We start from the raw sequence: 144,179 nt of genomic DNA on the forward strand, positions 1-144,179 counted from the left end.
TATATTTTTTTTTATCTTTTATTTCCTGTTCTCAGATCGCTAGGTTCTGTAATTCTTTCTTCGTGTAATTATTATATGATTATTTTCATGAAAGTATAAACTTCATTTAATTATGTTAATCAAATCCTTTTTTAAATTTATTTTCTAATGTGTACATTAAAATCTGTTCATTTAATGAACAATATGCAAACCCCCCCCCCTCAAATAAGATTAAGATGATATGATTGACATGCAAATGAGGTGTAGTCTTGTACAGATTCAGGCCGAACTGTCCTGAGACGTGTAGTTAATTGAACCCCAGCCACCAGAGTACACTAGTATTCATTATTAAGTACACTAGTATCCAAATAAGTATAATAATAACTAACTTTTACTAGGATTTTAACCTCAAAAATTTTAATTTCGAAAAAATCAGATGTTAAACAATTGATTTGCGACAACTAATTAACCGGTGGGCTAAATTGGTCAAATAGAAAGGATAATTTTAGAATCTAGTTATTACTCTATTTTCTTCCATTTTTATGTATATGTTTAAATTAAGATTTATGCCATAAATCACCCATTATGAATCTTAATGCTTTTTTTTTTGTTTAGATGTAATAAATGCAAATTTAGTAAAAAAATTGTTAATAATAGAAATTAAAAAAAAAAAGTCAGATTATAAGAAATATTATATATTCAAACTGTAAAGAATATATTTTACATAAAAGGAATATCGTCCTATAAGATGTACTAGAAAACCTATTTGTATAAAAATAGAGTATCCATTTAACATTTGTGAGTATTGACTATCCAAGCGCTTTAGGATTATTCCTTCATCATCAGGAATTACTGGTTAATTATAAATTTTATAGTTGTGCATATACATTTTTATAAATGGGAATTAAAACGAAAATAAAATTTAAAATTATTATGTTCATAACAGTTGATTGTCAATAGTTAAAATAAGTCAAATAAAAAAAAAAAACAGTCTTGTCAGTAAGATGTTATATAACAGCTGTAAACATCTGACTGACAACACGTTTTTATTTTAAGTTGACTTATTTTAACTATTGACAATCGACTGTTATGAACATAATAATTTTAAATTTTATTTTCATTTTAATTCCCACTTATAAAAATTTATATGCACAACTATAAAATTCATAATTAATTAGTAATCCCTGATGATGGAGTAATAATCCGAAAGCGTTTGGATAGTCAATACTCACAACTGTTGGAAAGTGGTTACTCTATTTTTATATAAATTATGTAATACCAACGGTGCCAGATGTTAAGAAAATAGATTATCTCATTTCTTGTTTTTTTTAAAAACGGTAAACTGATAATTTCTTCTCCCTTAATGTCTAGAATACAGCTTTATTCGAATTTATGTTATTAATAATTATTATGATTTATAGTATACTAAAATTTAGTTAAAAAATTGAATTATAATATTAAAACTAGATAAATAGAAATTAAAGCTAGCTAATATATAAGAAAAAGTAATTAAAAGTAATTTTAGATAAACAAATAAAAAAGAAAGAACGAGTATAAAAAAGAAGTAGAAAAAATAGGGTTGACTCTTTTTCTACGGTCTTTTTTTTTCGTGACGTTAAGCGTAAGGTTTAAAAGAGAAAACGTCTGAGCTTTAGTATGTTACAGTTGTAATTTGTAACACCGTTACGCATTTACGTTTAGTAAATTCTCTTAAAACTTTTGAAAGCATGAACACTGGAACAAAGCTTCTTCCCTTCCACGTCATACTCACTCACACACTTTCTATCTCTTTCACACAGTGTTAAATTAAATATAGCTAAATATATATTAAACCCTCGTTTATTAATTTATGTAAAATACTACATTGTAATTTAATTTTAATTGTCAGAGATTATATTCGTTTTCGGATGTTACTTATAAAGTCACTGTTTTCATACACACATACACACACATATCCATCCAATATATATTTGTAATATGTATTACAATAAATACGAATGCTTTTTGCAAGCAGACTATATATATATATATATATATATATATATATATATATATGAATGGTAATTAAGAAAAAAATTCACTTTAAGTAAATTTCATAAGAAAACTACCTATTGTAATGGGTACCATGATTCGAATTCCGAAAAATTTCGACATATCTTTAAGTTTCACATCCCCCAGACCGCAAAACCACAGTCAGCTCAATAGTTCACTTACATTATACATTATATATATATATATATATATATATATAAAAATGTTAAGTTTGTTTGTGTACGGCTTCAAAAACTCAAAATTTTCTGCACCGATTGAGCTCAAATTTTAGCACGATATATAACCCGCATCAAAGATTGTTTTCATCTGTTTTTAATAAATCTATCTATCTATTTTTAATTTCGAAATGTAAACAAAGGAAAACCAATCAGATCAATGCAAGATGGCCGCTTTCAAACACAACGACCAAATTTCTTTGAATTATATTTAACAGCTAAAACATCTGTATTTTATTAAAAAAAAAAAAAAAAAAAAAACACGATAAAAAAACATTTTAGCACGATATATAACCCGCATCAAAGATTGTTTTCATCTGTTTTTAATAAATCTATCTATATATTTTTAATTTGTACAGTTTTTTAATAAATAAGAGGCTAACAAATCAGATAGAAATGTAAACAAAGGAAAACTAATCAGATCAATGCAAGATGGCCGCTGTCAAACACAACGACCAATCACAAAGAGCCCGTATGGCCGTTGCCAATGTAAACAAAATCACAACTGATTAAGTAACAAATTTCTTTGAATTGTATTTAACAGCTAAAACATCTGTATTTTATAAAAAAAAAAAAAAAACAAAAATACCAAAACAAAAAGAAAAGCCACCAAGAAGGATGACTTACAGTAAATAAATTAAAACACCCAACTTTCTTATAGCCCAGATAGACTTAAGACTATGCAAACAAAAAAAGTCGAAATAACCAAATACACAGAAAATAATACCCCTACATAATGACCAAAAAATCCTTTGTTAGGTTATTTTTTTACATATGTATGACCAAACAATCGTTTTTTGGTCATTTAACGTTCTTTGCTATGTAAAAGCAAAGAACAAAATTCACAAATAGTAACACTGAAACCACACAACTAAGTATTCGTTTTTTTTTTGTTTTCTCTAACCTCCGAAACCACCGTTATGCATTGCTTCAGATGATGATATGAATGATTTATAGCGTATGAAAATGCCATGCCTGACCGGGATTCGAACTCGGAATCACCGGATTGAAGTCCGAGACGTTACCACTCTCGCCACGAAGGCCGGCAAACATATTTGTTAGTAGCCGAATAAAAACTCGACTTACCAATATTGCGTTGTGTGTCAAACCAATTTTATACGGACAATAATTTCTTTTAATACGCGAAACCCTTTGCAATGATTGAAAATTAACTTAAACCTCTTCAAAAATTATTCCTTTTGAACTAAGCCACAATTTGATATCATTGTTTTTCTATAACACGGCTGGAATTCTTTTCGTTTAGTGATAAGAAGCGTTGTCGAAGACAATAACCGAATTCTCTTCCAAAGGACATAATACACCGCTAAACTATTTCTAAATTATTAAAATTCGTGTAATTTTTTTACGAATCGTGTTTTTATCAAAATCTCACCTTTTTCTCAACTGACCTGCGGGGTTTTGTTTTCTTTGGAGACCGCAATTCATTAGTAGATTCATACTCGAGAATCATGTTGTACATTGAAGCAGCACAACTTGTATTTACGTTAGCAGTTTATTAACATCAGAAAAAAAGCGACGTTTGATTATTCTGTAATTTGTAAGCATTACTCTGCTATTATAAGCATTTAAAATGATGTGTTTTTTCGCAGCCCACAAATCTTTATATATAAAAATGTTAAGTTCGTTTGTGTACGCTTCAAAAACTCAAAATGTTCTGTACCGATTGAGCTCAAATTTTAGTACGATATATAACCCGCATCAAAGATTGTTTTTATCTATTTTTCGCATCAGTCACATACCCGTGACCATGAGAAAACAGTTTTTTTTAACGGTCAGCTGTGTACCAGTGACCGCGCCATCTGCCGGAAGCAAGGGGAACACTCGCCATACTAGCGTACGACATCCGCAGTCACATGTGAAACAATACCTGTTCCCAATTACATTGTTTATTAAAAAAAAAAAAAAAAAACCTCTTGCATCTGATTCAGATTATTATATAATCTGAATTAAATATTCACTTTAATCGAGGTACTTTTGTGTGATCGTGTCGTGATTGAGTTGCACCTTTCACCTAGCTCTGAATTTATTAGAAAACGACCAACACTGTGATATATGTATTAATGACGCGTGCAACACTTCACATCCAAACCAAATTCGCGCATTATTCGCAATTATATTGACCGCTTGCTTCCCTTCATCTCCTACAGAGTTATGGGAAAGATATCGATCGCATATGGCTGAGGATATTTTGCATAGAGTACGCCTAGAAAATACCAATATGTCCATGGAATTTACAGAAGGCATTGATAAATATTGAAGACAAGTGCTTAGCTATTGCAAATAAAGTTCTCAGTCAATTGGGAATGCCAGCACCCACCCGAGCTGCGATTGCTTCATTTGATGTGGATTTACGCCGTGAACAGAGTTACAACATTGGTGATCTTCAGTCATATGTTCAATCAAACATTACCAAATTAACGCGTGAACAGAAAGGCATTTATGATCGCATTATACAAATGATAAATCGCGGAGTTGGGGGGAGCTTCTTCTTGGATGCGCCAGGAGGAACTGGGAAAACATTCCTCATTAGATTGATTCTAGCAACGGTTCGATAAAAAAATGACAATTATTCTGTTGCGGAATATTAATCAGCCAAAACTCTGCAACAGCACGCGACTTACAGTTAAGAAATTGCTGAATAACGTAGTGGAAGCAACGATTTTAACGGGGCCTTTCAAAGGTGAAGATGTCCTCATTCCTTGAATACCCATAATCTCGACCGATACACCATTTTAATTTAAAAGATTGCAATTCCCAATTCGATTGGCATTTACAATCACAATCGATAAAGCTCAAGGTCAATCTTTAGAATTGTGTGGTTTAGATTTAGATGCGGATTGCTTTTCACATGGGCAACTGTATGTTGCGTGTTCCCGAGTCGGCAAACCAGATAGCCTTTATATCTACGCAGAAAGTGGAAAAACAAAAAATATTGTATATCCACAAGTATTGCAAAATTAAACTTCTATGAAACGTATGCTTTGTTTTGTTTCTCATTTCTCATCCATGCAACCACAATGTGCCACAGCGAAGCGTGGCGGGTACAGCTAGTATTTAAGTATATATTTCACTTTCTTGTGGACACATAACTACCATAATTTTCCGCCAATCACCTTCAAATGTATACATAAAATATAACGTCCCAAAATCTCGGTGGAGTTTATTAATGGACAAAATCGGACCATGGAGGTGGAAATGGAAGGGCTTTTTCGAAAAAAACAAAATATCACTATATCTTTTCTATTAAGTAAAATATCGAATTCGTTTAAAGTTGCTACTATCCATTGAATAAGACCTGAAAACATATAAAGTTTTTTGATATCACCAAAAACTGGAGCAGGGGATGGAAAAAATGGGTTTCAAATACAAAAAAAAAAAACAAAAAAATTGTTTTTTTTTTTGGTTTAATTGACACAGTATCCAATCGGTTTAAAGTGGTCGTTAGTCCTCTAAACATTACTTAAAACTTTTTGTCTGAAACTATTTTTGATATGACCAACCCTTAAGGCAATGGATGACCAAAATACTGCTGGAATTGTAAGAAGATGGCGCTTGTCGTAGGCTAATAATGTGAAACGTTTTTTACATGCAATCGTTGTCGTATTGATTAAATTTGAAGTTTTTCTTAACTTTAAGAAAAATATTACAAAACCCAAGAAAACAATAAGCCGAGTGTACTCTGAACAAGAAAGGGCAAGAAGATCTGAAACCCTTAGAAATTACTGACAAAATAGAAAAGCTGAAAAACAACGAATCAGCAAGAAAAGAAAGAACTTGCCAAAAAAATGAACTAAAGTTATGGTCTTAAAAGTAAACAAAAAGAAGAAATTGCGATATTAATAATTTTTGAAAAATCGACTTTCATAAAAGAGGAAATCTTCAAATCTACCCGTATATAATATATAAATTTATTTTTAAATTAATTGAAAAATATTTAAGAATTTCTTCTCACATAATCCTCATTTCTTTTTGCTTGTGAATTAATTAACCACAAAAATTTTGCAAAGCTTATAAGTGGGAATATGACAAAGGTATTTTGAATTGTATACAAAATGCCATGACTGACTGGGTTTTGAACCCAGTCAGTCAATTTTCTATCATAACTAGAATATTTGTTACACTCTTAAGATATGTACACTTTATATACACCCTTAATAATTTACACTACTTTTTACAATCGTTTAATTAGGAAGTAGTTTTTTCTTTTCTTCTTCTTCTTCCCCGGGCCGGATCCTGCAATTAAGTATTACACAGCTCAGGGGAATGTCCTTTACTCTAACGGACCTTCACGTCTCGGCCAGCCGGTCGGATCTCATTTTGCGCCTGTCTCAAACCCCCAGAGTAGGATCAACCAGGCACGGGCATGCCGTCCCTGGGTCCTCACTCCGGGAGTCGGGACTCGGTCTTTATACCAGTGCCTCTAACGGGGACACTTCGAGTGTGGCATTCCCGCCGAGACTAGGTCTTTTTTCGCTCAGGGGTGCGAGTGCCCCGTGCCTTATCGATACCCCCTAAGCACGTGCGAACAGCAGTTCCGCTGAGGTCGGAGGAAGTATTTCTTTGATTTAATTTATTCTAACTGTAATGAACATTATTTACGTAATCAATGTTAACTACAAGATTAATTAATTTTACAGTGCATGATTTCAGTGAAATCATGCGCTGAAATTTTGTATTTCAGTGAAATCATATAAAATAATTTATCCTGATAACACTGCGGTAAAATGCTTTCATTTAGAAATTCTTATATATTCCTGATTATAATCAAGCAGAAATAAAATTTCTAAGCTAAAAATAAATAAGAAATTAAGTTTTATATTAATCTATGTGACAATTTGTTGAATATTTTATACTTATTTGTTTTATTGTATTTTAGGTAAGCAGAATTAATTAATATTATATTTTAGGATTTAAATTGTGTGCATTCAATCGACTTTTGATTTTATAGCATCGTCAAATTCATTTTGTCATCGGTACCGTCGTTCTAGAAAACTAGTGTTTCTAGTGTTTCTAGTGTTTCAAAAACATTATTGTTGTTAGAGGAAACAGAGAATGAAAAACAAATTTGTATAATTTTTTTATAAAAACAAGTATTTATTATAAAAACAAAAACTAAAGTGAAGTTGCGTGGCGAACTTTCGTCTTTATTATTTAATTGTACACTAGAATTTCTGATGCGCGAATGGTTTAAAATTAATCCAAAAAATATTCACATAGGATACAAAAGAGATAACTTAAATTTAAATTGCCTAGGATTTGCCGACAACATTAGCTTTATTAGCTAATCGTATCGCAGAAGCCAGAATACAAATAAAAAGTATAGAAGAACTTGCGAATAAAATCGGACTTAAAATTTCTTACGAAAAGACTAAAATGATGGCTATAGATCCTTTAGTTATTAATTCTGTGAATATTAATGGAGACCAAGTAGAACTTGTAAAAAAATTTAAATATCTTGGAGAGATCATTACTTGTAATCGTAACGAAAAACAAAATTGGACTGAAAGACTTAATAAATTATTTAAAGTGCTACAAGTAATCAAAAATACTTACAACAAAAAATCGCTCTCGATTAACACTAAAATTAGGTATTACAAAACTGTGGTTAAACCGGTAATTACTTACGCGAGCGAGACTTTATTTAGATTAAATCACAAAAACAGGACTGAACCTTTGTTTAAAGTTGAACGCAGGATTCTTACAACCTGCATAAACAAAAAATATAAACACGCAAATCAGTACAGATTATTGCCTAATAAATTTCTGTACGAAAACTTGGAATCCTTAATTGATGATACTATGAAAAAGAAGAGAATTTCTTTCTGTGCACGCTTGTTAAGATTACTGCAGGATAGGATTACTAAGAGAATTATCGATCGATTTTGGTCTTTAAAAAATCCGCCATTATGGATCAAAGAAATTAAAGAAGACATGTAAGAATTAAATTTGACTTACCAAGATTTACTCAATAAATTCGAAAAATTAAAATTTGTTATTAAAGATCCGAATACCAACATTAAAGTAAGAACTTTTAATTATACAAAAAGGGTTTATTCAGAAGAGGATCGTAAAGCAAGATCATTAAGAATGACTAAATATTGGGAGAAAGTAAAAGCTAAGAACTTAAAGACCAAAAGATCGGCAAAAGACTTGAATTATCCTAACTAAAGTGGTCCTTTGCGGTCTTAAAAGTAAAAAAAAACAAAAAAAAAAAAAAAAAAAACAAGTATTATACCTAAAATAATAGAATAATGATTTAATTTGAATAATTAATTAAACATAAAACTCTGTTAAATAGTCAAAAAACTCTCTGTATATGCCGTGTTAGTCTCTTGTAACTTAAAGTAATTTACAGTAAACTAAAAAAAAATTGTTATTAATGGTTTTAGAAGTTTACCTTAATTTGGATGACAGTTAAATTGGAAGAGTTAATTAGGATGACAGTAAAAATAATAAAAAAACTGAATGTTAAGCAAGAGGAAGAAAATAAACGAAGAAAAGGAAGTAAAAAAAAATATGAAAATTACAATAAAATAAAATATTCTACAGAACTATTTATGCAGGAAGAAAATTAAAAATAAAATTTATAAAACATCGAGAAAAAGAAGAAGACAAAATCTTTATAAAATTAAAAAAAGAAAATCCACAACTAAGAAATTCTGAAAATATTTACAATATATTAAAAAAAAGAAAAAGAAAGAAAAAAAAGACGACAACTTGTGAAATTAAAATAGAAAATTAATGGCTTATAAAGAAATCCTTTCTCGAAAAAATACCGCGAATATTAAAGAATGAATTACGGCCGCGTAGATTTCGTTAAAGCCTCTAACGATTTAGATTTACGATATCATATCAGACTTTCCGTCTTCTTGTACCACTATTTTATCTGGTTTATACATTATTTTAAAGGTTTTTATTTTATGGTACTTGTCGTTTTATAGAATGAATTATTAATCAGTTAAATAAATTAAGATTTATATTAATCTGTGACAATTTGTTGATTAAACTTATTTGTTTAATTGTATACAATTGGTAAACAGAATTAATTAGTATTTTCAACATTTTTAGCTGTAATTAAAAAAAAAAAAAAAAAAAAAAAAAATCTTTTAGTCTTATACAATCTCTCATTTTTACTCCTGTGAAACATTCTAGGACTGTTTTGATCAAGCCTTCTCTAATGATTTAGCCAATTAACTTTCCTATTCTAAATTCTTCCAAATAAGTTCCTATTCTTCTCAATACTTCATTCCACCTTTATTTATCTAGTATTCTCCAATCTCCGCACGTTTCAAATATTTCTAGTTTTCTTTTATTTTATTATTCTTCTTTCACATCCATATTTATTCCTTTACGCTTCCCAAAATACTTCTTCAAATGTTCCGTCTTACGATATAATAAATGCTTCTTTAACCAATTGCTTTCTCAGATATTTTTTTCTTGTATTTATATATTTTTTCAATTTTGTTATCTTTTACATAATATCTAAGTATTATTCTGACTTTACCAACCTTTCCTTTTTTTTCTTGTAACTGGCTTACTGTCAGTTATCCTTATTATTTTATTTTTCTTGATAGCGATTTTCATTTTATATTCTGTCTTTTAATTACTTGTTTGTAAGATATAAAGGAAATATTGTGATCGTGAAAAAATTCGGTTTTCAGATTTCAACGGCAGGCAATGTTCATTTTGACCATCTCTGAATCCATTTTCATCATAGCGAGCTTTATCACGATGATTATGCGCCAGAAGCATAATATGCGAGGGAGAACTGGAGGATGATGGACAGCCCCCTACAAAGCCACCTTTCCACACGGGTAGGCGGTGGTAATGAGACACGAGGACTCCAAAACCCCCGCGCTGAAAAAGATCTTGTCCCGGTGAGGCCGCTCCTCTTAAAGTGTGCTACCGTTAGAGGTACTGGCGTAAAGACCGAGTCCCGGCTTCTGGGATGGGACCCAGGGACGACATAATCGGGCCTGGTTACCTTACTCTGGAAAGTTACAGGCAGGCATAAATAAAAGATCCAACCGGCAGGCCAACCTGTCATGCCGGTAGACGGGAAGTCCTTTCTTTCTTTTCCTGTTTAGCCTCCGGTAACTACCGTTTAGAAAATACTTCAGAGGATGAATGAGGATGATATGTATGAGTGTAAATGAAGTGTAGTCTTGTACATTCTCAGTTCGACCAATCCTGAGATGTGTGGTTAATTGAAACCCAACCGCTAAAGAACACCGGTATCCACGATCTAGCATTCAAATCCATGTAAAAATAACTGGCTTTACTAGGACTTGAACGATGGAACTCTAGGCTTACAAATCAGCTAATTTGGGAAGATGCGTTCACCACTAGACCAACCCGGTGGGTAGACGGGAAGGCCTGTTTGAGTTTATGAACAATCCTCTGAGCTGAGCTATGCTAAATTGTGGATCCATGGGAGGGAGTTCAAAAAAAGGGTTATCTGTTTAATAACTAAGTTACATCAGATATACATTATACTAACAAAAGATTTCAGCATACCTTTTACGCTGAAATGTTTTTTTTTTATTTTTTTAGGCTTTATGAAATATTATTTATTTTTAACAAATTTTCTTTTCTCAAAATTTATTTTCTATAATTTATTTTTTTAATTTTACTAATAAAATTATATTTTTCGCTTGTTTTTGAACCGAAGAGAATGTAGAAAAATCAGAAGGTAAAATTTATTTTTTAAATACAATTTATTTGCTCTAATATAATTTACTACCTTCAAAATTAATAAATTATAATCCCAAATAAACTTCTGATTTTACTATGGACTTGCAATAAATGATCAAAAATAAACAAATGATCGATCATAAAAAGGAGAAAGCAATAACAAAAAATCTGATTTGGACAACACATGTCTTCCTTGTATGGCTATTAAATTACATTTACATAAAATGAAAAGTACATAAAAGTTCATTTTATTATAAACCTCTGCTATTTTATCTTTTTTTTTTGTTATTGAATTATTATTCATCGTAAATTTTTTTTACAATGAGAGGTTAATAATTATTAATAAATCTAAATAGTTAAATTAAAAAAAAAAAGTTACAAAAAAGGAGATGAAGTCTGATTCGAACCGATATGGCTTCCCCTAACATCCAAATATTTCAATAATTAAAATTTTATTTGGCTGTAACTCTGGAACAAATGAAAATAACTACCCATTATGATATATGATTGAAAAGCTCTCAATGAGGGCATATTACTGCAGATAAGAAAAAGTAAAAAATCCAAAGTTTTGGAGATTTTGGATTTTTTTGGATTAGTCGACTGCAATCTAAAGGAGAGGTGCACAACTAGATGTTAAAACAGTCTTAAATCCAAAATTTCAACATCCTACGCTAATCTTTTTGAGTTATGCGAGATAGATATGAACGTACAGAGGTCACGCCGAAACTAATCAAAATGGATTCAGCGATGGTCAAAATGGATATTTCCGTTAAAATCTGGAAACCATCATTTTTTCGCGATCATAATACTTCCTTTCCTTCGTACAAGGAAATAAAAATCAAGAATTATTTGTTTTTACTTACAAAAGGAAATTAATTTACACTTTTATTAATGGCTAATTTTAACTTTATCCTGTTAACAACCTTCAGGAATTTAACGATAGAAAAGAATACTATCTCAAAATGGAATACTGTCGCAAACCACTCTTCGCTCGTACACTCGACTATTACCGCATTTATCGCACATTGTACTTAAGCTCTGAAACGGAAAGCAAAAGTATAGGAGGATATGTTATCCCCTACTTATTTCACAGCCTGGACACCTTTTCGTTCGTTCTGTTTAAGTAGCGGATATTTACTTATTCTGGCGATTACACAGAGTGATTCCCGAAGAATGTAACTAACTTTCAGGAAAAATTCTATTTTTGAAATTAAAGAAGAAACTACTTTCCGAGTCGTTTCGTTAGCGAGTGACAGCTGGCGAAAGATTTCACCCTGATCTCTGCGCCTTCGGTAAACCAAACTGTAATTCTTATGACCAACATTAAGCGATAAATTTAATGGTTTTACATGAAATCTGCGAATTTTGCGTTCAACTGTTAGGTTGGATATAATGGATTCTCAACTGAATTACAAGGTTACTTGATCTCCGGACCTGTGGGGCCACGTGAAATCATTAGTGTATGAACAAAAGTGTAATACAAGAGTAGAATTAGTTATTAGAATTCTCAGTGCGGTAATACTAATACAAAACAATCCTGTTGAAATAGGGAAAACTTTGTTCTTCGGGCAGAGTGCGTGGTAAATCCACTGGGAGGGAGGATATTTTCAGCAGTTTATTTAATAATTTGTAAGTTAATGGTTGTGTTTGTTAATTTTCTAAAGTATTCTGTTCTTTTGTTTTATTATATTGAAAATTTTGTTTCGTTTAATACACAGTTATAATCTGCCACGTTTTCATATCTTTTGTTTTTAATACACTTCGAAATTTTTACATATGTATGCAGTTATTTTAAATTTTATTCATAATACTTTTCTTATAATTAAATTCTCTACAAGTTTTGTTTAAAATATTTATTTAAGTTTTGATTAATATTAAACATTTTATACCAAACATAAAATAGTATATTTCTCAATTATAATATTTTTTCTTTTATCCCAGATTTCTCGAAAACCAATAAACATACACTTCTGAGACCAATTGTTTCTTCGATGTTTTATATTTTTGATATGACTGATTATTTCTCCCAGCGATTATTTCTTCTTCCCAGATCTGAAGAAATGTTTCGCAGGAGTAAAATTCTCTTCAAACGATTAGGTCAAAGCTGAGACAATCGCTTCTTTTGCAGAAATCATCAAATCGCGTTATATTAAATGTAAAAAAAAAGGTTGGAAAGTCGTTGGTCAAAATATACAGAATTGGAAAATGACTAAATTGAAAATGGAAATCTTAGAGAGCTGCATCAAACCAGTCAAATGACTGAAGACAAAAAAAAAATTAAAATGAAAATAAATAAAAAAATCTGAAAAATCTTGTTTTCTTTATCATTCTTTTCCGAAAAACCTTTTGTATAAATTATGTGTACAAAGTTTTATTCAATTCATTATTTTTTCATATTACTTAAGATGAGTTCATAAACTTGTGTCGCTTTTGATTTAAAAAACCCATATAATGCACATTTATGTATTTATTTAAATTCTTTAAAAAACTCTAACACTCTAAAGATTAAATAAAACCATTTATTTCTAATTTTAATAAAGTTATCGGTTCTAGGTCTACAATATCTACCCACCGGATTGGTCCACTGGTTACCTCATCATCGAAAATCAATTGATTTCGAAGTCAAGAGTTCTAAGGTTTAAATCCTAGTAAAGGCAGTTACTTTTATACAGATTTAAATACTAGATCGTGGATATCGGTGTTCTTTGTTGGTTGGGTTTCAATTAACCACACTTCTCAGGAATGGTTGATCTGAGATTGTACAAGACTAGTCATTTCATTTACATTCATACATATCATCTACATTCATCCTATAAAGTAATAACTTACGGTGGTTCCGAAGGCTAAACAGAAAAAAGAAAGAAGGTCCTGGTTTTAAAATTTAAAAAAAAATGTAGGTATTTCTAGATAGCTCTATATAAGTAATTCAAAAATATATAAACAGTCGGAAAATGAGCAAAACAACGAAAAATACATATATTTCAATTTTTACACGTGGGGGTTGATTTTCTGAAAAGAAATTTCGGATCATTTTTGTGTATTATAGATAAAAAATTAATATTATTGAATTTTCTCTAAAAATGCCTCTGAAAAAAAATCGAAATTGTTTTTTTTCGCGATATCTCTCCACTCTGTTAATGAATTTAGAAAAATAAATAATATGATTAATCGCCTACGTATATAAATATTTGAGCCAAATATAAAGAAAAATACTTATACATATCATCCTTATTCATCCTCTAAAGCAATACCTTACGATGGTTCCGGAGGCAAAAAATGTCTACAATATTAAAAAAAAAATTATTGGATTTATTAAATACATTATTCTTTTCAAAATATATTACACATAATTAGGTATAAATAAACGAACTTTAAACTGAATTTATATTAGAATTTATGCTGATTAAATTAACAAATATAAAATAGGTTAAAAAATTCAGATTCAATCGCTATTTCAAAATACTGATTAAAATTTATACAAAATCAATCTATGTTATATCTTATAAACAAATATTCATAACATATTTAATAAATATTCTTGAATTTCAAATAAAAAATTGAGAGCTATTACACTGAACAAATATTCCATGTTTCAGATGTTTATGAAAAAAAAAAATGAACAGTTGGTATATGAAATTCTGTATATATTACGGAATGAAGTTTAAATGTAGCTTTCAATTTTCTTTCTGTATAAATATTTCCGTACAATAATTTATTTTATTACAATTTTCCTCTTTTTTACGTTTTGTTTTCTTCTTCTATTTTTTCTTCCTCTTGTTTTACATTCAGTTTTTTTCAATATCTTCACTGTTTTCCAAATTAAGATAAACTTGTAGAACTATTCATAACAATTTTTTTGTTTAGTGTACTACAAATTACGTTGCTAGTTTAGACTAAAAAGCCATATACAAAGAGTTTTTTTGACTACTTAAACAGATTTTTACGCTTTATTAATTATTCACATTAAATCATTCTTCTATTATTTTATATAACACATAAAGATTTGTTTTTCATTCTCTGTTTCCTCTAAGAACAATGATGTTTTTAGAACCACTAGTTATGAGAATGATGAAACCGGTAACGACATCTATTTGACGACGACATAAAATCAGAAAGAGATTGAATGCACACAAGTAGAATCCTAATTTTAGCATAGAAACTTTATTTCTGCTTAACTATAATCAGGGATATATAAGAATTTCTAAACGAGTATTATCAAGATATATTATTTTATATGATTTCAATGAAATACAATCGCATGATCTGACTGAAATCATGCGCTGTAAATTAATTAATCTTGTAGTTAACATTGTTTATGAAACTAACGTTCATTACAGTTAGAATAAATTAAATCAAAGAAATAGTTCTTAATTAAATGATTGTAAAAGTAGTGAATGTATTTAGGGTGTATGCAAATTTATGTATGTTTGTTCCAGGGAATAGCTTAACGGTTAAACCCATTTAGATGTATCACCCCGCATTGGAAATCTTAAGTTACTTGGAGTGTTGTAGATAGTGTGAATATATGTTTGAATATATGTCATATATATATATATATGAATATATGTCATATATATATATATATGAATATATGTCATATATATATATATATGAATATATGTCATATATATATATATATATATATATATATATATATAGGGTGTCCCATATAAAACGCAACCCAACCTTATATTAGTAGGTATTGAAATAATAAAAAGGCATGTGTAAAGTAAATGTAATTTTTATATTACCATCCATTACCTTACATTTAGAGTAAATGTTGGAAGTGGCCGCCATCTTCTTTAATACAAGCTTCAGTTCTTTTTACAGCATTTCTTGCGACGTTTTTCAAAGTTTGTGGCTGAATATTTAATACAGCTTGTTCAATATTGACTTTCAATCGTTCAAGTGTTCGTGGTTTGTTGTTGTAGGCTTTTTCTTTGAGGTAACCCCATAGAAAAAAATCCGCCGCAGTCAAATCTGGAGATCTTGGTGGCCGCAAGCCTCGACCGATAACACGATTACCAAAGAATTCCTCGACGAAATCAGAAGTTGAACCTGCGTAGTGCGATGTCGCACCGTCACGTTGTAGCCAGGAGTGTCTGTCTTCCTCTTCCACGAGTGCGATGAACTGAAATAAAATATCCTGATATCGTTCTGCGTTAATGGTGTACTCGAAAAAAATAGGACAGATTATTTTCTTCCGCGATATCGCATACTACACGCCCAAATTCTGCGGGTGTAATTGTTTTTCGTGATACACGTGGGGATATTCAGCACTCCAAATTCTACTGTTTTGGTTGTTTACGTAGCCATCCAAATGAAACCGTACTTCATATGTGAAAACTAACGAATCCATAACATTAATTCCCTCACGCAGAAATCGACGGAACCGTTGACAATATTGTAGCCGTTTTTCTTTGTCGGGCTCAAGAAGTCGATGAATCGTTTGAATGCGATAAGGTCGTAATTGTAATCGTTTGGTCGCCCGATGAACAATTGATTTAGACAAATTAATTTTAGCAGACAAACGTCTGATCGATTTATTTGGCGAGGCGAGTAATCGGTCTTTGATTTCAGTGACTGTATCTGTATTCAACATTGACGCAGATCTTTTCTGTTCGTTGTTATTAACAGAACCGGTCTCTCTAAATTTTGCGGCTAACCTATTAATGTTAACTTCAGTATTATGATGTTTTGTTAGGAGCCCGTTTATCTGGGTACTTAACACGTTCATCTAGCGAAAACACCATCTTGTCTCTAGCAATACACTTAAGGTTATGATTGCATTGTTGTTACTATCGGTAGTGTTCTACTGCGTCGCCGCGATGTTCAGACGTTGGACGAGTCCATTTTAGTAACGAGTAGGGGAGTAAGCTTGACTTTTGAAATTTCATGGATGAGTGATTGATGGGTTGCGTTTTATATGGGACACTCTTATATATATGATAATATTTCGTCTAATGGCGCATCACAATCAACTGGTAACAAACGGGATGCTCCTGTGTGGCTGTTTTGGGAAATTAAATGGAATGCGCTTATAATATCTCTGTTAAAAATTATCCTATTTTCAAAATTCAAACGTGATATTTGTTAGTAGGTTGAAGGCTAATTTCTGCATTTCTGTACGCTAGTACAGTTTCGTTTCGGCTAGTTTCATGCATTTCAGGTACTTTCTCGATTTAACAGCTCACGGTTATTCGGAAATGTTATATCTGCGCAACCAATCTTCCGATTTTCTATTATTAATGTGATCTGTTATGCTTTCATATATGTTAATGACATTAAAATAAATGCATGCGTTCTTGAAATATTTAAGGAGTGTAATGTATTTAGGGTGTATTTATGTATGTATGTTTTTTTCACCGTAGAAACTCAAATAACATATGTTTTTAAAAACGACGCAACCCTAAGATTAAGAAGGTAGAAGTCACGTATAGGTAAATTTTATTTCTCTATACGTGTCAGTTGGCAACAAAGTACTCTAAGATAGCAGCAGCTTACAACGGTTGAAATGTCCTTCTTATGCAATAGTGCTATACCACACTATAAATTCGTATCTATTGAGTTAACTATGTCATTTTTCAAGGACGAAGTGTATTTATTATTGAGATTTATTGGACGTTAAATCTTATAAATGACTGAAAGACGAGTTTCGTATAAAATTTCCTAAATCTTCAGTTCCTAACAAGTCGATAATATTGCGTTTGATTAATAAATTTCGTCAAACCGTGAGTGTACATGATCGGAAAAGCACAGATCGATGATCATTACTGTTCAAAGTAGCAGTTCTGGTGAATTTGAAAATATGTATGACTCGCTTACTCATAAAATCGCTCACAAAGTTATCTTGACAGGCTGGTCTTTCATTATCTATAGTATTCAGGGCTACTAAAAATTTATTACAATTACGTGCTTATCGCATCGGTGTCGTTAAAGAACTGAAATAAGTAGAACGCGGAAAACGTTTACAGTATTTTCGTCGGTTTCGTTCTCTTATTAATGACAATGGTATTGAAATTTTGAATCGTGTTTATTTTAGCGACGAGACATCGTTTCACTTGGATGGTTACATTAACAGCCAAATATGGAGCGCTGAATATTCTCACACGTTTCACGAATGATTATTATACGCACGTAAAATTGGTGTTTGGTTGCGTTCTCCCGGCGTCGTGAAATCACGTAAAATTGGTGTTTCGTTGCGTTCTCCCGGCGTCGTGGAATAAGGCGTTTATTTATTGATAAATCTGTAGATTGTATGGTTTATCGCAACTTAATCGAACAGTTTATTGCCATGTTAGATTTACAAGTACGAGAATCGGTTCCAGCAGGAAACGTAACGTGTTACACTGCTAATAAAACGCTGGATATGTTTATGGGAATTTTTTGGCCATCGTCTGATGTCAAAAGGGTTGGGGCCTCTAAGATCCCCATATCTTAATCAGCAGACGTTTTTTTTGGGGGGTATTCAAAAAGTTTAGTTTTTGAAAACTCCTTATACACTTGACAAATTGAAGGTGAGAACATTGAAAGAGAGATTTCAAACATTACTGAGCAAACTTTACGAAAAGTGGCTGCAAATGCTATGAAACGTGTACGAACCTGCATCAAGATCACAGGAAATCATTTTGAACATCTGCTGTAAAGTTATTAAAAGTAATTTTAATATTGTTGTAAAAGTATTTTATTTTGATAAATAGTTTTTTAATAAATTCACGTCGTCAAATAAAGGGGTTATATCCTTTTTTAAACACCCGTTACTATATTCAAAACTGTCACCCGCACGCTCTTATCCTATATTAAAAAGCAATTTTTTTTTTTTTAACAGTCATATTTTTTATAATATTTATCTTTTATTTGTTATTGAATTTTGTATAAGCTTACTACATCTTAGTTTTTTTTGGTGTTTTATAAACTTTAATCGAGGTTTACTAACAATAAACCCGCCTTAATATTTTCTCTATTCTTTATACTCTTTATCGGTAAAAAAGGTCTATAGCTTACTTAATGTTTGAAAGGATTCTATAAGAACGAACTTATTCCCTGTTTAAAAAGAATCCTGCTTGTTGGAATCATATTGTAATCCTTAGCAGAACGATAACAACGAATAACGATTTCAATTGTTATTTTTGTAAAACTGAGTGATCTTTAAAGATAATCAACCCTTTATATTTTCTCGGGGGGCTGTCTGGTAAATTATATACCAGGAACTAAAAGAATTTAAAGTAAATGATAAATCTATTTTTACTCTTTGTTTTATCATAATATTAATCATGGCATTTTCACTTTTTTTTTTACAACTTAATAATTACAACTTAATCGATAACTAAAATTCATTTTTTTTTTAAACCAGGAGGAAAATGGAAATCATTGTTAATAAATAATGAATTTTTTTAAGAAAAATTTTAGAACCGATCAAAACTTGACGTAAATTATTAACTAAGATCAAACGTGGAACTCTTCAAAAAATAATATGGAAATCACACACTACAACGTTTAAGAAAATAACGTTACAATTTTTTAAACAATTTAGTAGAATGAATGAAAAAAAATTGTAAAGAAAATGTTGATTTTTATCGGAAACTGAAAAAAAAAAAAAACATAGACTAATTGATACTAATAGATAGAAAAGGACCTAGACGAACATAACATCAAAAATGAATTAACACTAGACAGAGAAATCAAGAAAAAACAACATCACGGGATTCCAAGAGATCGAAAAAATTAAATCCAAAAAACACATGGTAGGAGAAGAGGGAAAAAGAGTTCTCCCTGAAGATGAAATGGGAAGAAATATAAGGGGGAAAATGGAAAAAAAGATGTTTATCGTGGTCCATAGTGCCCAAAACGAAATAAAAATGAAATCATAAATTCGCCAGATTCAATATTTAGTAAATCTAGAGACAATTAAAGAAATATTACTTTTCAAAGTTTTAAATATAAAATATAGAAAATTCATAATAAATAAATATCAAAATAAAATTAATAACGTTCCTAAATATAGAAATTATTTAACTATAACATAAATTACAAATTTATAAAAAGTTGCCGAAATTTTCTGTATCGCTTTCAAAATAAAAAAATTAAAAATAAATTACCCAAGACCATATAGAATGTAAATTTATGTTCACACCAGTATAAATAATTAACTATCCTACTAAATAGGACAGACAGGAAGCATCTATTGATAAAAGAAATGTAACACGAAAAAATCAATGTTTCAATACTTTAAAGAATATGAAATTTACAAAATTAATTTGACTGAAACATATACCCCGATTTTGGGTCCTAAGTTATATGTACTACTGAGTTACGCGACCCGTTTTGATGTCTCAGTATAATAGTGGATACTTACGTATTAACGCCACCGTAGCTACAGCTTTATTTAAAAACAAAGTAGTCAATCGGATTTCGGTGTAAAATGAACAGTCTCTTTATTAATTTTAATAAATGGTTATTTATATTTATTTATTTTATAAATATAATTTAACCAAACTTAACCTACGCTCGCTTCGCTCGCTAACCTTGACTAATTAACACCGTAATTTTTTGAGTATTTATTTAATAAATTCAGTAATTATTGCAATTATTTATTATTTAAATAATCAAAACATTCCTGTTAATTAGTCAAGGTTAGCGATCGTAGGTTAAGCCTGGTTAAATTATATTTATAAAATAAATAAATATAAATAACCATTTATATTTATATTTATATTATATTATATTTATATTTATATTAAGTAAGAGACTGTTTTGAATCTATGTTAAACAATATATCTGCCCATTTTCCACCGAAATACGATTGACTACTTTGTTTTTAAATAAAGCTGTATCTGCGGTGGCGTTAATACGTAAGTACCTAATAGTGATTGCCAACTGTTAAGGATGCTTATTAGGACTCATTTTATAGATGAAACGCTTCATACCGTAATAAAACAAATTACGATAATTTCAGTGGTATATTTAATGTTTTTTTTTTTGCGTTTCCTGATTCAATTATTGTTATGCCGTTTCCAAAAAAAACTATAAATTTTACGTTATTGTTACAAAATTACCGCTAATTTTTATAAAGTATAATTTTTATAATAATTTAAAAATGTAGGTCGGTAACAATTTAATGAAAAGTGTTGAGGATGTGTTATGCATATGTGTCTGGTCTGTTTTTTTTTTTTTTACTTCCTTGTACAAAGTAAAAGAAGTATTGTGATCGTAAAAATGTCGATTTTCAGATTTCAATGGAAATATCCATTTTGACCATCTTTGGATCCATTTTGACTTGTTTCGACGTGACGTCTGTACGTACGTATGTATGTATTTCGCATAACTCAAAAACAATGAGTAGTAGTATGTTGAAATTTTGGATTTAGGACTGTTGTAACATCTAATTGTGCAGCTCTTCTTTCAATTGCAATCGACTGAACCAAAACTGTTCAAAAAATTCCAAAATCCATTAAAAAAATGAAGTTCTAAGCATGCAAGTAATAAGCCTTAATGAGAGTTTTTCAACCATATATCATCATAAGGGCACTCATTTTCATTGGTTCCAGAGTTAAAGCCAAATTAAATTTTAACTAATGAAATATTTGGATTTTATAAGTGGTAAGGCACATCGATTCAAATTAGACTTCATCTCCTTTTTTTTAATTTAAATATATTGTTTTATTAATAATTTTTTACCTCTGATTTAAAAAAGAGCTTTTACGATAAATAATAACAAAAAAAAGAAAAAATATCAGAATTTATTAATGAAATAAAATTTTATGGATTTTAAATTTAAAAAAATGGATTTTTTTTTATTGGTTTGGATTGGACAGCAGTATTAAGCCCTCATTGAGAGCTTTTCAACAATGTATCATAACTGGTATATATTTTCATTGGTTCCAGAGTTATAGCCAAGTAAAAATTTAATTAATGGAATATTTTGATCTTACAAGGAGAAAGCATATCGATTCAAATCAGACTTCATCTCCTTTTTTTTATTTAAATATATTTATTTATTAATAATTATTAACCTCTGATTGTAATAAAAACTTTTACGATAAATAATAATTAAATAATAATATACTTTTCATTTAAAAAAAAAGTGAATATATAATTTAATAAGCGTACAATTAAATCAGGTCCCGGGTTTGACAGGCATGGCAGTTTCACATACGCTACAAATCATTCATCTCATCCTCTGAAGCAATATTTAACAGTGGTCCCGTAGGTTAAAAAAAAAAGAAAAGTAAATCATGTAGTGTCCACAACAGCGTGGGTGAAACATCTGATTATTCGTTTTTGTTTTCATTTGGTTGATGGTTACATCAGAATAATTTTAAAAAAAAGTATTAGGTAGATATAAGGCTTGCATTTAGTTAAAGAGTAATAAAGGGACTTTTAATCTATCCTAATATTTCAGGTTAAGATTGTTGAATTAATAATTGTATAAATATTTGATGTTAATAACTATTTTAACAATCGTGTAACTGCCCATTTTATTAAAAAAATTGGAAGATCGTATCTCACTTTCAAATGAAATAAGTTTAAATGAAGCGCAACAAAAATGTGTTATGCAATTTAATAGGCGTACAAGGAAGTTATATGACGTCCACATCAAATTTTTTTAAAAATAAATAATGTTAGATCGAATAATTATAGATAAAAAAATCTTTTAATTAATGTACAAAAATTCTGTTAAATATTTTTATAAACTCTTACTTTCATTAGAAATATTTTGTGATATGCTGTGTGAATTGCCGTTCATAATGACAGTCAATTTCAGTTTAGTTTATCAAATAGTTTTTCCGCAATTGTCAGTTATCTCCAATATATTATGGAACGAATCTCGATATATATATTATTAATGAGTGCTGAAATCTTAAAACCATTAAGGATTTTGAAAAAAGTAGTTTTGCTTCTACTTTTTTATTTTATTTTAGAAATGATTATGCAAAAATTGATTGAGAATATTTTTTAACATCTTAGGTGGTAAATATGTGTCGAAAAGAGTTTTAATGCTTTAATTTTATACTTAAATAATTTTTGGATGGTCTCGTTATACGGTTGAAGGAATACCGAAATTTAATTTTACCACGTTTATAATATGATCCTTTAATAAACTGTAAACCAAACCGGGTTTAACATCTGTCAACGATTGGATAATACATAGAGCAGAGACTTGACAATGGTGTTAACTGTTGATGGGAGTTTTAACAGCTTTTCCAATATGGAGGTCAGAGATACAGCTGCGATACAGATATAGGATAAAAGCACCGGATATAGGATATAAGGGTAAAAGCACATTGATCGTTTGGTATTACTCTAAGTCGTATTATTATAGCCCTGGCCAGCACAAAGGTGGCAAATATTAACATGAATATTCATGTTCAAGTCATGTTAATTAATCATGCTAATTCATTTATGAAAATGAATTACGTCTCTGTCATTTATGAACACGTCTCTATCAAAGTATGAAACGTGTTGAGAAGTTGGTAGTAATTTGAAGTGGCGTGTCATAAGGCTAATAGAATATTATAAGTTGACAGTCGTAATGTCGTCTACTGTTGATGAGCAATCTTTTAACACTTGTGCAATTTACAAACAAATAAAGGTAATCTGATATCAGAGAAAGCCATTTACTTTAAAAAAATTAAAATTATACGTCAAAATGTTTTAATTGAAATATTTACATGAAATAAAGAAACATTTAATTCTTTAATTCAAAGGTTACTTTCTGAAATTGTTAAAACGGTACGAATTAGTTACGTTCCATAAACGAAAAAACTATTTTAATAACATTAAATTAACAAAAGAATCATATGGAAAAATATTTTTTCTGAAATGTAACCGGATTATTATACAGGAATGGTGAAAGTAGAACACGTTGTAAACGGGTGACGAATAGGTATCACTGTGACATATCTTAGCCACCCGCCAACATAAATCTCAATTCCAATGGTTCTCAACCCCCTCCCAAAAAAAGTACCACGACCCCCAAAATGTAAAAAAAAAAAAATATTTATAACAAAACCTGATTAAATAGTTAGTCTACGTTGATAGGGACGGGTATGAACATCCATGTACGAAGTGTAAAACATGAGTAATTTACAGGTTCCAACTTGATGAGTACGTGTTCATTGTAATTTGGTCTGCTTACATAATATTCCCTGTGAGAGCATGTTTGAACGCGCATATAATACATATGATAAATGCACATGCATTTGAATACGTCGTGCTCTCAGCAGTATAAAACAGGCGTAAAGGATTGCAAAACGCCAGTTTTCTTTCGAATGTGAAGCGCACGTCTGGTGCTTTTATTTTAGTTTTTAAAAGGGTAGTTTCATGGAAAATGATAAAAATTGAAGATTCGGTTTTTTAGTGTGCGTTCCAACGGTGTAACTGTGTTATTTTTCAATAAAATTCTCATGCAAAATTGATAAATTTTTGAAGAAAGCAAAGTGAGCCAGCTACATCCAGTGCTGTCTTTGATAAATTTAATTATTGATAGTCATATATGTTTTAGTAGGGGATGCACCTACCCATTTTAGTGATATATGACAAGTGGGCGGTGGGACATGCAAGCGAGTGGTGTATGGCACCACGCTTTTAGGTTAGCTCTAGGAGCAAGTTGGGACACTGATCGTTAAACTGTTTTGAGGCTAAATAGAGCTGTTTATGGCACAGACATTCGATCTTTAGGGTGACCGAATGAGGTGGTGGCAGAGGAAATGCTAAGCAAACCATTGAAATCGATTAGTAAAAACACAAGATTGTACATGACAGTTATTTATATTATGGTTTTAACCTTATTGGATGGAAAACCAGAGTGCGTTGTTTGGTTTTAAGGCCTCTACGATGAAAGAATAAAGCCATCAAAATTAATTCGACACTTTTAAACTAAAGATCCGGAACATAAACGCAAATCCCTAGAATTTTTCGAAAAAAATAACATGCTTTGAGAAATCAACAAGCTTCGATTTGTAAATCGATACTGATAAAAGTACACATGATGCATCTTATCTCGCAGCATAACAGTAGCTAACATGTCTAAACCTCATACAATCGCAAAAAACTCATATTTCCTACTGCAACTGATATTGTTAGTGTTTTAATAGTCATGGAAGAAGCAAAAAAATTGCAAAAAATCCTCTTTCTAACGACACAGTGTCAAGGCGAATCGATGACATGGCTGCCGATGTTCGCGATCAGATAATTCAAGAAAGTTAGTTCAAGTGAATTTTCACTTTGATTAATCGATAGATGTGCAAAGATTTCTCAGTACTTATGTTTTCTTAGGTATGAATATGATAGGGACAGATCAATCAAAGGAAAATATGTTGTTTTGTAAACCAATACCATTTCATGTAACAGGACAACATCTTTCTGATTTTTTTTGCGAAGACACTATAAACGATAACATAGATGGGACAAAATGTATTACAGTACGTAGTGATGGTGAAAGAGCGATGACAGGAAAGAACAGTGGAGTTCTGTAAAAGTTAAATGAACGACTTATGTCATGGGCGGAATGGACGCACTGATTCCTTCGCAGACATGCTCTGGCTACAAAAATTATGCTGAAATATCTCAAATAAATTCTTATTAAAACTGTAAAAATGGGTAATTTTATTAAATACCGACCATTACATGCTCTTTTACAAAATTATGTGATGAGGTAGGCGAAAAGAAAAAAATTTCTTTGCCATAAAAACGTCAGACGGTTATCTCTGGGGAAGTGTTAAAGAAGTTATTGGAATAGCCAGATGAATTAATAAAATTTTTCCAGGTTAAACAAACGCCATTCACAATGTTTTTAAAGAATAATGAGTATAAGTTGCTTTTGGTTTACTTAGCTGATGTATTTTCGTATTTAAAAGACTTGAATATGAATTTACAAGGACGTGATAAAAACATTTTATTAATGCCAGTTCACGTTTTCATTAAGAAGCTTGTTATCTGGATTATACGCCTTCAATGAAAAAGTTTTGTTATGTTTCCACCAGTGGCAGCTCGTAGCTAAAATTAGTGGAGATGCTGTTCCAGAAAATTTTTTCCTGGGCCTTTTCAAAGCCACGGTTAAAGTTTTCTGTAAAATAAAAGAACTGAAAATAAAAGGATCAAATAGAATAGCTGGAAGCGTATTCGGTTTAACCGAATAAATAATGAAATGTAAATACAGATAAAAACGTTTAATATTATTAGATAATAACTTAATAAAAAGTCCGCTTCAAAAAAACACTATAGTCCAATGATGCTTAATTTAAATTTCTATGTACACAGAAACTAATACATAATTAATTTTTATTAATTACCTTCTCTTTCGTTCTTTCAGAATGGTTTTGGACAAATTTGGCAAACAAAAAGCCCTTGCTTTCTGCCATCTTCTGATCACTACTGAAGAAACAACTAAACCATATTCATATTCCTTCCATCGACTGAACTAGAAAAGGGAACGAACAAGGGACGTTTCATACACAAAGTAAAAAAAAACTGCCATCCACCAGCACGCCAGGGTCGGCACTGCGGGAGATATAATGCTCCTCTCCCTCGCAGCCTCGCGTGCAACTTCCTATGTGCGCATGCACATAACAGCCAAACAGAACGCCGCTGGAACTGTGAAGCGTACAGTTCCATACAAAAAATTTTTTAACTTTTTCATAAACTGAAGAATGGCTACTGACATTATGGGTTCTATACTGTACAAGTACAATGAAATAATTAAGAAAAAAGGATTCATTTTAAATGTTATCGATAATATCAAGTTGAAATGGGGTGTTGCAGTTCCACTGTGCCTATACGCGAGCCGCCACTAGAGTACACTCACTTCCGATTACACTGAAGAAGATTTTGTTGAAGAAGACACTACTAATATTAGTTTGGATAGCATATTAATGTATTTGCCTGAGCTAAAGATGCAGTTGACAGAAGATATTTTCTAGAAGATAAAAATGATTTTTCGAAGAGATGGATACTGAATCCTTTTGGTGAAAACGTCGTTGCGGCTAATTTATCGGTTAAGATTCACGATCAGTTCATTGAAATGTCTGTCGGTAAAACGTTACTACAATTCAAATCTCAAGATTTAGATACGTTTTGGCTGCTCGTCGAACTGAATATGAAAAAAGTATTACAAAAGCATTGAAAATCTTAATTCTTTTCGTCACGTCTTATCTGTGGAAAAAGGGTTTATTGTCTACGATTGCGAAAACAAATGTAACCATTTCATTAATTTATTTTCTTTACAAGTGTATTTATAAATGTAAGTAAAATGTTTATAATAATTGTTTTTTTTTTAAATTATTTTATTATTGTTTATGTATAAAATTGTCGGTTAATTTCGCGACCTCGCTTTCATATCATAGCGAACCTCGGCTTGAGAAACACTGCTCTATTTTATTAATTATTAAATATTGTTAAGTTGAGTCTCCTCACGACTCTCCTATGAACGCCCTGCTCTATTGCATACAATGTTCATTTGTGTCCGTCCGAAAAACAAGTCATATAAACCAGTTCCGACATTAACCACAATAAAGTACAGAAAAAATATATAATAAAAAAAAAAAAATAAATGAAATAAAAAAATATATTCTTTTTTTAACAAAAAAATATATTATCTTCTCCCACCTCCACATCATACTATTTCTCAAAGGTCTATTTTTTTCTTCAGGTGTACTATGTAATTTAACAGTCGACTATCGTATATATAACAATCAGTAAGTAGTAGGATAGAGAGCCAGCATTACTGAGGTGTGCTGGTTTCGATGAGCCGCTGAGGACTCCTTGGGTTGACTGTTAGGTTTTCTTAAAAAAATATATCAGGATTAAAAAAGTAAACGAAAAAAATCCAAACAGCACATCACGACACATAGGTATGGTGTGCTGTTGTAAAGGACAAAGTTAAAAAAAGGAAAACATCTCAAAAGAGCCAACCGGTAGGCCTGACCTGCCATGCCGGTAGGTGGGGAGGCCTATTAGAGCAACGGACACTCCCCTGGGTAGCATGAAGTCGGTCCAGCCCAGGGGAGTAGAGAAGGAAAAAAAAAATAGCAGGATAAGTATTGGGATAGGTACAGCCTGATATCCAACATAAGTTTTCAGAAATGCACACATATTAACCAGCTCTACGCCTTCCCGCTTTATTGTATATAATGAGTATTCAGTCCAATATTTTAGTAAGCCTAGCTGTAAATGATATTATTTTTAATTAAAGCAAATGATTGATCAGTTAACATCATTACTCTTATAGACAGTACACTCTAATTAGTGCTTCTTGTATCCCAGATTTTTTACTTAAAACACAGCCGAAACAATGATTTAGTCAGATACTGTAAACAAGTAAATAGTCTTTAACAGAAAAACAGTGCAATATACAAATAGGAGAAGTTTTAGGGTATAATTTTAAATTTTGAAATTTAAGCCAAAATAAGTTTTGGACGTCTTTACTCAGGACATAAAATTTGATAATTTTGTTTTAATAAATTTGATTAGTTTGTTTTATTTAATTTATTAAAATAAAAACGAAAATCAGCGTTAATTAATGATTTTAATTTAAATAATCTATTTTCCCAAACAGTACAACTTTTTTTTTTAAACGAATTGTTAAAAATAAAATTATAAATTAATCGTAATGCTCATTTCTTTTGTTGAACGATTATCTTTCACTAGATATAGTGAAATTAATAAAAATGAAGATAAATATCTTTTAAATGAAACTAATGAAGATAAATATTTTAAATGAAATTAATTTTAATTTTCGTAATAAGAATATAGAAAATAATAATATAAAACGCAATATATTTTCAATAAAATATATTTTTTTTAAATTTTAAATTACAAAATAGTTTTCTTACATAAAGAATTCTGAGATAGGTACAGGGTCATTCACGGGAACCGGATGTTTTTGAAGTGGGTTGTACTCGGGCGTTCGCTGTGGGAGTGGCACGTGGCTGGTGTCTGCCGTTTCCTTTGTTCATAGTATTTACATTTTAGTCGTTGAGATGGAGCCGTGGACCCTAGACCAACGCCTGTACGTGTATGACAGTTTTGTGCGAAATGACGAATCAGTAACTGTTGTTCAGCGAGATTTCCGCCGTCAGTTTAATATCCATCGTAATGCAAGTGTCCCTTCTCGTAACACAATATTGCGACGGGTAAACAACCTTCGAACAAGCGGTTCAATATTGAAGAAAAACCACCGGGTCCCCGACGAACTGCTAGCACTCCGGAGAACATCGAACGAGTAAGGGAAGCCGATGTCAGAAGCCCACGCCACTCTATTCAGAGGAATTCAGCAGCGCTTCAAATGAGCACAAGTACGGTAAGACGAATTCTGCATACATACCTGTATTTCCATCCTTACAAGGTAGCCGTCGTGCAGCAGTTAAACGAGCAAGATTTCCGCAGCGATTACAATTTTGTCGACAAATGCTTACCGTTTTCGAAGAAAATGAAAATTTGTTATCGTTAATGATTGACGAAGCCAATTTTCATCTGAATGGCTTCGTCAACAAACAAAATTGCCGGTATCGGGCAGAAAGAAACCTACATCAGCTTCACGAGAGACCACTTCATAGCCCAAAGGTGACTGTCTGTTGTGCAATAGGAAAGGTCGGTGTTATTGGACAACATTTTTTTGAAGAAAATGACGCTGCCGTAACTGTAACAGCCGATCGTTACATTGCGATGTCGAATACGTTTTTCATCCCTGAGTTACGAAACCGGGGAATCGATTTTCAAAATGTGTTATTCCAGCGAGATGGAGCTACAGCGCACACAGCGAGGGCAACGATGGCTGTTCTCCGTAACTTGTTTCCGGGACGGAATGTTTCCAGATTCAGTGAAATTCCTTGGTCCCTTCAGTCCCCCGACTTGAGTAGTTGTGATTTTTTTCTTTGGGGGTTTCTGAAATCGCGTACATTGGAGGACCTAAGATCGCAATTCGTCATCACATCAGCCAGATTGATGTAGACATGCTGCAAAAAATTTAGGCCTGTTACCGTGAAAGGCTACAACAATGTATTGCCCAAAATGGACATCACTTGCCGGACATAATTTTTCGTTCATGAGTAAGTAACAAATGCTTTGATTTAACAAGTGTTTCAGTACCAATAAAACTTTTTTAAAGTAAATATTCAATTTTTTATGATTATTTTAAAAACATCCGGTTCCCGTGAATGTCCCTTATAATAATGAATTACATACACATCGCAGATTTTTTTCTGGTCACTCGTCGGTCCACGTTCGAAATAACATACAACAACGTTTTTAGGAGAACTTTTATAAAAAGATACGTTGGAAAACTGATTAAATACAATATAATTGTCATTTGGAACCTTTTATCAGTTATAATTTTTGTTGTCTCCATTATTTTAATCTGATAGATTGAAGAGAGAATCGCTTCTCCCTTTGGAGATTTCTGTTTTAATAGGGTAACGAATAAATCTAAAATTTTCTTGAAGGGAAATTAATATTAAAAAAACACAGCTTATCATTCAAAGAGATGTTTGAAATAACAAATAAAAATTTTAAATAAATGAAATAACATTAAAAAAATCAGATATAATAAACAAAAAAAAAGTAAACAAACCTACAATGTTACTTGTCAACTGCTAAAATATTTTTAATATAGTAAATTTTGACTGTACAAACATGTCGTTAACTTGGTCGGCTAAAACAGAAAACTAGAGAAAAAATGTATCATCTCATACTCCAATTCATGAATTCAGATATTTACTACAAAGAGTTATTTATTTTATTGCCTCTGCCTTATAAGATTACAATATGCTTGCAGTCTATATTTTTACGTCTGTTAGATACTTAACGAAGGGTGGGCAAGAGGATTGATGTAAATGCTTAACAATACACATACTTCCACATTCTGCACGACTGTTTATCGGAGCAAAGTTTTTTTAAGTATGAATCAATAATCCAATTCAGAAACGAAAAAAATAATACATTTTCTTATTTATAACGGTAATATTGTCTTCATTTATAAATTACTTACTGTTTATTGCTTCTTATTTACTAATGCCTTAAGCATTTTTTTTAAGTTAAACGACTCATTTAATTTAATAAAATATTGAAAAAAAATCAGTGTTAATTTATAATTTTTACTTAAATAATTTATATTACCAAAGAGTAGAAGGTTTTTTAAATTAATTGTAAAAAAAATCGTAATGCGCATTTCATTTGTTAAACGATTATCTTTCAGTAGATATAGTGGAACTAATGAAGACTAAAAATTTTTTTTTTTTAAACAAAAGAAATTCTAACAGTTCTAATAAGAATAAAAATGTAATATATTCTGATGGAAATACATCTTTTTTTTTGGATTTTAGATAACAAAATATAATTTTCCTTTTTTTTGTCTTCAGGCATTTGACTGGTTTGATGCAGCTCTCCAAGATTCCCTATCTAGTGCTAGTCGTTTCATTTCAGTATACCCTCTGCATCCTACATCCCCAACAATTTGTTTTACATATTCCAAACGTGGCCTGCCTACACAATTTTTTCCTTCTACCTGTCCTTCCAATATTAAAGCGACTATTCCAGGATGCCTTAGTATGTGGCCTATAAGTCTGTCTCTTCTTTTAACTATATTTTTCCAAATGTTTCTTTCTTCATCTATTTGCCGCAATACCTCTTCTTCATTTGTCACTTTATCCACCCATCTGATTTTTAACATTTTCCTATAGCACCGCATTTCAAAAGCTTCTAATCTTTTCTTCTCAGATACTCCGATCGTCCAAGTTTCACTTCCATATAAAGCGACACTCCAAACATATACTTTCAAAAACCTTTACTGACATTTAAATTAATTTTTGATTTAAACAAATTATATTTCTTCCCAAATAACAAAATTCTTCTACCTCCATAATCTTTTCTTCTGCTATTTTCACATTCAGTGGTCCATCTTTGTTATTTCTACTACATTTCATTTTTTAAGTTAAATGACTCATTTAATTTATTAAAATATTGAAAAAAATCAGTGTTAATTTATAATTTTTACTTAAATAATTTATATTACTAAAGAGTAGAAGGTTTTTTAAATTAATTGTATAAAAAATCGTAACGCGCATTTCGTTTGTTAAACGATTATCTTTCAGTAGATATAGTGGAACTAATGAAGACTAACAATTTTTTTTTTAAACAAAGGAAATTCTAACAGTTCTAATAAGAATAAAAATGCAATATATTTTGTTGGACATACTTTTTTCGATTTTAAATAGCAAAATATAATTTTCCTTAAATAAAAATTTCTGAGATAGGCATATTAATGATGATTACACGACCGGAATTTTTAAATTTCCAGATTTATTTATTTAATATAAATAGATTTGACGTACCAAATTTTATTGAAATATCTCAGTATACTTTTAAATAAATTAATTTATACACATATTTTTAAATCCAGATATAAAGAGGGAAAACTAAAATATTTTCGGATTATGAACGGAAATATTTTCGTTAAATTGATTGGATTTTTAAACCTCTATTACATTATAATAAAACCTTTTTATATTTAAATAATTTTTATATATATATATTTATTATATACATACATACGAGAGTAAGTCAAAGAGTAAAGGGAAATTTTGATTTCCCTCCCAATCACATGTATAGCAACAATGATTGTTCTTCTATATCTAATAATCTCTATCAGCTGTTCATCGAAAGTATTGTTTCATCGTTAGGTATTTGAGATTGCGTTTAAAAGTCTGTTTAAAACGAGTACTTCTTTGTCTGATTACATCAGTTAGGTATTTGTGATTGCGTTTAAAAGTCTGTTTAAAACGAGTACTCCTTTGTCTGATTACATCACCAAAGAAATTCGAGCGTCGATACGTTTCCGCAGTTCAGAAGGGGTGAAACCAGAAGAGATTATTCGTCGAATGCAGCAACAATACGGAGAGAGTTATTTGAGTGGAAGTAAGATCTACGTATGAATTGGTCGCTTTAAAAATGGTAGGATTTCTCTCTATAATGAATAACGGCAAAGTAGGCCTTCCCATTCGTAGACTAACGATAATATTGAAGCACTTAAACAAATGATTCTCGGTAATCGACAAATTACAATAGATGACATTGCAACTCCGTTAAAGCCCATGAGGGTCACGAACGGGGGGGGGGGGGTCGACCGGAAGCGTAACAAGGCGGGTGTCTTCCCTTACCGGGTAGGGATGATGGGATGATGATATTGCAAGTGAGTTTGAATAAAGCCATGGCTCAGCATTTTCAATTATCCACGATTCTTTAAACTTTGATCGGCGAAAAATTTCTTCCAGGACGGAATCCAAAAGTTCGTTAAAAGATGAATTAAGTGCATATATGTGTAGAAGGGGATTATGTTGAAAAATAATGCATGAATCATTTATTTAAGTGCAAATAAATATATGGAATTCTGAATTTCGATTTACTTTTTGATTTGTTCTCGTATGATTGAAAATTATTTAAATTTTTTGCAATATCTTAAATTAATGAAGGATGTAAGTTTTAAATTTAAAAATACGATATATATATCATCAATTGTTAACTAATATATGTAAAGATTGATTTACGTACTTGTCATTCATAATGTATATACGACATCTATAATTGTATAAATGATGATGATTTCATACCTGAAATGAAAAAGAAATTAGAATATTATTAACGTTTCCAACATACATACTATAGCAATCTAGAGGTCGTCTAGGAATTACACTACACATTGGTGAAGGAATAATTAAGGTAATGAGAATTTGAAGTGCAATAGTAGAGAGAGAATTTGTATAACTCATACATAACTTTTTATAAATATGATAAAATAAAAATGTTTTACCTATGAAGTTTTGTAAAGGAATTAACTATTTAAATAATTACAAAAAAAAAAAAAAAAAAAAAAAAAACATTTATTTTGGAATTTTAAAAAAAATTTAACAATAGTGAAAATGTTCCTCATGTATTTTAAAATGCGTATTTTTTGTACAATTAAAAACTTAATTAATGTTGCTCCCCAAAATAATTTTAAAAAATAAAGCAGACAATAACGTTTTAATACTTTAATGGGATTGGTTAATTCTTATGTAGTAGAAAAATAACGATATTCTTATGAAACAATTCAAAAACAGTTTTAAAAATGAAACAATCGATATTTTTAAAATTTGACCCCGGCTCCCCATCCACAATATTGACCACAAAGTAATTATTTCACTGCTACTAGTAGTAGTAGTAAAAAATATTTGTATTTGTAAATTTGTATTTATTCCTATGCATAGGAATAAATACAAAAAAAAAAAAAATTGGTTAAAAAGTATGGAATAAGAAAACTTTTTTCGATTTTTGGAAAGGGGGAATTTTGAGGTAAAATTAAAAAAAAAAAAAAAGAAAAAGTAAAATAAGCATAAATGTGTATGTATGTACTGAGCCTAATATAAAGTGGGATAGTATGTGTAACGTTTAGACAGTATTAACCCCAAAAACTGTCTATCCCACCTCCTGGTGTTTTTTCCCCTAAAACCTTAGCTACAAATTACCCCATGTACACGAATCTGTAAAAAAATTCATCAAAATCTGTTCGTCAAACCTTTTTAAGCTTCAAACACGCCAACACTCGTACATATACCAAATACGTATGAAACCCCAAGGTTTTTTGTTTTTTGAGGTAGCTGGGTCATGAAAGTCAAGATTTGAAAATACCTATATTTTGGCTGTTTACCTAACTTTCCTTCTTGAAGTATTGTATTCCAACTATGATGCCAGGAAAGTGATAATTGAATATTTTACAGTTCAATAGCATGGAAATTATTTGAAAAAAAAAAATTAATTCACTGAAAAAATAAGATGATAAAGGCGTTTAATTAATAAAAAAACGGGACAGAATTTAATAATAACATCATGAATTCTAATAGCATTAGAATTAATAGCAATAGGTCAAAATCCAAAAAAATTGGATTTTGGGCTTTTTCCTAACTGCAGTAATAACCCTCATTGAGAGCTTTTCAACGATATTTCATAAGCGGTATTTATTTTCATTGGTTCCAGAGTTAAAGCAAAATAAAAGTTTAATTAATGAAATATTTTTATCTTACAAAGGGAAGGCACATCGGTTCGAATCAGACTTCATCTCCTTTTTTAAACTTTTATCTTTTAATTTAAATATATTGATTTATTAACAATTATTAGCCTATGATTGTAAAAAAATTTACAATAAATAATAATTCAATAATAACAATAAAAAAAGAAAAAAAGTAAAAATATCAGAAATTATTAATGAAATAAAATTTTACGTACCTTTCATTTAAAGAAAAAAAAATGTATATATGTAATTTAATAGGCGTACAAGGAACTACACTAATACTTTTAAAATGAAATTGTTTTTTTAGTGGTTGTGATCGATTCAATTAACACTAATTAAACATAATTTAAAAATTGTTATGTTGCATATTTCATGTGTAAAATTGTTTCTATTTTTGCAATTTATGTTAAAAATTCGCATCTCATATTTTAAATGGATTTAAGTTAAGTATAAGTGGATTATTTTTATAATTCATGTAACATCAATAGTTAACGTTCGTTCTTTTATTTCATTACAATAATGCAATACTCTGCTAGAAATGTTAAAAATATTTATTCCGTACAATTGAATTACTATATCTATAAAGTAAGGTAGATTATATATTTTTTTTATCAAAATATAATATTTTTTATAAATTTATTCCAGAAAACATAAAAATTCCCTAATACTATTCTTTCAGTTTATTGTACGGTCTTTAAACTAATATCTAAAAAGACAGAATTGCATTTATATATTATATTTCTAACGTAATATAAAATAATGTTTGAATAAATAAAAAAGAAAATAATACAAACAATAAAAAATTGCCCTACTGTATTATTTATCATTAACACCCTCCTCTTAAAATTTTCCTTTGCGTATTTTTCAACAACGTATTTAAGGCACACTTTTAACATTAACTATCTTTTAGATATAATTTTCTTTATAAAAATTGTTCTAGAAAAGTTCATATTATATAAATGATACAATAATTATCTCGTTTTGTAATTAATTATCCCATCAATTTCTCAAGGAAGATTTTTTTTATTCATAATAGTAATTTAGTTTTATTAATTTTAAAATATATGTTATATAATCTAAAGAAAAATTTCAGGACATGTTTTACGTTTTAAATGAAAAAAAAAAAAATTATACTGTATATATACATGATTTAGAAGAAGCTAACTACAATTTTGTAATAATTTCTTGGCATTGATTATTTTTTATTAATATAGTGGAAAAATAGTTGAACATGAAAAAAAAATTTAATAAATTCAAAAAACTACATTTTAAACATTCATCACTTCTCCACTACCACCAGCATTGCTACCCAAAGTATTTATTTGGGTTGTTTGTACTACTACTATGCTTTTTTTTTGTAGAGGTCGATAATCCATTTCACAAACGCCGAAGCAGTGTCGGGGTCGCTAACAGGTCCCGCTAGGTTTTAGGAACAGCGTATGTATACCTGCGCACTACCGACTAAACCTCCATCCCTAAGTATCCTTCCCTTCCTGGCATAGCTAATAACGCATTCCATCAGGAAGGAGGAGATCGCTCACACACACACACAGTCATACGTCACATCATACTACAAATACAGATCATAAGTTGAAAATACAGTACAAATTGTTACATGTGATCATTAAATAATTACAACAAAACACAATAAAAACATCAAATGAACAATGAGGTCAACAGCATCAGTACACAGCAGACTGCACCATAGTACCAGACACCCATGGACACAAATACAACTAATCATGCAACATAATATATACAGCAAACAATGAACCCTATTTTTTTTTTTACTATGCATAGAAATATACTAAAAAAATATATAAAATATGTTTGCCAAATTTTGAGAAAATTAACCCCCAAAATCCCTCCACCCCATGAAGATGCCACAAAATTTTTACACAGAAATTGCCCCACATACACGAACCTCTGTACAAAATTTCATCAAAATCGGTTTATCTAGTCAAACGTTATATAATAAGCTTCAAACACAGCAATATACGTACATGTATGTATGTGAACGTACAAACATTATCCCCTATTCTTTTTTTTGGGGGAGGGGGAGTCCTTGAGTCACGAAACGACGAGAAATGCAAAAAACCCACCCATTTTTTGAGTAATTACCATACGTTTCTTCTTACAGGTAAGCTCTATAATTAAAGATGCCAGGAATATAAAAGAAATCTTAGAATGAATGAGAAAGGAGAGAATTTGTAACCCAACCTTTTAAGGGAACAAACTTGTTTGGTAAGTCTTATATTCAATTTCTCAAACATGATTACCGCTGATATCAATAAATATTCATATATATATAATGAAAACTGTAAAGGAAAACAAAATACAGAATACATTTTTCGGGTCTTAATATATTTTGTGTCCTTAAAAAAATCATCTGATTTTAAAATTTCATAATTATTCATTTTTTAATCCACTTTGATCGATTAAGTGCTGTTAGACAGAGGGAACTCTCGAATTTGACGCTAGGTAGCACCAGAACTTCATTCACTTCAGCGGTAGAGATGGCGACTTCCAACAGAAATCATTTTATGTTCTACGCTTCGCCAAATGTGAATCCGTAATTACTGTTCAGCGTGATTTTCGTAGTGAATACTGTGCTGAACTATCTACCGCTTGGAACATTAGGTAATGATATACACAATTTAAAACTTCGGGTTGTCTGTGTAAGGGGAAATCAAGCGGTCAACCCCGTATGTCAGAAGTTGTGGAACGCATCTGTCAGTGTTTCTCACTTAGCCCCCTAAAATCAACTCGCCGTGATAAACATTCCCAGTATGTCTATTTGGCGTGTTTTTCGTCGATGTTTTATTGGAAACCGTACAGGATAAAGTTACCGCAAGGTCTTTATGAAGATGACAAACAACAACGTGAGGAGTTTTGTGAATTCGTCTTTAACAAGGTGGCAGAATATGACAATTTTGTAACACGCTTAATGTTTAGTGATGAAGCTACTTTTCATTTAAATGGGAAGCTAAACCACCACAATGATAAAATATGAGGTACAGAGAAGCAACATAAATTTTTACAGCATGAAAGACACTCTCCCAAGTTAAGGTTTTTTGTGCAATTTCTCGGGAAAGGTGTAACGTCCATTTTTTTCTATCAGAGAACACTGTTACAGGAGCACAGTATATCATACGCTTGAAAACTAGCTTTTCCTCTCAATTAGAGGCCGATTCAGAAAATTTAATTTTCCAGCCGGAGCATCATCTCACTGTAGTCTGTACGATAAATAATTTTTGAACAATAGGATTCTCCAAAGATTGATGAGCCGTACGAAACCTAACGGTTCAGCTTTACATTACTGGCCTCCAAGATTGCCAGACCTCACTGGGTGCAATTTTTACTTTTGGGGTTTTGTAAAAGATTCCGTCTATGTACCTCCCCTTCCAAATACAGCAGTCAAACTGCGGAAACCGCATAACAGTAGGCGTGGAAGCAATGAGTAGAGAAACGTTTGTTAAGGTGCGGGACAAATTCGACTACCAGGTGGTTAAGGGGGACGTCTAAGCCCGGCAAGTGCTGCTACACAAAACGTCCGAGGACATTTTGAGGACTGCAGGTAAAGCCTCAGGGCTAGAAACTGAAGGGATGGTAAGCTACCGAAATAGCTCATGGTGGATGTTTTATCAAAAATTAAAAATTAAAGATACCGTACATCCCAAGGAGGACATATTGAGTACGTAATTGAGGACATATTGTCTTGTACGTAAAAACATTTCAAGAATAAACCTTTAACAGAAAATTAATCTGAAGTTTTATATTTAATATTTTCAAAATATAAACAAATCAAATCGGATGAATCTTTTTGGGACTCGCCTACAATACAATTTTTTTTTTTTAGAAATTTATCAAAGAAATTTTTTAAATTATCATTCGGGTAAAAAACATCTATTTATAAAAGTGTGGTTGAAATGGAATTTTCCAAAACGTTTGGTTAAAAATAATATTATTTTTATCGTAATAATAAATATTTAAGCTTTTCATTCCAGACGTGTTATGTACTTCAAGTAAATCCTGATTTTATGTTTCTTAAATTACCATGGTACGTCACCTGATAATACTAAATGTCAGTGAATTAGAGAAATGTAAGATCAATGAAAACCCTCTATGCTTCTCAGCAATCGGCACAAAACTTCTACAGCTGGCTGATGTTTTGAAGTTGTCGAGTTCTTGTATCTTTTTTTTCACCCTAGAATGTTGTCAATGTCGCATTTTTCCCGTGCAAGCACGCTTTTTTGGAGCGGCTAGAATGCTGTGATGGAAGACTGACGCTCATTAGCCGAGAATGGGTGAAAGGTATTGGTCAGAATAACTACCATTCTGATTGGTTATAATGGTTTGATCCTTGCACAGGATTGGTCAAAATAACAAGCCTTCTAAACCTGAATTGACCAACCGGTCAGACAGTATGTTTAGGAATAATGTGACATTATATTACTATATTTTTAATTCCTCACATAAATCAATTCTGAAACTCTGATGACGAACTCATATCCACCTTTACGTTGGGTTATTACTCGTGCCTCCGTGGCGCGATTGGTAGCGTCTCAACCTTTCATCCGGAGGTCCCGGGTTCGACTCCCGGTCAAGCATGGCATTTTCACGCACGCTACAAATCATTCATCTCATTCTCTGAAGCAATACCTAACGGTGGTCCCCGAGGTTAAAAAAAAACTCCTAAAAAAAAAAATATTATCCTCCTAAGGCATTTTTAAACATTCTATAGTTTACGAAAAGTTTAACAGAAAAACACTAACGAATTCTTGACATACTAGTCGTTTAATAGTTAAAGAGACAAATAGAACAGTGCAAATATTGTACAATAGAATAAATAAAATCTGTCTCATATCAAATTGGCACTTCTCATATAGAAAATATCAACTACTTGGAAAGAATTTTCATTATTTTAAACTTTTTTTTTCATTTAAAAATTTTGTTCCGTTTGAAAGCGTGGAAGAACAAAGTGGCGTGGTAAGATTTTTATTTTCTGAAGATGCAAAACCCGGCAAAAATCACTCGTAGGTATTAAAACATTAATATAAAAAGTGAATTCACCGTGTAAACTTTTATACGTGAATCAATCACTTTAAATCCGACAGAAACAAGTGTCATCACCAGTTTTCATTTAAGACCAATGTAAGTTTGTATTATTAACGCTTTGTAAAATTACAAATTACAAAAACTTTATTATTATAAAATTATAAAAAAAAAAAAAATTTTTTCATATTTTTATTTTTTTATTTTTATTTTTTTTTGTTTTCAGTCATTTGACTGGTTTGATGCAGCTCTCCAAGATTCCCTATCTAGTGCTAGTCGTTTCATTTCAGTATACCCTCTACATCCTACATCCCTAACAATTTGTTTTACATATTCCAAACGTGGCCTGCCTACACAATTTTTCCTGTCTTTCTACCTGTCTTTCCAATATTAAAGCGACTATTCCAGGATGCCTTAGTTTGTGGCCTATAAGTTTGTCTCTTCTTTTAACTATATTTTTCCAAATGCTTCTTTCTTCATCTATTTGCCGCAATACCTCTTCATTTGTCACTTTATCCACCCATCTGATTTTTAACATTCTCCTATAGCACCGCATTTCAAAAGCTTCTAATCTTTTCTTCTCAGATACTCCGATCGTCCAAGTTTCACTTCCATATAAAGCGACACTCCAAACATATACTTTCAAAAATCTTTTCCTGACATTTAAATTAATTTTTGATGTAAAAAAATTATATTTCTTACTGAAGGCTCGTTTAGCTTGTGCTATTCGGCATTTTATATCGCTCCTGCTTCGTCCATCTTTAGTAATTCTACTTCCGAAATAACAAAATTCTTCTACCCCCATAATCTTTTCTCCTCCTATTTTCACATTCAGTGGTCTATCTTTGTTATTTCTACTACATTTCATTACTTTTGTTTTGTTCTTGTTTATTTTCATGCGATAGTTCTTGCGTAGTACTTCATCTATGCCGTTCATTGCTTCTTCTAAATCCTTTTTACTCTCGGCTAGAATTACTATATCATCCCAAATTATTATTATAAAATTATAAAAAAAAATTTTTTTATTTTAATATATTGATTTATTACTAATTATTAACCTCTGACTGTAAAAAAAAAAAAATTCGTATATGTAATCTAATAGAGGTACAGGGAAGTCATGTAGTGTCCACATCAGATTTTTTTTTTTAATGGAGAAAACATCTATAGAGAATAGGATCAAGAAGTTGATAAAAACAATGATTAATTAGATATTACAGTGAATACTGGAAGAATGGCTTTTGCCCAAACTGAACCTTGTAGGGGATATTTTGAATATCAATAGATAGTTTAATTTATGAGTAGAGTATAATTTAATAAAATGTTTGTTAAAAACATTAGATTAATTAAATAAAAATAATTCCTATGTATTTAAAATTAAGATTCGTTCATAATTGATAGAGCATTAAATTCAGCATAAATCTAGACAGGTAAGAAAAAATGCTTGTAAATAGTAGTTTAAAGTGTTGGAGAGGCAAATAAGAACGTAAAAAAAAAAAAAAAAACAATTTCTTTTTTATATTATTCTATGAAGAAGTAATCTGAATATCTTCTCTGGTTAGTTATAAAACAGTATAAGTTCAACATACTCTACATATACGTATAGTGTATCTAGAAGAAGGTGAAAACCGCCAAGTCATAACTCAAGAGCTGTAAAAAGTTGAGTAGTACATATAACATGGAAAGAAAAGAGTTTATTGGAATGGGTGAAGAAAAAGTACAAGGTTTTTTTTTTTTAAAAAAAAGGGTATGTGTAAAGGGACGGATGGGTAAGAGGTTTTAGTTAGGAGGGTTAAAGTTAAAAGGGTAAAAGGGAATGCATAACCTACTTGTGTCAAAATTCTCCTAGCATGTTATACTATGCTAGTAAGTGTGTGTTCGTGTGTCGGTCGCAGTATACTCGTATATATGAAGGAAGAAGCACTATAAAGTTGAGGAAAAGAGATAGAAAGTTATAAATAGAATGAGAGAAAACGAGATGTAATGAAGGAGAAAGAATACGAAGAGAGAAAGATAGAAAATGGGAGGGGGTAAATTCCCTAGAAGAAAAACGGGTCCGATTTATCTTCGAGATTAAATAATCCCTCATATAACAACAAGCGTACATTTTACAATGTATGTTACATTCTTATACCAAACCACTTTTATTCAAAAAAAAAGAGAGAGAAAAGAAATGATTTGGTGGTGAACAGACGAGAAAATTTTTATATAAATATTTGAGTTACAATAAATCTACAGAATTTTATAAATCTCATCAGTAAATTACATACTAAAAATAACAACTTTTCAAATATTTATTATTTTAGCAGTTCAACGAATATTTCCTTTACATTACTTTTTTCATTTTTAAATGCATTTAGCAAAAGATTTAAAAGTTAAAAAAAATTTAAGATCTTTATAAAAGCAATAAATTGTTCTCAGATATATCCTACTCCATAATACCTGTATATTTAAAGAAATAAAATCATAAAAATTGTAGAATTTGAAATTTGGACGAAATTATTCAATTAACCAGTTCTCGTAAATAATTGACATTGTACAACGCTACGAATAGTTTCCTTGCACCTTGAATAAATTTGTATTAATGATTTTAATATTTTAATTTTTTGCTGGTATAAAAATATGTAATTTTAAATTTTCAAAAAAATACTGGCTAAAATTTGATAGACCAATCGGGAGAAGAGTTAGTACAAGATCCGGCAGCTATTTCTGCAGGTATCTGTTTTTTTTTTTTTTTTTTTTTTTAATAAAACTCGATTTAAATGAATGCTTAATAATAATTTAATACATTACTGCCTAGCAAAATTAGCTGCAATTACTTTCAATTAAATGTCTTGTAATTAATTCATTTTAACGAATTGTAACTCAAGAGATGGAGTAATTTATCCGTTCATCTACAGGGGCTTGCTCTTAAGGAGAAGGATCGGCAGGCTGGGGGATGAGGGACAGCCCTCTGCGGAGCTACCGTTCGCATGTGCTTGCACTAGTGAGCGGTAGCGATGAGGCACGGGGACTCTCGCACTTCCGAGCGAAAAATTCCGAGTCCCGGCGGGGATGCTCCACTCGGTATGTCCCCGTTAGAGGCATTGGCATAAATACCGGCTCCCGGAGTGGGGTCCGCATAGCGGGACCTGGTGTATCCTACTCTGAGGGTTTGAGGCGGACGCAAAGTAAGATCCGACCGGCGGGCCGAGACGTGGTGGCCCGTTAGAGTAAAGGACACTACCCTGGGCTGTGTAATAGTTAACTGCAGGATCCCGCCCGAGGGAGAAGAAAAAAAAACACGAATTGTAACTATTTTTTTTAAAGTGAATTGTCACACAGAACAAAACGAAAAATATTAGATAATAATTAAAATGATACCAAATATTTAATTAAGGTGGCGTCAGAAAGTAACAGAAAAAAGTAAATAAAAATTAATTAAAATAAATATAGATTAATTTAAATAGATTTTAGAAAAAAAATTAGTATGTTTTAAAACATTTAAAGATACGAGTAATTTTTAATACGTACATAAATCTAAATTAATTTGCTCTTGCAGATTACAGATTACATTTTATTTAAAAATACAAAAAAATAAATAATACACAGATCATTAATTTTATAAAGGAAAATAACGATTAATAAATTGGAATTTAGGTTTTTAAAGCCTTCTTACAATATAAATTAAAATAATTTTGTACCGTTTACATTCTCTTATGTTGTAAATAAAGCGGTACATTGTGTTTTACTAGATAACTATTATTTTGGAAAAATCATTTATAAAGTGAGAAATAATTGAAAACTAAGAGGGGAAATCAACATATTACCAATTCTTACACACATTTAAATTTGGATCGTTTGACAAAATGCCTGAAACAACTTTAAGTTTTCTTTTTTGAAGTTTAGTTATAATTTTTAAAAACGAGTCGGCTGCCAAACTCAAGATTTCCATGCAAAACTTTATTAAATATTTCATGAGCGCTTTATACATTAGATAAAAAGTTTTACCTGGGAGAACATTCCTCAGCTAATAAAATCTATTCAGACTTATATTTTTATGATCTTAAGCATTCACGTGATACAACCATAAATTTCAATACAATTCAATTCGATACAAATATTTTTGAAAAATAATTATTTTAAATATTATATTTATATTTTTCATCGATTTCTAATGAATAAATTAGCTCTCGAAACTAATTAATTTAGAAGCGAGCATGTTAACCACTCACTGTACTAACTGGTAAATCCGTTCCTTAAATGAATATATTATATTATTGTTACTCTAGGAAAAAATCAATACAGCTTATACAATTTTAATAAATCTTAATTTTATGTACAATTTAAAAATCAGGTATTTATAAAAAAGCTATCTATGGGAATGAGTACCATGATTCAACTTCCGAAAAATTCCGACATATTTTTGCGTTTCTCATCCCCCAGACCGCAAAAGATCCGTCAATTCAAAAGTTTATATTTACATTTATATATATATATTTCACTTTATTTTATATACAATATCTGCCGTAATTTTGCGTCAATCACTTTCAAATTTAAACATAAAATATAAAGACTCAAAAACTCGGTCGATTACGTTAATGGGTAAATCGGACCATGGGGATGGAAATGTGGGGCATTTTTAAAAAAACAAAAACTAAATATCGCTATAACTTTCTTATTAAGTAAAATATCGAATTCGTTTAAAAGTTTATACTATTCTCTTGATAAGGGCCCAAACCTTATTCAAGCAAAGCGTTTTGATATCACCAACCATTGGTCCAGGGAATGGAAAAAAATGGGGTTTCGAAGACAAAAAATTCATATCTCTCTTAATAGGCACAGTATCGAAAGGGTTTAAAGTGGTAGTTAGTCCTCTAAACATTACCTAAAACTTTTGTCTGAAACAATTTTTGATATGACCTATCTTTACGACAATGGATGACAAAAATGTTGCTGAAATTGTAAGAAGATGGAGGTTGTATGCTAAACATGTGAAACTTTTTTCACATGTAATCATTGTCGTATTGAGTAAATTTGAAGTTTTTCTTAATTTTAAGGTGGGAATTTTTTTTTATCCACTACTTGGTACCGGTGAAATCTACTTCCGCCGTCCGGCGTGCAAAAGGGATTTTTTTTTCATTAAATATCGATGATAATAATAATAAAAATAAAATACTAAACCTGGTATTAATAAAGCGTTTCTTATAATTTCTAATTTTAAAAAACAATAAAGGTTATTTTTATTACTTATCAATCATTAAAAAGAATAAATTATTTATTTTTATTTCTGGGTATCTTTAATTAAACTCGTACAGAATTTTGCATTCAACAAAGTAAATGAATCTCGTATGTGAGAAATATATTCATTTCTACAAAGAGTTTACCTATATGCTGAGCTTCATTTACATTCACATCAACAACAGACCTCGTTACTACACTCTTGTATATATATGTTTGTATTAGTTATGCAGCTGATAAATTATTTAAAATATTTGTAACTATAGTCTCTATGCAGTGGAACCAGTGAATAGTCTGACATGAATAAGATCACGATGACTCGGGGATGGAAATATTTTACAACAAATTGCAATAACAAGGTTCGATATGGTTTGCATTTTAATAGAATAGTTTACATACCAATAGTTTTATTTTAAAATTATATATATATATCCAAGTCACGTATACAAAAAGGTTATAAATTATGTACATAAAATAATACCACTATATATATATATATATATATATATATATATATATGACGGTTTTCGAACTATACATTCCATCATCAGATTTTTCCGGGTTATTAGTTCATAGATTGGTTCAACATACAATACTAAAATTATATACAATTATATACAAATAAACGAATACATGTTGTTGACGATAAAAATAAATATTAAATAAAAACACGCAATGTTATGCTTTATTAATATTCAAGATTTCATCATGGATAACCCCCGTTTATATTTCTCATTCTTGTGTTTATAAATTTTAATTTTACAGAAGAATACGTTAGACTTTAAATACTTATTTAAATATTGATCGTAATAATTATTTTATCTATAAAAGTTTTTTAAATTAAAATTCTTTAAAGGAGTTTAAGTATTGATATTTATTACATATTTACAAAGGTTAAATTTAATTTTATAAACTATATAGTATAAATTTTATGATTATTTTCTGTGGCACATACCTATAAATATTATAAAAAATTTCAAAAATTTCAACATATTTACGAACAACTCACTTTTATGATACTTTTTAAACGTATGGTATTTTTTTAAAAATTATAAATACATTTGAATACTTAAAATGTAAAAACAACCGTTATGGTCTTTTTAAAGAAGCATTATACATTAATAAAATTGAATTTAAATTAATCATTTAACAACAACAAAGAAAAATAATAATTTAATTCAATAAAATAATCCGGAAAAGAAGAATAAAGTTTTACGTACATTTTCACAGAATGAACAAACAAATATTTAATTTCTACATAAACAAATACAAAATTCAGCTTGTTGAAAGAAAAATAAATAGATCTAAAAACATTAAATATTTCTAAGGATTTGTGTAAAGAAAGAAATAAATTTATAAAAGTGATTCGAGAATTTAACTTTCTAGGGAGAAAGAAAATCAATGTGTATAAACCTGAATAGATGGAGCGAAGAAAGGCGACAACAACAGAACAATAAAAACGTTCTAGGAAAGAAAAATAAATCAAAACAATGTAACCGTGATCCGTAGAGGTAGGAATGAAAAGAAAACAAATGGAAATTTCTTCAGGTTTTATTTTTAGTTTCGTAGTAAGCGTTTAAATATAAGTAATAAAAAATATTTTCCGAATTTTTAAAATTTCGGAGCTCCCATATCAATGGTTTTTTTTTACTTCCTTGTATGAAGTAAAGGTCGCGAAAAATTTCTGTTTTCAGATTTCAGTGGAAATATCCATTTTGATCATTCCTGAATCCATTATGATTAGTTTCGGCATGACGTCATTACGTACAAATGTATCTCGCATAACTCAAAAACAATTAGCTGTAGGTTGTTGAAATTTTGGATTTAGGACTGATGAAACATATAGTTGTGCACTTCCCTTTTTGATTGTAATCTACAGAACCAAAAGTGTTCAAAAATGTTCAAGATCTAAAAAAATTTTAATTTTTGAGTTTTTCGTAACTGCTGTAATAAGCCCTCATTGAGAGCTCTTCAGCGGTATATCATAAATTTTACTTATTTTCACTGGTTCCAGAGTTATAGCCAAATGAAATTTTAATTAATGAAGTACTTGATCTTAGAAGGAGAAGGCACATCGGTTCGAATCAGACTTCATCTTTTTTTTTTTTTTTTACCAACTTTGTTTTTTAATTTATATATATTAATTTATTAATAAATTATTAACCTGTGATCGTAAAAATAATTACGATAAATAATAATTTAATAATAACAATAAAAATAAAAATAAATCAGAAGTTATTAATGAGTTAAATTTTACGTACTTTAATTTTATTTTATGTATATGTAATTTAATTGGCGTACAAGGAAGTCATATGGTGTCCACGTGAGATTTTTTAAAACAAATTCCTACACTAAGAAACATAAGTAAAAGTAATTAGTCTTTACCTTATCATAGAATAATGTTTTTAATTACACAGTACAATGACAATAAAAAAAATTGTGATAAATAGCATACTTAAATCGGTTTTTTAAGTGAGCGGTAACTCTCTTATTCTCTCTTTCTCACTCACCCTCTCTCTCTCTCTCTCTCTCTATATATATATATATATATATATATATATATATATTCAACCACCGTTTCCATTGACACAGATATAGTTCAATACAGTTGTTAGAAAAGCTATCAAACATGAGTTACCAACGACAAAAAACTTTCAAAACTTTTTAACTCCTTTTAGTGTAATGGAAAATAAAAAAAGGGGTTTGGATGAGGTGGCTGCTGTTCAAGAAAAATGTAGTACGGTTATAATAATAGTATATAAGACAATTTTTTTTCATCATTTATTACTGACTTGTACGTGTTTTCTTTATTTTATATAATAAATGATAAGGTATAAGAATATCTGATTAAAAATAAATGAATAAAAGATATTCCACAAAAGAAAAAATTCATAACATCAAAATAAAAAATAATTAATCCGGGTCCCTTAAAGTAGCCAATCATTTTCATATCGATACATAAGATATTGATCTTGTTTATAAATAATAAATAACAACAGTAATAATAATTTTGAATTAAATTTCACTACCGTAATTCATTCATTCAACATCGTAGCAAATTTTATAACACAATTATTTTCGATACAAATAAATCGTTATTGAAAATACTATCGATTATTAATTTAGAATCGTATATATGATTATTTTTTTTGCGTTGTAGTTGCAACTAAGCATACATATATATATATATATTATATATATAAAAAGTAAGGAGCTATTATTATTAGATAAATTTTGGAAAGACTATAAAACTTTTGGAATTTGATTATGTCTGTTCATTATTAAGAAAACATTTTAAATAACTATGCAATTTTATAACCATATTAATTAATAAATAAAGACAATAAAAAACGGTTGCACATAATAAATTAACAGTGAAAAAAAACCACAGTTGTTATAATGAATTTTTTTACTGGTAAAATATTTCACACTGTGTAAAATTAACAGATGTGTAATTATAACAGATCGTTATAGCTAGTAAATACTACCATAAAATCCCAATTTTTACCCCCATTTTAATAAAATTTCTACTGATAGAAAATAATAAATAATAGATAATCTTTGAAAATAAAATAGGAAAAAGATCTTTAGTATTTTTCAAGAAAATAAAACGTGTAAAAGATGCGATAAAAATAACCATGAAATAAATATAGTGGACCCGAAAATAACGAAAGTAGTTACAAGTTGATGATTTCATTGGTTTGAACATTTATTGGGAAGATCGAACGACACCATTAAAAGAAAAATAAAATAAACGAGACCAACAGGAAGACAACAATTAATGTAATTGGATCGAGTTCAAAAAGATCTTAAGATAGTTGGAGGGAGACGAAATAATGGTGCAAGATTGAGAGAAGGGGCGAAGACTTGTTGGCGAGACTAAAAACTTCTTAGGTTTGAGTGGCTGCAGAAGTAAGTAATTATATTTATTAAGTCCAATTCGTTTTTAGATATAACGACCGCCTTCTAAATCTTCCCATCCTCTCAACCGAAAAAAATATTTTAGATCAATTCTCTTAATAAACAAACTACTAAATTATATTTTATGATATTAAATTAAATGTTTCCTGAGATATAAAGCCGAATAGATAGGAACATACAGCTAATGTCCACTTATATATTAATATATGCAGACATACATATTTAATATTTTTGGCCAGATATTTGACCCGGTTAAAAAAAAATTACGGGTAATTTAATTTGTTATAATTTCCTTTGGGTGAGGACTGTTAATTTGTTGTATTCTGGTATTTATAATTTAATTGTATTTAAACAAATCTTGTCCTTTTTATTTGAATACCCTTTTGAATATTCTATCTATTTATTATCATTATTACTATTTTATTCTGTTTTTACAGAAATAAATTTTATTTATAAGTTTATAAGTCGAGAAAGTAAAAAATATCAATTCAGTCAGAAAGTACATACATCATTACTGGATGAAATGCCGACTCACAATTTAAGATTAAAAAAATAAAATCATATCAAAAATATTGTTGAAATGACTCAAAACTATACTATCAATTTGATAGAAAAAGCCATCAGAAATTTCCTTAATAAAATTTAAGAAAAACCTCCCTCAATAAAAAAAAAAATATATATATATATATATATATACAAAAAAGAATCTCTTTCTTTGGTCATCTCATAAGGACACCGGAAACAAGACTGTTAAGAAATATCATTGAAAAGCTCTGGTTCCAAAAGCTAGAAGTAGGATGGATCAAAGAAATTAGAGAAGATATGAAAGAATTGGGAATTTCCCTGACTGACCTACAGAATAAAACTGGAAAAATTACAAAGCTAAAAGAAAAAAACAGTAGATTTAAACAAACGACAAAATACAACGAAGAGGGTGTTTACAGATGAAGAAAAGAACGCAAGATCTGAAAGGATGAAGTAATACTGGGCAGCTCGGAAGAGTAAAATAACACGCTTTTTTCAGAAAATATCCAACTAAAATTGACTTAAGTGGTCCCATGCTGGCCGTAAAAGCATAATAAAAATAATATACTACGAATGAACAGTTAAAATATTGGAAATACGAGCTAAAAAATATTTTTAATAACACTGAATACAATTTTAAATTAATGCCATACAATTTTGGTAATTAATTTATTTACCAATAGTTTGAATTCTTCTATCCACTACATAAAGAAAACAACGTTTCATTGTGTAAACACTTGAAAATATATAAAGTGGTCAAAACAATCAATGCTAACCTTGAAATTCTCAATAGGTTAGAAGTAAAGTGATTGTGAGAAAGCTAAATCTGTTTCCAAACACTTATCTTAAGTGTTTATACAATCTGAATTTAAATACACTCTTGTAAATGAAACTGAGATCGATATGAATGCTTTAATTTTTTAACTGAAATGGCATTAGTATTTAAAATGTAATATTATCGGAAAAAAATATAAGCCATTAATCTAATGAATTCTAGATTTAATCTTATTTAAGATAAAGTTTAATAGAGCTTTCAAACAGATATTGTTTATGATATTATATAGAATAACATCCTGAGGTTAGATTACGTATATCAATTAAAAGAGTAGTCCAAATTAGAATTATTTATGAACTGATAAAACACTTCACAATTTTTTCGTTCGGCCAATAAATTTATTACAATATATTTTTTAAAAATTACTAAAATGTTTTGAAATATATTTAAAATAAAGAATACATTTAATAAATTACAATTAATTACAAAATAATAATAAACTGCAATATTTTTTAATATATATCTATATTAGTGCGTTTCATTTTAATCATTTTTTCGACTTTCTCGAAAACTAAGCACAACAAAAAATATTACCTAAAAAAAGTACTGTGATTGGAGGGGGATATCTCTTGGTGACCTTGACCTTATTTCAAGGTCAACAGGGTTTTTTTTAAAAATGGAATGCCCTATTTTTGATCCCACCAATGGAAAAAAAAGAGCAGAAAATGTTAAGAAAACAAAAAAAAAACTTTAACGTAAAGACAATCTATCTAAATAATCTCTTCTAGAATTACGAATTAAAAAAACAAGCAAAAATAACCGCAAAACGCCATAACATACACCAAACACTAAATAAACAACTAAAAAATAATAATCGTAAATAAAATAACCCATAAATCCAAAAATAAAAAAAAAGTATAAAGTAATAAATATTCAAGTCCCAAGGGACATAAAAGAAAATGCTTACGAATAAATAAAAACATAACCAATCTAAAAAAACAAACAGAAAAGTAAATAATTATCATAAGTAAACATGTTTAAGATAGTTTAAAAAACAATGGTGAAATAAATCATAATTTAAAAAAAAATTATCTAAACAAAATCAGTAAAGAAATAATCATCTTTAGTATCCAAAAATAATATTTTATATTAAAATACTTACTGAATTTTAACAAAATATATAATTGCATCAAATATCATTTTATCACCCACATTAAGTCACCCTATATCATTAGGATCCATAATAATTTTCCAAACCGCCCTAATATGTAGAAATCATTCAATACTAATTAATTAAGTAAACTCCTCACAACAAAAAATCTTCGACTTCGTATCATAAATAATACCAATTAAGGAAAAGACCTGAAGAAACAAACCCAAGAGCAACTACAAAAGATAATGACCCAATAAGCCCCAAACCAGTAGTAGTAAACAAACCACAAATAACCAAGCTTATGTGACATACAGAAGAATAAGCAACAAGAACCTTTAAATCTCTCTGAATTATTCAAAATAATCTAATATAAAAACAACACGACGTTTTTTGAAGGTTAACCTCAGAGATAGTGTTATAGGGTAATAGTATTTTATGAAGATAATGTTATACGATTTACACGTTTTTGAAGGTTATACAATATTCCTGGAATATTTATATTCCAGGGCATTTATCTTGCAAACTATGGGAAAAAGCATAAAAATGACTTCACACTATCGTATAACACTATCGATGATGGTTAGCTGTATGACCTTCAAAAAAAAGGTCCAAGGTCATATGTATAACTACATATTTCAATGTAAAATTTTCTGCTCTTTTCATTAGTGGGGTCAAAAATAGGTCATTCCATCTGATTCTTTGATTAACCTTGAAATAAGGTCAAGGTCGATTTAAAATCACATTGAGTTATCCCCCTCCAATCTCAGTAATTTTTATTTAGGTATTTTTTTATATTGTGTGCAACTTACGAGAAAATCGACTAATTACTACCATTAATTACGTTGAATTTTGGCATGATACATACAGAGATAAAGATCTCTTGTTAGAAAATAAACCAACTTATTTAATTACCTTTTTCAAAATGGCAGTTATTTAAAATCTTTAAATCCAAATAATGGAAAAACGATAAATTTTATTAAAAACCACGAGTCAGAAAAGTTTTCTTTTTTAATTTTAAACTAACTAGCATAAATGTTTTTTTACTTGCAGAATTATACTCAATATCCATCAGTCCTTTTTAATCAATAAACTATATTAAACAGGTATAACATTTTATTTCCAATATAAACTACATAAACTGTATTAACACAATAAATAATTACCGTGTTCTACTTCTATAATAAAAAAATAACCGTTTACCTTCAGGAAATGAATAACATAATGAATATTTTTGTTAATTAATTATATCTGTATATGTAAAGAAGTATGACATAAAGAAAAAAAAAACTATTTTTCATTTTTTCTGTTGACGACAGCATATATTTGCATGCAATAATATAAAATTTCATTATTTATTAATATTTAATTCGTTTAAAACAACTGAACAAAATAACGGAACACGCGATATGAATAAAAAGGTTCATTCCTGTGTTTATATATGATTAATTATCACACAGATGCGCACATACGCACACAAACACACATTTTAATTTATTTTCCAATTAAGAAAACATAGTAAAAGATCAATAAAATTAAATAAATTAAAATAAATAATAATAAAAGGTTTACGCAACAATAATTTTAATAACAAATTTTGTCCAAAAAAAAAAAACTACAGTGAAATTATAAACCGTACGGTAACCTCGCATATATTACTTCTTCCGCTCAAAAATTAAAAAAAAATGATACTGATATCAAAAAAGGTTAAGACACTACATTTCAATTATAAAAATCTGTTATTAATTTAGAATTTTGTTTAAAAAAAATACATGTTAAATAAATCTAATAGAAAATATATATATATACTTGTACAAAATAATCTGATATATATTGTCGCCGAACGGATTTGACGGTACGTAATTTACCTTGTGGTAGCCCTGAAAAGGGCTTTTTTTTGCGTTAGCTCTGAGAAGAGCTGTTGGGTCCGGAAGCTCGTCTCCGGAGAAGTCAGGGAGTTGCGGCTCGTCCATTGAAGTCCGACCGGGCTTTCTCTCAGCGGCAGTTGGATCCCAACTACAGCGTGGCCGGCCGAGACGGTTCTCCCCGAGCGATCCCACTCTGGTCCGGCTCCTGCTGCTGAGTCCGCCGGCCAGGACGATTGAAACCCGGCGAGCTGGAGTTGGAGCGGGAAATTACCGTCCGCGTCCAGCGGCTCCCTCGGCGGGCCGGCCAGGCCTGCTGCTCCGGCGGGGATGTTGGCATCCGCCTGAAGGTCTCGCGTTGAGCCGGCCATGGAACTTCTTTTGTCTTCTTCCATCTTCTTCTTCTTCTTTTTGGTCTTCTCCAGGTGGTGGTCGACGATGAATTAAAAATTCACTCTCGTGCACGCTCTTTTATTGGAGCCTGAGAGTGGTGGGGCCGCAGCGCCGCTATGGTGGGAGAACTGCGGCGTTATCTGCGCGGCGGTAGTGATGCTTCTATCAGCGCGTCCGTATACTGTACGCCAGCTCACATCTGTTGCTATACCGTGCTCGTCCGCCGATTTAAATTAGGCACAAATGTAGTAACAATATATAAAAATGAATGTTTGTTAGTCCTGTATGGGTTCTTATACCATTAATCCGATTGAGATGAAACTTTCGTGTGTTGTGCGCTCGCCCGTGAAGGTTTCTAAATTTTTTTAGATCCGCTAAATGGCGCGGGAGTCGAGATATTTCAAAATAATTGTATTTATGGTCCGATTTGGTTCATATTCACAATGTAATATATATATATATATATATATATTATATACGTGAAAAGAACCATTTTTGCAAAAAATGGAGCTACTAGGTGGCGCTAAGATCGAGATATTACGAAAAATTGTATTTATAGTCCGATTTGGTTCATACTCAGAATATGTATTAGTTACGCGAGAAATATGTTTGCAAAATATAGGACCCGCTAGGTGCCTATAGATGACAGTCACGACTGTCCGGTCCTACCAGTATACTAAAGGAATATACGTATACTTTGGTGGATTAAAAATGAAATCAAACGATACCATGCTATCAAAAAGATAATTATTAGATTAAATTATTACATATTTATATTTATATTTAGTATATTTTTGAATAATATATCGTTTTTAAAGAAAAATTTATTCATTAATTAAATTTACTTGTTACAGTATATATGATATTTTTCCAAACTAGAAGTATTATAAGAAATATTTAAGATTTTTATAAAATTATTATGATTGTATGTATGACCGTGTTCTATAATATATTTGGCAAAGCTGGAGTTTTCTGGTTTATTATTTTTAATGCTATTTATGTGCTCGTTTGCACTGTGGAATATTTGAGATTGGTCATACCCACGTATATCATGCTGCAATCCTTACAAATAAGACTCTATACTACTTGTTTATAAAATTTGGAATCATTATCATATGAACATACGAACGGTCATAACTGTTTTACATTTTAACTGTGATCTTTTACATTTTTGACTTTAATAAAATAATATTATTTCGTGATGATGGATTTTAATAAGCCGAAAAATCTTGAGTTCATATTTATGAACTGGTAAGGTAGATTTCATTAATTATTAATATTATTTATTTAACATATCAGCGGTACCATGGTCGAGAAATGCGTTTATGTAAACTTTTGAACTGACGGTGGTTTTGGGGGTCTGAGGAATGTAAAACGCGAAGATATGTCGAAATTTTCCGGAAGTTGACTCACAATAACCATTACAATAGGTAGTTGTCTTATGAAATCTACCTAAAATGAATAAAATATATTGTGTTCAGTGTTCTTTTATTCTCACAGAAAAATGTATATGTTTTTAGCTTCCTACAAAATTCTATAAAAAAAAATTTGATATGAAAACTACATTTTACATCCTGTTTTACGATTATTTTATATCATAAATATACGTAAAAATAATAATCAAGAATTTAACCGGTTTTCTTATTAATAAAACAATGAAATATAACTAACGAATTGCAAACTTTAAAAGTTGTATTAAAAAATTTTCTCCTATATTTTTATAACAGTAAAAATTATTGTATTTGTGAACACCGATATTCGTCTGCAATTAAAAGATCACTTGATTAACCTTAACAATTAAATAAAATATTAAAGTAATTAAATACTTAAAATTAAAGAAAAAAACATGACTCCCAAAAAAAGACTCCTTTTTGTGCTGGTTTTGTTCCATCATAACTTTGTATTATTGTAAATTCAATTACCCCGTTTGAATTTTGAAAATCGGACGATTTTTTGCAGAGTTATTATAAGAGCACCCGATTGTACCTACCAAAACAGCGCTCCAGGGGCATCCCGATTGTTACCAGTTGATGGTAATAATTGCATGACCTGACCACTCGTCATCACACGCAGTCCCCGTTGGGAAGCCCATTATTGTTAAACAGAGATTTTTTTAATTTATTTAATATTATTATTTTATTTAACGTGAATTAATTAAATTAAATTTATTTAACCGTGATCCCTAATGATAAAAACAAAATTTAACGTGTTTTTTTTAATTATTTATTATTTAGTTCAATATGTTGTTGCCCTGCAATAGACGTCTATCAAAGAATTTCAGTATAAACGAATCATTTTTTATTAAATTTTCTTCTAAATGATTTTTATAATTAAAAATTATAATTTTAATTTTATAATTCTAAAAATATTACATTTAAATATATAATTATATTTGAACATGATAAAATTAACTTTAACCAATACTCACTCCAGAGTGAAATTCAGAGGTGAAATCTCTCGACCCTTCTCCATAAAAACTGAATTGAGGCAAGGAGACGGCCTCGTCCCACCCCTTTTTAACTGCGCCCTCACATTTGTCATGAGAAAATGGTATGAAATAAATCCCAAAAATATAAAAATGGGTACTAAGAAAAACTCCATCGCACTAAATTGCCTGGGATTTGCAGATGACCTCGCTGTTTTAGCAAATAATATTCAAAAAGCCAAAACACAAATCATGAGCCTTCAAAACCTAGCACAAAAGATATGAAGATCTCTTTCTAAAAAACTGAACTAATGGCCATATATCCTCTGGTAATAGAGCACATTACGGTAAACAATCAGAAAATTAAAATAGTAAAACAATTTAAATACCTAGGGGAAATAATAACTTACAATTTAAAAGAAAAAGTGACATGGCAAAACAGGACAAATAAAATGATTAATCCCAAAAATTAACTTGGCTCTCGACTAAAACAAAACTTAAACATTATAAAACTGTAGTTCAGCCAGAAGTCACCCACGGAAGCGAGACCCTTTCCAAATCACTCAGAAAACCCGAATTGATACAATTCTGAAAATAGAGAGGAGAATTTTCAGAACGTGTATCAATAAAAAACACCAAAAAGAAGGCCAATGGTGCCAAATGAGTTGGTGTATTAAGAAATAGAGCCTGTTACTGATACTATGCGGAAAAAAAGAATCTCTTTCTTCGGTCATCTCATAAGGACACCGGAAACAAGATTGTCAAGAAATATCATTGAAAAGCTCTGGTTCCAAAAGATAGAAGTAGGATGGATCAAAGAAATTAGAGAAGATATGAAAGAATTGGGAATTTCCTTCACTGACCTACAGAATAAAACTGGAAAAATTACAAAGCTAAAAGACAAAAGCATTACATTTAAACAAAAGACAGACAAACGACAAAATACAACGAAGAGGGTGTTTACAGATGAAGAAAAGAAAGCAACATCTGAACGGACGAAGAAATGCTGGGCAGCTCGGAAGAGTAAAATAACACGCTAATCTCAGAAAATATCTAACTAAAATTGACTTAAGTGGTCCCATGTTGGCCGTAAAAGCATAATATATATATATATATATATATATATATATATATATATATGTATTTATAAAGCCTGTGACACTCTCGCTAACGTATGGCATCCATCACGGGGTCATGCACCTAAAACGGTTCAGCCATTGAGCTGCTACGGTGGAACAAACATACATACACCCTAAATACATTATTACTCCTTTTTCGGCAGTCGTGTAAGAAGTCGAGATCTTTTTCTTTTTGTAAAAATTTAATTTCAAATTCTCTAAGCGGTTTATGGATACGATTTTACCAACTATTTGGCCGTAGTAAAGTTGAATATTGGCAAAGAATATAATCCAAAAACCACCGGGTTGGTCTAGTGGTGAACGCGTCTTCCCAAATCAGCTAATTGGAAGTCGAGAGTTCCAGCGTTAAAGTCCTAGTAAAGGTAGTTTTTTTTACACGGATCTGAATACTAGATCGTGCATACCGGTGTTCTTTGGTGGTTGGATTTTAATTAACCACACATCTCAGGAATGGTCGAACTGAGATTGTACAAGACTATACTTAATTTACACTCATACATATCATCCTCTGAAGTATTATCTGAACGGTAATTACCGGAGGCTAAAAATGAAAAAGAAAGAGAGGAACATAAAACGATTGTTACCGCAAGTCAATAAACGATCAAATCTTGTAATAACGAAATATTTTGTAGCAGCAGCAATCTTATCTTCATTCCAGGTATAAAAACTATCATGCAAAATTTCACTTCAATTAGTTGAGAAGTTTTTGCGTGAATGAGTAACAGACTCACCAACATCAATATTTTTTTTATATGAAATAGATAATAACTGTCACTTGTAATATATAATTCTTAACACTCTGCATGAACTTTTCATATGTTTTTTCTGTAAATTTTAATGTACCCATTGTAATACACAAGATTAAGAAAATATTGTTTTACAAATTATATATGGTAATTTAAAAGACAATATTCTCTCAAAATAATATTTATTTGAAGTGGATTATAGAAGCTGATATTTTTTCTATGTTTTCACCTCAGAGAAATTTCAAAATGTCTTTAATGAATAATGATTTAAATTTAAATTTTACTTACAATTACGACTTACTTTTAATTAATTTCTTAAATTATACGCAAATTTAACTATTTATATTAAATTTAAGTGACAGCGTAGATAAAATAAAATAAAACACATACATTAATTTACAACTGTTTCGCATACGTAATATTAGTATAGAAATTTTTAATATAAATTAAAATTTTCTTTGCAAGGAATGTACTCATAATTTAATATCTTCATTACTTTAAAACAAATATGGCATCCTATAATTAATGAAAGTGCTAAATATTCCTAGGAATGATACATAAAAAAATGTATAATGGATTCAAGTACAACAGTACTATCACGAATTTCTGTATAATAGATAAATAAAAATATTATATAAAATGAAAAAAGTAAAATGAAGAAATTAATTTAAATTCATAATTTTTGTTATTCTGTAAAGCGGATGATTATAAAAGGACTTTACAAATTTAGGAAATAAAATAATATAAAAATTTATTTAGATAATATAAAGGTTCGGTTGAGGTCTCTCATCTCAAAGAAAAACACATCAAGTTTATTACGCAACATTTTATCTACGAACGTGATTCGACATGTCTTTCATTTGTAATGCGACATTCATCCCGCCTGAAGTCGATTTGATTCCAGACTGTAGCCAGCAAGTTGGGCGTTACCTCTGCAGCTGCTGCGTGGAGGAACCCCTTTTACGGCCACCAAAGCAGTGTTGGACTCGCTAACAGGTTCCGCAAGATAGTAAAAAAGGCGTATGCATTCCTGCGCACTACCGACTAAACCTCCACCCTTGGCTACCCGTCCCTTCTGGGAATAGCTGGTAAAGTATTACTTCAGAAGGAAGGGTAAACCCTCACACACACACACACACACACACACACACACACACACACACACACACACACACACACACACACACACACACACACACACACACACACACACACACACACACACACACACACACACACACACACACACACACACACACACACACACACACACACACACACACACACACACACACACACACACACACACACACACACACACACACACACACACACACACACACACACACACACACACACACACACACACACACACACACACACACACACATTCAGACAAAAAAGCAAATAGCAAGGCTTTAAACACACAAAAACAGATCTGTACGGCCCGTTCAGATGTGTTAATTCGAAGTCAGCTCAACAAGATCAGCAAGCAAAGACGGTATATAAAACCGGTCATTAATGAAACCCTACAAGAAAAACTCTAGTGTTGTCAAATCTGAGGAGCGAGGTGCCCATGCAACTGGATCTTCATGACCAATCCAGTGGTAATCGATTATCAAGAAACTATCGGACTTCTAGGCGGTAGTAAGATGGACGCCAGTACCATCAGCTACACAGTAATTGTAAGATAGATAGACGGGTACTCCGTCTTGCAGATAGTTATGTTTTCCGTCTTGCTCATCATCGTCTACCTGACGAATTAGAAAATTTTGAAACATATGCAGATAAACGATACCATTTACGGTTGCCTCCTGGAAGAAGAAGGGGCCGTCTTTGTTTGCTTAGGTCACAAAAAAAAACAACGACGTTAAGGTTATCATAAAAGTGCTGCAAAGTTTCATGAGGGTTTTCACTACCCGATATTTGGCAGTTACGGTTGGTAACTTTGCCACCAATGTGAAAGGTTGACTCATCACTACAAATTGTATTGTCTAAAAATGTATCGTTGTCTGCAGTTCCATCATTTCCACACTCAGTCGAGCAACATTTTCGTCATCTGTAACGTGTTGAACGACGGTTAGCTTGTACGGCTTCGAGTGTTGTCATTTATGTAACACGAGGCAAAAAGTCTTTAGTGGAATACCAATCTCACATGACGCACGACGAGTTGATTTCTTTGGACTACGTGGAAAGCTTTCTCTGAGTTGTTTTAGCAGCTTCAATGATGTGTGGGCGTCCTGGTGATTTTGTTTAATAGACCAAACAATGTTTGGTTGTTCTGTTCAGTCTGGTCTGTTTTTTCAACCAGTCTCGATTAAAGTTTGGTGTGAAAAGTAAATTGTAAGCCTACTAAGAGGCTCCTTACCATACTCTACGGAAATTACGTTGAAATGCAGTTGCTGACTGCATATAGTTTAACAAAAATACACGACGAGCACGTTCCAGAAAATCTATCCGGTTTTAACGACACTTTTGACAACGCTAGTGGCAGAATTTGGTAGTAATGAACTACGTGAGTCAAAACTTGATATGTTTTGATAAAAAATGAGACCCCCAACCGAACTGTAAATTATCTAAATATATTTTTATATATATTTTTAAATTTATGAAGTCCTTTTTAAATCACCCGACATAATAAGTTTATATTTTCATTATTAAAAACTAAATTTATTTTTCTTTTTACTAACACGCCAAAATAAATAAGTTTATTATTACTATATTTAAATTATTAAATGACAGAAATTTTTTATCTTAAAATTTTAAGTATAATTTTACGTGATGTCCACAAACTAAGTACTACTATACAAATTTATAAAAGGAAGAACAAAGAAGTAGAGTAGGCAGAACCAATTGAGATGATGGTAAATTTTGTAGTGGGGAGTAGGCGGTACTTGTGGTTGAAAGTTATACGTGTAGTGGGAGTATAACGTACAAAATAACATAATTTGATTGGTTAGTTGTGCCATAGGCAAAAATGAACGACATCTGAAGCCGAGATCTTATACTGAAAAAAGACTGAAGAAAAACACTTCCTTTTTCTTCTTCACAAAAAAATCCGCATTTCTGATTGAAATTCGAAATTTATCATCAGCTAAGAATATAACTAATATACATCTCTTCTTGCACGTAAACTGTAGATAAAAATAGAACTAAGGACTTCATATTTGCCATTCCTGTAGGATTACAATCCGTTCAGCACCGAAATGAATTTTGATGAATGAACTACTGCATTAATTTGGGCCGGGAAAGGGAGTCAAATAATTATAATAGCCAACTAGAACTGTAAAACATAGATTCAATATATTAATGATCTGAAATTAAAGGATTTCCTTTCTTCGATACCTAATAATTTTGAAATCTGCTAATATTTAAAATATATTATCCATCAAGTTATAAAAAAAATTAGAATGGGACATACGTCCAACCTCTAAATACAAACGAAGAGGTGGGTTAAATTACCCGTCCCCATAGTGTACAAATTTATTTACATTTGTGTTTCGTTCCATTTAATTGTCCAGTTCATAGAATAGCTAATTAAATGAAATGTGCTGTTATTTATATACTTGAAATAGGCTTATTATGATTATTGATTTATAATTAATTATCGTACGATTTGATTTAATCGTTAAATATATGATTTTTAACCTTACAAAACAATAAATTTAATATTCATATTAATTATCAAACTGTATTAAACATTGTGCTTTAATTATTGTTGACATGTTGCTATGGAAACAATTTAAGAATTCATTGATGGGAAAATATAACTTGAAATGTTTAACGATATTATCATTTAAAAAGTTTACATTCAAAAAAATTACGCGGAATTTATGTTAATTCTTTTTGTTAACACAAATTTAAACAACGGGATTGAATATTACTTTCCCCGCCGGAGAAAAAATACCTTTGTTAAAAACAATAACTTTCTTAATAAAAAAAAAAATATACAGTAATATTTACAAAAAAAAAAGTTTTTAATTTTCTAGAAAGAGGGTGAAAATTTATGACTAATTTTTTTAAAGAAATATTAAAGAGAAATGAATATTAGAAAATAAATTTTAATATAATGAATAACTAAATTATAAAATAATTTCCATTTACCAACAATTTTTTTTTTTTATTTATCCAAGCGCTTTCGAACATTAATCCATCATCAGGAGCATTTATGTGTTATGCATTATAATCATTTCCTAAATAAATTAATATATTAAATACATTTTGAATTTTTAAAAACAAAAATTATAAATACAATAATTGAACGTCGAAAGATAAAAATAATGTCGACGTTGTACGTCATGTCAGTGTAAAGAAATCGGGAAAAATAACCAAAAGTTTGAAGCTCCGCTTCAAAAACTTTTGGTCATTTTTGATCTTGATAAAAAACTTCAATATCTGTAAGAAAAGTTTTTGCTAAAGTGCCCCAGATAAGAAGTGAAATTTTATTTTAATCAAAACACCTTCACCCCTTTTTCCAATTTTTTGAAAGAGTTCTTACTCCCCGAAGGTAGTATCTTCTATCAAACTTGGAAAAATCGGTCAGAGTTATAAGATCAACATACACACGCATAAATATCCCGTCTGACAAGAATAATATTTTTGTAGTACGACCATTGGAATAAAATATTTTTTCGCAAATTATTTACAATTTCAATTATTTGTTTTAAAAATTATTTCCTAGAGGGATTGAGGGATTTTTTCATTAATATATTTAACTGTAACTTCTATGTAGCAAAATATAGCTATAGTAGAAAAATAAACAAAAATTATATACGAGGTGCGACAATAAAGTAATGAGACTGATTTTTCTTTGCAAGATGTGGCAACCCTGCAGCTTGCGTAGGCACACCATCTTTGACCTTGGTCTATAAGCTACTTGTAGTCCAAGCGGCACATTGATGCAACTGCTCAGTCGTGAGTGGTGCTGTAATAAGTGAACACGTGTTTGTGTCTCTCGCCACAGAAATGAAACCGCAAAATATTGCGCAACGGTATGCCATATCTTTTTGCGTTAAATCGGGTGCAAACGCGACGACAACTTACGGTAAGCTTCAGAAGGCTTTTGGAGAGGAGCGTATGTCAAGACCTCCTATCCCGCCTAAGTTTTTCGGCGGCATAAAATTTTTAGTACAGGCAGAACGAATATTGAAGATGAAGACCGCAGTGGACGACCATCAACCTCACGGAGAGATGTCAACTTGACCAGGGTGCGTGAAATCGTACCCTGTGAGATCGAAGATTATCCGTGAAAATGATTGCAGAAGAACTCAACATCGATCGAGAAACGGTTCGTCTAATATTAACTGAAGATCTTGGTATGAGAAAGATTTGTGCAAAAATGGTCCCCAAAAATCTCACACAACAACAGCGAGAAACAGGAAAATTGTGGCAGCCGATCTGTTAGAGCAAACGGAAATCAATCCAGATTTGTTGAGCCGTGTTATCACTGGTGATGAAGTTTGGTTTTTTCAATATACAATCCAGAGACAAAACGCCAAAGTTCGCAATGGTGCTCAAAGGGATCACCCAGACCAAAAAAAGCTCGCATGTCAAAGTCAAAAGTGAAATGCATGCTTGTGTGCTTCTTCGATTCCAAGGGAATTGTTCATAAAGAGTGGGTGCCTTATGGACAAATAGTTAACCGATATTTCTATAAAGAAATTTTAGAAAGACTTCGTAAACGAGTTCTTCGTGTCCGTGCCAAAATTGCTGATAATTGAATTCTGCATCACGATAATGCGCCATCCCACACTGCTCTGTCAGTAGAGCAATTTTTAACCTCAAAATTTCAGTACTACCACAGCCACCTTATTCACAAGATATCGCTCCGTGCGACTTTTTTCTATTTCCAAGAGTCAAAATGGCGGTCAATGGACACCATTTTCAAACAACACAAGATGTCCAAAAATCTATGAAGAGGGTCTTGGAGGATATTACAGAAGATAAGTTCCAGAAATGTTACCATCAATGGCAGAAGCGCTGGAATAAGTGTGTGCAATCGGAGGGGAACTACTTTGAAGGAGGCAACACTAAACATGACTAACACTGTAAGTAACATTTTTTTTCACATCAGTCTCATTACTTTATTGTCGCGCCTCGTATGCTCATTAACTGAAATAAGTTTACTTAAACTCGTGAATCGTATAAAAAATTAAACCCAACAATTAAAATAAACTAAATCAATTTGGACTAGTTTTATTATAAGATTAACTCATTATCAATTACACTTAACTTATAATAGTTTTATTCTGAATAAATGAAAGGAGTTGCATTAAACTAAAACAACTCGACTAAAAAAAGAAAAAAACATGTCAAGAAAGTTTAACAAAAAAAAAAAAAAAAAAAAAAAATAATAAACTATTAATAACAACTGAATAAAAGTTTAGCTAACTTAAAAGTGAAGTTTCAAAATCAGAATTAAAATAAAAAAAGAAAGAATTTTTAACTGAAAATTTAGTAGCAGAATGTGAAAGAGAAGTTAAAACTTAATCCTTTTTTTTCAACTTAATATTTATGGTATTAAATTACTTTTAACAGCAAGACAGCTTTATTTCACTGTACCCTATAAAAAAAAAGTTTTTAAGATTTTACTAAAGAGATTGTTATGTGACACTTTCGTTTCAGATTTCTTAGTTTTTTCTTTACTTTTCTTTTCTTTTACTATTATTTTTCTTCAACATTTCATTACAGTAGAGAAAATATAAAAATGATTTATATATTTTAAACTTTATAAAAAAATATAATCAAAATATTTATTATTATGAATGAACTTATTTAAGCTTTCTTCTTTATTAATTTCTTTAAATAATGCATTAATCTAAATATTATCCTAAAGTTTTAAGTATTTCTCAAAGTTTTAATACGCCCTTAATTCAATAAAAATTACAATCTTATCTACAGATGAGGGAGATCAAAATACCATAATTTTTTAAATTTCGACTTTATATATTGTCGCGTGTATATATATATATAGAAAGAGAGAGAGAGAGAGAGAGAGGCATAATAAGCTGTATCTGACTAATATAGGTCGATCAGCTTAAATAAAAAAAGATAAGGCTTAAAGAAATAGTACAATGATATAATACAATAAAATTATATACATATATATATATAATTTAATATAATTACATTACATCCTTGAAGTAGAAAATGGGTGAAATTTTTTTCAAGCTATAATTCGAAAACTGAAAATTTCCGGAATAATGTTTTTCATTTCAAATTATTTATATACAATATATTCATACATTACTGTGTATATAGAGAATGCATCACAAAGTTATTCCGGGACTTTCATAACCTATTCTATTCGAAAAAATTATGGAAAATGTTCATATAAACATATGTAATAAAATGCTTTGTTTGCGAGTTAGCGCTAGTGAAAAATTTCGCTCGAAATTTCAGCTACCCCGGTGAAATGAAATCATACTGAATTTTTTAGACGTTAGTTAAGAGAAAGATGTTACTTTGTATAAGTTTGTACCTAAAAAATCGAATAAAATCTCAGAACCGTATTGCAGTAGTTATTGATAATTTTGAGGTGAAAGCAAATAAATTGGGTAAAAAACACTGATTTGTATGTTTGATGCACAACAACTTTATTAAATGGTTGCTAAATATATAAAAATATTAAACAAAACTTGTAGAGAATTTAATACTGAAGAAAAGGATGTAATAGAAATTGAATAAAACAAAGGGAAGTTAGAAAAATTTAATTTTATTTAGAAACTTAACGTAAAAAAAACTAAATTCTTTTTTGGTGATGTGAAATATTAGTAAAAAAAAAAATTTACTGATAAAAATTGCTGTTAAAAAATAAAAAAATAAGAAATGGAAATTATATAACAATTAAGAAATAAAAATAAATAAATAAAAATTATTTACAGAATAATTTTTTTTATTAACGACAGGAATACAATAAATTTGAAAAATTGTTTCAATGTTAGCACAATAAAATTACAATAGTTGATCAGCAACACGCAATACTGTATTAGAGTTTAAATCATTCTGTAAGGTAAATTAAGTGTCGACCTCCGTGGTGCCAGTGGTAGCGTCTCGGCCATTCATCTGGAGGTCCCAGGTTCGAATCCCGGTCAGACATGGCATTTTCACAAGCTAAAAAAATTGCCATTCATCTCATCCTCTGAAGCAATACCTAACGGTGGTCTCGGAGTTTTAAAAAAAAACTGAAAAAAGGAAAGTATATTGGGTACTGTGAAGTGTGCTGTCATTAGTGAAGATTTTCTGTGAATTTAGTTTGACTGTGATCGGTCTGCCGTTGAAGTAATGCTGTACCTATTTACAACACAGGAATACGCTGAAATGGTCTTCATTTTTGGTCTGCGTATTAGTAATGCTGCGGCTGTTACAATAGAATACAAAATACATTTACCGAATCGTAGGATTCCAGATCCCAGAACAATTAGCGCAACTTTCGAAATTTTCGGGAACCATATTTACTTCCTGGTATTCATACCAGTTGCTAACGATCTATCCAACGCGACGCAGTTATTGATGAAATTATTATTTATGCAGTTCAGCGCAGTCCCGTTGTCAGTACACGACTTCTTTCTAAGCGTATCGTAGTTTCGCATTCAATTGTTTCGAGGACACTTAAACAAAACAAGTTTTATCCTAATCATAAACAGCCAGTTCAATATCTACACCCAGAAGAAGTTTTCTTCGCTTGGAGTTCTTCAACTGGTTGAAAAATTGGCAATCTTACAAGACGTTTCGTTTACCACCGAGGCAAATTTCATTCGAGTTGGCGTCAACAATTTACGCAATGAGCATACATGGGCAGAAGTAATTCCACGTAAAACGGTAGAAGACAATTTTCAATACCGATTTAGCCTCAATGTATGGTGCGGCCTTCTTCACAATCATCTATTTAGACCGTTCATATTACCTGGTCCCTTAAATGGTGAGGTCTACTTGTACTTTCTTCAGGAAGAATTGCCACAGCGGCTTGAAGATTTTCCTCTAGATAAAAAGTGTACTTTCAGCACGATGGCGTGCCTCCCCACTTCTCTAGTGCCGTTCCTACTCACTGAAACCATAATTTCCTTCAGAATGGATCGGTCGTGGAGGTACACATTCGGGCCACCAAGATCGCCTGATCTAACTCTTTTAGATTTTTGCGTCTGAGGATGGATGATAAATATTGTTTACAAAACAAAAACACATTCTCGTGAGGAATTGATTGTCCCCATTATGGATGGGCTGAGCAATTTATGGGCAGGGCTGAAGAACTAAAAATAGCAACAAAAGCGTACAAAAGAAAATATGTTGAAAATGGTAGGCACATTTTTGAACATTTATTATAAACTAGTATGTATAATTCACTTTGGTTTAGTGTACTGTTTCTAAACAAAATTCGAATTTTTCTAACTTTTCTTTGTTTTTTTTTTAGTTCATTCTAAATCATTTTGTTCAGAAATAAATTCTTTACAAGTTTTTTTTTAAAAAGTTTTTTGTGTTTATTATCAATTTAACAAAGTTATTATTTGTGAAATATAAAACCAAGGTTTTTTTACCGAATTTATTGGTTTTCACCCCAGATTTCTTAAAAAGTAGCAGATAAGATACTGGGACTTATTTTATTCAATTTTCTTAGATCTACAACCATAAGACATCGCTAATAATTCTGTCCCTTAATTAATGTGTTAACATTTCATCTCATTTCACCGACGTAGCATAAATCAGAGTGAATTCTTCACTAGCCGTAACTCGCAAACGAAACATTTTTAGTACATATGTTTATATGAACTTTTTCAGTTATTTTTACGAGTAGAATAGGTTATAAAAGACCAAGGGAAACTTCTTGATACACTCTTTCTACATGTATAGAATAGCATTCCACGGCTTTACCTACGCTATATGGTTACTTGCTTTTCTAGTCGCGGGGGGGGGATGATATTTAGCCGATCATAGCTCGCTTCACTCATCCTTCCCGTCTAGGCAGAAGGCTCTGCCCCTTGGACCCTGTATCGGCCATTAGCCTCATGCTTGTGAGACCAATAATGAGAAATAAAAATTAAAGCCTGTCCAATTTACAAAAATGTATTTTGTCAGTATAGGACCCGAAAATCTGAATGATCTAAGAATGTGGGTTTCAAAACAGCCAACTTCCATCTTAAAAATACCAGTTATAACTGGTTACCCGTGTTCGAATAACTGTGTCTAAATATACCTTTCAGTATTCAGAACTTATGCCGATGGATCATTAATGTATTTCAATAAATACTTTATTAGTGAGATCTATTATATTTTTATTATAGTAATTTATCATTTCCGCTATTTTAATATTGTATTACTAGAAACTTATTTCACATTGTTGAGGTTAATTATGATGTACATGTACATTATTTATACTTTAAAAAGTATTTTATTAAATCATTTTATTTACATTCATATTTAAGTTACAGCTTTAACAGAATTGAATTAAATATTAATACATCTTTTATTGAACTGATTTAAATACATCTTTCAATTGAATTGACTATTAATGCATCTTTAACTGAATTGAAATAATTACCAAAAGTATTATAAAGACAAAGTATGTATTATAAAACAGCTGTTGAATTCAATTATATTAACATATCTACACGTGCCGGCCTCCGTGGCGCGAGTGGTAGCGTCTCGATCTTTCATCCGGAGGTCCCAGGTTCGAATCCCGGTTAGGCATGGCATTTTCACAAGCTAAAAAAATTGTCATTCATCTCATCCTCTGAAGCATGCCTAACGGTGGATCCGGAGTTTAAAAAAAAAAAAAAAACATATTTATACGCCTTACAAAAGTAAGAAGGAAAGAATTACATAGTTTGTTTATCATTATAATGAGTACGTAAAATTGAACCCGTACAGTATGAGTAAAAATGATTTTTCCTATTCTTAGCCTTACTCGACAAATAACACTATGAGCCGACCGTCCTTCGTTTCTCTTTTTTTTTAAATTATTTAATTACTTCTATTTTATATTTTAGTCAAGTAACCAGAAGCAGATGCAACCAGTCGAATTGCACTTACAAAAACAGTGGCTGTGTTGGTTGAGCCGCCGCACCATACATTTTACACCCCTTAAAACCAATCGAAATTCAAATCACCAGAAAATAATTTTTAGATATTTTTCTGAAGATATTTACAAACTCCAATCTAGTAAATATCTCGTTTATTATATACGGAGATGGGGAAAATTTGCAATAATTGTTAAAACCTTTTATCCATCCCCTTCAAAGTCGAATTTCGTAAAACCTAGAAATTTTTTTTTAGATATTTACAAGAAAATAACAAATACGAAAAATTAATATCTTCACTTTTTACAAAAAAAAAAAAAAAAAAAAAGCTGGGTTTTAAAATTCATTTTCACCAAATTTAAAATCCATTTTAACCATTTAAGCACGGAATTTAAAAAAAAATATATATAAAAATTAGTTTTTATATATTCACATAAAGATTAAACAAACAAAAACTCAAGTTAACATCTTCATTTGCTACCGAGAGATTAAAAAAATACTGAATTTTTTTGTTATTCCATTTTAACCCTTTAAACTTGGAATTTAAAAAAAAAATTCTAAACACCGTAAGAAGAACGTGTATACAAATTTTTATAAATTTATCTTCAGTAGTTTTTGCTGGGCGTTGATAAATCAGTCAATTAAGACAAGGTGCTTTTTTATAGTACTGATTACATAACTTCACCCACCGGTTTGGTCTAGTAATGAGCTCGTCAACGCAATCGGATGATTTTGAAGTCGAGAGTTCTAAAGTTCAAATCCTAGTAAACACAGTTATTTTTATACGGATTTGAATACTAGATCGTGGATACCGGTGTTCTTTGGTGGTTGGGGTTCAATTAACTATACATCTTAGGAATGACTGACCTAAGACTGTACAAGACTATATTTGATTTACATTCATACATATCATCCTCCGAAGTGTTACTTTACGGTGGTTCTGGAGGCTAAACAGTTAAAGAAAGAATAGATAACTTCGGTGCAAATGAAAAATCTGATGTTATATAAATGAAATTCTGGTAAATTTTTTTTTGTAAATAAAAAAAAAAGAAAATTTTTTTATAAAAATTGATCAATCTGCTGGAATTAAAGTAATTATGTTTGCTAATTGTAAAATAAATTAAAAAAATAAATTACAAATAAAAAAATTGAGTTCTCAATTACATACCCATTTCTATTAATGGTTGGTTATCATGACTATCACTATTATTATTTCTATTATTATAACTACTATCCATCACAAAGATTATTTAAAAGATAAATAAAATTATACCTAACACAACAAGTATTATATAATTATTGTATGTATATATATATATATATATATATATATATGTGTGTGTGAGTGTGTGTGTGTGTGGGTATTGACAATTGTCACGTGATCTGATGGGCCGAGAGAAGGAATTGATTATCATTACACCAATACACATTACGTTAATAATTTATACACTGGTGTGTTATGGCTAGGGGTTCGCGGAAAGGAGTGGTTGATGTAATGCCATGTTGTCAATTCGCGTGCTGTGCGTGATAATTTTAAATTTATGATAACTTTCAACAACAAACGTATGAACGTAGGCTATGCCTTTACGAGGGCGTCAACATTAGCCTGTACATTATTTTACAGTATTACTCATTACTATTAGTTTATCGTTTATATAAATTTTTCTTTTTTTTTTTTTAAGTTTTAGTTATGACTAATTTGATTGCATCAAATTTAAACAGTTTTGAATCCCTTCTTTTTTTTTTTCAGTCATTTGACTGGTTTGATGCAGCTCTCCAAGATTCCCTATCTAGTGCTAGTCGTTTCATTTCAGTATACCCTCTACATCCTACATCCCTAACAATTTGTTTTACATATTCCAAACGTGGCCTGCCTACACAATTTTTTCCTTCTACCTGTCCTTCCAATATTAAAGCGACTATTCCAGGATGCCTTAGTATCTGGCCTATAAGTCTGTCTCTTCTTTTAACTATATTTTGAATCCCAATGATTTTATATTCGCCCAGTTAATCTATACTATTATATAAAGAGGAAGAGTGTTTTTGTTTGTTCGGGATAAATAAAAAAACCACCCGACCCACGCAACTAAAATTTTATCCATATTTCTTGGCATAACTGAGAAGGGATTTTAGATATATTTCATCTTAAAATATTTCAGAAAAAAAAAAATGTAGTACTGGAAATTTGTCAGTTGAAGCACAAACTGTAATGAATTGAATTAATGAACTGTGAACAGGGTTTGAACTGAATGATTCGAATCGATCAAATGAATAATATTATATAATAATAGAAATAAATTTAAATTAAATAAAGTAATGTATCTGTACTATTATACTCGTATACATAGGAAGAGGTTTTTTTTTTTATTTGGAATAAACAAAAAACTACTCGATCAGTCGCATAACCTAAATGTTTTAGGTAATGTTTAAAGAATTAACGATCACTTTAAACCGATTCGATACTGTTCCTATTAGGGGAAGTATGAATTTTTTTTCTTCAAAATCCAATTATTTCCACCCCCTGGGCCAATGGTTACTGATATCAAAAAACTTTACTTTGATAAGTTTTAGGCCCTTATCCAAAGAATAGTAAGAACATTAAACAAATTCGATATTTTACTTAATAAGAATGTTATAGCGATATTTTGGTTTTTCGAAAAAGCCCTCTCCCATCTACATCCCCATAGTCCGATTTTGCCCCTTAATGAACTCAATCGAGATTTTGGGTGTTTATATTTTAGCTATTAATTTAAAAGTGATTAAATTTAAAAGGCGCAAATTACGGCAGTTATCGTGTCCTAAAGAAAGTGGTATATATTTCACTTTCTTTTATATATATATATTTTTTTTTTGTTTTCAGTCATTTGACTGGTTTGATGCAGCTCTCCAAGATTCCCTATCTAGTGCTAGTGGTTTCATTTCGGTATACCCCCTACATCCTACATCCCTAACAATTTATTTTACATACTCCAAACGTGGCCTGCCTACACAATTTTTCCTTCTACCTGTCCTTCCAATATTAAAGCGACTATTCCAGGATGCCTTAGTATGTGGCCTATAAGTCTGTCTCTTCTTTTAACTATATTTTTCCAAATGCTTCTTTCTTCATCTATTTGTCGCAATACCTCTTCATTTGTCACTTTATCCACCCATCTGATTTTTAACATTCTACTATAGCACCACATTTCAAAAGCTTCTAATCTTTTCCTTTCAGATACTCCGATCGTCCAAGTTTCACTTCCATATAAAGCGACACTCCAAATATATACTTTCAAAAATCTTTTCCTGACATTTAAATTAATTTTTGATGTAAACATATTATATTTCTGACTAAAGGCTCGTTTCGCCTGTGCTATTCGGCATTTTATATCGCTCCTGCTTCGTCCATCTTTAGTAACTCTACTTCCCAAATAACAAAATTCTTCTACCTCCATAATCTTTTCTCCTCCTATTTTCACATTCAGTGGTCCGTCTTTGTTATTTCTACTACATTTCATTACTTTTGGTTTGTTCTTGTTTATTTTCATGCGATAGTTCTTACGTAGGACTTCATCTATGCCGTTCATTGTTTCTTCTAAATCCTTTTTACTCTCGGCTAGAATTACTATATCATCAGCAAATCGTAGCATCTTTATCTTTTCACCTTGTACTGTTAGTCCGAATGAAGTGTTTAAAAAGTGTTAAAGAAATTATTCTTTAACATCATTAACTGCTAGTTCCATGTAAAGATTAAAAAGTAACGGGGATAGGGACATCCTTGTCGGCCTCCCTTTCTTATTACGGCTTCTTTCTTATGTTCTTCAATTATTACTGTTGCTGTTTGGTTCCTGTAAATGTTAGCAATTGTTCTTCTATCTCTGTATTTGAAACCTAATTTTTTTAAAATGCTGAACATTTTATTCCAGTCTACGTTATCTCGAATGACTTTTCTAGGTCTATAAATGTCATGTATGTTGGTTTGTTTTCCTTTAATCTTCCTTCTAATATAAATCTGAGGCCTAAAATTGCTTCCCTTGTCCCTATACATTTCCTGAAACCAAATTGGTCTTCTCCTAACAGTTCTATATATATATATATATATATATATATATATATATATATATATATAAACCTTTGAATTGTCGGAGGTTTTGGGGTCTGGGGAGGGGGTTGTAAAACGCGAAGACATTTCGAAATTTTTCGGAAGTCGAGTCATGGTACCCATTATAATAGGTATCTTTCTTATGAAATCTACCTAATAATTTAATGGAAACAAAATACCACAAAAAGATTTAATTAAAAGCTTTTATAACATTTTTCATGTGAGAATTATAACTAAATTTCCTAACAATATTATTAAAATTCAAATTATAAAACAACTTTAGGAAGAAAAAAAAAACCATTTGTATATAAATAAATATTTAGTTTGATTGATACTTGAATATAAAATACATTACACGTTATTATTTTTTAATATATCTAGAATATATTTAGTTACAGATATGTTGTTATTTATTATTTATCGTATCGACAATATACCAAAAAATAATTGGGAACTGAACACACTTAAATATATAAATATACATAATTTTACATATATTTGTTCATATTCACGTGCAGTAGAAAATATTTTTAGTTTCTTTATCGTTATATTTGTAACGAGCATATACAAGTATTATGTTTCTTTTTCAAATGGAATGTAAATTTTTTATCTGTTTAAATTGAATGTAGTTTTTTTAGTTACAAATAAACACATTATTATTATTACACAAAATTCTACGTTAATTAAAATAAATTTGTTTTCAAAAATTAGTTGATAAAAGCTTTAACTAACACAAAGTATGTAGAAACATAATTCTATTATAAAATACACAAACCCACTGGATTTAACTGATGAAATATATAATGATACATTTACCCACTGCATTAAACAATTAGGACAGGCTACAGTTTCAGTAGATTCCAATAATGACAGGTATATTAAATAATTTAAGCTGAATTTAAATATCAATCAATGATTTGCAACTTAAACCAATTAATCTACAAAAAATTAAAGAATCGCACATTATTTTGTATTTCATGTAATCAATAGCCAATTATAAGAGAATAATAATATTTATAATTTCCCGTCTAATAGCTTATGGATCTAGAAGGGAAATTTTTGTAATCGGTCCAATTTGTTCTTATGCGGTTTTCACCGGTTTTAACACATAAGGAACTCAGAAAACCGGATGGGAATTTTTCAACTATTAATGTTCGTATATACGTGTCGGCCTCTAAATCATCTTATATCTCCAGAACTACTGGACCGATTTTGACCAAATTTTATCAGTTTACTTCTATGTATGGGGAATTGATGCCATTAAATTATCAACTTAATTTAATAAGCCATCATTGGGAGGGTGAGGCTATAGAGTAAGGTCACCCTCAGTAACCCAAAATTTCCCTTAATTAAGTTCATATTTTTCTTAGGCACACTCGTTAAAAGTCAAAAAATAAAATAATATTCCAAAAAAATAATTTTTTTACAAAATCGCATCCCATCATATAAAATGCTTTAAACTAGTTATTTTGTGACGTCACAGGTGTGCGGTAAAAATAAATTAATAAATATTATTTAAGTGTAAAAAAGTATCTCGGTCTGGCTGGGTCTTGAACTCGATCGCCCAGTTGACTCGGTATCTGACGCGTTAAGGTTTGCGGCTACACCAGTCTGCCGATCATACTAGCGAAATTAGTTCTATGTAAGTTGTGAAATTAAATTAGTTCAGTTAGTGACAAGCGTCATCGCTAGTAACATCACATCCGTGCGAATCAAATGCGGTATGCACGCGCACTTTAGTTAGAATCATTGAATTGAACGAACGAAAAATATTATACTTAAATAAAATAAATATTTTTAATTATTTTAAGTGTATGTGTGTAAGCTGTGCATCAGATACAACTGTGTTGTCAGCTATTTTTTTATTTATTATATTGAATATTAAAAAAAAAAAATGAAGTTTTGATAATCTAGAGAAGGAATTCCTCTACCGAAAGGGTACCGTTTCATTCGAATCCTGTGTCTACCTGACCGTAAGGTATTTGTTTTTCTTCCTTAAAGTATCCTTTTACCTTATAAAGTTAGGCCAATACATAGATGCACATTTAAGTATATTTCCTTAAGGCAATAAAGAAGATAGGTTCAGTGAAAGCGATACAGCACTTGTCAATCGATATCTGCAAATTACAGTCAAAACAACAAATTTTTCGAGAATTTTAACTCACTTCCAATACACTTTTGTAGTTTAATATTCTTACTACATGTGAAAAGAGAAATTTATTTTGGTAAATTTCATCCTTAAAAAGATTGGCATTTGATTTTTTGAACATATATGTGAAAAGGTAATATAGAAATTCAATATTATTGTTTACAATAAAATGAAATTTTTTCAAATTTTATTTTATGAGCGCCAGTGTAAATTAATTAGAAAAAAATGTTAAATGTTATAATGTATGACAAATAAAAATATTTCTCCAAAATTTTCGTATCCGTGAACTTATTTTACTTTTAATATTTCTTTAAATAGAAGAATCAACCGCAAATGAAATATTTGCGTGGCAGTTTCCTTCCGCATCGTAATTTCATACAAAAGGTGAAACACGTACAGACACGAAAAATACTTCTCAAAAGATGAGCCTAACTAAATTTAATCTTAAACTGACAAGCCTGTTTTTTTTTTTAAGTATCGTGCAGATATAAATTAATAACAAGTGAGCACGCTTGTTAAAGAAATAAAGAAACATTTATCTCTTTATAAAAGCAGACATCTAAAAATTACATTTTTTGTTAAAAAATTCAATTAAAATAAATATATATATATATATATATATATATATATTTTTTTGTTGAAAATTACATGTCAGTTATTTAATAAAAACTTAACATATAAATTTTCCTGTGTTGTTTATATTATATAACATATTAAAAGATGCAGTATTATATTATTGTTTCTCGCGAATGTAGGCACATAAACAAATAAAAGAACTTGAAACAATAAGTGGAAATGGTTGAAACGGACCTATGAATACTATAAAAGAAGTTACAAAAAAATATTTTCTTTTTTATATAAAACAATTAAAATATGAGATAAAACATACATATATACAGGCCAAAATTGTTTGATATAGATTTCATTATACGAACAAAAGAGTTAAAACCTTGTTCGTAATGTCACTAAACTGCTATAGGAAATTTAAAATTAACATCACACTGCTTTTTTCACGAACAGATAAAGAAAAAAAAAATACTACCTCAATTTCAACACGAAAATAAGAATATAAATTAAGTTTTTTATGCGTGGTATAGTCGGTATATAATATTATTTATATATAAAAAAAATAAAATTCAACTTTACCAACAATTTGTCGCATTCTCTTTTCTAGCAATTTCGGTCATTCCAACATCTTCAGGAAAAAATATTCTTCAATTTGAGATCAATAAAATTATAATATATAGAATGTAAATTTATAAAATATTAAGATCACAACTGGTTGTCGTAGTATAAAGTTTGTCATGTTACGTAAGAAAGTCGCAGTTTTTATCTGCGAATCCACCAGGTTGGTCTAGTGGTGAACGCCTCTTCGAAAATCAGCTGATTTCGAAGTCGAGAGTCTCAGCATTCAAGTCCTAGTAAAGGCATTTATTTTTATACGGATTTGAATACTAGATCGTGGATACCGGTGTTCTTTGGTGATTGGGTTTCAATTAACTACACATCTCAGGAATGGTCGACCTGAGATTGTACAAGACTATACTTCATTTACACTCATATATATCATCCTAATTAATTCTCTGTAGTAATAGCTGTCGGTGGTTCCCGTTGGTTAAACAGGGTAAAAAGGATAAAAAAGTTGTTATCTGTGACCTTATGACTGCAAGTCATAATAACTGCGACCTTTCTTACATAACAGATAAGACTAACTTTATACTATGACGACCAGAGTTGTGATTTTAACATTTTATAAATTTAAATTCTATATACTTTATTGTTTTATTTTAATGATCTCAAATTGAAGAATAAATTTTTCTGAGGAAGGTCAAATGAACCAAAAATGCTAGAAAAGAGAATGCGGACGAATTGTTGATAAGGTTGAATTTCATTTTATTTATATATATAGAATATAAATGTTACAAAAAATACTTAAATAAATTATTTTAAAAGTAATTTACTGTATCATGTAGCTTGACCTTGAACTGTTCATAAGAATAGAAGCTATTGCACACTGTTGCCGATTACCCAGTTTGTTTGACCGTCATTAAATGCTTGATTATAGACAAATAATTCTATTAAAATCATTAAATAGATTTGACGGTAACATAGCATGAGTGGCCTTGTAATTCATAGCCTTAGTTAAAAATTTATAAAAACTTAAATATTTTTTTTCATACCTAAAACACTTTCCTTAAAATATAAACGAGATAAAATTCATTTTATATAAATTTTATTGTACGAAAAAAGTGCGTTAAAAAAAAAAACATTATTTAGTTAATAGTAATTTAAATATGGTCCGTGACATGTCTATCCAAGTTTCTATCCGTATGAATTTTAAATTTATGATCTAGACTGATTAGAAGATGTGGACGAAAAATGAATAATTGAATTGGATATATCCAATTACTACAAAACTTTTAGGTAAGAGTTCTTCGTAAGATAATTTGAGTTTGTTCTCTAGTTAACCATTAACTTTTAAAAGAAAAGGAACTAGTCTTAACACATTTTTAAGCTGTTAAAAGAAGAATAATGGTTCATTAACGTGTAAAGGACTAGTTCAATTGATTTGTACCTACTTTCCGTGAAATAAGAGAAATTTAAAATACACATTTTTTTCTGTATGGGATTTATTTTTCTAGTTGCGCAGTTTTTTCTATAGATAGTCTTCTATTTTATTCTACTTCTATTTAACATACTAACTATGAAGCGTTTCCAAATGTCGATTCAATTTATTAGGTTTCATGCTGCCTGCTGCCACAGGTTTTGAGAAAATGACACAGAGTTCTTTCTTCTTCATTTACTTCAGTAATGGTAAACTCAAAATTTATGTATACTTGAGACTATTTTCTTGATTGTATTTTCGGAACCACATTTGTCTGTGCTTGTTTTACTATCGTCGAATGTTTCCTTACGCCCACTTAAAAATTTATCCACGATTCTATATAAATCTAGTGCCATGAATATTTAATACAGTGAATTGCAATTAACACGCAAATTACAACATACATATTCACGATAGATTCGATAGCGATAGAAGCATCAACTCGACTGAGTCTGGCTGGAATTAAAGCATTTATACACGTTGGTCACGTAGGTGTTCCAGAATGTTCGAGACAAATCGAACATTACGTAGAGATCAGTCGAAAATCTTACATAGAGATAGATGGAATATACGATGGACGTAAGATAGAACCCAATATAGAGGCATCGATTCTCATTTTGTCAATACAGCGGTCGATGTTGCCAAATATCAATAAATTTACTTATTCTTGGTAATTTGTAAGGTTTGTAAATAAGGTCGTGGTGTAACTAAAGCGTCAAAATACGTTATTATTGTATACAATATTATTGTATGAGATGGGACGCGATGAAAATTATGATTGAAAATTGCGTCGCAAATACAGAAACGTTGACAAACGCTGCTATAAGTTAATAAATGTTATGAAATTCTTATAAAAATGAAAATATTGAGAAAGTAATTATGCGGATAATCTCATAAAGCACTACTAAATACAATGCCAGTACCTAACTAACCGGAGAGAGACGTTTACGTCACTTTGTTTACAAGTGGATTGTAGTTAGGAATGAATAGAGAGTAATGAATTAGTTAGTATATGTATATACCAAGTGCATATACCTAACTCATACACAACTCCGTTCGTGTGTCACGCTTATTAATTAATATACAAATATATGAATATTAAATAACGTTATTAGAGGCTACTAATCTCAAAATCCGCAAATTTAATTTATTAATATCCTTTAATAGGTTTTTATAAATCTTACACAAAATAAATTGAAAAAAATATATATATATGTTTAAAAATAAAGGTAGATTCTTATTTGTTAGAATTTTAATTTAATGCTTCAGGGTTTTATTCTTGTAAGTATTTCTTAAATTTAAAAGCTTACCTTCTCTTAAAATGTTAAAACCATCAAGTTTTAAACTGGGATTTTTAGATAAATTGAAACACGAATTCTGTTGGAAAATGTTAAATAAAACCACCGATTAAATTACCTTACCATACTTTTATAACTATTTTCGTTTTACTAATTCAAAAACTTTATATTCAATTAAAATAGTAATATTATAAATAATCATAAAAAAAAAGAATTTTTTTTAATGTTATGTAAATTTATATTGCATAAAGTTTCAATTGTTATACAATTTTTTTTGGTAGATATAAATAAAAAATTGGTTGATTAAAAAATAAAAATTCTTTATTTTTTTTTTCCTTTTATCAAAGTACGTTTTTATTTACTTAAGGGAAAAAAATCGTAGTTAACTCACACAAATCGCACGTAAACTTAAATGATTATAATTATAAACTATAAATTAAGGTTAATAAAAAATTGCATTCTAGTACAATAAAAAAATTTCAAAGATAGAAATTTTTTATGCTATCACTATCATAAATTCAAATACGTCCGTGAAACATACACACACCTACATATTTTTAAAAGTTGGTTATAACATTATTTACAAAATATAACGGAACGGAACGCAAAAGTGGCGGGAGTTTCAGAAATTCTCCCTTCGAATCGCAGAGCCTGGACCACTATATGAGTCTGTTAATCGGGCGTGTTTCAAGTGTGTATTTTAATGTCGGGTCTAAGTTTAAAGTTTTGTTTTAATTTTATGGACGGATTTGTGAATAGCGTTCCATATCCGTTTGGACCAGAGTTCTCAAACCCATTTCTGAGTCCGACCGCGGGAGAGTAGGCTTTTAAAACCTGTGCTCGCGACGTAATTCCCCTTCAGACCGAAGTTCTTTCGGTGCTAACGCTTCATAAGCTAACAGGAATACCCCACAACGGGGCACTAATTGTTTGGAGGGAGCAATGCGCCCCCTTCTCCGGAGGGAGTCGAAATTGCTGATTTAATTTAATTAATTGTAAGTATTAAGATATTTTAAGGAATATTAAGATATTTTCAGATCTTCATCCACTTCTTCAATCTCTGCCCTTCACGGTGCTTCTCTGCTGGGCTCTTTTTCCGGACTCCTGTCCGTGACGTCGGGTTGCGTAGTGGGTCTTCTTTCTTCTTTTTCTTCTTCTACAGATGACCTCTTCGTTCTTCTGTGGCCGGCACTTTCCGAGATTCGGCAGTAATCGAAATTACATACCGGTAACCTTGATGTTCCCGTGGCCCTGAAGGACTGGACAGGGGAAAGTGCAGGTTTCTTCTTTCGTCGTTCTTCTATGCTGTTGGTGGCTGCTGGGCTCGTTCCCTCTTCTTCGTTCTTGAAAGGGAAGGAGATAGGAAACTTACAATTGTGGTAAAACATGATTCGCGATCGCGGTTTGGGAGCGGCGACCGCACAAAATATAAGTATTTATACTTATTTTTCACTTATTTTTATCCAGAGCTGATAGAACTGTTTCGATAAGAGATCGATAAAAATATTTATTTTTAAAGCAAAACTTATATCTATGAATAATAAGGGTGGGGGCAATCTTTTAATCGTAGATTAGTCAAATTTTTTATCTTTTTTAGTAATCAAAAGTAAAACTAACATGAAAATGATCTATTTAATAAAGATGACAACATAGTTGTTGGATTTTCCCGTCACGCAGCTTTTTTCTGATGCACGGCTTTTACACGTGCATACACGCGCGGGTGTGGCAGTGCTAGCGGTCACTTCAGCCAGCTAGCAGACCCGGCAATACTTCGCTATATATTGCTACATACTCAAATTTAGCAATACTTCGCTATTGCTAGATTTGTGTGTGTATATATATATATAGATTATATGAATACAATTGAAAGTTTGATAAAACATTAACAAAATGAACATTATCGAACATACGAAACATATATTACGGAAAATAAACTTTTCCCTTTTTCCCACTTTCGTTTTACCTAATTTTTCACCATTTTCTCTTTCCTCTTCCCTCTTCCCTCCTTCTTTCTTATTTCTCCCCAATTTCTCTTTCCCTTTTTCCCTCCCTCTTTCCCCCTTTTCATTTCCTTTTTTCATTTTTCCCTTCTTCCCTTTTACTTTTGATTTTTCCCTTTCTCTCTTTTTCTCCGCGCGTAAATCGAACTAGATGGTTTTTTAGTCTATAACGGATACACATATCGGAAACATTGAAATAGAATCATAAAATATTTAGCACAGCGTGAACTGCTTTTACGTTGAAGAGAAACTGCTTTTACGCTGTTTTAGAAAAACAAAACATGGTTTTACCTGTCACAAGTGTGACATCTTATGTATATAAAAAACACGCGCGAATTCGAATGAAACGTTGTGTCAAAATTTCAAAGCAATCGGTGAAGAACTTTCGGAGATTTAAGATTTTGAACAAACGAACATTTTAATTTTTATTTATATAGATTTTTTTAATTCTACCGCTCACCTGTGACGTCACAACTTAACGGTAGACTACAACAGCTGTATGTCAGTATTACACTAGCATTCCTTATAGTAAGAGGAGGTACTATTGACAAAATATATCCAGTAGTTTATTTTTTGGGGTGCGGGTGCGATTTAGTGGTGAAGATATTAATATTTTTAATTGTTAACAAATGTGCCTAAGAAAAATAAAACCTTATTTAGGCAAAATCTCGAGATCATGTGACCTTGCTGTATAGCCTCACTCCCTTGACGGTTTAAGTTGAAAATTTAATGGCATAAATGCCGTATATATAGAAGTAATCTGATCACGTTTGATCAAAATCGGTCCAGTAGATCTGGAGTTATAATGAATTAAACACCGAACACACACGTGCATACGAACATCAGGAAAATTTTCCATCCGGTTTTTTGGGTTCCTTGGATGTCAAAACGTCAAGATCCCGTGAAAACCGTATATTTCCAAATTGGATCGATTACAATACTTCCCCTTCTAAAGCTATTGAGCTCTGCTATAGCGATTGACAAAAAAGTAAAAAATGAAACATTTTTGGATCACTAGAAGAACTCCTTTCGAGTATTCAACACTGTATCTATAATAATTATATTTATATTTTTTTATAACAGTTCTTAGTTTTGTTTAATTAACTGGAGATGAAAGATTTTAAAATGAAATAAAGAAAAAATTTTTACAAAAATAATAAAGAATTAAAAGAAATAAAACATGGTACAAAATTTGTAAAAAATACTTTTTTTTATTTTGGTTGGGAATACTTTAATTGCCCAGAAACGTTTTTCTTCATTTTTTACGAGTGCCAACTGTTTTAAAGTACAGCCGGACTAATAAATTTAACCACATTGGATACAGTTACAAACAAGGAAAATAGAAAGAGTAGCGAGTAGGTAATAAGTACATTAATGAAAGTGTATACTGAACACCAGCTTCTAACATCCTCGTACATCTTGCGTTATACCATTATCCATTTTATATATAGGTGTCTCACGATGAATTGCTGAACTTAAAGAATTAATTCAAGAAGTCAAAATAAATTTAAAAAAATGAAATGGAAAAATTTCATATAAAATTAAAGGTTTTATTTTTCTTTTAATTTCCATTTTATGTTTTTTTTGGTATAAAAAATTTATTTGTTAAGAACAGGTTAAGATATTTTAATAAAAATTTATGTAAATATACCTAACATCATCTAAAAAAAAAAAAATTTACCACTGAAAATTATATAATGATGCCCATTTAAATTTATTAAACATTAATTAGTCCCTAAATATTTTCAGTTTTTCGACTCCATCGGACACTGGAGCATTAAGGTACTCATTTTTTTATAAAATTTATTCCTTCCCTCCCGACAGGATTTCCAGGGAGATTTAGGACAAGTTTAATGAGAAAATAAACAAAAACGTTCACGCTGACAAATTCCCTTTCTTGCTTTATTTTTCTATATCCACCACTTTCAAATATTGTTTCCCCTCCCGAAAATAGTTACACGGAGAGACCGGGGAAGTGTCGGCCAAACATAAGACTGATTCAGGGTGTTAAAATAAATGCCCCATACCTCCTTATATGTTAGTCATTAGCTGTTTTTTTTTTTTTTTTTTTTTTTTTTTAAATAAAAATATTAATATATAGATATTAATATTTTTATCTACCTTTCACTATTATATGAAGAGGAAGGTGCTTTTGTTTGTTCGAAATAAACCAAAGAACTACTCGTTTAATAGCAACCAAATATTTACCCGCATTTCTTGGCATAATTAAGAACTTTTTTAGATATATTTCATCTCAAAAAAAAATTTCGAAAAATCTCGAAAAAAAAAATTATGTAGTAGTGGACATTTACCGGTTGAAACACAAGATTTAATAAATTTAATTAATTAACCGAGAACTGTAAAGTCTCTGTCACAGAGTGAGGTAGGTTTGAACTAAATGATTCGAATCAATCTAATGAATAATATTACAAAAATAATAGAATTAAATTTACGATGAATAAAATAATATTAAATATATTTAAAAAAATTCTGTTCCTTCCCGTGGGACTGCGTGCGAGGCTAGAGTGGTGAGTGGTGACTCACCACTCCCCTCGTGGGAGGCTAGACTACCATCATCATCAATTAGTATCAAACGAGGCGTCCCTGGGGCGCTGTTTTGGGACTGCAATGGGGTGCTCTTATAATATCTCTGCAAACAATCGTCCGATTTTCAAAATTCAAACGAGGTGTTTGTTAGTAGGTTGAAGCTAACTTTTGCTTGCATCAGGTACACTCTCGATTTAACAGATCACGGTTATTCGGAAATATATATATATATATATATATATATAAATATATATATATTGTTATTATTATTATTATGCTTTTACGGCCAAAATGGGACCACTTAAGTCAATTTTAATTGGATTTTTTCTGAGAAAAGCGTGTTATTTTACTCTTCCGAGCTGCTCAGTATTTCTTCATCCGTTCAGATCTTGCTTTCTTTTCTTCATCTGTAAACACCCTCTTCGTTGTATTTTGTTGTTTGTCTGTCTTTTGTTTAAATCTAATGCTTTTGTCTTTTAGCTTTGTAATTTTTCCAGTGCAGGTTTGATGCTGCTAGGTTAGTTCCAATATCGCTGCCCTGCCGTTAACCATGGCTGCTCGGCTTTCTGTTTGCACCAAAGAAGAGCAACGTTCAGTGATCCGTTTTTTGTGGTCAGAAGATGTATCAGGGGCCGAAATTTATCGAAGACTTTCGGTACAGTACAGGAACAGTGTGTTGCTACAACGGAGTGTCTACGAATGGACTGAAAAATTCAAAAATGGTCGCACAAGTGTTATGCTCGATGAAGGAGCCGGATGACCGTTTACCGCCACAAATGAGGAAAACATTGAGCGTGCACGTGACATGGTTTTCTTAGACAGACGAGTGACTATTGATGAAGTGGAACATCATCTGCGAATTAGTCACGGTTCTGGTCACGGTTCTACGAAATCATCCACAGCAGTCTTGGGTTTCATAAAGTCTGTGCAAGATGGTTCCCAAAACAACTCACACAGTTGCATAAACAAACGTGCTTGGACATCTGCCAAAAACATTTCGATCGCTACGGTAATGAACGGAACATCTTTTTAGACAGAATCATTACTGGTGATGAAACATGAAGAGTAAACGACATAGTATGGAATTGAAACATCCAAATTCGCCCTACAAAAAAAGTTCAAAACCCAACCATCCGCAGGAAAACTGATGCTTATGGTTTTTTGGGACTCACAAGGCCCAGCACTGGAACATTATGAGGAAAGGGGCACGACAATAAACAGTGCGCGTTACAGTTAGATGCTTACTGCCAAGCTGAAGCCTGCAATTCGAAGCAAATGCCGAGGACTACTGTCGAAAGATGTTGTGTTGTTGCATACGACAATGCCCGTCCACATACTGCTGCCCACACTGCTCAAACGCTCCAGAAACTCAACTTTGAAGTACTGGCTCATCTTCCGTATAGTCCTGATCTTGCCCCTTCTGATTACAACTTGTTTGGTTCACTCAAAGAGGCAATAAGGGGCCGTCGATTTACCTTTGAGAAACAGTGAAAGAAGCGGTGCATTCCTGGCTCGCAGCTCAGCTGTAAACCTTCTTTTATGAGGGCATCAGGAAGCTTGTGCAACGATGGACCAAGTGCGTTGAAATGCAATGGGACTATGTTGAAAAATGATGTACATGTAAGATTCCTATTTTCATTGCAATAAAATTTATAACTACATTGCAAATAATAATTGACTTACCCTCGTATATATGAATATGTATGTGTTTTGCACAGCTTTTGGCCTTATATTTCATGATTATTCGAACTGATGTTCTTCCAATTTGGTTCAAATATTTCTATAAATGGGGTACTGATTATATTAATTTTTTTAAACTCAGGATGGCGAGTGGATATATTTTGAAAAAAAAATTTTCGATTTTCTTCAGAGGTATTCTAGAGAAAACTTTATTAAAGCTAATTTTTTGCTACCTACAAAGCATATATAAATAAACCAAAAAGGTTTTTTTTTTTCATAAACCAATCCTCTTCTCTTAAATTGATATGTATGTTTTGTTTTTTTTTTTTTTTTGTTCTAGCTCCCTTCGGTTTTTATATATCAACAGTGTACGAACATTTATACTTTATATGTAGAGCTATCAAGAATGTGTACAAATTTGTTAAATGATATGACCCCGGACCTAAAATGCAGAAAAGTGTTTTTGAAAATTTTCTTTTCTTACTTAAGTCTTTTATTGAAGGAGGTGTTAGATTTAGAGAAAAATTTACTAAAGTAAATCGTTAAGCTTAACCTATGTATAATTATTTTCAGAAAAAAATTCTTAAAATCTATTCCACACCACTAAAATAAATACATTTTGTTTTTTTTCCCTCTAACTCTTTTAATTTTTACTATTAATATCCGGGAAATTCATGCAGTACTTTTCCAGCTTTTTTGTTTTTATAAAATTATTTATGTATTTAAATATTAAGGGATAAAAATGCTAGCTTTAAAATTATATGACGATACTTCTATATAATTTCGTACCTAATCAATATTTTCCGCATCTGAATTATTAATTGACTAATAGTAAAAGCTATGATTTTGTCCACAAGGTATGAAAAATTGGTCTATTTTTGTCTAAATAATAAATTACCTTGCTTTTAACGGCTTGTTTAGTTTTTTCCTACAGACATTATTTATATTGATATTTATTTGCCGGCCTCCGGGAAGCGAGTGGTAGCGTCTCGGCCTTTCATCCGAAGGTCCCGGGTTCGAATCCCGGACATGCATGGCATTTTCACACGCTACAAAAATTTCCATTTCATCTCATCCTCTGAAGCAATACCTAACGGTGGTCCCGGACGTTAAAAAAAATACTTATATTTATTCGAAATAAATAAAATACTATAAATTCATGAAACAACTTTTTTTCATGAATTATTAACTACGATATTAATCATGAACGATTAAACTGAGAATCAAACTATTTGTATTGAAGAATTATGTTATTATATATATATTGTTACCACATATATGCCTAATTTAATATCGGCGGGCGACAACGGTAGCAGCTCAGATGTCAGTTGCAGCATAGTATACGCACCCTGGTACAAGCCCTCACTCTCGTCACGCAGTTCTCCCACCATAGCGGCACTGCGGCCCCACCGCTCTCAGGCTCCAATAAAAGAGCGTGTACGAGAGTGAATATGTAATTCATCGTTTACCACCAGCTAGAGAAAACCAAGAAGAAGAAGAAGATGGAAGAAGTTCCCTGGCCGCCGCAACGTGGGACCTCCCGGCGGGTGCCAACATCCCCGCCAGAGCAGCAGGCCTAGCCGTCCCGCCTACGGAGCCGCTGGACGCGGAAGCTATCTTTCCGCGCATCAATCGCCCTGGCCGGCAGATTCAGCAGCAGGAGCCGGCCCAGCGTGGGAACGCTCGGGGAGAAACGCCTCGGCCGCATCGGCGAAGACGGCCGACGCCGAACCGACACTGCGGGGCTCTGGGGGTCACCACTGCCACGCAGTAGCGGGGACCCAACTGCCACGCTGATTTCAATAGACGAGCCAGAACTTCCCGACTTCCCCGGAGTCCAGCTTCCAGACCCAACAGCTCTTTTCAGAGCTAACGCATAAAAGGTCCCTTTTCAGGGCCACCAAAGGTTATGAATTACAAGCCGTTAAAGCCATTCGGCGACAATATATATATATACATATATATTTTTAAACATAGTTAATGCAATAAAAAACCTTTTTATCAAAATAAGTATATAGTTACAGTTGCCATATTTCATGATGAATATTCTAAAATTATTATATAGAAAAAAAAAAAATATATATATACATATAGAAAAAAGAGAGAGACAGGTTGGGAGAGATAAAGAGAGAGAAGATTAGATTCATTAACAAATGAATCAATTTGAGAATTATAAAACCATACGAATATTAATTTTTGAACAACCTCAAATATACGAACATAATTATTTACTTTTTTTTTTTTTTTTTATAACAAACACCTGATCATAAATAACAAGCCTATTCATTTTTTAAAAAACGTATAAATATACAAGATGTAATTATTTTGCGACTAACATAATTAGGCTTTTTAATTTTTAAAAAAATCTCAAATGTACAGAACTTAATCAGTTGTAATGAAAATAATAATAACTGCTCATAAATAAACCGAAGACCATTAACATTACTAATGATAAATAATCAAATAAATTAAAAAAAAAATAATTATTAAAATTAAAGATTACAAAAATCTAACGGATGAAGAGAAGTGTTAAATTTAGATACAATAAGACTTACCTTATATAAAATGTATGAATGTAGGCTACTCCATACATTTTGAAAAAGGGAATGACGTTTTTAAAAACAGGAATTAAGATTTGTCGGCTCGCAAGCTGTAATAGCGGGCGAGGTAGACTGAGAAGAGGAAGATTGAGAGGAAGACTGAGAAGGAATGAATTGAAACTACAGGTCTGCCATTTAGACTGATATAAACTTACAGTATCTTTTTTTCATATTTTCTTAGTCTATCTTCATACGAGTATAAACAAACTGAATTCATGGAGTTACTGAAAAGCGGAATCATACCAAAATTAAGTCATTCCAACTAATGCATCATAGATGACTACGAACGTTACTGATACTATAGTTGTTTATCTAATGAATTTGACGGTACTACTTCTAATCCTACTTAATACGTGAAAGTATTATTAATTATGCTTACACTTACGTATTACTTTTTCACGATTCATTTAGAAAAAGGTTTAATGACGTCATTATGTTTATATCGAATAGAACAAAGGATAAATAACGTTTTCGTAGTTGTTATATCCTTCAGAGAGAAAAGAAATAAGTGTGAAAATGTATAGTAGTCTTTTTTTGGCAATCGCAACCTTAGAATATCGTTATGGTAACCACAAATTTTATATCTATCAACAGCGTCTAGCGTCTTTTCCCCACCACTATATTTACTCACAAATGTTATCTTTTTGGAATATATATAATGAATTTTAATTCTATTAACTTAAAAGTCGTTTTGTATACCTTCGTTATTGAATAAAGAACGGCGCTTTAATACAGGAAATAAATAGATACAGTCTTGTACCGATACAACAAGAATTCATACCACTTTTATATCTAAATTAATTTTTTTTGTATTAATAATTTAATTTTGATAAGATTTTTAAAATACAAAAGAATTTATAAAGGACATAGAACTAAGGAAAATGTGACATAGTCTACGGAAAATTATGGTAATTTTAAATATGGATTGCTTATATTTTACAGCTTTGTTATTCCAAACGTATTAATTATACATGTGAGTAATACTGGTCCGGCAACAGACCAGTATACCGGATTTCTTCCGATAAAGAAGAAAGTAAAAGAAAATAATAATGAAAAGAAGAATCCAGAAGCAACTAAAAGGGATTCTTTTCTCCAAATCGGAGTAAGAATTTATAGAAAAACATAATGGCGCGGATGATGAAAATGATTACGCTTCACCAATTAAAGGAATGTCAGGGGGTACTGATTCTACAGGCCAGGGAATATAAATACTGCCAGAGACCAGCGAAGAAAAGTCAGTAGTTCTGTGAGGTCATGTTTGAGTAGTCATGATAACAGAGTAGTTTCGCAAGCCCGGGTCTGACGTGTTGCGGTGACGGCGATATCAGCAAGCGTGTGGTAACGACGAATGAAAAGTACGTTACGAGCATTCCACTGTGAACAGTGGGAGAATGCAGGAAGTTGTTCGGCGATTTATTGGTAAACAGTAGTGAAAGTGGCAGTATTATATTCATTCATAAAGTGAAGGTAGTTCTATCGCAGACAGTAAAAGTAATATTTGTCGAAAATTTAATTGTATGAACTTAAGACTTTTCTAGTGTTATCTTGTTAATGCAATATGAGGTTCTAGCAGTCATTATAATCTTTTTAGTAAATTGCACTGTTTTTATAATTTAACTAAATTTAACCAAATCTTGTCCTTTTTATTTGAATTAACATTTTATGTTAATGATTATTATTATTATTTATTTTGTTTATGTGTCTTTAGGGTAATAAATTGTATTTATTGGAATTCTTTAATTTGTTAGTCTCTCAATATCCTGGTTGAAACATGAACACAGTTCAAAAAGTGTAATTTCATTTGTTTATAAATACAAAAAATGACTAGATAATGTAATATTTATTTCGGTACTTACGTATTAACGCCACTGCAGCTACAGCTTTATTTAAAATTGAGTATTTATTTTATTATGTCTCTTTATTAATTTTAAGAAATGGTTATTTATATTTATTTATTTTATAAATATAATTTAACCAAACTTAACCTACGCTCGCTTCGCTCGCTAACCTTGACTAATTAACACCGTAATTTATTGAGAATTTATTTAATAAATTCAGTAATTATTGTTATTTAAATAATAAATAATTGCAATAATTACTGAATTTATTAAAAATACTCAAAAAATTACGGTGTTAATTAGTCAAGGTTAGCCAGCGAAGCGAGCGTAGGTTAAGTTTGGTTAAATTGTATTTATAAAATAAATAAAGAGACTGTTTTGAATCTATGTTAAACTCTATATAGGCCCATTTTCCACCGAAATCCGATTGACAACTTTGTTTTTAAATAAAGCTGTAGCTGCGGTGGCGTTAATACGTATAGACTGTTGTTTCTTTATTTTATATCTTTTATAGTTTCATACGATAGGAATCCAAACTTCAAAGTATGATTGAAAACATCCGAAATCGCCCGCCAGGAAAACATTTAAAACCTACGTCTTAACTGATAATGGTATAATAATAATATAAAAGCTCAATTTAAAGCATTACATTGAAGAAAAGCGTACAATCAACAGCTGTGACACGTTAGGAAATAAATTGAAGAATAAATTAAGCAGGAAATCTTCTGATTGTCTCTTAAAAAGCGTAATTTTTCTCATGATTTCGCCCCCCTCCCGCTTTGTTCGCTCAAAAGTCATATTAAGTCCTAAAGTTGGATTACTAGGTTTTGGCGTATCCATTTTACAGTCTGGATATGATGCAACCAATTTTTTGTCTTATTTTATCCTGTCAAAGAGTCTTTACGAGGCACAAGTTCGGCAACAATTTCTGGTCAAGAATGGTTCAGACATTCGAGGTGAACAATTCTTTACCGCTGGAGTAAGAAAGATGGGTCAAGGGCAGAAATTTAATCGGGGATTATGTTAAAAAATAACATTAGTTTCATTTTCATTGAAAAAATAATCATTTTTGAGTCATTTGTTTCTTCAATTATTGTATATTTATATAAAATTTTATATTAAGTTTTGTGGAAATTTCATTGTCGCTTGACAATGAAAAATAAATTATTATTTAGGTTCCGGGTTCGAATCCCAATCAGGTATAGCATTTTTCACACTGTACAAAATTCATTTATCATCTACCAACTGCAAAAGACGATAACGTTGTTGTTACTTTGTAAATAAATAAATCTTAAAAAATCATTTTAATTTTGACATTCTGTAACAGAGAGCTTGTTTTGGAATGAAAATAATTAGATGTACAGATTTGTACACTGTGATTGAAGAAGCGGTAGGTAAAATCATTACTTAATATTTATGCTAACAAATGCGTAAACGTGTTTTATTCTAATTAATAAAAATAGTTTTATTATTAAATATTATTTAATAATCATAAGTAGAAATCGTTAAACAAAATTACACCTTTGTTAAACTGTACGTATAGTAGCGGGTGAAGAAAACATGTTTTTATTTAGAATAATACAATAATACCCCGGGCTATTCCATAGCAAGGTTGTATTATGGGTGAATATATACAGTATGGTTTTACTAGAATATTAAAAAGGCTTTCAAGTTATATTCCAATTAAATAATACAAATCTATTTTCATAGAAAAAAAAGAAAGATGTTGTAATAATAATGTTACATTACAAGGTGAAACCATCCTTTGACATTATTAAATAATGGGTGGACCAAAAATAAAGCCGGTTTTAAATTGCTCACCATTATCGTATGAAGGGGTTTTTAATCCTGAATAACTTGCTTATCTTATTTATATTATTTCCGATTAAAAGCCATAAAAAGAAAATCGGAGTTATACAAAAAATCACTAGAAATATAGTAAGTGTTTAAATATAGTAAGTGTAGTGATTTATTAAACTCAAAGAGCAGACTACATAAACGGTCGAAGCTACGTTCAGACTACGTGAACTAGATTTATAACCAAGTAGAAATCTTATTTAAACCTGCTTTATATATATATATATATATATATATATATGTGTGTGTGTGTGTGTGTGTGTGTGTGTGTGTGTGTGTGTGTGTGTGTAAAACAAAGAAAAAGCACAGTCTTGAAATTTACGTTGAACTAAATTCAGTATTTATGTACTTATGTATGCCAGCAAAACTATAACTATTCAACAGACATAATTATCATAGTTTATAAATGTGTATATATATATATAAAAAATATATATATAATAATATATATATAAAATATATATATAATAATATATATATATATAATTAGCATCCCCTAGAGCAGAAATTGAGGTTAAATATTACACTATCCATAAAGCCAAAAACAAAACACGTTTCCGAACACAATCAATGTAATTTCTTTTACTTTTATTAAAGTACCAGACTGGCTCTCGAAGAAAAATCCGTACAATTATTTTATGTCATCAATTCGACAGAGAGAAAGAGAGAGAGTGTGAGAGTGTGAGAGAGAGAGAGAGAGAGAGAGTGTGAGAGAGAGAGAATACCCTGACCGCATAGGGGAAGACATTCTCACCAGCCCTTCCATACCTAGCTCTTATGGGCTTTACCGGAGGTCGTCTTCAAAACCTCGGCATATGATATATTTCTGTCCTCCTTAGCCAGGATGCCACCGATGCGATTTCCTCAAGCGACATTCCCATCGGTGTACTACTATTTATAAAGAACTCAAACAAAACATATCCAAGTCTTAAACAAGATTCAGTGGACTATACTATATTGACAATAAAGGATCTGAACTGTCTACCAGAATAGATATGCGAGTTTCTACACACAAGGCAAAACAAAAGCACGCACAAAACCACAACACTAAAACAAAACATACCTGAAAACAAAAAATATAAAAAAAAGGCAAATCCTAGCGGGGCTTTACATCCCTCTCCGCAATCCTTCTTTTGCTAAATAGACTATGAAATTCTTCATAATTGACCATTTGGTCCAGCTTCTCCAGTTTGCAAGAAGATCCGTAGACCTGAGAAAATCAAGCCGACTGATGGGTCCGTGTTCATCAACTCATAATTTGAGCATTCTTAAAGAAAATATAGTAACCATCATCCAGTTGTCCATACTGAGGACAAATCCCAGAATCAACCAGGCCCAATTTTTGCAGTCTGTCCCTAAAAGAGCCATGGCCGGAAAGAAATTGCGTCACATATTTTTTTTTAGGGTATACCCAAGAGGTTTCCCGCAAACCAAAGAGAGAGACTAGATATAATATTTTTAAAGTGGTGGGCTGACTATATTTTTTTCGGATTCTACTTGTAAAATTAAACAAAAAATATTCTTAGGAAAAATAGCAATTTTGTACTTCGTTCCCCCCCTGCCGCCATTTTTTTATTTATAATAAAAATTTACATCTCAGGTTCGAATAGATGAATCACATTTATATTTGATGAGCGTCTTGGTAAAATGTATTTTTAAACCATATTGATTAAAAGCCATAAAATGAAAATCGGAGTAATATAAAAAATCACTAGAAATATAGTAAGTGTTTCCGGTGAAGTTTGGGAAACGTTTGGTAGAAAAATCGCACCGCGTGAGTAAACAGTTCAGAAAATAGTGAAAACAATTGAGAAATGGGTACCGATTTAGGCAAAAAACAATCTGGTTGCTCCTCTTACCGGTTGCTGTCATGTTAATATCGAATCAGAGCGCGAAAGTGTTGCAACAAACTCAAGAAAATCGACTCGCCATCGTTCACAAAAAGTCAGGATAATTGGGACAAACTTTAAAAAAAATTCTAACAAATGATCTGCATATGCATTCATACAAAGTAAAATTAACACAACTACTAAAGGCAAGGGATCATCTTAACGGCAGAGAATTTGCTAATTTTTTGTTGCATCATCAAGCAGTAAACAGTAATTTTGCAAACACGATAATGTTTATTGATGACGCACACTGCCATCTTAGTGGGTATGTCAACATGCAAAATTGTAGAATTTGGGGAAGAGAACAAGAGCTCTTCATGAGATTCAGTTACATCCAGTAAGTTATTGCTTTGCATGGATTTTGGTCTGATGGCCTATCGGCCTATATATTTTTAAGGATGAGATTAGAAATGAGGCAAAGGTTAATAGTAACGATACCATAACATGTTGAATGAATTTTTTTGGCCACGATTGACTCAATCGTTGGCAATAACTTACGGTTTGAACGATACGGTAAAACATGCCACACTGCGAGAGAAACAATCAATTTGTTATGTGAAAAATTCTCAGTCCGCGTAATTTCAAAACATGCCGATCAAACGTGGCAAACAAGATCATGAAATCTGTAACCGTGTGATTTCTTTCTTGGAAGATTTTTGAAGTCGAAGGTTTATAAAAACTCTCCACAAACAATTCTTAAGCTAAAAAGGGAGATTCAAAGAGTGACTGCAGAAATTGAGTCAGACCTATTCTTTAGAAAATAAATGACGATATGCCAGCAGTTCCTTGGAAGAATTTGTCTGAAATTATATTCCAGTCACAATTTAGTAACATATGCAATAAGTATATATAAAAAATACTGTTGATTTTCGAATAAATTCTATCTCTGGTTAAAGTTTTAAAAAGGGGCGTTTTTTTTTGGCTCAATTATACAATTAATTTGTTCAGATATTACTTATAACACATACTTATATACATACATATTATTTACACTTTCAATTACAAGTAAATGTCAACTTACAATTGCTTTATAGGCTGTGATATGAATCTTTTAACGTATGAAAAAATATTGAACCTGATACGGCCTTGAATCCAGAATCTTTAGGATGAAAAAGTGAGTAACTACCACTCCGCTACGTAGATTGCAAGAATTAAAAATAAGGGTGATCAGAAACATACGGTACCATTATCTACTATATTTTTTACATGGATTTCTATGTAGGAACTTATAATTAATTATTTACTGTAATATTTCTGGATATTAAAAACAAGTTAAGTATTTTTAAATTTAACTCTTTTTACATGCACTCAATGCATTTCACAGGATGTATAAAGAATTATAATAACTTTCTTCAGAATCAATTTCTTTTTTTACTTTACATAAAAACTATGAATTTAAACCGTACTTACTAGTTTATTATGTTAATTTTTTTAGCCTCCGGAACCATCGTTAGGTATTGCTTCAAAAAATGAGATGAAAAATAACAATTTGTAACCTGTGAAAATGTTACGTCTGACCGGGATTCTAACCCGTGACCTCCAGATGAAAGGCCGAGACGCTACCACTCGCCACGGAGGCTCTGTATATTTTGTTAAATTTACGATTTGATTTTTCATGTTTATTTTCAGTATAATATGGGTTTTAAAATTCTTTTATGTATAACATTACAAAACATTTTCATAACGGTAAAATTTTAATTCCCAATTTAATTTTTATTTATTTTTTTTATGAACGGGGGACATCAACAGCTATAGTCATTAGCCCGGTGGAAATTGGTAGCGTATGAAAAGATGGAATATCTGACCGGGATTCCAACCCGGTTCCTTTTTCACCACAATTTTTTTCCCTCTCACAATTGATAAATTTGTAATAATACGATTTTTTTTAAATAATCAAGAGAGGATACAATTCAGATAAATCATTCGGCTTTTATTTCATGTCAATCAGTTCAATCAGGGAGATAAAAAAAAAAATAATTTTTAACCAAAGACATTAGTACAGTAAAAAATATTTAAAATTGTTTTTATTAAAAAAATAACATTCCCTTTTCAAATAAGTGTATTAAGAGAAAAAAAAAAAATAAATTTTTCAATGAAAAGCTCAATTTGAAAAAAACTAATTTCTAGTAATTAAACAAAAATTGTGACAACAATTAATAATCTTAGATTAGAATTCAAGGAAAATAGGGTTAAAAACAGTTAAAATCAATTAGAGAAAGACCTGTACCCGCATTGTTATCTTATTGAACTGCAATGCATGCAGCAAAGTTACGACCACACGACTACTGGGTGAAAATGAAATAGCGGCTAGTGATTTATTAAACTCAAAGAGCAGACTACATAAACGGTCGAAGCTACGTTCAGACTACGTGAACTAGATTTATAACCAAGTAGAAATCTTATTTAAACCTGCTTTATATATATATATATGTGTGTGTGTGTGTGTGTGTGTGTGTGTGTGTAAAACAAAAGAAAAAGCACAGTCTTGAAATTTACGTTGAACTAAATTTAGTATTTATGTACTAATGTATAGCAGTAAAACTATAACTATTCAACAGACATAATTATCATAGTTTATATATATATATATATAAATGCATCCCCTAGAGCAGAAATTGAGGTTAAATATTACACTATCCATAAATTCAAAAACAAAACACGTTTCCGAACACAATCAATGTAATTTCTTTTACTTTTATTAAAGTACCAGACTGGCTATCGAAGAAAAATCCGTACAATTATTTTACGTCATCAATTCTATGAGAGAGAGAAAGGGAGAGAGAGAGTGTGAGAGAGAGAATACCCTGACTGCATAGGGGAAGACATTCTCACCACTCCTTCCATACCTAGCTCGTATGGGCTTTACGGAGGTCGTCTTCAAAACCTCGGCATATGACATATTTCTGTCCATCATAGCCAGGATGCCACCGATGTGATTGCCACAAGCGACATTCCCATCGGTGTACTGCTATTTATAAAGAACTCAACCAAAACATATCTATCAAGTCTTAAACAAGACTCAATGGACAAAACTAAAATGACAATGAAGGAACTGAAATACCTACCCGAATAGGTATAACTGAGTTCAACATACAACGCAAAATAAAAACACGCACAAAACCACAACACTAAAACAAAACATAACTGAAAACAGAACAACAAAAAATATTAAAAAAAGGCAAAATCCAAGCGGGACTTTATATCCCTCTCAGCAATCCTTCTTTTGCTAAATAGACTATAAAATTCTTCATAATTGCCCATTCCGCCCAGCTTCTCGAGTTTGCAAGGAGATCCAACGCTGACCCGAGAAGATCAAGCCGACTGATGTGTTCGTCTACATCAAGTTATAATTTGAGCATTCATAAAGGAAATATAGTAAATATCATCCAATTGTCCATACTGAAACCCACCGGGTTGGTCTAGTGTTTAAAGCGTCTTCCCAAATCAGCTGATTTGGAAGTCGAGAGTTACAGCGTTCAAGTCCTAGTAAAGCCAGTTATTTTTACATGGATTTGAATACTAGATCGTGGATACCGGTGTTCATTGGTGGTTGGGTTTCAATTAACCACACATCTCAGGAATGGTCGAACTGAGAATGTATAAGACTACACTTCATTTACACTCATAAATATCATCCTCATTCATCCTCTGAAGACTTATCTAAACGGTAGTTACCGGAGACTAAACAGGAAAAAGAAAGGGGGGGAACGTTGTCCATACTGAGGACACATCCCAGAATCAACCAGGCCGAATTTCTGCAGTCTGTACCTGAAAAAGCCATGGCCGTAAAGAAATTGCGTCACATATTTTTTTTAGGGTATACCCAAGAGGTTTCCCGCCAATCAAAGAGAAAGACTATATATAATAATTTTAAAGTGGTGGGCTGACCATATTTTTTCGGATTCTACTTGTAAAACTAAAACAAAAAATATTCTTAGGAAGAATAGCAATTTTTCCTTCGTTCTCACCCTGTCCGCCATTTTGTTATTTATATATAATAATTTATATCTGAAGTTCGAATAGATGAATTGCATTAATATTTGATGCGCATCATGGTAAAATGTTTTTTTTTTAATTTTGCAAAAATCAGGACTTCAATATCTTCGTAAATTAAAAAAATGCTGTCCATTATTTTTCAATCCGTTATATCTCCATAAATATTATTTTTATCAAAATTTATATTTAGCTAAAATATTTAGCCGTTTGAACAAAATTACATTTTATTTTTTAAAATTGGTAAACAAACAGCCGAGTTATTGGAGAAAATTGATGTAATTATGTGTATGTTTTTACGTTCTCCATTTTACTTTCAATTCGATTAAATATTACTTGTTTTTATTTATTGTTAATTCCAGTATTTTAAATCAGTATCAAATTAAGTAATAATAATTTTCTCACAATAATAGACTTAATAATTATGACGTAATATTTTTTGCTTGCAAATCTTATTTCTGTTGTAGTTTAATGACAAATTAAAAAACCTCATCATTTCCGACAGTACATTTTAAAAACAAAAGGGTGCAAACTATTTTTTTCCTTTTACAAAAATATCTAAAAATAAAATAAACAGAATAATTTTATTTTTGTCTTCAGTCATTTGACTGGTTTGATGCAGCTCTCCAAGATTCCATATCTAATGCTAGTCGTTTCATTTCGGCATATCCCTCTACATCCTACATCCCTAACAATTTGTTTTATATATTCCAAACGTGGCCTGCCTACACAATTTTTTCCTTCTACCTGTCCTTCCAATATTAAAGCGACTATTCCAGGATGCCTTAATATGTGGACTCTAAGTCTGTCTCTTCTTTTAACTATATTTTTCCAAATGATTCTTTCTTCTTCTATTTGCCGCAATACCTCTTCATTTGTCACTTTATCCACCTATCTGATTTTTAACATTCTCCTATAGCACCAGATTTCAAAAGCTTCTAATCTTTTCTTCTCAGATACTCCGATTGCCCATGTTTCACTTCCATATAAAGCGACACTCCAAACATATACTTTCAAAAATCTTTTCCTGACATTTAAATTAATTTTTGATGTAAACAAATTATATTTCTTACTGAAGGCTCGTTTCGCTTGTGCTATTCGGCATTTTATATCGCTCCTGCTTCGTCCATCTTTAGTAATTCTACTTCCCAAATAACAAAATTCTTCTACTCCGTAATCTTTTCTACTCCTATTTTCACATTCAGTGGCCATCTTTGTTTTTTCTACTACATTTCATTACTTTTGTTTTGTTCTTGTTTATTTTCATGCGATAGTTCTTACGTAGGACTTCATCTATGCCGTTCATTGTTTCTTCTAAATCCTTTTTATTCTCGGCTAGAATTACTATATCATCAGCAAATCGTAATTCTACCGGTATTCCGTCTATTCCAGGAGCCTTTCTGCCATTTAAATCTTTTAATGCTCTCTTAAATTCAGATCTCAGTATTGTTTCTCCCATTTCGTCCTCCTCAACTTCCTCTTCTTCCTCTATAACACCATTTTCTAATTCATTTCCTCCGTATAACTCTTCAATATATTCCACCCATCTATCGACTTTACCTTTCGTATTATATATTGGTTTACCATCTTTGTTTGACACATTATTAGATTTTAATTTATGTACCCCAAAATTTTCCTTAACTTTCCTGTATGCTCCGTCTATTTTACCAATGTTCATTTCTCTTTCTACTTCTGAACACTTTTCTTTAATCCACTCTTCTTTCGCCAGTTTGCACTTCCTGTTTATAGCATTTCTTAATTGCGGATAGTTCCTTTTACTTTCTTCATCACTAGCAGTCTTATATTTTCTACGTTCATCCATCAGCTGCAATATATCGTCTGAAACCCAAAGTTTTCTACCGGTTCTCTTTATTCCGCCTAAGTTTGTTTCTGCTGATTTAAGAATTTCCTTTTGAACATTTTCCCATTCTTCTTCTGCATTTTCTACCTTATCTTTTTTAATCAGACCTCTTGCGATGTCCTCCTCAAAAATCTTCTTTACCTCCTCTTCCTAAAGCTTCTCTAAATTCCACCGATTCATCTGACACCTTTTCTTCAGAATAATAACAACTGAAATAACGGAAATAACTGAAATAACAGAATAATAAAAACTGAAATCGTATGCAGAAAAATGAGAATATAAAACGGGGTTTTGTTATTTAATTTTCTTAAAATGGAATAATTTTATTAAACTGTAATTAAAAGTATAATGTTTTTGTAAAGAGTGGATAAAACAAGACACTAGAAAATTAAAATTTTTATGGGTAATTTGTAGTTTAATATACCGTAACTTCTTTATACTTTAGTTTACGGAAATAAAAGAAATATAATTTAAAACAGGAAGAAAGAGTTTGGCTTTCTAACTCGTTAATCATATTTACTGGTTTTTGTTTTTTTATTAATTTCAAGAAAAAAACTTGAAATAAAATTTACTACTACTTCGTGGACTCCTTTTGCACTTCACTGAGTAAGATGTATTTTATATAAAAAAGAGGACATTTTTTCGTGCATCTTATTATCTCTCTTTCTCTCTCTCTCTCTGTGTGTGTGTGTGTGTGTGTGTGTGTGTGTGTGTGTGTGTGTGTGTATGTGTGTGTATATATATATATATATATATATAACTAAATAAGTTATAAAATTATCCAAATTAATAGAAAATTTTCTAATGCAATTCATTAGGTCAACAACCAAACAAACAAAAAAAAAAAAACAAAAGCAGAAAACGTCGATGTTTCGTCAAAGATGTAGGATTTTATCATGACAAACCACAAATGAGAAAAAAACAACACCAGCAAATACCTATTAACCTCCCCGCCACCTAATCTAAAAAAAAACAAAACCCCACTAATAAAATTGTTATCATTTTCATAAATACTCCCACCACCATTCCAATAACATTAAGTTACAATCCAAACAAAAAATACCAATTCTAAATTAATAAACCAAAATACAAAATAAAACTAAAACCAACAAATAACCAATAATACGCAACCCATTATTATCTATTAATTTAAAACACATTAGCATATATAATACTTAAATCAGATACGTCCGTTCTATTATAACGGACATATGTTTTGTTTGATCCACATTAAAAAGGATATAAATTCTATAAATAATATAACGGACATTTTCTGCGTTTGTTTTTTTTTTGTTTGTTTGGTTGTTGACCTAATGAATTGCATTAGAAATTTTTTTATTATTTTGGATAATTTTATAACTTATTTAGTTTTTTTATATTCGTCTCACCAAAGAATAACCAAAGAAGTGTTTAGTTATTATTTTGTATATATATATATATATTATATATATATATATATATTATATATATATATTATTGTATATATATATATATATATATATATATATATATACAATAACAAAAACAATATAAATATATATTGTTTTAATTTTTGAGATGATTATTAAAAAAAAAGATAAAACTTTCCCTTCCATTTTTTTTTTTAATTTTCGTACCATCAAAATCCAGGGTGGCGCACGAAATGATCCAACATTTGTTTTAATAATAATTGTTTTACTTTTCCCTTATCTCTCAGAGCTTGACCCGTATTTAAGCATAAACACAAAACTTGGAGGTGCCATCGTCTCTAACTACAGTGAAGGAGCGGAGCAGCGCCAGGTCCGGCTATGCCGTTCTCAACAACAAAGGACCGAGTCCCGGCTCCCCCCATCCAGTAGCCGGGACTCGGTCCTTTGTTGTATGGGCTGTAACGGGGGCTCGCACAGGGCGGCATTCTCGCAGGGTCTCGATGTTTTTAACTTGGGAGGGCCAGGAGTCCCCCTCTTTTCTCACTGCCGCTCATCCGAGAGCAAGCCCAGACGAAAGACGACTCCACAGAGAGTGTCCTCACGATCTTTCTGCTGAATCACCCCTGCTACGTATTGCGAGATCAGCGTGTACCAATTCTCGCTCGTCAGCATGTTCTCTAAACTCAGCGGCCCCACCAGCCGTTTACAAACCTGACGGTCATGATTCCACCTCTTTTTTTTATCCCCTTATTCCCCCGGGCCGGACATACAGTTAAGTAAAACTCAGCCCAGGGGAGTGTACTTTACTCTAAGGGGCCTGCTCACCTACCGGCAGTAAGACCGGTATGGTAGGTCTGCCCTCCGGTTGGATCTTTTAATTCTTTATTGCCTGCTCTAATGGGGGTACTCCATTACTGGATTCCCCCCACTGGTATCCGGTCTTTTCGTTTTTGGTGAGGATACAACTTTCCACGATTATATTTTCCTCTCAAAAAACACGGTTCATCGATTTCCACCGTTTTTCCTTTACCACCTATTTTATGAGGATTTTTCAATAAGGAATCGGCACAAACTTCACGCAGATCTGTAATAGCGTCACAGCTCATTTCAAATTCTTGTTCAGCAAAACGGTTGATAGGTTATTTCTGAGACCAAGCATAAGTGAATAAAATAATCCTTTCGAACGACAATTTGCTTTCCAACCAAGTTCCTTTTCTGATCGGTTTTTCTTCACGGCACTTTCGGTTTTTTACATACCCAACGATAATTTTGTACATGAATCTTCATAGACATTTCGTGTTTTATCTTACATATTCTGGTCTTATAAATGATTCCTCTACCTTAAAAAAAGGATCGCTTTTTCTTTCGTATCGACGTTTATAATAAGAGAAATGAATCTCTATATAAAAAGGTCTAATAAAACAAAAAACACATATAAGTAATCGATGTTGTAATATTTTGATTCGTAACAATACAGTAATCCGTATTTTTAAACAATGCCGGGGTCTTTTCTGCGATTCTTCCAAATATAAAAAATGGTTTTTCCATCCCAAAATGAAGTGAATATCATATTTTAAGCATTTCCCCAACGATTCATAATGAAAAATATTTTAAAAAATGGGGGGACTAACAGAAAAGTTCAGGACTATGGAAGCAAGACTTTTTCTGTTAAATCTGCCAACTATACAGAAAAGCATGTTAAAGGTAATTGATTTTATGGAGGTAACTTTATCTAATTAACTGCTATCTTCAGCGGTCATATAAAATATAATTTGCAGGACTAATTATTAAAATGAAAAAAAAACTAAATAATTTTTTTATTGACAAACTGTTTACAAAAAAATCGATCTTATGTTACTTATGGGTCTACTTGAGGAGTTCATTGTATACATTGTATATACTGGTTGTGGAAAAAAAAAATTATATTTAAGCTTTTTAATTTATTTATATCTACTTTTTAATCTTTACATGGAACTAGCAGTTAATGATGTTAAAGAACAATTTAGATTCGGAGTAACAGTACAAGGTAAAAAAAATAAAGATGCTACGATTTGCTGATGATATAGTAATTCTAGCCGAGAGTAAAAAGGATTTAAAAGAAACAATGAACGAACGGTATACATGAAGTCCTACGCAAGAACTATCGCATGAAAATAAACAAGAACAAAACAAAAGTAATGAAATGTAGTAGATATAACAATGATGGACCACTGAATGTGAAAATAGGAGGAGAAAAGATTATGGAGGTAAAAGAATTTTGTTATTTGGGAAGTAGAATTACTAAAGATGGACGAAGCAGGAGCGATATAAAATGCCAAATAGCACAATCTAAACGAGTCTTCAGTAAGAAATATAATTTGTTTACATCAAAAATTAATTTAAATGTCAGGAAAAAATTTTTGAAAGTATATGTTTGGAGTGTCGCTTTATATGGAAGTGAATCTTGGACGATCGGAGTATCTGAGAAGAAAAGATTAGAAGCTTTTAAAATGCGGTGCTATAGGAGAATGTTAAAAATCAGATGGGTGGATAAAGTGACAAATGAAGAGGTATTGCGGAAAATAGATGAAGAAAGAAGCATTTGGAAAAATATAGTTAAAAGAAGAGACAGACTTATAGGCCACAAACTAAGGCATCCTGGAATAGTCCCTTTAATATTGGAAAGACAGGTAGAAAGACAGGAAAAATTGTGTAGGCAGGCCACGTTTGGCATATGTAAAACAAATTGTTAGGGATGTAGGATGTAGAGGGTATACTGAAATGAAACGACTAGCACTAGATAGGGAATCTTGGAGAGCTGCATCAAACCAGTCAAATGACTGAAGACAAAAAAAAAAATATATTTAAGCAACTAACGGTTGTGATCAAATGTGATCAAGGGGAGTTACATAAAAATCTAAATTAAAAATTTATATAATACGCGGAAATTTGTATAACATATAATCTAATCAAATATTTATCGAAATTTTAGTTTTAGTGGAAATTGAATTGTCATATCTTTCTTCTTGAAAGGAAAATGTTTATCTGTAAAACAAAAATCTAATGTGGATACCAAATGACTTCCTTTTACGCCGATTAAATTCGAAATACAGATTTTTTAAAATGAAAAGTGCATAAATTTTTTATTTTATTAATAAGTTCTGATATTTTTTCCTTTTTTTTAATTTTATTATTATTATTCATCTGTAAAAATTATTTTTTATAATCACAGGTTAATAATTATTAATAAATCAATATATTTAAATTAAAAAAAAGTTAAAAAAAAGGAGAGGAAGTATTGATTCGAACCGATGTGCCTTCCCCTTGTAAGATCTAAATATTTCATCAATTAAAATTTTATTTGGCTATAACTCTAAAACCAATGAAAATAAGTACTATTTAGGATATATCGTTGAAAAACTCTCAATGAGAGCTTATAACTGCAATTAAGAGAAAGCCAAAGTTCTATTTTTTGGGGATTTTTGCCTTTTTGGACCCTTTTGGTTCAGTCGATTGCGGCTAAAAGGGGAGGTACATAAATACATCTTAGAGAAGTCCTAAATTCAAAATTCCAACATCCTACGGCTAATAGTTTTTGGGCTATGCAAGATATATACCTACATACGTACGTACAGACGTCACGCCGAAACTAGTCAAAATTGATATTTCTGTTGAAACCTGAAAACCGAAATTTTTCGCGATTACAATACTTCCTTGTAATGGAAGTAAAAATTTATATTCAAAATGGTATTTTTCAAAATTAAGTATTCAAAATTAAGCAAATTTTTACTAAAAATAAAAAAAATTCTAAAATCAATAATTTAGTAATCAATTCATCAAATACTAAAAAAAAATAATATTTCATACATCGTAGAGATTATAAAGTATGAAAGGCTTTAAATAAATATTCAGTTGTTAAACAGAGAAAAATTAAATTTATCAAATGTGCCAACTTGGAAACAATTTAATATTTAGTATTATACCACAACACCCCAAATCACCAGAGGCCTCCTTGGAGGATCAACTCAAAACTTTTAAATGAAAAGGGTAGAGTTAATAATTTTAAAAGGGTAAAAATTTCAACGTAAAAAATTTCTACTTACAACTATCCTAACGAAATTGTCGCCCATTTAACATGTTTTATAATTAGTTTCGAATGTAGTCCATACTATCTTTTACATAACTCCTTAATAGTGAAATAATAAAAAAAAAATTGACTAAATCCAACTAAATCATAATGATGTACTTTTTTTTTTAATATAATTTATTCTTAATTTATTTTTAATTAAATTAAGTAATTTTAAAAAAACAAAGATCATATTTTACCTGAGTAAAACAAATTAAATGTTTTTTATAATGATTCATAATGAAAATTGTAAGGATTTTCATAGTTCAAAAATTTGAATGTTTTGACATTCAAACATTATCAAACACGTTAAATCCAGTCTTGGATATAAAATTATCATGATTCAATTGTATTTTCATCAATAAAAATTAAACTTTAAAACTGTATTGTGAATTCTTTCTCAAGTTTGTTTTTTTTTGTTCATGAGCAAAAAGGTTCGATACATATACAATTTTATCTATTTTTTATGATTCTGAAAGCTGTACCTGTTAACAGTCCATTGTATAAGCATAACTTACAGAATGTCACAGTAAATTACGTCACAATAATTTTCTAGGTGACTTGAGTTACAACGCCCTTTTACATCTTGAAAAGCTTTCATTGTTAATTGTCGTTGTTGGAAGGGGGGAGCTTTATGATTGATTATAGTGTAAGTCTCACGAAATTACGTAATATATTAAAAGTGATAATGTTGATTTATTTCAAAGTGCAAACTGAAGAAATTTCTATTGAAACAGATTTTTTTTTCGTTTTAATGATTTATACTTGATATAGATTCTGATAATAGTAGTAAAAATAATAATAGTAATATAAATTATACAACACAAAGAAATGGATTCTAAAACATCACTAATGAGTGCTAGGTTTTTTTTTTTAATTGCTGAGTATAGTATGATTGAGTACAGTGCTGATATCTGTTGAATAAATTAAAAATTACTCGTTCGTAAATAACACATCCTTACTCTGAAGTTATATCATTTTTGAAATACTCGTTATAAAATTAAAAAATAAATACAGGTAACTTTTTAAAAGGATTATTTTTATGAAGCTATCAAATCTATCGTAGTTATTAATTAAATAATTGACATGGAGCAAAAAGTGAAAAAAATCACGATGGATTAGAAGGAGGTAATATTAGAATAAAAGGTGAAACTAGAGTTCACAAAATAATCCTATTATATTTTTATTATAGATACAAATGGATTACAGTACATGAATAAGTTCGGATAATCAAAAATTCAGTTTAACAATATTTAACAGTTATATTAATATTTACCCTATCAATACCGTAACGATGTGCCTAAATGAGTTTACCTACTAAAATTTATTTCTAAACATATATAGCGTCCATAATACTACAGTAGGTAGTATGAGGCAGTGAAACCTTTGGGGGGGGGGGATAAATTAGCATTTACAAAGGGTAATTTTTGTTTTTATAACGACACAGCAACTTTACAATCTGTTCATAGAACAATAAGTAAATATGATGTATCTGAATTAACATTAAATGGCCACAGACCCAGCGGCTTGTGACTTAATGATGGAATAGAAGAACACTCCGTACGGCCAGACCATAAAGTCACCTAATTGAAACGATAAGACAAACAAAGAATATTGTTCCTCAGCAATCTTGAAAAATCACTGATCGTATGATTCAATAAATTGACCGCCATATAATTCAGGTGCCGATCCAAACGATTTTCATTCCTTAGGCTGACCAGAGAGATTTCCTGCCGAACGGTTCGCAACTTAAGGACATTATATATATATATATATATATATATATATATATATATATATATATATATATATTGGAAGCGTTCAAATAAGTCAATACCGGAGTTGCACGCTGTACCCCACAATTCAAGCCCGTAAATCCAAACAGGCTTCAAAACGGATTTATAAATCAATAATTTACTTTCTGCTGAAAGTCGAGCTCTATGTCCTATCAGCCAGTACATTCCAATTCAAATTCTTTTATTTTTTTCACTTTTACAAAATTACTAATTCATGGAGTAATCCTAATACTAATTATAATTGTACTCTAAGGTTATGTATTCATAGTCTAGAACCAATATTAACATTGTTTTATAATACAATTTAATATTTATTACTTAACTTGACTTAATTTATATGATTTATAAACGGAAGTGAGTTTTCTAAAAGATGAAAAATTAGAAGTCCACAAGGGTCTTGCTCGTTTTGTGGCACCATCCCTTTTATATTAATATTTTTAGTTAGAGTAAAGGGACAAAAAGTAAACAGTTTAATCTTATATAGGAGAATTAGTTTTGGTTCAATTCATGATTTATTCTGGTGGAAACTTATCTTTTCTGCAGTTAAGTATAGAGAAGATCAATCGTCGTTAAATATTTATTTATACTAATAAATCTTTCATCCAGTGCTACCCGTTAAGTTATATGTGTAAAAAATCTATTACTATGTTAAGACCAATAGTATAAAGCATTATAATTAATTATATATGTAATCATAATCATGTAATTACATGGAACGTACTTTCAGCGTGTTTAAAAACAACATACAACATGTATTTAAGCTTGAGATCTAACTCTTTCCGTTTAGAAATGATACGTTTTGCCCAAGTAAGTCGTCGATCAAGATGAAAACCGAAATTTACAGTCTCGGAATCGGAACGCTGATGATAGAAACAGGAGGACAGTGTTCCTTAAGAAGAGTGACGTGACGTGCTTTGATTTTTTCGTTTTTATTTTTATTTTCCAGCATGTAAGTCACGATTCGAGGAGAGTGATATAATTTTGAATAAAACGAGACGCAGTAGTCGGATTTTCGTGAACAGCAAGAATTGTAGTATCGTCAGCAAATGTTGCAACTGGGGTATCCGCATGCCCAAATCAGCGGTAAAAAAACATACAAGATGGGTCCACGAACGCTTCCTTGAGGCACCCGTGATTGTATAAGGAACAAATCCGTCAAAACCTCTCCATGTTTAACTTGAAAGCACCTGCATTCTAGGTATGATTTTAGTACCGCATAGAAAACATGCGGTAAAACGTTTTTCAGTTTACAGAGCAACCCCCACATGCCAAACCTTGTCAAAAGCCTGACTGACATCGAGAAAAAACCGCTGAACAGTACTGTTTCTCGTCTACAACATGATTTACAACGTTTACAATCCTTTTTGCCTTCTCCACAGGACCATGTTGCTCCCTAAACCTAAACTGGTGACCCGAATGTGATCGTCCACGTACCAATTCATTCTTTTCAAAAATATATTTTCTTACAGAGCACAGGAAGCAGGCTGATAGGCCTATAAGATGTTAAATTGGTGGTGTCTTTATTCGGTTTTGCTATAACAATTAACTGTGAAATTTTTGCACAGACCAGGAAAATGACAAATTCGGATAATAGCGTTGAAAGTCAAAGTAAAAATGTATCGCATTATTTTATTAAAGGTATTATAAACAAGTTTGGATAATTGAAAATTCGAATTACTACATTCCTCAAAAGTAATTAAATCCGATTCTTTTACAGGGAAATGGTAATATTTATATTTATCTAATAAGGAAAATTCTTGGTTAAAATCGACTATCACGATTGGGATTTTACACATGTAATTCAACCCTTTCTTCGAGATGAGTTTTAATTTTACTAATATATTTATGAATTCACTTTTTTTTTAAATGAATCTAAATAAAAGATTTTTCTTAGATTGATGAAAAATAATAAAATAAAATAATAAAAAAATTAAAAATAAAATCCGACTTCAAAATATAATAGTACTAAAAAGTTACAAATAATTATATTTTTATTTATTAACTAAAGTAAAAAGTATTTATAACAAATAATTATTTTTAAAGTCGGTGCCAGTCAACACAAATTAAACATAAAATTACGAAAAGTTAGTACCTCAACCGACCGCTATCGGCTAAAGAGATTAAATGGGATTCCCACATGTAAAATTGATCTCAAGAGCATATAAGAGAGAGCGTCTCAAGATTATACCTCATCTTGAATTCGCTAAGGTATTTATACTTGGTGATAATGTATGTCCTTAAGCATCTATAAAGTATTCTTATATCATATTATTGCATGTCGCATTTTATTGTTGTATTATATGAACAAATAAATTTGGCTGGCCATAAAAATAATTATTTGTTGAAAATACTTTTACTTTAGTTAATAAATAAAAACGTAATTATTATTTGTAGCTTGTTAGAACTATCATTTGTTGAAGTCGGTTTTTATTTTTACTACAATACTATTATTCTTTACTTACAGGCTTCGAGCCTACATATAAATTTTCAAGAAAGAAAAATTATCATTAGAAAAAAAATTAAATTTTAAATACTTTGAGAGTTATTTTAATTATAACAACAATTTATTCAGAAAAAAGTTAAAGTCCTTAATTTATAACAGAAGAAGTTTTAAAATAAAATAATCCTATTTCCGGAAAAGGAGATTTATCACTTTTTAACTGTGTAATATATTTTAAAACACGTTCTTATCTAGTAATAATTCTTTTTTAAGTTGTAGAATAAAAAAATTCAAATGATTAATTTAGAATAGGTAAAATTTATATATATATATTACAGAAAACCAAATTTTTTATTGAATTCGTGATTCTAGAAATTTTTTTTTGTTTTAACATAATTAATTATTAATTTTATAAATACTGTAATTTATTTCAAATGATTTATTTTTTTATATCTAAAAGATAAGCACAAATAAATCATTTAAAATCTAATCTCTTTCTAAGTGTATATTTTCTGATATTAAGAATTTCAACCTTCATCCTAATTTTAGACAGATTCATAATATGAAAAATTACTAATAAACAAAACTATCAAAAAATAATTTATTGATGGAAAATCATTTTGAATAATAAAACAAAATAGAGGAATTTATGTATCCTAGAATTAAGAATTTTTTAATTTCACATATATTTAAAATTTAAGAAATACCGGAATTTGGGCGAGATGATTTCTAAACGTAAGTAATACTTTTTCCTAATACTAATAAATACCAACAATCGAAAAAGTAAAAAAGTATAGAAATTATAGTATTCTGACAAAATAGTTTATTTAAATCAAAACAATTTTAATTTTTGAACAGGAAAATATAATAAATAAATCCTTATAACAACAACGATACGTTAAATATAAATAAAAGTATATAATAAATTAAATTTAAAATTAGTAAAAATTGTTTGTGGAAAAAATCGATGGAATTCAATTATTAAAAAACTGAAAAAAAAGAAACAAATAGAAATGAAGAACTTTCTTAAATGGTAACTGAAATAAATTATCGATTGTTAAATAAGCATAATCAATCGACAATAGAAATTATTATCGATTGTTAAATAAGCATAATCAATCGACAATAGAAAAGTATATCTCTTATATAAAACAGAAGGTCCTGACTAATTCAATGACTCATAATAAACGTACAACCAAAACTATTATAGGTAGAGACGCAATTTTCAGGGTATCTTCATATCTCTAAGTAGGCGTGAATAAGAAAGGATTTTGCGAAATTTTAAGGGGTTCAAATCGATAAAAAACTAAATTTCGTGTTAACAACGCTATCTGTTGGACGTAAAAGCAACATACGCTATACTAAATATTTTACGACTCCATTATAATATTTCCGATATGTGTGTCCGCTATCGACTAAAAAACTACTGGACTGATTTACGCGCGGATAAAAAGGGATAAAGTAAAAAATCGGAAAAGGTAAAAGGTAAAAGGGAAGAAGGGGAAGATGAAAAAAAGAAAAAAGGAAACAGGAAGGGGGAAAGGAAAATTGGGGAAGAGGAAAGGGATTAAATAAACTGAATTAAAATTAAGTAAAATAATATTAAATTAAATCTAAAATAAACAATTAAATTAAAATGGAATTAAAAAATTAGAATATGTAAAGCAAATAATTGAAGATTACAGATACAAAAAAAATTGGTTGAGATTAAAAGGGTAAGTAAAGCATGAAAATGAAGTAATTCATTACATATGTCAAACAAGTAATATTAATACATCATGTGCGCGCGCAGAGCGACAGAATGAGTGTGTGAGAGCTCCAGAAGAATACCGTTAAATTTTACAGCTGTATTTATCTGTTTAAAATAATGAAAAAAGTTCATAATAAACGTGTGTCCGGAAAAGGCTTTGTTTTTAAATTAGGAATAACAAACAATTTTACCATGATCTCTGCTTAGCGGCAAAATGAACTATACGGAAATTCGTCTAAACTAACTGGAATCGAAAACGGGAAAGGAAGGAAGAAAAGGAAAAATCGAAAAAGGTAAAAGGGGAAGAGGATAAAAAGAGAAGAAGGGAAAAAGGAAATGGAAAAGGAGAAGAGAAAGAAGACAAGAGAAAGGGGGAAAGGGAAATAAGGAAAAGAGAAACGGGAGAATTAAAGGGAAACAGGAAAAAACGGGAAGGGAGAGCCATGACCTTATGATTGTGACGGGAAGCGCAAGTAACCATAGAGCACGGGCGAAGCCGCGATGGGGATGCTGGATTTGGGATTGTAATAAATATTTTGTTTATCATAAATTGTTTATATTAAAAAAGCATTGCGAGTGAAGCTACATCTATATTGCGAGCGAAGTCCCGACGGGGTACACTAGTATATATATGATTCTCGAAAGGAATGATTTTAGAAAAAAAATAAAAATATATATATATAATACCATTCCCGTCGCGGATTCGCTCGCTACATAGTTACTTTCATTTCCCGTCACGGACAAGAGAAGTTTAAACGGTCAGGGCTCGCTTCGTCGTCTAGCAACGGACTCAACTCCCTAATTCCTATGTGTTCAATAAACTCGTGGTTGTGAGAGTAGTAATGATAAATAAAAGTTAAAGCCTGTTCAAGTTATAAAAAATATCTGTGGATTGTAATTTCTTCAGAGCAACAGTTTGGTCAGTACAGGACCACAAACTTTGCCTGTCTCCGTGGAGCGAGTGGTAGAGTCTCGGCCTTTCATCCGGAGGTCCCCGGGTTTCGCATCCCGGTCAGATATGGCATTTTCACACACGCTACAAATCATTCATTTTATCCTCTGAAACAATACCTAACGGTGAACCCGATGGTTGAACACGCAAAAAAAATCACCCGAAACTTTGAGTGATCTAAGGATGTGAGTTTGAAAACAACTGGCCTTCATCTTAAAAATATTAGTTACAACCGGTTACTCTTACGAAGTACAGGTAAAAATTCGTTTGGGTACGTTACCCGACAAATACCACTAGGAGGTGACCATAACTTGTTTCTTGTTTCTCTCTCTTTTTTTAATTGTTCAATTACTTTTTTTTTACGTTTTTACTTCCTTGTACGAAGTAAAGGAAGTATTGTGATCGCGAATAATTTCGGATTTCACATTTCAGTGGAAATATTCATTTTGACCATCCCTGATTCCATTTTGACTAATTTCGGCGCGATGTCTGTACGTACGTACGTATGTATCTCGCATAATTGAAAAACGATTAGCCGTAGAATGTTGAAATTTTGGATTTAGGACTTGTAACATCTAGTTGTGCAACGTCCCTCTTGTATGCAATCACTATATATATTTATTTTTAATTTGTTTATTGATAAAGCTATTGTAAAAATGAAAGAAAAAAAAAGGAATCAGAATTAATGGAAAATCCATACATTGTATGCGCTTTGCAGATGATATTGTGTTACTGGCGGAATCAGCAGCAAGAGGAATGGAGATTATGTTAGAAACACTATCTAAAGTACTAAAAAAACTTAAACTGAAAATTAATAAGAAGACAAAGATTATGATTGTAGGAAGATACAAAGGTTGATATTAAATTAGACGGTACTGTTATAGAGAAGGTTGACAGTTTTTGTTATTTGGGAAGCAGCGTCACTAGCGATAATAAATGTGCCACACAAGTAAAAAGAAGAATAGCGCTGGCAAAACGAGCTTTCCAGGATAAAAAATATATACAGACTGGTAATCATATGAGTATGCAAATAAGTAAACAGTTCACTAAAATTTATGTCTGGAGTGATCTAACTTACGGGTGTGAAACATGGACGTTTCGGAAAGCAGAAGAAGCAGACTGGAAGCAATGGAATGTGAATTTGGAGGAGAATAACAAGAACAAGCTGGGTGGACAGGAAAAGAAATGATGAAGTGTTAGCAGAAGTGAATGAGAAGAGGTCCTCGCTAAATGTTATATGAAGAAGAAGAGAGAAATTAATAGGACATGTAATACGACATGACCAGTTTTTAATGAATATATTTTAGGGCAACGTTTTGGGTAAAAAACCTAGAGGTAGACCGGGAAAAACTATCATTAATAATGTTAGAGAAGAGTTGGTTCATATAATGACTTAAAGAGAAAAGCAGAGATTAGAGTGATGTGACTAAATCGACAAGGTGTAGCCTTTAGTGAATTATATATATATATATATACACACACACAAATATGTATACCAATATGCAAACTATGGAATAGAATTTGAAATTTAAAGAACCATTATATATATATATATATATTACACTGTATTTACTTTTAACTATATTTATTTTTATTGCTATTAAAATAATGAAGTCAGCCTTCATTCCTAAAAGCAATTAATCCAGAATGAATAAAGTTGTTAAAAGTTAACAAATAAGAAATTTATCTGTACCTGTTTGTTGCTAATAGTAAGAAGAAAAAATATAGAGGAACGATATTAAGTAACAACAACCAGCATGAGATAAGTCTGCTTTGGAATTTATGGATATATATCCATATATATATATGTATTACATTTTTATCTTTAGTTAGCTCCAACTAAATTTTAAGTTATACATGGAGATATATGGATTATTAGAATTAATTCGGATTATATACACTTTTTTTTTAAAAATAATATTATTATTTTTTTTAATACTGTTATTTACATTCATATCAACAATAAAAGTCATTAGCGACTTATCCGTGTAATGTAACTGTACCGGTAAATTTATAGCCTTGAACAAACTCAGGTCGACTACTCCTCAGACCGTGTGGTTAATTGAAATCCAACCACCAAAGAACCCCCGTATCCAGGAACTAGTATTCAAATCCGAATAAAAGTAATCAAGGTTCAAAGTAATCAGAAGCAGTCAGATTCAAATCTTTTATTAGGATTTGAAGCTGAGAATTTCGACTTCGAAATCAGCTGATTTACGACGACGAGTTTACCACTATACCAACCCGGTGAGTTATATACACTTAAATAACTACAATATAATAATAAAATACCTAATAATATTAATAATGATAATAAAAAAAATTAACTTCAAATGTTCTTCGTAGATCATACAATATTTTCCATTTAAATTATCTGGAAAATACTACAATGGTAGGAATTTACAGATCAAAATAAAACACAAGAATCATCAAAATTTATTTCATTGGTTAAATTTATGAAAATAATAATAATTTATTTTTTCAGTAACAATAGGCTTTTGCCCCTTTATAGTTACTGATTGATGATAAATGAATTTTGTTGCGTGTGAAAAATGTCATGCCTGACTGGGATTCGATCGCATAACCTTCAGATGAAAGATCGAGTCGCTACCACTCCGCTACGGACATCGACGGAAGGTAATAATAATAACAATAAAAAAAACAAGGCTCGAATTATAAAAAAGATTTACATTTATTTTTGTTTAGTTGAAAAAATAATTTCTTTTAAAAACTACAATTTTAGGGAAAAAATAATTTACAATATACGGAAACCATACTTTGGGTATCATATATAATTTATGGGTACTTTTTCTGTTTAAGCCTCCACTTATTTTGAATTTTTCACAAAAAAAAATTACTTAATATAGCATATTTTATAATAATTGATGAATAAAACTTTAGAGAAAACACACTAACATGCTGTTTTATAACAGTCATTTTAAACGTACTAGTCAAGGTTTAATTAGTTAAGATTAGCGGGCGAAGCGAGCGTAGGTTAATATCAACTGGAATAATAACGGATTGGAAAATGTTACTGAGTGTGCTGATCATTTATTAAAAATAAAAAAAAAAAAACATTAAAAAGACTGTGGTCCAGGAATGACGGTAGAAATAGAAGAGTCCTCATTTTCAAAAAGAAAGTACAGTAGAAGCAGAATTCTTATAATCAGTGGGTATTTGGTGATATTTGCAGAAAAATTATAAATATAATCTAACCAAACTCCACCTACCGCTCGCTAATCTTGACTAATTAACAGTAATATTTTGGTTATTTAAATAATAAATTGGTAGCGTCTCAGCCTTTCATCCGAAGGTCCCGGGTTCGAATCCCGGTTGGGCATGGCATTTTCATACGCTACGAAAATTGTCATTCATATCATCCTCTTAAGTAATACCTAAGGGTGGTCCCGGAGGTTAAAAAAAAAAAAATCAGTAATTATTGCAATATTTATTATTTAATAATCAAAACATTACTATTAATTATTCAGGGTTAGGAAGCGAACTAAGTGCTAGTTATATTTTGTTGGTAATATTTATAACTGTAAGCAATAATGCTTATATTTTTAATATATAAAATATGTTAATATGAAGAATATTAAAATTAATATTAGGTGTTTAAAATGACCGTTATAAAACAGTGTGTTAGTGCTTTATTACTCTAACACACTGCGTGTGTTAGTGTTACGGTATTTCTCTAATGTTTTATCAATTATTAAAAAAAAATTCTGTTTTAAGTAATGTTTATCTGAAAAAAATGGGGGTGATAATACGAAAAATTACTTGTATATGTATTAAGTTACGAAGTATTAACAATTCCAAAATTATAAAATATATTATTTATATATATATATATATATGAGTTTTCCTAGTAAAACATACTTTTTTAAATATAAAATCTCTCCGATTAATATTTCTAAAATGACATGCGATTACATTAAAAAAAAAGATGAATAAGCAAAACCTTTATTTTTCCAAATTAATTTTTTTCAATTTATTAAAAAGAAATGGAGATAATTGTAATCAATAACCTATTAAAGTTTATTGTAAATAGGTTACCTTTAAAGACAATATATTAATATTTTACTTACAAATAAACAAAAACAGTATTTTTTTTTGCATAAACGTTTTTTAAATTCCTGAAAAAAAAGAAATGGTAATGCGTCTCAGGCAGGTACAGTAGCTATAATAATGGTTGTTAGTTATATAACATTATCATCTACAAATAAGTTGATATAATTGTTTTCCTTTTTTTTAATAATAATAAAATAATTTTATTTATTTAAGTCATTGTAGATACGTCATCCAATTAATTAATTGGATTATGTGTTATGTGTTAATTGATATTATTATTATCCAATTAATGGATAATAACAATAGATATTTATAAAAAGCTGATCAAAATTTATAAGCAGAACCTTTTTGATGAAAGTTACAATATTACCTTGATTTTAATCTCAATTATTAAATCTCGAATTGCCGATCTCCGTGGTGGAGTGGTAGTATCTCAGTCTTTTTAACCCGAGGTACCGGGTTTGAATCCCAGTCAGACATGAAACTGTTCTTACGCTACATTGGGCCACAAGACAACAGCGATCGATGCTCGCACAGATGCTCGTACATTTAAAAAAAGACCTAGATTCTGTGTTTTTTTTGTTTTTAATAAGGATTTTATTAATAAATAATATTCTTCTATTTTATTTCATTATGAAATAAATATACAAATTTTGGAAATTCCCGTTTATATATATATATATATATATATATATTAATAAAATAAATATGTAGTAGATAGAATACATGTTTGTGTTAAAATAAGCTTTGTAATTTTAATTATTATATTTATACTTTACCTTAAATATCTAAAACAATACACAAAAATAATAATCTCCATCTCAAAATAGTTTAGTTATTTTAAACAAATTTTTCTAAATTAAATTAAAAAAAAGAAATTCACTAACGTCACAAACACTAAACAGAGAGTTGCTTTTTTATCAACGTGATTACTCATAACAGCCAAATACACCCGCACGATGCCGGAATGAGACTGGCTGTTGTACGAGTGCGCTGCATAACGAAATTTACCGAAATCACACGAATATTAACGAACAGATCTGCTCTCTCTACTTCCTTATATAAATACTCCAGCTTTAATGATTTAAAGCTATTATGAATATCGCCCCTCTTAAAAATGTAACTTAGTAAGTTGTGAACTTTATCTATCTTAATGTTTCACTGATATAAATGTTGTAATTTATTTCTTTTATAGTTTTATAATAAATATGAGGAGGATGAGTGATAATTATAATAATAAAGTATGAAGACAGAAGTAAATTAATTATAAATGAAAATTAATTTTCCCACTAAGTGAAATTAAGTATAAAGTAATAAATCTTAATTCAATTACAGATACAAAAATTGCAAAGAAATATTAAATTTATAAAGGGTTTATATTTTATTCATTGGTATGACGCTATTCAATTTTTTTCCATTAATTCCGAGACGTAAAGAAAATAAAAAAAAAAATATATTTTACACCACTTTCTTGTAATAACATTACTATATTTAATTTTCTGTTTACCCTCAGGAACCACTACAATGTATTACTTCAAAGGATGAATGAGGATGATATGTATGAATGTAAATGAAGTGTAGTCATTCTTTTTCCAGTCTGGCCTCCGGGAATTACCGTTCAGGTATTACTTCAGAGGATGATATGTATGAGTGTAAATGAAGTGTAATCTTGTACAGTGTCAGGTCAACCATTCCTGAGATGTGTGGTTAATTTGAAACCCAACCACAAAAGACCACCGGTATCCACGATGTAGTATTCAAATCCGTATAAAAGTAACTGCCTTTACTAGGACTTGAACTCTCGACTTCCAATCAGCTTATTTGGGAAGACGTGTTCACCACTAGACCAAGCCGGTGGGTTGAAGTGTAGTCTTGGACAGTCTCAGGTTAAGCTTTATATATCGTTGAAAAGCTTTCAATGAAGGCTTATTACTGCGGTTCAGAAAAAGTCAAAAAACCAATTTTTGGGGGATTTGGGGTTTTTTGGACAATTTTGGTTCAGTCAATTGCAATCAAAAGTTAATATACACAACTACATGTTACAACAGTCCTAAATCCAAAATTTCAACATTTTACGGATAAATGTTTTTGAGTTATGCGAGATAAGTACATACATAATACATATGTACGTACAGACGTCACACCGAAACTAGTCAAAATGGATTCAGGAATGGTCAAAATTGATACTTCCGTTGAAATCTGAAAACCGAAATTTTTCGCGATCACAGTTCTTCCTTTACTTCTTACAAGGAAATAAAAACACAAATTGCGGATTGCATAACAAAAAAGATCCAAAGTAGCTACTGATAAAAATAATTCAAATGATTATTTAGTGTTACATTTTTTTTTTGCTAAATAACAATTATAATTACAATCGGCTCTCCTGCGTAGCCATAAGTAAATTTGACTGACTAAAGCACGTGATAAGTAGCCCCTTAAGGAACCGAACCCCCAAAATAAATAATACACAATATATAGTTGCAAGCAAACTTAAAGTCAAATATGAAATTTCAAGCTCAGTCATAAATCACAAATCATTAATTTCAGCACCATATAGTCCACAAAACAAACATTAATAACAAATAAAAAAGAAAAAGAAAGAGAATTAACAAGAAATTAGATACGAAACTTGACGGTGTTAGATTCCAAACCGTTACGCAGACCCTAAGTCGAGTACATGGGCTCGTTTCACCGTCGGACGTTTCTGCTGTTATCGAGTAGATTAATTGAAAAATGGTTTACATGATTCAAGTGTTACGTATTTAAAAAAAAAAAAAATTTCTTGTAAACAGCTTCGGCATATCCTTCATTTATGATTTGTTTTAATAACCGTTTAACAATGCTCTATCTTTGTACTAAATATTAATGTAACTTTAATTACTTTTCCGTCTATACAGTAGTTATAGCAAAGCTATAGCTATATATAAGAGGAATAGAATGGTGATCGGTCAAAATTGGATTTTGATCCGATTTTCACCGAATCTTGATGATTTAACCCCTAAGGACCCCAGAAAACCGAAAAATGGTATCGAAATTTTGACAAAATATGCTTACGTATTATGTTGGCGTGTAAATCGACTTATATCTCTAGAACTGCTGGACCGATTTTCACCAAATTTGGCTATAATATTGGCTATAATAATAGGGTCAATGATGCTATTAAATTTTTAATTCAAAAGATCAGGGAGTGCGGGATATAGGGGCAAAAACGACACTGTCCCCAAATTTTGCATAATTAATGTTTTATATACGTATTTAAAAAAAATATTAATAAGCAATTTTTTAAAAACCATTTTGCTAAATTTCACCCCACCCCCAATAATGGTTTTCATTTTGAAAAGTTATAGAAGAAAGTATATGGGGTGAGTTTTTTCCATTTTTTAAAAAATATTTTGTGAACAATTATTAAAAAAACCATCTTTTGTGGAAACATTATTTTTGTTAAATTGCATCCCCACTCCAAAAAAATAGTAATAATTTTGAATGTTGTAAAAACGATGCAGTACATCCCAACCCCGTAGGGGAAGACACCCACCTTTTGACGCTTCCGGTCGTCCTCCCGTTTATAGCCCTGACGGGCTTTAACGGGAGTCGTCTTATGCCCTCAGACGTTTTACATCTCATAGTAATAAACCTGGCCTTGTTGGGATGCCACCGATGTAAATTCCTCGGTAGACATTTACATCGGTGATTTTTAAACTCAGCTTTTGCCTTTGCTGTAAGCCTCGTCCGAACATCTTGAATGTCCTACATCATTACCCTCTCAACTAGCTAACCGAGTTTGCGAAAGCAGGAGCCCCGCGCCTAGTTCTATGTTTATTGAGTCAGTTTCTAGTAAATGTCTCGAGATTCGAGGCAAATTTAAGAACAAAATACCATAAAACGCTGCAGTACAGTGGGATTTTTCGTTGCAGTATTTTCTATTACCATTTCGTTGGATCTAAAAATTTGTTCCCAATCAAAATGGGGTGTTAACCCCATTTTTACCCTTACACACCTCACATCTAACTTAGCGGTCGGAATACTGCTGTAGTCGTCTGTTATGTTGTGACGTCACCGGTAGATTTAAATAAATTAATAATATTTAAGGTGTAAAAATTTATTTAAAATGGCCGCTAGTATCGCCACACCCGCACGAATGAAATACTGTAGCGCGCAGAATCATTAAATTAAATAAACAAAAAATATTGTATTTAAATAAAATTATAAATATTTTTAATTAAGTTGTGCGTGTAAGCCGTGCATCAAAAAATAGACTCGTGACGGGAAAGTCCTACAACTGTGTTGTCAGCTTTGTTTTAAATACGTCTTGTAAATGGATGTAGATATGTAGGTTGTACATTTTGATTAATTTTATATCGAATTTTCATTATCTTATACAACATGCGTTTGGTTTTTCTATGATTTAGGAATAAAAAAACATTTTTTATCGGTCAAAATGTTCGTGTGCGTGCTAGATAAAATATACTTAACGCGCAAAACTCATGTTTCTCTAAACTGATCTGAATTAAATCTTTTACCATCGCATTAAGAGAGGATTAACTATAGTTTATGATGTAAGTTTATATACATACTTCATAACTAAATTAATATTATATTTGGATCGGTACAGAGCTGTGCTTAAAAACAATCTAAAACGTAACTTCATATTTGGGAAAAAATGTATACTAACAGCTTTCGATTGGAATTAGATGTAGTAAACAATTTGTAGTTTTTTCTTTTCATCAAAGTATTTAATAATAATTCAACTTTCACTATAAATATAAGGTTTTCTCATATTTTCGGACTTTTCCTTGTTCGATCATTGCAAAATAAATACTAAAATGACAATAAGATAAAAAAAATAAAAAATCGCCGATCAGGGTGGCGGAGTGGTAGTATCTCGGCCTTTCATCCGGAGGTCCCGGGTTCGAATTCCGAACAGATATGACAATTTCATACGCTAAAAAATTCCGTTATTCACAATTACCTACACGCTTAGGTGGCTAAATCACCAAGAAAAAAAAATAATAGACATAAATAGAAATAATAGGCTAATAACTGAAAATTCCGTAAATAAAGATTAAAAATTAATTATTAATATCCTTATGAATACAAATACGTAGTAATAATAAAAATTTGTTATATTTATTGTTTTAATATTCAATAAATGAACTGCTTTAATAGACGCTTTCAACCCCCCTCATGTACGTGTAATATTATGACTATGAGAAAAATGACAGAATTGAAGTTTTTAATTCACATTTTTTTCCGAATGCACTGTTAACTTGGTCGAGGTGTAAAATTACTATTGTTGATGCAGTAATGTGCCTTACTGCATATACACAGTAATGCACGGAGAATATAACAAACTTTCATGACATGTTCTACTGTTAATTAAGTTGTTAAATGAATGTAATAAACACTTAATGTTTTAAACAAACCTTGTAAAGAATTTTCTTCCAAATAAACCGGTAAGAATGTAACTAATGTTAAACGTAACTAAATACAAACGTAAGAATTTTATAGTTTTTTTAAAAGAAAACATATCAAAATGTAGTAAATTTTAACAAGGCATTAAATGAAACAAAATAATCAAAATTACAAAACAATAAAAATAAATAAATATTTAAAAAAAAAAACATAAACATAAAGAATAAAGAAAAATTTGCGCAGTTCTTCGCAAGAAGACGAACTATTCGTTAATTTATTTTGGTTTTAATATTTTTTTTTATTTATTTCGTTTAACACTGATAACAATAGGTACCGCAGATAAAGAGACGTCAACGTTCCAACTTGCAGCATCATAACTAACACGCTTCTAACTGCCCAGCTCAAATTTTCTCGACATGAAATTGAGCGTAACTCATAAACGACTAAGCTAATCTTCATAAAACGTTTCATATACACAGTTTCAGATACACTAATACAGCTTATTTAAATATCAATGAAATTTATCAAATAATTTTGGAGATTTTTGAGCCACAAAATTATATATATATATAGAGTTATTTAGGGTAGAAGGAAGATTAAAGAAAAACAAACCAACATACTTGGCGTTTATAGACCTAGAAAAGGCATTCGATAACGTAGACTGGAATAAAATGTTCAGCATTTTAAAAAAATTAGGGTTCAAATACAAAGATAGAAGAACAATTGCTAACATGTACAGGAACCAAACAGCAACAGTAACAATTGAAGAACATAAGAAAGAAGCCGTAATAAGAAAGGGAGTCCGACAAGGATGTTCCCTATCTCCGTTACTTTTTAATCTTTACATGCAACTAGCAGTTAATGATGTTAAAGAACAATTTATATTCGGAGTAACAGTACAAGGTGAAAAGATAAAGATGCTACGATTTGCTGTTGATATAGTAATTCTAGCCGAGAGTAAAAAGGATTTAGAAGAAACAATGAACGGCATAGATGAAGTCCTACGCAAGAACTATCGCATGAAAATAAACAAGAACAAAACAAAAGTAATGAAATGCAGTAGAAATAACAAAGATGGACCACTGAATGTGAAAATAGGAGGAGAAAAGATTATGGAGGTAGAAGAATTTTGTTATTTGGGAAGTAGAATTACTAAAGATGGACGAAGCAGGAGCGATATAAAATGCCGAATAGCACAAGCTAAACGAGCCTTCAGTAAGAAATATAATTTGTTTACATCAAAAATTAATTTAACTGTCAGGAAAAGATTTTTGAAAGTGTATGTTTGGAGTGTCGCTTTATATGGAAGTGAAACTTGGACGATCGGAGTATCTGAGAAGAAAAGATTAGAAGCTTTTGAAATGTGGTGCTATAGGAGAATGTTAAAAATCAGATGGGTGGATAAAGTGACAAATGAAGAGGTATTGCGGCAAATAGATGAAGAAAGAAGCATTTAGAAAAATATAGTTAAAAGAAGAGACAGACTTATAGGCCACATCCTGGAATAGTCGCTTTAATATTGGAAGGACAGGTAGAAGGGAAAAATTGTGTTGGCAGGCCACGTTTGGAATATGTAAAACAAATTGTTAGGGATGTAGGATGTAGAGGGTATACTGAAATGAAACGACTAGCACTAGATAGGGAATCTTGGAGAGCTGCATCAAACCAGTCAAATGACTGAAGACAAAAAAAACAAGGGTTATTTTTTTTCAAGGTCGGATCGATCGCGAAATAAAAACCCGCGCAAAAATCGAATGAACCTTTGCGCATATGTGTTACGCAGCGTCTCTAGTATGGTGTCGTTCAAGCACCACGCGTCACTTCGTTTAGTTCTGAACACGCAACTAGCACGTAAACATGTCTACAACAATAGCATCTCCCGCCACGGTGAAGTGCGTGCGGTAATTCCATTTCTTCAGGCTGAGGGGTGTAATGCAACTGAAAAATCATCTACTAAAAATTAAAATTAATCTTTTACTAAAATTTACCAAAATTTATTTAAAATTTCTTTCGAATATGTTGTTTTATATAATGTTAATACAGTACTTTGTACTGCTTTTTGGTAAATTTTAATAAAAAAAATGAAATTTTAATTATAATTTTAATTATTAGTAGATGATTTTAAGTATTTAAAAAAATCGTTGACTGAACAAATGTGTGTTCTGTAAATGATTAAAATCTCTTATATTTTACACTCAATAACCAAAATTTTAAAAAAGTAACCAAAGTGTAACGGTGTTGAATAATAGTTATATGTGTAAATGTAAAAATGAAGATAAATCAAACTACATTACTGAGGATGGGCTTATGCCCGAAAGCGCTCTAATGTAAAGAAAAAAAAAGAAAAGATATTTCTTTAATTCTGTACTTGGCGGATAGGCGGAAAAAAGAAGCTTTTTCAATATACTCGTGTATATCCATACATTTATTTAGATTTCTATTGTTATTCAAATGCAATACAAAGAACTTAATTGATGGAATCAGCTGCTAGTTTTTTTTTGTGTTCATTCATTTGACTGGTTTGATGCAGCTCTCCAAGATTCCCTATCTAGTGCTAGTCGTTTCATTTCAGTATACACCCTACATCCTACAACCCTAACAATTTGTTTTACATATTCCAAACGTTGCCTTCCTGTACAATATTCCCCATCTATCTGTCTCTCAAATACCAAAGCGACTATTTCAGGATGCCTTAATATGTAGTGTATAAGTCTGTCTCTTCTTTTAATTATATTTTTCAAATTGCTTCTTTCTTCATCAATCTGCGGCAACACTTCTTAATTTGTCACTTTACCCATCCATCTGATTTTTAACATTCCCTTGTAGCACCTCATTTCAAAAACTTCTAATCTTTTCTTCTCAGATACTCTGATCATCCAAGTTTCAGTTCTATATAAAAACTATGGTCCAAACATATACTTTTAAAAATGTTTTCCTGACGTTTAAATTAATCTTTGATGTAAGGAAATTTTATCTCCGACTGGAAGTTCGTTTCGCCTATGCTATTCGCCATTTTATATCGCTTCTGCTTCGTCCATCTTTAGTAATTCTACTTCCCAAATAATAAATTTTTTTTACCTCCATAATCTTTGCTCTTTATATTTTTATATTCAGTTGTCTATCTACATTATTTCTACTACATTTCATTACTTTAATTTTGTTGTTGTTTATTTTCATGCGGTAGTTCATTCGTAGGACTTCATCCATGCTGTTCATTGTTCCATCTAAATCTTTTTTACTCTCAGCTAGAATTACTAGATTACCAGCAAATCTTTTCACCTTCTACTGTTACACCGGATCTAAATTGTTTCTTAACATCATTAACTGCTAGTTCTATGTAAAGATTCTATGTACAGGAATAGTGAACATTCTTGTCGAACTCCCTTTTTTATTACGGTTTCTTTCTAACGTTCTTCGATTATTACTTTTGCAGTTTGTTTCCTGTACATGTTAGCAATTGTTCTATCTCAATACTTGAAACCTTTTCTTAAAATACTGAACATTTTATTTCAGTCTACGCTATCAAATGTCTTTTTCTAAGTCTATAAATGCTATCTATGTTGGTTTGTTTTTCTTTAATCTTCCTTCTACTTTTAATCTGAGCGCTAAAATTGCTTCTCTTGTCCCTATACTTTTTCTGAAACCAAATTGGTCTTCTCCTAACGCTTCTTACAATATTCTCTTAATTTTTCTGTACAGAATTTTGGTATTGCCAACTTATAAAATAAATTATTTCAAACAAATCTGAATAAATTAGTTTTTAATTAGCTCTAAAGATGTTTAATAAATTGTTTTATTTGATGTTTAATTTTTTTTCATATAATTTTCAATCATATTTTTTTAAATATTTAATTTTTTTGTTTTTTAACATTGTGAATTTTGTTTGGTTTAATGCCTAGATAAAATCTATCACAATTTGATATGTTTTATTTTTAGTAAATTTAAAAATAATTATGTTTGTATTTAGTTTCGTGGAATTTATTCATAATATTTTACAGAAAATCAAATTCAGTATAAATTTTGCTCATAATTTTTATATGTTTATTAGCAATTTAACAAAATTAACGCCATACATAAAATAATGTGTATTTCGATCTCAATTTTTTTTTTACCCAAAATTTCTCGAAAACTACATAGTACAGTTCTGGAACTTATATTTTTTCAAATTTTGAATCAGATTTCATAAAAAACCAAAAAAATTTACTACTTAATTTAGGTCCGTCCCAAGAATTACGTCTGGCTTAATTTTGCCGAAAGCGCAGAAATCAGTGTGAGAATTTTCGCTTGCCGACATTCTCTAATGAAGCGTTTCCGAACCTGTGCTTATGAAATTTTTTTTTATTCTTTTTACCAATATTTTATTGGTAAAAATATCCTCCATTCTTGTTATAATCTTTATGAATCGACTTCTTATATAAAATTAGATTAATTTTTTAAAAAAACAGCAACGAGCATCATAAGTTCCAAATCTTTGGGGGAATTTTCCGATCTCAAATTTTTTATATATAAAAATTTTATTAGTATCATGTTTCTCGTGTAGAAATTATGTTCTTTATTATTCTTTATCTAATTAGTGAGAAAAAATCTCACAGTAGAATTATAATACAATTAACGAGAAACGTTTCTGGTTGAAATTTATGTTTGAAATATTTGTGGTATTTTTTGAAAAATAAATTTTTATAAATATTATTCAATTTGAAAAATTCATAATAAAAACGAGACTAATCTGTTCTAAAACATATTTTATACATTTATTTGTTATTAAATTACGATTAGAGACAGCCGTTGTTTAAAATATTAAAAGTATGTGAGGGAAGATTGAAAGTTTTCTTTCTGAAAATATTCACTAGTATGAAAAAAATGGACATTTTTATAGATATATGATATCCCCTCCCAATATATCACCCTATTACCCTGACGGTGAATATATTCAATCATTTTATATAAACAATGTTTCACCTTATCAAAATTCAAGTTTTGATATACTCAACTCACTTCTAAGACAATATGCGAAATAGATATCAACATACACTTTTTTTTCTTTAATTATATTCAGTAACAGACAATTAAATCAGACTATAATTTTAAAATTATTTTATTCTTTTTTCTTGTTTAACCTCCAGGACAACCGTTAGGTATTGCTTCAGAGGATGTATTCTGAGAGGATCTGATGATATGGATCGGGTACTGATTACGAAGGAGAAAAGAAAAAAATTATGATGTACATCAACATTTAAAGTTTGATAAATTTATAATTATACCAGAATTGCAAGAAGAGTTTGTGCATCAACTAAACTAAAGGATTAATGCGATAAATGTAAATGATATCTACGCTACAAGAGAAGAAAACTAAACAGAAAATAATGCAGTTTGAATTGAATAAACATTAAACTCACAAATAAAAGTATGATTACAAATTATCGAACATATATAATTAACAAACGGAACAACATAGCACGGTCAGTCTTATCGAGCATAAGCCAACGTATCGGTCTAGTGGTAAACGCGTCTTCCCAAATCAGCTGATTTGAAAGTCGAGAGTTCCAGCTTTCAAGTCCTAGTAAAGTCAGTTATTTTTACACGGATTTGAATACTAGTTTGTGGACACCGGTGTTCTTTTGTGGTTGGGTTTCAATTAACCACTCATCTCGGGAATGGTCGACCTGTGAATGTACAAGACTTCATTTACACTAATACATAACATCCTCTGAAGTATTATCTGAACGGTAATTACCAGTAGCTAAACAGGAAAAAAAAGAAAAGTCTTACCGAGCATAACATTTTGTATAAATAATCTAATTTTAGCCTTTTTAATTACATTCGTCCGACAATCCAGTAACAGCCACGAACATTAAGTAAGAAATAAATTAAATCTTAAGATTATTTAAATCTCGTTAAGAGCTTAACCCGATGATTTATTTATTGATAAACAAAAACTGACAGCGCAACCGAAGCTACCACATCAATCACACTAAGAGGACCGAGCGACTTGGAGCTTTTCTTTTTTCTGTTTAGCCTCCGGTAACTACCGTTTAGATAATTCTTCAGAGGATGAATGAGGATAATATGTATGAGTGTAAATGAAGTATAGTCTTGTACATTCTCAGTTCGACCATTCCTGAGATGTGTGGTTAATTGAAACCCAACCACCAAAAAACACCGGTATCCACGATCTAGTATTCAAATTCATGTAAAAATAACTGGCTTTACTAGGACTTGAACGCTGTAACTGTCGACTTCCAAATCAGCTGATTTGGGAAGACGCGTTCACCACTAGACCAACCCGGTGGGTTGCTAGACTGGGAGCTGACATCGTCATTCCCCACTCTGAACAGAATAGTAATAGTAATAAATAATCTTATGTTACGTCGATGATGTAATTTCGCTTTATTATACCATTCACTGGTTTGTTGACATATCCTAGCCCGGTGTTACAACATCGACAAAATTGTTGGCTGTCGAACAACGTTGTGGCAAATACTGAAGAGGATGAGATGAATGATTGCAGCGTGTGTGAAAATACCATGCCTGACCGGGTTTCGAACCCGGGACCTCCGGATGAAAGGCCGTGACCCAACCACCAAAAAACACCGGTATCCACGATCTAGTATTCAAATTCATGTAAAAATAACTGGCTTTACTAGGACTTGAACGCTGTAACTGTCGACTTCCAAATCAGCTGATTTGGGAAGACGCGTTCACCACTAGACCAACCCGGTGGGTTGCTAGACTGGGAGCTGACATCGTCATTCCCCACTCTGAACAGAATAGTAATAGTAATAAATAATCTTATGTTACGTCGATGATGTAATTTCGCTTTATTATACCATTCACTGGTTTGTTGACATATCCTAGCCCGGTGTTACAACATCGACAAAATTGTTGGCTGTCGAACAACGTTGTGGCAAATACTGAAGAGGATGAGATGAATGATTGCAGCGTGTGTGAAAATACCATGCCTGACCGGGTTTCGAACCCGGGACCTCCGGATGAAAGGCCGTGACGCTACCATTCGCGTCACGGAGGCCGGAATAATTTTAAAATTATTTAATTATTAAAGTACTTTCTAAATAATTGATATTATTTTTATAGTAATTAAAATTAAATATAATTTTAAATCTGGAATTACTGAAATATAAATAATACAACTAAAAAGCTATGATTATTTTACGGTAAATTTGAGAGCTTTGTTCTACTGTTTAATCTATTAATATTTGCTTGATGAAATTTTAATTATGTTCATAAGGACTCTATACTAATACAAAATTACTTTATGGTGAATAAAACAAATAATGCCAGTTTTAAACAAGTTTATTCAATATTTAAAATATACAGTTGGTATAATTAATAAAATAAACCGTATGTCTAAAAAATGGCAGTTGTATTGTAAAGAAAGACATTAAATAAAATAAAAAATTCATTTATTTAGACTCTGGAGAACACTAAAGACTAAGGTAGAAAATGGTAAATTGCTAGCAAAAGGATTTTATGTTTAGCAATTACCTGATAAATTATAAAAATTTAGCAATGATAAAAATTCTAAAAATTTGTGAAAAAAATTGTATAATAAAAAAGTTAAACAAAGTTGGAAAAAAAATCGTAAAATATTTTACTGTATTGCAAAATAAAAATAGCCTTAAAAAGTCATATGTTCTTGCAGAAGTTTTTCGTTTTAAAACACTTTTAATAACATTAATATTTACCAAAATTAGTTTCATAAACGTAGTTTATTTTAATTACTTTACTTTAATCGAAAAAGTATTTCGATCTTTTAAAAGTTGGAAGCCCAATAATCCAGCGGACATTTCTTAATAAGATTAAGCATCAAAATTCCCAAATTTCGAATAAATTGTTTTTTTCATTTTAAGGTTTTTTCCCAGGTCAGGTGCAACGACGAGTTATCTGGATTTTTTGACATTAAATCGAGGGTTCCACAAGGTTCTGTTTGGGACTAGTCCTGTACTTAATTTTTACAGCAGACTTTCCAGCTGCAGACTATCTTATTTTCTGAGATACAGCTATCCTGCCTGCCTGTTGATGAAGACTTGGGAAAGCTTCAATCGATTGAAGACGAGTGGCTAGCAAAGTGAAAAACAACAATAAATCGAGTCATGTTACGTTTGCATTGACGACTCTCCCCGGACAAATTTAGACGGCGTTTTCACCCCGCATTCTGTACCTCGCGCTTTATCTTGATCATCGCTTGACATGGAAGAACATGTGAAAGAGAACAGAAAACAGATATACATCAGGTTCAAGTAGCTTTATTATTTACTAAGCGCGCATTCAAATGTATCCTTGTCCAACAAAATTTCAATATACAAGGTCATTCTGAAACCCATTTGGACGTATGGTGTACATCCCAACACCGTAGGGGGAAGACACCCACCTTGTGACGTTACCGGTCGCCACACCATCCTCTCCGTTCCGAGCCCTGAGGGGCTGTACCGGAGGTCGTCTTTAGATCCTCTAACTGATTACATCTCACAGTCATCAGCCAGGCCTCGTTCGAGATGCCACCGATGTAAATGCCTCGACAGACATTTGCATCAGTAAAATACAATACAAATTTCTCCTTCGTGTAGGCCTCAAACGGACATCTTCACAACCAACCTAACAAACATATGGTGTACATCTCGATTCCCTCCCGAGGGGTGAAGATCCCGCCTCGTAGCATGTCCGGTCACTACACCACCCCCTCCGTTCCTAGCCAGTAGCGGCTTTAACGAAGGACATCTTCTCGCCCTCAAACTGATTGCGCACCACAGCTTTCAGTCCAGGCCCCGCAGAGATGCTACCGATGCAGATGCCCCGAGGGACATCTGCATCGGTAAAGTTCACCCCGAGATAGTTTCGTGTTTATGCCATCAGAAAGAAGACAACGGACACCTGCAGCTACCACGTCGCCCTCAGGAACTAAGCTAGAAGCCTAACCGCGGAACGAAGACCCCGCGCCTAGACCTAACTATTAAAGAGCCATTTTCTGAATGTCTCAGATCCGTACTAATAACCTCAATAACAAACTTTCCCACTAAAGTTTTATACATCGAAATTTAGACCTAGTTCCCTTAAGAACCCCGCTTAATACTCAAAATGAGTTTCTATCTATCTGACTCCGCTCCGGTCTGCCCGGGAGAGGAGAATTAACGCCTACTCCCGCACAGCGCCATCACGGAGTCCCGTGTGACATTCACCATCTTTCGCAGACCGCCGCCAAGACTCCCCTGCATACCACCAAAGCAGTACCCAGAGAAGCTCTGCCGACAGTGTCATTAGCTCATTAGTGCCCTCATCGGAGCGCGACCGCACCCACCGGGCAAGAATAATCCCGCCCACCGACAACGGCCGCAACTCCGCCGACAGCGTAATTAAATACATGCCACACATAGGGTGTACAACGCGCTATGGGGTACGATGAAAAAGATCAACAATGAAGTTGAACAACGCGTCTAGAAGAAGTTGGTAAGAATTATTACAGAGCCGCCATGGTTTGGACGAAACAAAGAAATTTATAATATCTGGAATTGCCTTATATCCGCGGTGAAATCAAGCGATTTGGTTCACATTACGAACAAAGTTTAAGAAATCATGTAAACTATCAAGCGCTGAATTTCCAAGAAAACAGTTGGGATGTCCAGCGACTAAAATATCATAACGCGGTGGAACTGGGGGAATCTGAGTGACTCTTGGCCAGGGACGAAATCACTTAAATGATGAGAATTTTTCTCTATGCCTGATGAAGAGCCTAAATTCTATTCATAAGCAAATTATGCTATAATTTTGCTTTTTTTTTCTCCCTTTGTCCTTTAATATCATTTGATTTTTTGTTTTCTATTTCGGATTTACGAACTATTGTACTTTTTATGAAGCGAATCTGTTGAAGTACATTTATACAAATGGATTATTTGTCTTATATATAAATGTTTTATTGAAAGGATTTATTGGAAATCCCTCATAAAGTGCTTATTGTAATTTTATTTACTTATGATTCCTACTTAGAACCAATTATAAACAAACGAATTGTGATATAAAAAAATGGTATTTCCTTACTCTGATATATCGCCTTATTTTGCTCTCTACAACAGTGAATATACGTAAGAATTAATTTTTAATATAATTTATTAATGTGTCTACTTTCGAAATAAGATTCTAAAATTCTCTTTTCCTAAAATTTTCTGATACTTATCGGTTATTCAAATCTTACCGTTATTCAAAATATTATATAAGGTAGTTGTCGATCAACAGGGCCATCAAATGGGATCTATATTTTTCTATGAAGAATTTTTAATTTCTTCTTAATTATACTTTTAATACTGTATAATTTTTAAGGTAAAAACGGTAATTTAATCAAGGAGGTCTAATTGAACCCAAGTTTTTTTACTGAATATTTTGATCTTTTTCGAAATTGTATTCGAGATATTGCTTAATTAAGAGGTTATTGTTTCAAAACTCCATGATGTATTTGAAATAAACTCTGTCAAATGACTTTTTATTTGTTTCTTAATTTTGTCTATTACTGTTATCAATACGGCTTTCTATGTTAAATATATGAAAGTGTTTTTGTTAGAAATAGGTTTATCGTAAGTTGTTTTTTTTTAATGTTATTTATAAAAAATACTAAATACTGCATTTTTTTTCTTTTTATTGTTTCAAAGCTTATTTAAAATCGGTTACATTTACATACACTTTTAATAAATTGGATTAAATCCCCAATCACATGATAAGAATCCTCAGAAGAACTCTTCAAATATTACAAGTAGTATTATAAAGGCTTTTATGGAAAGCACATATAATTAGCAATAATGAATGACACTCAATACCATTTGAATAATAGAATGCTGTTCTGAGAGGATCTGATGGTTTGGATTGGGTAGTGATTACGAATAAGAAAGAAAACAAATAAAACAGCACATCAGCATTATTTGAAGTTTGTTTAATTTATAATTATACTAGAAACACAAGAAGAGAAGACTTAACTGAGAATAATTATTACAATCACAAAATAAAAAAAAAGAAAGGAATTCAGACATATAATTTTAACTCACAGTACGAAAACACATAGCACGACGAGCCTTACCGTGGTCAACATTTCACTTAAAAAAATAATCTAATTCTAGCTTTACCGACAATACAAAAATTGCCGTGAGCGGAAAATAAAATATTATTAAGTCTTTAGAAAACTAAAATTTTGTAAAGAATTTAACGCGACGATATATTCTCAATAAAAAAAAAAAAACAATGTACACAGCACGGAAGCTAACACACCCAACGCACACAGAGTGCAGACAGGCGATAGCTGGTAACGGCATTCGCTCACAGGTCAGAATTGTAATAATAAACAACCTTAAGTCATGTTGTTTATAACACCATTCACAGATTTGTTGACAAACCCTAGTCCGTTAATGCGAAATCGGCAAAACTGTGGTTTCTCGAACAACGCTGTGTCTGCGACTTTGACCAAACACTGAACAAATGCAAAATCAGATGATTTAACTATTAGAAAAACAAATCGATGAAGCAATGTAAACATAAAAAGAAAATTATATGTAACGAATGTGAAATTAAGAGTCGAACAGATAACACACAATACTTATAGTGAAGGTTCTAAAGACATATTAAGGCATTATAGGGTCACTTAGATCTATAACTTCATCCTTCTAACAACATTCCCATTATCAAATAGGTTCACCGAATAACTAATAAGCCTAAGTTTGTACTTTTCTGGTCTCCGTGGCGCGAGTGGTAGCGTCTCGGCCTTTCATACGGAGGTCCCGGGTTCGAATCCCGGTCAGGCATGGCATTTTCACATACTACTTTTCATTCATCTCATCCTAATACCTAACGACGGTCCCGCAGGTTAAAAAAGAAAAGAAAAAAATTTGAACTGAAACGTCTTATTATCACATCCGGCACGGACCGTAATCCTAAATAATTTTGTGTGTCATTGTTTCTTGCAAACCAAGATATTTCTTTTATAAACCTCGCCAGCTAATTCTGGAACCGCTGTAAGATTTCGACATTGATTCTGCTCTGTAGTCCATAGTTCGATCTCAATGGTCCAGATTGACTTTAGAAACCCACCGGGTTGGTCTAGTGGTTAACGCGTCTTTCCAAATCAGCTGATTTGGAAGACGAGAGTTACAGCGTTCAAGTCCTAGTAAAGCCTAGTAAATTTTTACACGGATTTGAATACTAGTTCGTGGATACCGGTGTTCTTTGGTGGTTGGGTTTCAATTAACCACACATCTCAGGAATGGTCGAACTGAGAATGTACAAGACTACACATCATTTACACTCATACATGTCATCCTCTGTAGAATTATCTATACGGTAGTTACCGGAGGCTAAACAGGAAAAAGAAAAGATTGACTTTAGAATTATTAAATAAATCAGCAACTTATTAGTCAAGAAGAAACGAGAACTTCGACCCAACAACTAGAATATTTCCTTGAACTTTATTTTAAGTTGTCTTCTGTTCTCGCTTATATGAAGTTTCCACGTAAGTTGGCTATTGAGGTGTAGACCTAGGTATCTCATACTCTCAGTTTTTGGAATTAGAACACCATCAAGGTGGACTTATGAAAGGTTTATCCTCTTAATTTTGAATGTCGTATGGTTCGATTTCATTCAATTAACAAATGGCGAGATGTACAATAGAGGCATCTTGGATTACAGGAAACAATGAAATACAAGATTTTTTAGGATTACCATTTGTTTATTTTGCATGTATTCAACCATGTGTTGATAAAATCCAAGTCATAAGTTATTTGATACTATTTTTGGGCTAGCGTCAACTGGTAGAACAGCTGTTTCATTCGCAAAGGGAGCGACAATGATTTTGTCTGCAGCTGGAAAATCTGCAGTAAAGATATACTATAACAAGAGCCCTAAGACAGAGCCATGAGGAACTCCCGTCTTAATTTCAAAGGTTATATTTAACCTCAGAGAAACGCCCTTCCAGGTAGCCGTTAGAGTAAGGTAGAATGGTTGATTGTGCTTTTGTGAAGTTTCGTTTTGCAGTACTACTAATAATTTTCGAATTACTATACTAATCATATTAGAAAGTTTATATTTTGCAATGCCATATATTACAATAAATTTAGATTTAATAGTTAATTTAAAAGTTTTTATAATATTAAGTATAAGGTAAACAACACGAAAGAGAAATGTAATAACGTAATGTAAACACGTTGTAATATATTTGCCGTAACAAGTTTTCAACCGACTGGGAACAGTGTAACCCCCTCACCCCATAACACCACTTTCTTTTACATACTTGATCTGTTAGTAAAAAATAATATTTTATTACTGCAATTAATCTTCGCATAAGTTAAACAGTGATAAAAACACTAGCATGAATGCCCTTGGTGTATTAACCTTTTAAAGGGATTTTGAACACCCGATTTCAAAAGTTTATAATGAATGAGTTGGATAGAAGTATTACCATTATTATTACTACTACTAGTACTATTACTAACGTAACACTGTGACGATGATCGATCGAGACTCGGCGCGTCCTATAGCGTCGTGACGCTTTGACAATACTGAAAGAAATGCTAGCTCCCCAGCTCCGTACCATATCAGCCGAACAAATGTCTGTAGACTCTGTCTTCATTCTTACTCTCCCATCCAATTTGTTAAAAGAGGATAATTTGTTTTACTGAATCATAAAATCACCCACATTCCTAAAAGGAATCAACATTAAGTTTATCACAAATCTGTTATTTATCCATTTGTTAAATAGTAAAATTATTCAATTTGTTTTGTTTTTTTTTATTTACAAGTAGTAACTTTTTATTTCTTTTTATATTTTACACCTTTACTTCTAATTTTTTTTTTTTAACTAGTTTCCTATTATTTAATTTACCGAAAAGATGGCTTGTTAGAAGACAAACCCATCAAGTTAAATGTTACTTAAATAATAATATCATAACGTATATACTATATTACATTATAGGATAAAGTTTAATATACAGGGTCATTCACGGGAACCGGATGTTTTTGAAGTGGGTTGTACTCGGGCATTCGTGGTGGGAGGGGTACGTGATTGGTGTCTGACGTTTCCTTTGTTCATAGCATTTACATTTTAGTCGTTGAGATGAAGCCGTGGACGCTAGACCAACGCCTGTAGGCGTATGACAGTTTTGTGCGAAATGACGAATCCGTAACTGCTGTTCAGCGAGATTTCCGCCGTCAGTTTAATATCCATCGTAATGCAAGTGTCCCTTCTCGTAACACAATATTGTGATGGGTAAACAACCTTCGAACCTTCAATATTGAAGAAAAAACCACCGGGTCCCCGACGAACTGCTAGCACTCCGGAGAACATCAAACGAGTAAGGGAAGCCATTGTCAGAAGCCCATGCCGCTCTATTCAGAGGCATTCAGCAGCGCTTCAAATGAACACAAGTACGGTAAGACGAATTCTGCATACAGACCTGCATTTCCATCCTTACAAGATAGCCGTCGTGCAGCAGTTAATGGAGCAAGATTTCACGCAGCGATTGCAATTTTGTCGACAAATGCTTACCGTTTTTGAAGAAAATGAAAATTTGTTATTGTTAATGAGTGACGAAGCCCTTTTTTATCTGAATGGCTTCGTCAACAAACAGAATTGCCGGTATTGGGCAGAAAGAAACCCACATCGGCTTCACGAGAGACCACTTCATAGCCCAAAGGTGACTGTCTGGTGTGCAATAGGAAAGGTCGGTGTTATTGGACAGTATTTTTTTGAAGAAAATGACGCTGCCGTAACTTTAACAGCTGATCGTTACATTGCGATGTCGAATACGTTTTTCATCCATGAGTTAGGAAACCTGGGAATCGTTTTCAAAATGTGTTATTCCAGCAGGATGGAGCTACAGTACAGACATTGAGGGCAACGATGGCTGTTCTCTGTAACTTGTTTCCGGGACGGATCGTTTCCAGATTCGGCGATATTCCTTGGCCCGCTCGGTCCCCCGACTTGAGTAATTGTTATTTTTTTCTGTGGGGGTTTCTGAAATCGCGTGTGTACGGCAATAAACCGCGTACGTTGGAGGACCTAAAGATCGCAATTCGTCATCACGTCACCCAGATTGATGTAGATATGCTGCAAAGAATTGAGGCCAGTTACCGTGAAAGGCAACAACAATGTATTGCCCAAAATGGACATCACTTGCCGGACATAATTTTTCGTCATGAGTAAGTAACAAATGCTTTGATTTAACAAGTGTTTCATTATCAATAAAACTTTTTTAAAGTAAATATTCAATTTTTTATGATTATTTTATAAACATCCGGTTCCCGTGAATGACTCTGTATTTCACGTTTCATTTAATTACTGAAATTTACTAAATAACATTTTTTAATTAAAATCAATATAAAATTTTCTAAGTAATTTTTAACTTAACACGAATTTATTCCAAAACAAAAAAACTGCACAATAAATTTTTGTTTTTGTTGATATTTCTTTTTTTTCCTGTTAAGCCTCCGGAAATCACGGTCAGGTATACCTTCAGAGAATGACTGAGGATGATATGTATGATTGTAAGTGAAGTGTAGTCCTGTACAGTCTTAGATCGACCATTTCTGAGATGTGTAGTTAATTGAAACCCAACCACCAATGAATACCGGTATTCACGATCCAGTATTCAAATCCGTATAAAAATAACTAACTTTATTAGAATTTGAACTTGGAACTCTCGACTTTGAAATCAGCTGATTTACGATGACGCGTTCAACAGTAAACCAACCCGGTGGGTTAAAGAAAAGCATCTGAAACTTTTTTTGTATCTGTAAATAATAAAAGATGTAAAAAGATACACAAAAAAAAATTTAGATAATTTTGTTTTCATGGAATATATATTTTTATATAAAAAAAATATATATTTGGCGAACGCGATGGAATACCAATTACTTATTAACTTGTTTAGTGTGTCAGTAAACACAGTCATAGATTTAAGCAGGGTAAATATATTTGTAACTACTATAAAACTTTGTGTATACTATTATTAATTCGATATTTATAAATCACAAATTAATTCCATCTATGTAACTTCCTATCTGCATAAACAAAGACATGCGCAGAGTGTTAAAAATGTACGGGCACCGTTTAATAACTTTGTAATAATTAAGCATGTAGAATAAAGAAAAATAGTGTAATTTTGCGAATGCCGCAATCTCGAAATACGATCTATTTTTTAGTATGAAACTACTAAACCTTAGGTTCTCAGCCGTTAGGTTCACTTTCTTTTCCTGTTTAGTCTCTGAAACCACCGTAAGGTATTACTTCAGGGATGATATGCATGAGTGTAAATGAAATGGTCCTGTACATTTTCAGATCGATCATTCCTGAGAAGTGTGGTTAACTGAAACCCCACTACCAAAGAAATCCGTATAAAAACAACTGCCTTTTCTAGGATTTGATCCTTCGACTTCGAAATCAGCTGATTTGGAATAAGGAGTAGACTAGCCCGGTGAGTAGCTGACGTGCACTGGAAAATCAACTCAAAAATAGAACTTCTAACGTAAAAGTGTTGCCTTTTTTCTAACCAAAATTGCTAGCATTTAATATTTTACACAGCAAGTTTCAAAAATAGCCTATTATCTATCCAAGAAGTGGTTTCCTATCAAAAATAAATAGTTATAAGGTAGGAGAATTTGATAATTTGTTCTACTGTTTCACTGTTAAATAGTTATTAAAAAAAATCTATAGATCAATTTAAAAACTACTTACGAAAAATATTAAATAACCGTCATTTTAATTAGGATATCGTAGCTTAATGTTTTTTGTATGAAAATTTTTGTTTGTTGTATTTTTACTTCCTTGTACGAAGTAAAAAAAGTATTGTGATCGCCAAAAAATTCGGTTTTCAGATTTCACCACTAGATCAACCCGGTGGGCTGTTATGATATATCTTTATAATTAATTTTTCACCCTCTCTCCATTTCGGTGTTTACAACAGTTATCCGTTTATCTTATTTAAAGTCTAGAGTAACTGATTTAAAAAAAAAGAAAATTCTGTAAATTCGTTTTGGTGGTCGACTGAATAACCATTATTACTACACGAATGAAATGGTTATTATACAAATTACTAATATTAATAACGTTTCGAAAACTAGTATAAGATTTCAAGAATTATCAACAAAAGGAGAAAAACTGACAAAAATGTTATAATACAATAACTGGCATTATTTATTTATTTTTATATTGTGGAAAAATATGATACATGACAATAAAGCAAATAAGTTTTAAAAAATTCAAAAATCGGATATTTTTAAAATTTTCTCGGCTCCCCCAACCACAATATTGCCTTCAAATTATTATTTTAAATCACTTGCACTACTACTACTACTACTATGCCTAAGACATAAAATAACTTTGTATAAAATATCCAATAAATAAAACGATCGTTTTTTATCAATTTTTGCGGAAGGGAAGAACTTTAGAGAAAATTAAAAAAAATGGTAATAAGCATCTACGCTTGGACTAAACTTAATATACAGTGGAGTTACGTGTGCAAAGGTTTGAGAAAATTATCCCCCAATCTTCTCCACCCACTAAGAGATAATGATCCCAAAATTTTACAAAAAAAAAATTGCTCCATCCACACGAGCTTCTGTGACAAATTACAACAAAATTGATTTATCCAGTAAAACGTTATTTGACCCACCGGGTTGGTCTAGTGGTGAACGCGTCTTCCCAAATCAGCTGATTTGGAAGTCGAGAGTTCCAGCGTTCAAGTACTAGCAAAGCCGGTTATTTTTACACGGATTTGAATACTAGATCATGGATACCGGTGATTGATGGTTAGGTTTCAATTAACCACAAATCTCAGGAATGGTCGAACTGAGAATGTACAAGACTTACACTTCATTTATACTCATACATATTATCCTCATTCATCCTCTGAAGTATTATTTAAACGGTAGTTACCGGAGGCTAAACATGAAAAAGAGAGAGTAAAACGTTATTAAGCTTGAAATACGCCAACACACGTACATACGAAAGTTACCCCCACTTTTTTTGTATTTTGGGTTCCCTGAATTACGAAACATCGAGAAATGAAAAAAAAAAAATTATACTCCATTTTTAACTGATTACCATAATATTCTTCTTGCAGCACAGCTCTAGAGTTTTGATGCCAGGAAAGTAAAAAGGAACTAACTAATAGAAGAGAGATGGGAAAAATATTAGAAGAGCAAGAAAGAAAACATCCAAAAAAAATAGAAATGAATGGAAAACATTGGGTAACGTAGTTTCAGTCATAAAAAAAAAGTGAAGTGAAGTTTATTGATCTTTAGCTTGTAGTTTTTCCAGAGTTGGTTTAAATAAATATACACATAAAAATTTAACTAAAAAATTATTATTTTTTCTTATGTTTAGAAAATCAAAAATTCAAAAATCAAAAACATCAAAAATTAATTTAAATGTCAGGAAAAGATTTTTGAAAGTGTATCTTTGGAGTGTCGCTTTATATGGAAGTGAAACTTGGACGATCGGAGTATCTGAGAAGAAAAGATTAGAAGCTTTTGAAATGCGGTGCTATAGAAGAATGTTAAAAATCAGATGGATGGGTAAAGTGACAAATTAAGAAGTGTTGCCGCAGATTGATGAAGAAAGAAGCAATTGGAAAAATATAATTAAAAGAAGAGACAGATTTATACACTACATATTAAGGCATCCTGAAATAGTCGCGCTTTGGTATTTGAGAGACAGATAGATGGGGAATATTGTACAGGAAGGCAGCGTTTGGAATATGTAAAACAAATTGTTACGATTGTAGGATGTAGGGTGTATACTGAAATGAAACGACTAGCAATAGATAGGGAATCTTGGAGGGCTGCATCAAACCAGTCAAATGACTGAAGACAAAAAAAAATGTTTAGAAATAATTTCTTTTGTTTAAAATTAAAAACTATAATTAAAAAGTTTATATACATATAAACATTAACCGATCTCTGTGGCGGAGTGGTAGCGTCTCATCATTCATCTAGAAGTCCCGGTTTCGAATCCTGGTCAGGCATGATATTTTACATACACTAAAAAATTCCATATCCCACACACAAGGTTTATTTTAATCTTACGTAGCGATATCATCAAGGAAAAAACAAGCTTTAAATAATTTTAAAATAGGAAATCTAAAGCTTTTTAGAACATAAAAATGGAATTGTATTTTATAAAAAAACTTTTAAAAATTATACAAGTTATATTCCGAATGTGAATTATATATTTATAAACGAAGAATGTGGAAAACTTTCAGGGCATGTTTTACGAGTGAAAATAAAGAAGAAAGTTCATATAAACATAGATTCGGAAATGTTTCATTAGAGAGTATCAGCTGGCCAGAGATTTCATCTTGGTTTCTACGCATTCGATAAAAGTAAGCCAGACTAATTCTTAGGATCCAAATTAAGAGATTAATTTAGTGGTTTTACGTGAAATATAAACTAAAAAATTGAAAAAAAAATATGTCCCAGAACAGTAAGTTTAGTAGTTTTGGGACAGCTGGAGTGTAAGACAAATGAATAGGGTCGATAAACATAGTATTTTATATGTGGAATAAAATGGGTAATAAACATGTAAAAAGTTATAAATAAAACTTATCGATTTTATTTTAAGCAAAATAGTTTGAATAAAGACCATAGAAATTTAGTAAAAATGTTAGAATTTTCTAAGTCTATAAAAACGAACCTATAAATAGTGGCAGATTTTAACTATATATAATCGAAAAAAAAATTGTCAATATCCTAATGATTTCAATGGCACCACGGATAGGCTATAGATTATAAATATATAAAAATTTAAATAAATGAGAACTCTCAATTATTTTTTAATTACATTAAAATTGAAATCAATAACTTTCTAAGAAATGGGGCATTTGCCACTAGAATTCTCTAATTGAAAAGTAAACCCGAGTTTTATACCGTTTAATTAATTTGATGAGATAAAAAAATAATTTTTATATAAATATTTACTACGAACTGCTGTCTGGAAAAGATGTCCTTAAATATTATTATCGTCTAATACAATTAGTTTGAATAAAATCTAGTAATTTAACAAACATCTGCTTAAATGAAACAGTGAATGTACTGCAATTTATGAAACAAAAAAAAAATTTGCTTGCAACTTAATAATAATTGTTCCAATATTACTTATGAATGTGACGTATAATATTAAAAAAAACCTGATGTACAAGTAGTAGTTATTAGAATTATTTTCTCTAAGAGTAGTGATGTCTATCATACAGCTATTCCCTGTGTTGAAAAAAATAAAGGTTTGACTTACAGGAATATATATCAATCCGGAGTACCTGTCATATTGATATACAACACTATATATGACTAAAATGCAACGGGAAATCATTTCATCTCTACTTTCCTCGTACTAACATGAAATTGGAACTTGTTATTCTTGAGAATGGATAAATAATTTTTTGTAACGACTTGTGACATACGTAACGCTGATTATAACTAATACAGTTAAGACAAATAATAAAAAGGCAATAATGTAAAGATACAATGTACATTAATTTTAGTATGATCAAAGTTACAAAAAACCGAAAAAACGGTTATAAGACTCACGTCATGTTGCTACAGCCGCGTTCCAGGAAAGTCCTAAAACTGTGGGTTGTTTCTGATGCACAGCTTACACACACACACACACACACACACACACACACAAATTAATTAAAAATATTAATAATTTTATTTAAATATAATATTTTTCGTTTATTTAATTCAATGATTCTAACTAAAGCGCGCGCGCGCACAGAGTATTTAATTCGCGCAAGTGTGGCGGTACTAGCGGCAACATTCAGCACTAACTAAACTGATGTAATTTCACAATTTACATATAAAAAATTTGCTTGTGGGCAGATTGGTGTAGCCTCTAGGCTTAACCCACCAGGTACCAAGTTAACCGGGCGATCGAGTTCGAGACTTAACAAGACTGTTATTTTTTTACAGTTTAAACATTATTAATTTATTTAATTCTATCGCTCACCTGTGACATCACATCATAGAAGACGACTACAATAGTATTTTTTGTTGTGGGGATGCGATTTTGCAAAAATTGTTTTTTTTTTAATTGCTAAAAAATTTACCTAAGAAAAATACTTAGACGAATACTCGGGATATTTGGCTCTACAACTTGACCTTTTAAGTTGAAAATTTAATGGTATCAATGCCCTATATATAGAAGTAATCTGATCAAGTTTGGTCAAAATCGGTCCAGTGGTTGTGAAAATATCAGGTGATTTAGAGGCCAATACCGAACAGGTACGTACATAAAAAGATTAACATCCGGAAAAATTCCATATCGTATTTTTGGGTTCCTTAAGTGCCAAAACTTCAAGATCCGATAAAAACCGCATAGCCCGAATTGGATCGATTTCATTACTTTCCCTTCTAAAGGTATAATTTTGATATGGCGCTAACTAGGCGGGAAAGAAAAAAAATAGTAATACGAATTGTGAATGAGGGAATACCAAATTACTATAGAGCAAAGAAATTAAATTTAAATAAATTTTTTGAAGTTGAATAATTGATTCTTTAATAAGATAGAATAAAGATAAATCTAATAATTGTTTTACATAAATTAACATATTAAAATCTCAATTAAATAGATTATACTGAGTTATAAAATCAGAGTAAATTGGTCTGTTAGTTTACAAGAATAATTAAAATTAAACTTTTCTTAAAAGAAAATGTAAGTAAATGAATAGTTTTCTATAAATGGTAAAATCCTCGTCAACTATTTAAATTTTTTTTTCCATTTATTTTAATAATTAATTTAAATTTTTAATTAGAATGAATAAAATATCAAATTTTCTTTAATTAATCTTTGCGTATTACTTTCCTAGCGAATACAGCTAAAATAGCGCTATATTAAAGGGAAAATATGATGATCATATAAAAAAATAAGGATATCGATTTTTTTTAAAAATCGTTATGTTTGTGGTTTAACTAGTTAATCTACATAATTTGTTCTCAAAGTGAACGATAACGACCCCTTGTAGGCGCTGGAGGCCTTCAAATTAAAGGATTTTTATCTGGCTCAACTCAAAAATATTATACGCCACGTTTACAAATAGTAATTCCAATTACTGTTTTAAAAAACTCATCTTAAAAACAGCCATTTCAGTTATTATTTTTAACAGATAGTAAGTTTAACAATTTTGGCGCACTAGAAAATTTTTGATTCCCAATGTGAGCGATGGACGAAAAGGTTTGAGAATCAGTCATCCACACCAAAACACATATCGAGGTGCGACAATAAAGTAATGGGACTGATTTTTCTTTGCAAGATGTGGCAACCCTGCAGCTTGCGTAGGCACACCATCTTTGACCTTGGACTATAAGCTACTTCTAGTCCAAGCGGCACATTGGTGCAACTGCTCAGTCGTGAGTTGTGCTGTAATAAGTGAACACGTGTTTATGTCTCTCGTCACAAAAATGAAACCGCAAAATATTGCCCAATTGTATGCCATTTCTTTTTGCGTTAAATCGGGTGAAAACGCGACGACAACTTACGGTAAGCTTCAGAAGGCTTTTGGAGAGGAGGTTATGTCAAGAGCTCATGTTTTTGGCAGAACGAATGTTGAAGATGAAGACCGCAGTGGACGAGCATCAACCTCACGGAC

This window comes from Lycorma delicatula, chromosome 11 (genome assembly GCF_047948215.1).
Source record: "Lycorma delicatula isolate Av1 chromosome 11, ASM4794821v1, whole genome shotgun sequence".
NCBI lineage: Eukaryota > Metazoa > Arthropoda > Insecta > Hemiptera > Fulgoridae > Lycorma > Lycorma delicatula.